Here is a 144,179-nt window from a genome sequence, read left to right on the forward strand (position 1 = left end):
TCGGTGGTTCAGTCCCCAGCTCCAGCAGTCTGCATGTCAAAGTGTCCTTTGGCGTTTCCTTTTGACACTTGCTCCACCAGTGGTGTGTGAGTATGACTGTGTGTTTGTGTTTGCGTGTGTGTGTGTGTGTGTGTGTGTGTGTGTGTGTGTGTGTGTGTGTGTGTGTGTGTGTGTGTGTGTGTGTGTGTGTGTGTGTGTGTGTGTGTGTGTGTGTGTGTGTGTGTGTGTGAATGGGTGAATGTTGGCATATATTGTAAAACACTCTGAGTGTTTGGAAGACTAGAGAGGTGCTATGGGAGTGCAGTTATTTACCATTACTGGTCCTGATAAGGTCACTGTTTATACCAGAAAATGAGGTAAGAAAAATGTGTGCGCACACAAATATACGCGCACATATAATATACACACACACACACACACACACACACACACACACACACACACACACACACACAGAGGCACACAATCTGAATATAACTGGAAAGCACTGATAAGACTCATTATTTATTAACCAATATGAGATTGTTGTTACTATTCAGCCCCACACACACACACACACACACACACACACAGACACACACACACACACACACACACACACACACGCACACATTCACATGCACACCAATATACACATCTGTTCACTTCCAGTCTTTGCAATATGTATAAGCAATAAAAAGCACATTAACCATTAAGTGCACCTTTTTTTTGCAAATCATTTTGTAATCCATGGGGAAAAAAGGTAAGGTGTGTGTGTGTGTGTGTGTGTGTGTGTGTGTGTGTGTGTGTGTGTGTGTGTGTGTGTGTGTGTGTGTGTGTGTGTGTGTGTGTGTGTGTGTGTGTGTGTGTGTGTGTGTGTGTGTGTGTGTGTGTGTGTGTGTGTGTGTGTGTCCAGGTCAGGGGGAAGCACCTGTCGTCACCGAAGACAGCAGAGAATGGTTCTACCTCTTTTGACCGACCCTCTCATTTCCTCTGTCTCTGTGTGATGGAGACTGCCGAGAGACATGTCTACATCTTTAGATCCCTATCAACGGATCCTTTTTTGGGGCTATAGAAAGACAGTGTGTCAAAACAGCTCACTGATCTTTGTAGCCTGAGGTCAGTACAGGGGAAGCGGTGCTAAAGTCTACTGAACATCCACAGAGGTTGCTGGTAAAACTTCTGCTAAATATTTGTGCATCAGTACATGTTGTAAATTCTAATGTCTCCCAGCTGGTGTTTTAGATCAACAAACACAAAAAGGTTTAACATTTTAAAGCGATTCCATGTGGGATAAAGGCAAAACGCAGCAGTAGATCAACAATCATTCTGCTAAACGTAGGAGTTTGACACCATGGAAATCCCCATCCCAGTAATTTAGCATGTTGACACTTTTGCTGACAATTTCAAATGCTACTTTTTACAAACAGAAAGGGCTTCTTTATTACCCAGGTTTTCCCATTCTGTCATAATGAGTAACACCACCTACTGTGTGTGAGTCATTGTGCTTCAGTGAGCACTTTGTATCCAGGTGAGCACTGTGTGAGGGTTCATCACCACCATCAGTCATCGCAACTGTCTTGGCATCAACCAACCAAATACAGGTAAAATCCCCCGCTAACAGACCTTATCCTGACCGATTAAAAAAAAAAAGTATTCTTTAGTTGGTAAATTGGGAAACAGTAATAGTGAAATTCATAAATCCACATCCACCATCCCAGTCATAAGAGAATTCAAGTCCTACATTTTGGATGGAAAATAAACATAATAATGCAGGCCTATAAAAACAATATTGACAACAACAAGAAAGAGAAAGTAGAAATATTGTTTATCTATTGTTAATAGATAAATGAAGAAAACATTTAAAAAGAAAGAAAGAAAAGGGATTCTGTCTTTATGCCGTGCTGACCACCTGGCAAATAAGCCACCTGCGTGCCCAGCTTGTAAACTTACTGATGGATAAAACATTATGTGTAACACACACACACACACACACACACACACACACACACACACACACACACACACACACACACACACACACACACACACACATTCCTGTAGACTGTCACAAGCTACAGGTGGGACCATAAACACATTTGAGTTTTAGAATCACACAGATGGCATTGAAGTCTTGCTCCAAACACCATCACTTCATCTTCAAGTCAAATGGGTTGGTCAGCTGACTCAGGCATTTCATTTCTATTCCTAATTACCTTTAAAAAACAAAAAAAGAAAAAAAAAAGGGGGGGGGGGGGGAACAAGTTAATGGCACATGGGTGTGAGATTGATTAAGATATGTTAAGAGGGAATTTGTTTTATTGAATGTCATAATAAAGAGATAAAAAGAAAGGGTGTAAGAGGTGTATGATTTTCAATAGAGATCCAGATTATCATGTGGAAGGAACATTTGTTGACCACCATCCATTTGCAGTTACCAATTCTTATCTGATTTGGTTCAGGTTTTCATGCATGTAATAATAGAGGAGAGGAAATCACTACATGTGCCTTGTTATACTTGTTTTTTATGTGCTACTGCCCTCTGTAGGTAGGAGTAGTGACATACAGCTATGAGACAATATTCGCACTAATGAGCTGCTGTGAAATTAAGGATAACCTGACTTCTAAACAAAACCACAATTTTAAAAACTGAATGTATAAAGAATACAAGTGCAGTGTCCACTTAATCTTTTTTTAAAGATTCATATCCACAATATCTAACAAGTTCATATCTACTGTAGGTTCAGTGGCGACAGAGGAGTTACAGCAGGTATTTTTAGCTTACACTCTGTTGCTGCTTCCTGTTTTTTTTATGATGTCATTTACATGTATATCTGCTTTTTTTTCTCCAACTTCCTACGACGCTAATTTGATTTCAACAGGTTTTTTCACTTGTCTATGTCCTGCTGTCACATAAGCAGTGTCTGTCTCTACTCAAACAAGCCTTTTACAAGGACTCAGAAACAAAAGGTAGGAAACTGTTTGATTCTGTTCTGGTCAGAGCCACCTAATTTAACCTGTGAAATATCTAAGTGTACAGAAGTGACTTGTGTAGACATACTTGTTATATAGATATATTAATGTTTCTCTCTGTGTGTGGGTGTGGAAGGCTTGAATATTCTACATATATTATAACAAATGAATCACAACTTTCATACAAAAAAAAGTACTTCACAGATGAAAAAGTACACATACAAAGACAGATGCAATGGATAGGAACATTAACAACAAAGTAGAGATGATTTTTTAAACGAGACCAAAATAGTCTTTATGAAAGCGACTCAGTGTTCTTCCTTTAACTGAGGAAAACTTTGAGCTTTTCAATCACTCATTTCTGAAGTGCAATTTTACAAAATTGTTGAGAGGGCTGATGTGATTAGTTTAAGCAAATAGAGCTATGTGTCATCTGCTCAGTAGTGGAAACATATTTTATGTGTGTGAATAATAGAAGCTAATGGCAGCATGTACAGGCAGAAAAGAATGGGGCTCAGGACTGAACCTCAAACCACATAAAACATTTACTCATTCTCAACACAACTCCCCAAGCGAAGCAACGGAAACTAGACTGAATTATTTTCAGAGCTGGAGCCGCGGAAGTCAGACGGCTGAAGATGAACTGATTTCTTAAGAATTTTTGCTTAAAACCAATAAGTTGGAAATTGGTCTAAAGTTATTAATGTTTCTTTGGAGTGCTTTTCTTCAGAAGAGGCCATACCAAAGAAGACTGGAGGGAAAGGTGTTAATGTGTACTACTGTAGTTCAGCTGACAAGCTCTCACAGATGCCTTAAAGGACGGGTTCACAAATGTTCAAGTCTTTCTTAACACGAGGTGACAAATGAACACGGAAATAGGTTATTCTTGCTGTAATCATTCCTCCTGTTCATACTGACCATTAGAAGATCCTTACATAATGCACTTACAATGTAAGTGATGGAGGACATAATCCACAGTCGTCCTTATGTGTAAAAATGTATTTAAAAGTGAATTTGCAGCTACAGTAATATGAATCTTCAGTCCAAATGAGTCCAATCAAGTATCTCTCAGGAGTCTTTTTTAGTGCCAAAGTCCCTCACTTTGTTACTTTACTTTCACCACAACCCAACAGGGAAACACTGTCCATGTAAACACAAAAGAAGGAAGCCCCATGTAAGATTCAGTTAGACTTTTTAAAGGCATCTTTGCACAAAATGACGGCTACTGCATGGTGTCAAGGGAACATGTAGTAGACTTAAGGGAAGATGATGAACAGATACTTTTTAAAAGATTGATTCAATGCTGGATTCTTCTGAAATATGGATGTATGGAAATTGTTTTTTATTTCCTTTTCCAGAGTATATTATTCCTAACAGCCTCAGCACAAGAGTGGTGGATCTGTTGCACCATCAACATCAGCATATGTTTAAAAAAACCTTCTGTTATATCACTGCAGTGATTGGTGGAAAAGAGCTATGATACAAAGAATACAGGACTGTGCTTTAGAGAGATATACGTCGACTATAATAGCAACAACTTAGCTTACAATGATTCAGTGTGTTTGACCTACGTGACTTAAGATCTGCTGTCTGATCAGATTACATGTCTATTTCTGTTAGTAAAAAATGGACAGCTTTTTGCTCTAAATGAATTCCCTGTATGTCTTGTTGCATTTAACAGGATGAAGTGGTGGTTCCTCTACTGGCTGATCCTGTCTTTGGTGTCTCATATCCTAACTGATGATTCAGGTGATTCTTTTTGTTTTGGTTTGGGGTTTTTTTCTTTCTTTTTTTGGAATTATGCCATTTGTGTCTGTCTGTCAAATCAATCAATCTTTAATTTATTACAGACATTGATGATCCCTGGTCTTGTATGAGCGAAGCAGATTCAGATTTGACAGAATCTCAATCCGACAGCACTATCCGGTAAGCATTTTAAAGATGCTACATATAACAAAACACTTTTATATCTGTTGGGATATTTGTGATCTGATGAAATTTTAAGCTAATGCATTCTATGTTAAAAGACGGCGCACAGATGTACAGTATGTTCATAATTTCTCATCTTTTCCCACAAGAACTGTGGAGAAGCTAGAAGATTGTCTAGAGGAAGCACTGTTGACTGAGACCAAATCCATATGTGTCGGTCGCTTTATGGCCGTCCTGTACAAACCCCAAGGCCCCTTCAAAGGCCTCGAGTTTTATGCCAGTGAGACTGAGGTAAGGATCTATATAAAGCCATCCACCCAAAAAAAACAGATCACATTCATCTGCTGAAGTGTTTTGTACTCTATATCTGACTTTAAGATGTGCACCTCCAAGCAGGATTTTGACATCACAACTAGACTGGAGCCAATCGTGGTCCAGTATTAAACTTACACAGGTGTGATGTGGAAACTTAAAGCCTCCAGTGTACATACATTAAAAGTTGATCCAACTTTTGCACATAGTGTATTTTTAATTCTGGAATTAATGGGGGAGAAGAGATGGATGTAAGTTTAATCATTTTTAATGAGGTTTTTAATGAGGTTAGGTGGATTTTTCTAAGCAGGGTTTCTCTGAGTGTTTTAAAACATGTCTGAAAGGGATCTAATCTAAATTTTAGACTACATTAGAATACAGTCAAATTTTAAATGACATTTTGTTCTCTCTGGTAGACTATTGTATACTGTAGCTTTTCACAACAAATGTTAACACATTAATTGATATGTGTATGTATCCTGCATGCCTATGAGGAGTCTGGTGTGAATTATAGGCTGGCAGGACAATACATCCTCAATTATACCTTTTTTTTTGGAGAGTGGGGAGCCACCAACAATACTTTTTCACCAATATCTAATGATGAGCAGTATTACACAATCATATGATATTATTATTCATACTAAATAGTTTTATGTAGAAGGTTGTCAGAGGTCAGTGTCAACTGAAGAACAGTGACTCCACTTTTTATAAGTGAGTGGATTTTCTTCTGCAAGCTGAATCTGTGCAGCCAGGCCTTCTGACTACAACCTTGTTTGCAAATTCAAATTTCTTGCCTGATGTCAGTCAAAATATATGTAACTGTGACTGTGACAAGTATTTATATGCAGTTGTTCTCTTCTTATTTTTGGCTCTGTGTTTCTGATGTAAAGGTCATGTCAGAGAAAGCTGTCGCCAACAGCACACTGAGTGTTCAGCTGCCCAGTGAGTTGGACGTCGGACCAAACAACCCGATTGTGTTCTGTGTGCTTACCTGGCCTGAAAAACAGGGGGTAAGAGACTACATTTTTTTATGTATTGTATATATATTCATATGTTTTGCAATTTCAACTTAACCTAAACTACTACTCTCCGTTCTGCATGGTTTGAGTCCAATTAGGATTCATAAAAAATTATTTAGATTTTTTCAAATTCAAACATTTTAAATGCCTTGACAGATATACTCCTTTTTCACGCTCATATAAAAGTAATATGAGCTTGAAAAAAGATCATTAATAATTAGGAATTTACTTGAAAGCTGCCTGATCTCTTGTGTAAGACTCAGGCTAGTGAGTAAAAAAAGATGTGAACATTTCACACAGGCAGAAAAGTTGTCAATTTCTTCAAAAAAAATGGCCACAATAAATTGCAACAAGTAAGGGGAACAAACAAGTTGCTCTTTTGCTTTTCATTGTATTATGCAAAACTTACTGTAAGTTGAATGCAAGTTTAGACAAGTTCTTTTGAAGGAAAATGGGTACGTTAAAGCATGCATTGGACATAGGATAGGTGATGTCTGGCAGTTTAAGAGGAATGAGTCAAAGTTTGAAGTAATACTAACATTTCTCCCAGTAATTGTCTTGGATGAATGTCAAACTAATGAACTGAATGTTTGTTTTACTGTAGCACATATGGGGATCCCCAGGTGTGGTGCATGGGAGCAAACTGGTTGGCCTGAGTGTGGGGACAAAGAACATTTCAGGACTACAGGAGCGTGTCAACATCACCATGAATCTTACCATGGGCGTAAATGTAACTAAAACGTCATTATACGCATCATTTGCCATAAGTTTACCTTCTATAACCTTATGTTTTCATCAACTAATACATAGATTTGTGTCTTTTGCACAATCATGAACATATATCTATAAACTTGATGTAAACTTGGTATATTGCTCCATCACAGGAGACCGAAGAACCCAGTTGTGTGTTCTTTAATTTTACAGAAGAGAGTGAGTAACTAATATCAAATCATATAATGTTCACATTCATGAAAATATTGCATTCGTTTGGTTATTTTTGGCATCTGCACAAGGAAATTCATTCAAATGTGATGGCAGCATTTGTATAAAAGGAACATGTGTGTGTGTGTGTGTGTGTGTGTGTGTGTGTGTGTGTGTGTGTGTGTGTGTGTGTGTGTGTGTGTGTGTGTGTGTGTGTGTGTGTGTGTGTGTGTGTGTGTGTGTGTGCGTGTCTGTCTGTTTGGCTCATCAGAATACAGCAGTAACGGTTGCCTAACGTTGTGGAAACGAGGTCAGAGTCATGTCACCTGCTCCTGTGACCACCTCACGTACTTTGGCGTACTCTTGGTAGGAACGGCAATCACAGCAGAGTAGTTTTGAGGATGCACATATGGTAGAAAAGCACGTTTTTATCCATGTAGGGCTGCAATTAACAATTATTTTCATTATCAATTTATCTATCAATTACTGATTGATACTGATACTGAATTTACTGATAATTGTTTTGTCTACAAGAGTAATTACAAAATACTATGGCTACAAAACATATCCTAAATGACTACTAAGTTAACTACTAAGTTACAATGTTATGAGTTTCAATATTTCAGGAATTACAGGAAATACTGTATTCCACTTGCATTGCTATCTATCAACATGTTGTTCTTGATGCTACCACTAGTTGACACTAAAGTAAAAGAAATAAATACAAGCCATACTGATTGTAAATAAATGTACCATCACTCAAATGCCAAAATCAGCTGAATACTCTGGAATACTGAAGCAGAAGTATCAAAAGTAGAAGTAATCATTATGCATTGTAGTGATTCTACTATGGGATTATTATTACTAATCCACAGCATGTAAGAAGCAACTGAATGTAAAAGCTAATGGAGGTGGAGCCAAGTTGAACTATGTTATGTACTTTAAGGCAGCATCATTAAAATTGTATTTTGAAAGCTTCTTGTAAATCATAATCAGAAAATGATGTAATAACTGTACTTTCCAGTAATTGTACAAGTGAACAACATTTCCTGACATGCAGTGCAGCAGTAGTATAATGTGTGATAATAGTAATGTGTATATCAAAAGAAGAATCGTATGTATTTCCTTCACAGGTTTCAGCTTCCCTCTCACCTACAGACCAGAAGGTCCTCACATACATCAGTCTGATTGGCTGCAGCATTTCTCTCTTCGCCCTCGTCATCACTTTTCTGCTCTTCATCTCAAAAAGGTTGTTTATTCTTCCCTGGTGGATGACACCAGGGGATTCTGACTTTCATTACAATATTATCTCATACAATTTCTTCTTTCCTTTCTTGTTTCCTAATGTGCCCATGAAATCTGCCTATCATTTAAAAATAACACAGATCAATTGTCCTCTGTCCGACAGAAAAATCCGTGGAGATGTGTCTATGAAGGTCCACATCAACCTCGCCATTGCCCTGATCCTCCTTAACTTGCACTTCCTCCCTAGTGGATTAGTCGCAGCAACGTCCTCCCGCGGGGTTTGCCTCTACATGGCGCTTTTGCTTCACTACTCCCTGCTGGCCACCTTCAGCTGGATGGCTGTGGAGGGCTTCCACCTCTACCTTCTCATAGTCAGGGTCTTTAACATCTATGTACGGAAATATCTGCTCAAACTCAGCTTGGTGGGATGGGGTGAGTAAAGTCAAAGCATCATTTGAATAAAGCCAGTATGTATAGAAGGGTTGTTTATTTTTGTATGTTGTGCAACACTGTGTTCAAATATTCTCCCTAATTTATATGATTGGGATAAAAATGACCATAAAATAAATCCACCTCTCAGAAATTAAATAAAAACTGAACATCATGAAAAAGGATTTATAGCAGGTCCATTATTATGCTGCATTAGTTTTGGTAAGTGAGCGCAAGCTTCAGTTGGTAAAGTTGTGATTAAACCCTTATATGAGAGGATCAGTTCTTCCCTTCATCCTTGTGTTGCAGGTGTTCCTGCAGTCATCGTGTCCCTGGTGGTCATCATAGACATAGACGCTTATGGCCGTGTTCTTCTCGACTCATCTGAACCCAACAGCACTGCAGTGTAAGAGAGAACCATGAAACAACAATCACAAGCACATTCAGACAATAAAAGGCTAATAATTAACTCTGTTTATAGTTAAGCATTTTGCATGTGCAGTATTAGTGTAATTTACAGAATTTACATTTGACTTCTCCTCTCCCTCTGTTTGTAGATGCTATATAGGCAATGACATTGTGAAGATGGTAACTACAGTAGGGATGTTCGGCTTGGTGTTTATCTTTAACCTGATCATGTTTGGGGTGGCAGTCAGACGTGTTGTCAGCCCCCACCATATCAAAGAGGTACAATCTGCACTCTTTGCACTCTGCTGCTCTTGTTTTGATGCACATACATGTCTCTGTTTGCTATTAAGATAACTTTTCATTTGCTGATTTTCATTCATTGAAATCATGGCTGTACTTGTCAGGTGGAATTTTAAGGCACTGTCCTGAAAAGCAGTTTTAGACTTTCTGATTGTCTATAACCTGCTAATGTGTTGTATTGCATTGTATTTGTCAAGTTTGGGCAGACAGACCGTGACAGAGCCAAGCGAGACATCATCACCCTACTGGGAGTCTCCACTTTACTTGGCATCACCTGGGGCTTGATCTTCTTCTCATTCGGCCACCTGACTACTCCTAGCCTCTATCTCTTCTGCATCATTAATTCACTGCAAGGTCTGTATAACCTCTGCTTCCTGGTGTTCAGCTCTGTTCTGTGGTGATGTTAGTGTGAACATGACAAAAAAAGGGTTACATGAGGCAAATCTGTGGAGTACAGTATATGCAGAAATGAGGGTAGTACCGGTGGGAAATTTATATTCATGTTACATTCAGGAACATTCAGGATGTGGCACAACTTGTGTAATTTCCATTACTACAACCAGCTGCAGAAAGTTACGACACATGTTTACACAACCTACCTTGGCTGAAAGAGAAACGGTAATGGTTTGTCTTTGCTGGGGATTTCCCAGTGTGATTAAGTCAAATTTATACAGTTGAGCATAGTTTGCTTCTAATGTACCAATGAATGACCAACGTCCCTGGACTGTTAACATTGACAGCTGAACATTAACAGTTAACAATAACAGCTGAAGATACTGATCTCTGTTGCTTCAACAGAAAGTGGACCTATTATGCTTTTCCTTATTTTCAGTTATATATATTTTATAATGATGTCAACATACTAACATAGCCAAAAATCGAATAATGAGGTAAAGGTATATGTAGATGTAATCCCTATGAATGTTTTTTCATTACACAGCAGGGCAAATTAAAATAAGTAGCTTAGCTGTTGGAGGTGTGCTGCTCATCTGCAGCTCTTCATCAAACATCACCATCACTGTGGCTGTTTCTGCTTGTACTATTCCTCCCTGCATTCATTCTAACTGATCAGCTGAACAAACAGCTCCAAATATCTTCATATATTGCTATGTCAACCAGTTTTAGCGCAGTTAACAAAGCTCCTCTAATTCAGTGAGGAAAACATGTAATTTCCTGTAAATTCTTCCCAATAAGGTTTTTCTCTTATTTAGTCATCTAAAAGCTTTTATCATGATGCAGTAAAGAAGGAAATGTTGGGTTTTCATCAGCGGTAACTTAACACTATTCTGATAAGGGTCTTTCAAAAAAAGGAGCGAAAAGAGCCAGTATAAGATAAATAAGGAGTTTTTAAAATTGTGAATGATGCAAAGCTACTCTGGTGGATTCCCAGAATAAAAAAATACAGAGCTGGAAATGAGCATAATAGGTCCCTTTAAGTAGGATTTTTCATTCCCTTGAAAAATTATATCAGAGTACTTCTTCCACCACTTGCCATTTTACACTATGAGTAAAACACATGCACGTATACTGATTAACAGTGAGCTTTCACAGTTAGTGTCACACTATCTCTTCTGTTTTGTTGTTCGTCAGAGGCATTTGCATGATTTGCATGATCTCCCCCACTACCCATCTAACCTCTCTCAACATTCTCACAACATCTCATTTACTTTTCTTTGACTCTTGCAGGTTTCTTCATCTTCCTGTGGTTCGTCATGTCTTTGAGAAAGATTGGAAAGCCATCTACTACTACGAGCATTGAAACACGTAGCTCCAACGGCTAAGCATACTGACAACACACTCAAATATTTGGTGTCCGCATGTGTGTGTTTGTCAGAGGGATTCATACTGTGATTATGTTACTTGTAATTATGTACTATAATTAGTTTGCCCATATTATTCATACTTACGAGTTTAATGTACACCATATAGCCAACGTTCTAACCAGTCATGTAGTGTTATATGTCTTATATTAAAATGTAGGTTTCCTCATCTAGAGATAAGGTTGAGTGTTATCCAAACATGCAGTGTGTGGGGATTGCAAGATAGTGATAAAACTTGTCAAAACAGGTGTATTTCTTTGCAGATTTATAAAAAGAGTGTTCACAAGTAGGAAACTTTAAAATGTATATTTTTATGAAAAACATTTTTTTAATTTTTTTCCCTAAGCGGATCTATTTTGTAATATCTCAAATCTAATTTTTTATCATGTATATATTTCAGACATTTTTTCTATATTTTTTTTTCTATTCATTTTTCTATTAGAACAGTGCACCATCTATTACATGTAGATTTACATAAGCAGTAATAAAAGTTATGTCTTGTACATCATTTAGTGGTTTTCTAGACCATGACGCTACATTATATAATATCACATCTCTGTTGACATATTGGTTTATTATAGCGGTTTAGGGTTTAGACTGTGACGTCAATTATCACCATTCAAACTCCCATAGAATAACATTGTTGGTCTGAAAAAAAGATTTGCATAAAACAAATATCTCCAGCTGATGGAACACAGGGACAACTGTATTTCACACTTTCCAAACGTGAGAGAATTCAACCGTAGAGCTCATGTTTGTTTGGTTCACTGCGTTTACTTCAGAGGTGAGTAGAGACATTTTTCATATCCGTGGAGCAATAACTAAATATTTGTCAAATGTATTTTCCTCTATTGTGTTCTAAGCATAAAGAGTGCTATAAAAGTACTGAAAAGGCTTACATTTTGTAGACTTTTGTTGTAATTACTTGTCCAGGTTTTAACAAGGTATGCAGTATTTTTGGCCTACAATTTGGTGAAACTTAAAAGCAATGGAAATTATTTTATGACTTTTAATGTGTTTTGAATGTTAGATTGTTGCTGTAGTGTTAGGAAAATTGACCTTCCATATTTATACATGTTTTCTGGGACTGGTCTGGACCAATGTGGCCAATGGGAAGGCAAGTGTTGTAAGGAGAGAGAGAGATTATAACAAGAAAAGGAGAAAGAGAAACGTCTTAACTATTATTGACTGTTAAATGTTTCTATAAGAAAACTAAAATGTCACTGTATTCCTGCTTTTTCTTTATTCCATCAGTTACACATTTAGAGGACATACAATGGTTCCCTTATTGCTGGTACTGCTGCTGCCTGTTGCACTGGCTAACCAAGGTATGAACTGAACTGGATGGTATTTTGGTCACAATAAACAGCAATGCATCTATTCATAAATATATAGAGTATGTATTTCTAGCTATTTTTGCTATCTACCTAACATATTTGCAGTTTAAAACAGCAGTGAAACATCAACCAGTTGGTTATCTGTCCTTCAAGCACCTCAGGTATTAAAGGACAGGTTCACAACTTGTCAAGTGTGTCTTAAAACAGTCAGGTGTTCAATTGAGCTATAATCATTCCTCCTGTTCATACCGACTATTAAAAGATCTCCTTCAAATGTGCTTTCAGTGTAAGTGATAGGGGCCAAAATCCACAGTGTGTCCACACAGTCATTTAGAAGTTGAAGTGAAGCTTATATGAAGCTTCAGCAATCTGAGTTATATTAAGTGGATATCTGACACATTTAAAATCTTTTTAGCATCAAATTCATTCCCTCTTTATGTTTCTTCTGACAGTGTTTCCTTGTTGAGCTGTGGTGGAAGAACAGTAAAAAAAAGAGGGAATTTGGCACTAAAAAGATTCTACTTGATTTGACTCATTTGGATGTCTGAAGATCACTTACCCATTAAGTATATATATACATATACATGTATACATATATATACATATACAGTATATATATTAGTAATAGACAATAGTATTTCAATGTTCATTTGAGCTCCTGACTGTTGTTTTAAGACAGACTTGAGAAATTGCCAACATGTCCTTTTCAAGTTACTTTTTAGTTAGAAATCATGAAAATAACACTATAGAGTTCCATTGACTCTTTTAGAAACCAAGTAGCACAGAGCTTCTTGTGCTCCAAAGTACTGTATGTCAACTGGAAAAAGTCAAAAGTTAAAAATAGATAATGTGTGGTTAGGGTTCGGGTTAACCTTCTTGAAGAATTATTTACCTTTATTTAAACCATTTATGTTACTGTTTTTCAAACTCAGTGCCATATAACTGAGGTTCTCGAAACAATAACAATATAAAATTTGAATTTAAAAGTCTGAAAATGGCTGACATATGTAAGATTTATGTATTTATATGTCTGTGTTCTCTGCTCAGTCTGTCTAAGCATTTCGCATAGTAACATCATTGTTAACGGGATGAATGCTATCATCAGTGACAACAACCCTGAATCCGTGAGCTGCATGCTTAATGGATGGCCCTGCTACGTCAACTGCACAGTCAAAAACAACACATGGTCGAATGGATCCTATGTTTGCACTGATGCTATTGTGAAAGAAATTGGCAAAAACCCTAAGTATGAATTTGACCTAAGTAAGTACACTCTCTGGAGCATATGGCTGAATCTGTACATGAGTCAGTGACAAATAAGTTGGCAAGATGAGAAGTTCAAAAACGTCTTAAAAAATAGTTTTAAAAGCATCATCAGTTTATAAATATGTATATTTTGTGGGTTTTTTTGTTTTATGTCATTTGAAATGACATTTTGTTTTTACCAAAAGTAAGACTGAATGCTCCTGATAATGTCTCATGGTGTAACCACAAAAGAATGATAAATATTGTTTTGTATAATAGAGAAAAGAAAAAATGACCTAACAACAACTCAAGTCGACTCATAACTTGTCTAGTCTAAAATTTAATCTGACAACAAAAAGAATTTCGGATAATGTATCTTTAAAAGATTTTTGTTTGTAGAAGATGGCATCTAATGGGGAAAATCCATTTTATTATTTAGTTAGATTGTTTTAGTTTTGTTTATATTAGTAATGAATTAGCAGTAATGTAAATAATTAGGGGTTAGGGTTAGGTAACTGTACATGTTCAAAAGTAGGTTTTTTATGATCCATCTTTAATTAGCATCATAAACTACTGATACTTGACAAAATTGTCCTCTAACAGAAAGGCTTTTAATAGGACTCCAATGATGTAAGCAGTTATACGATTCATTCTTCATTCAAATTTGACACCTGTATAAGCACATAGCTTTGATCAAAATATTTGAAATGTAACTCTTAAAGTAAATATTCATTTTTAATTCATTCTTATGAATTGTCAATGTTTTTCTAGGGTTACACCATGGAACATGTAAACTGAGCAAACCTGACTAAGTCCAAAAAATGTCAGTTTATAAGTAAATGTCAGTTTATGAGTAATTGTCAGGCAGCAGTTGTGATCATTAGGGGTCCTTCTCTGTAAAACCACTTCCTGTTACGTGGCCTTCTTCACAATTTTGACAAAATGGCCTTTTAAATGGTGGTTACACTTTGAGACACGTCATGTAGTTCACTTGATTTGACATGATTCCCCAAGTATTATATATAATTAAGATATTATAATATTTAGAACAATTTTATTCCATTAAATGTATTTAATATGAAAGAGTTATTATGTAAGATTATGCCAGACTAGAATTTGAACATTTTTAAGCAAGTGTAATTGATTGCTCTCTCCTCTTAGATGAATATTGCTTCCTGTTCCTGTGCAAGCACGACTTTATTTTGCCTCTAATTGGTGTGCTGGATAGTAATAACTCTCAAGAGAAGGAAATGATGCAACTCCTCTACATGAGGGATTTATGTGTAGAGTTGTTCAATGGAAACCGTGATGTCAAGAAAGCCTTTTTAAAGTAAGTGTCAGACCTACAGCCAATAATTCCTCTGTCTGATGCTGTGTATAAATGGCCTCATTCATTGCTTTCTTGAAACACAAGTTAAGTGAAAAATAATTATAACCAACAAAATCTAAGGAATCAAACATAGACGCACTTGTTTTACTTGTCAGTATTATTTTATTACAATATTTGGAACATGTTGTATTTGGTCAAGGTGGAGCTACAGTTGAGCAGTTTAATCAACAACAATATTTTATGTTTTATTAACTTAAGTGTTTTATCTTAGGTGTAAAATCTCACTCTAAAATGAACAAAGATGTAGTGGAGCAAAATATATATATATACAGTATTCCCCTCCGACATGTAGAATAATGAAGTAGTAGAAAATTGAAATATTCAGGTAAATCATAAGTACCTCAAAACTGTGCTGGTGACAGTTTACAATACAGATCGCAGCATCATGTATAGTTACCAAGGAGCGAATGAGTATAGTAGTATATAATAGATTAGTCGTTAACATGTACTTCCCCAACACGTACTTCCCCAATAACTCTCTAGTACCTTCCAGTCTGTTCTCTAGTAATTCATCATTATTTGCTATGTAAGTCCTCTATTATGCATTATTAGGGATATCAATGATTCATCAGTTATGAGGTGATTCCTGACTCTAAATCGTATGTACTGTATTGTAAAAGTGTTACCCATGTGCTTAAGCACTTAAGTAAATGTACTTTTCACCACCGGTGGTTCAACAACTGTTCACACTAGTAATGGTGGTAGTGTAAGTAATGGTGATGGTACCAGTGAAAGGAAGTAATGTAAAGATTGGGTAATGAACAACACAGTATTTTTGATATTTTGTTGTACATTTGTTATGTGCTGTTCTTTGACATCATTTCTTTGTATCATCATCATTATCTCAACATCATTTCTAGCTTTACATAACATCATTTCTTTGTAATTCTAGCTTTATGTAATTACATACTTATCTGCACAGCTGCACAAGAGCCAAGATGCCAGCAGGTCGTGCTACATCCAGTATTAGTATTATGTTTGACATCATTGCTTTCACATCCCTCTGCAGGACAGAAAAAAAGGTTATCCATAACATTATGGGCAAAACCAAATTGCAGGGTGAGGCTCCTGTGAAATACCCCCTGGGTTCTTTGTCTCTGAATGTGATCAACAGCAGTGCCCAGCTGAGCTCTGCAGAATGCAAGGACAGGATCCAGCTGGAAGCACCACAGGTTCTTAAGATGTGATGAAGGCAGATGTGACAATGATGTTGACAGATGACGGATAACATGATGATAAATATGACAATGCATTTTAGTCAGTGTTCAACTCAAATAAACCCTGTAGTGCGCATAAATACTAACATGATGATATAGAGAGCCACAATGCTGATTACTGTGTGTGTGTGTGTGTGTGTGTGTGTGTGTGTGTGTGTGTGTGTGTGTGTGTGTGTGTGTGTGTGTGTGTGTGTGTGTGTGTGTGTGTGTGTGTGTGTGTGTGTGTGTGTGTTATATCCACTGTTAGCTACGGCCTGAGAACGAGTCATTTGTCCCGAAGATATTTCTGCCTGTGGACATCCTGCAAACCATCCCAAACCAGACCATTGGTGTGGTCAGCTATATGGGGCACAACCAGTTCCAAGTATATAGTATATATGCTCTATATATACACTCTGTTATAGTATTCTGTGTTTCCTTCTATAGCTTTATTGATGAAACTGTCCCCTTGTTAGTTTGAAAAGGAGATCATCTCATCAATGATTATCAGGATAGAGACACTGGGGAAGGATCGCCTTCAAAATCTGAATACATCAATTGGGATGGTTTTCAATGTGTCTACTCCCCAAGATATGCATGTAAGTCTGTTTTAAGCATACATACTATCATCTTTTCAAAAATTGGCTTGTTTGATGGACAAAGACTATTTTGATGATTGTGTATGCCACATATCAGTGACACTTTTAACATTTGTTTTTTTTGTTCATGCTTGTTCATTTGGTATTTTATTGACTTGTCTAGAGCTGCAACTATTAGTCGATTAATGGAAAACACGTCAAAATGATCTTATTCCAATTTCTCAAATGTGAATTTTTAGTTTATGTTTGGGACAAAATGAAAATGATTAAGGATGTCACCTTGGGCTTCAAGAAAAAAAAGATTTTTCATTGTTTTCAGACATTTTGTAATCCAAATGACAAATCGATGAATCAAGAAAATAAACAGAATAATCAGTTATGAAAAGAATTATTAGTTGCAGCCCTAACCATGTCAATCTAATCTGTTAATTAGGTGCCCTATACTCATTTGTGGCTTTTCTGCACCTCATTCAGTCATCATTGAACTCCCTATTCTTAATTGTAGTATTGTGCCACTGTTTTATTTTGGTGCTTAACTAGAGCTGATTTGACTGTGTGTATCATTGTCATCTTCAAAGTAGATCTTTATTTCTGTCTTTTTACAGAATGACTCAAGATTAACGTGTTGCTATTTTAATGAAACTGGTAGGTGTATATCTGTACCTGAATGTGAATATGAATTTTAGGACTGTTTAAATGTGTCTTTAGTCTGTATGAGAAAGTACATGTTTTTCAGCCAGTTATTATCAACTGTAAATGAACCTCTTCATTTTATTCTACAACCATGTAGTAGTAGTACACATGTAGTAGCAAACAGTTTAGCTCACCAGAGATTATAGATTTGATTTATAGGGTTTAATATTGTTGTAATGGCAAAAAAATACACAAGTTAGTTAAGCTAACTAAGTAAAAATGTTCACCTCTTCAGCCACACAGTGGAAAACAGACGGATGTAAGACTTCCAACATAACCAACAATAACCAAACTGAGATTATTTGTGAGTGTAACCATGCAACAGCCTTTGCTGTCCTACTGGTAAGGATTGATTTGTCCCTGATGATGTAATACCCATTCAGTCAAGCCTTTATTTAAAGTGTTTTTTGTAAAGAAAATCGAACAAAATATGCTGACTGTAGACTGTAGTCTTTATTCAATACTGGCTGACTGGATATACAGTATATTAAAGTAAGGTGACTTTAATATAAGTGACTGCTATTCCATCTTTTTTGCAGATAAGAGATCCAATTTCAGAAGCCCACTGGAAAATACTGTCATACATCAGTTACATAGGCTGCGGCATGTCTGCATTCTTCACTGCTTTGGCAATTGTGATTTATGTCTTCAGTCGGTAGGTACATGTGTGGTGTATGTGGGTTTTTGTTGTTGTTGTTGTTGTTTTCCAGGTAAAAACAGGTGTGTGCACTCATGCACGTATTTAATTCTTCTTCTTTATTCTACGCTGCTACCTTTCAGATTTTAAAGAGAGACACATAATTGCATCAAACTAAATGAAACTTGTAACATGGCAAGTGGGATCTGTTTTTTTTTTCAGTTGTTAACAGATTAGCATGTTGATGATGCTAAAAGAAGCAATGACACAATTTTAAGATGTAAAAACTGTAAATGCATCCCATATAGCACTCTCCACATGAAAAAAACATACCCAAAATTAGTTTCTCAGACCCTAACATTTTGTGGCAAAACTCTTAAGTTCAATTTTGAAGAATGGCACAACCACGCTATCAAAAGCCTTGTGTATTTTTGACAGTTGTGGACTTGTCCTAAGCAATTCTTGCTCTTTGTGTTCCTCAGAAACCACAAACTGGATTACTCCATCTCTATCCATGTATCTCTGAGCGGGGCCCTGTTTCTGCTCAATACAACCTTCCTGCTGACCGAGTGGGTGCCCAACATAAAGCCAGAGTGGGTGTGTACGTTTGTCGCGGCTTTCATGCATTACTCCCTCCTCTGCTCTTTCACCTGGATGGCCATAGAGGCTCTTCACCTCTATCTAGTGCTGATAAAGGTGTTTAACGCCTACTACAAGCACTACATGGTCAAACTGTCTCTTGTTGGATGGGGTGAGTGTCGCGAGACCACCTATTCACTATGTCCCTGCATTTGAAATCTTCATAAAAACCTGCTTATAGACAAATCCATGTTATAGGCTGTGGGAATAAAGATGTCTATGAAAAGAGAAAGACTGTATGTATGTATTGTTACAGTAATGGCATTAATTATTCAACTCATTACTTCTAAGATCCAACATTTTTGATCAAATGTGGCATGTCACTGTTTTTTTGTGTCAGAATATCTTTTGACATGAACTTCACAGGGTTAAGGGGTATAAACTTTTATTTAAAGTTGTATCTTGGCATGTCAAAGTGTTTATATCCAGGATTTTGGCTCCATGGCTCAATTAAATTGTCTTCAGTCTGCACTGTATTCTGGTCATTTGAGTCTTTCGAGACTAACTCTTCAGCATTAATGATTACCTTTAAACTACATTAAAGCAAAATCCATTAAAGGGACATAATTGACTCTAATGGACACTATAAGGGACATAAAATGTTAAACTGTGTGTGTGCATGTGTGATTCTCAGGCATCCCTGGTATAATTGTGACAGTCTCTTTAGCAATGAAGGACTTCAAACAGTTTTATGGAGTTAAACACCTGGACATGGCTGGCACCAACCAGACAACTGCTATGTGAGTAAATGCAACTCTGCAGACATAATCTTAATGAAGTCAAAGCCCCTCTCAAAAATCTATCAGACTGTAAACTATTTATACACAATGATACCGCAATGTGGAATTCATATACTTTGTATATAATATTTGTGTGTTTATTTTACATGGTTTAGGGTTAGTGTTAGGGTTAGGGTTAGGAAAAGATCAAGGCGTTATGGTTTTTAATAAAATGTACCGACTTGTGGTTAGAAACAGTAAACAGGCAGTGGTCTCTGCAGCTTGCTGTAAGTTGCAGGATACACACTGATTATATGGAAGTCTCTAAACTGACTTTGAACTTTTGTTTAATAAAAATGTCAACAGAGCTTTTTTATATCAATGAATGTCTGCTACATTCAAGCCCTTCCCAAACAATGCTGATTAAGCCTATGACTACCAGATAAATCAATGTGTATAGAGAGTATATTTCACTGTATACAGAGTTTTTAAATCTCTATTGTTCAGCTGGTAATCATGCAGCTCATCTTAACTTTCCAACTGTTATAAGATGTATGGATCCAATTCTGATAGTGAAACAAGTCATAGTAGGGTACGACTATTGGTGTACTGGCCAGCAGGCATATTGGGATAAATCCTGAAGGGCTGTCAAAAATATGTTTTTGGAGCTGTTGACCATTAAAGCACCTAGGTTTTACTGGCCCTGTCTGTGTGCCTGTCATTTGCGGTGTGCATGAGAACATGCTATATGTCTGTGTTGGGAAATGACAGCCAGGAGCCCCCCTTTACTCTCACTGCCAGAAGGGGGAGTCAAAAGACCAGTACTCCAGCTTTAAATAATTAATGACATTTCCTGCTGTGTCTTCCATGTGTAAAATGATGCAAACCCCTCTCTAACCCTAATCCTTGTTCCTAAACCTAACCAGACCCTAACCACAGTGTTGACACATCATAAAACATCATTATTTTTAACAGTGATTTGTAACAGTATTGGAAAGCAGTATATTACACTTAAGAGTGCATTACTGTGTCTGCTATATGAGACACAGTAATGCACATACATACAGGTCCAAGGCGCTGGCCTTGGACCTGTATGTTTTATGCTAGTTAATATTATATATTTGTCATGTGAAATACAACAAACATAATATTTACTCAGTGTATGACAAATATGTATATAGAAATATTTTTACCATATGACAATTGATGTACATGACATACAACACTTATTTTATAAGCATAACATTATATGCACACAGAAGCTTCAAATACTAAATATGAAATTTTTAGATGTTACAGCCTTTTATTTAAATATTTGATTATTCCCTAAATCTATTGCAATTCTTGTCATATACTGTATTTACCCTGTATACTTCCAAATGTTGTGCCATCGGATTTTTCGGTGTTATGAAGCTATATTTTCACATTCCCTTTGCATTTTTCTGTCTAATGTGTCACAGCTGCTGGATCACAGATGACTCCTACTTTTACTCCGTGAACCTGGTGTATTTCACCCTAATATTCATCTTCAACTCTGGCATACTGGTGGCTGTGACCTCCAGAATTTGTAAAATGAAACTAATGTTCAGACGCAACATGAAGCCCTCTGAGGGAAAGAATGGCAAAGATTCAGCAAGGTTCACTGAATCCTGCAAGAGTAGTTTGACTGTGCTGGGTCTTACCTGCCTGGTAGGGAGCACCTGGGGCCTGGCCTTCCTGGGCTCAGGACACACCAACTATCCAATCCTCTACCTCTTCTGCATCCTCAACTCTCTACAAGGTCTGCTGTTAGTTCTCTTTTGTGTTTCTATCTGTGGCAGGGTTGTTTTCTTTTATCATGTTCAATAAAGGTTAAAACCAAAATACTAAAATACAGTTTCTTTGTCAAGGTTTCTTCATCTTCCTGTGGATCTGTCTGTCAACCAGGAAACAGAGGAGGAGAGAAATGGACGAAAGAATGAGTTCAACTCCAGTGAGGAGTTCAGCAGGCAAAACTGATTAGATCTTCGCCCCTTTCCTGCTGTTAATCAAGATGATAGAGTCCTGTAATCATTAATAGCATTACTCCCCTGATAATCCCCCTGCATGTAACCATTCCTACAAAACATAGCCATAATAGCCTTAGCTGTAAGTTTACTTTTGATGTAAAAGAAGTGTTTTTCCTTAAGTTGATTCTGTCTTCAAAGTAAGCATTCAAATGTAAAATACCAAGAGGAAACCTGTTTGCTTCATTGACTTATGAGCATTATTGAATACTGTAGCACACTTGTGTTTTTAATGTTTGGTGTTTTTGTAACAATTTGTAAAATTATGTAAATCAGTCCAAACAATTCCATAATGGGCCATGTACCTGCAGGTTTTTATTTCAACCAATCAAGAGCACACGATTCGACCAATCAACTGTCTGAAGACTGATATCAGTTGATTAAAGGAGTCCAGCCTGGTGTGTTCCTGCTTGTTTGGAATGAAAACCTGCAGCCACATGGTCTTTTATGGAATAGTTTGGACATTCCTGATGTAAATGAAGTATTCAGATGATACATTAAAGAGTGTTTAAATAACCAAGTGTCAATTTTATTTTCTTCTGTATGATGCTAACTGGAAAACATTATGTAATGCTTCCACAGTAAGAGATAAGCATCAGAACATGTTATACATCATGCATCTAATGAAAATAGTGACGTCTTCTTTTCTCTAGGCAGCATCTGATGAATGTTGTAGTGCCATCATCAGATTTCCATTTTTGGCTTTAAATGAAATATCTTGACAACTATGGCTATGATATTTGGTACAGCTATCCATGGTGGCCAGAGAATGTATCCTAATGACTTTAGTGAACCTGTTGACCTTTCCTCCAGCGCCACCATTAGGTCCGAATTTCAATCTGTCCAATACTTGAATTTGTGACCAAATACCTGCCAACCTACTATTCCCATCAGCCTCAGTTGTATTTAGTGTTTAGTGCATGTCAAATGACATCAACGCAGGAAGAAGATGGCAATCCAGGGGTAAAAAATGATAAGATTTTCTTAGTGTGAAGCCTCCTTTGGAGTATGGATGTAAAGGTCTGTTTTAAAGGACATCCTGCAGTCAACAGAATATCTTATGTAATTGTACACCTGCCAGAAGATCCAAAAGACAGGCAACACGAACAGTATTGTTTTAATTGAAAGGGAAATAGTTGGAAAATTAGAATAAAATAAATGTCTTTTTTTAAAGTCAGAAATAAATAGAAATTGACTTCATGTGAGAATGCATCCATTCATTGTGAATTAAATTTCCCCAAATGATACAAGACCTGAGGTCAGTCTGACTTTTTGTAAAAACAACATTGCAGTTGTTTTTGTGACAGACAGGCCATCCACTGAAATTCAACACATTATAAGTACATCTGTCTTCTAGAGACTCAGAAGCTATTTGTATTGCATTAATCAGATTTCCTGTCAATATAGATAAGACTCGCCTTGCTCACGTCATCCAGGAAACCTCAAACAAGCAGATCAACACTGTGCATCAAACTGTTCCATCGTGTGTGGGTTTGAGGTCCAGTGTGACATGATGTAGACTCTAACTCCAACTCCAACCAACTATGCGATACACATGTTTCTCAAAGTACATGGTGATCAAACAGTAAAAGCTTCTCTCTCAGACTGATCTGTCACTTGCATGCTTTATATTCAGGTGTACTGTCAATGATTTATCCAGTGTGTCTAAATAATGCAGGAAATAGCTCTCAAAATTCCTAGTCTGTCCTTATATTTCACCTTCTTACTCCTCCTAACTGTCAAAATGTCTTCTGTAACTGTCCTCTGGACCAGGTACCACATACAGCCGATATGAAGCTGATACTATAGAAAACTCTTCTTTGTGAAGGTTAATAGGCATCTATCTCCTGCACCAATGGGTAACTTTGTTGTTCCCTGATGTCTCATGAATGTTGGGATAGGTTCAACATCATTTTGGGACCAAATAAGCACATAATGATTGAGCAAATGAATTGGTAAAGTTTCCTTGATGATGTTGGCAATTGAAAATCAAACACTGCCAAGTAACCATGCTTTCAGGAATTAATGCTTGTACATTTCTATTATTTATAGCTCAGTGGCAATTTTTTATAAAGCCTTTACTTATATGTACATGTATAATTCTTTAGATAATGACACAACATTGACAAAATTAGACTTTTATGTATCACCTATACAGCAACATTGTGTGTTTGGTTCATCATAACAGCCTCAAATCAAAACTGTGTTATTATAATACATGAACTCATATTATCATACAGTTGTAATGCCATATAACTCGTGCTTTGCTGAAATATCAGTGTTCTGGTGGGTGTTTTGAGGACAGAATTGCAATCTGTGGAGTTAGAAACCGTGATATGCTGTTGGGCCTTGGTTACAGCTTTAGCTGATGGCTCCAAGGCTGAGTGATTCCGACTTTGCCAGGTTGTCAGTGTTCAGTCGTGCAGATCAGAGGGTCCAGGTTACTTTGTTGTGAGAGTTAGCAGCTCGATGCTAACTTGCCTTTCTTGCCGGATCCTAAGCAGGCCCAACAGTACCAAACTTCATTTATTGGATGGTGAATATGTTTCAAGAAGTGACTATCAGCTCTTAGAGGTATAATCATCTCACACAGGTTTTATATAAAATGCAGTAGGAAATGATAGCTTTTCATAAAATAGTTATTTTACCTGTGTCATAGTCTGGGATATTACAATGTACATCACAGGTCATGGAAAAAATGTAATTTTTGGATGTAACATTATACACATATTATGCTACATATTATGATGGTGGCCATTGTGCTAAGCAGAACTTACTTTGAGGTCAGTGGCTTGCGAAAATCAGTTTCCTTTTGTTTGCAGTAGTTGGTTTCCTTCTGTCAGTCACTCACCTAAAATGACCCATATGAACATTTTCTGATGTGGTGCCATGATCAGCAGTTAGTGGTGTTAGGTGTCAGCATGTTCCTGTCAAAAACTGTAGAATGACCATTACAAAAATGATTCATATGACTGTTTAGTTCAGTTTTTAGGCAGGCACACACATTGGTTAAGTTTAGAGAACAATTGTCCTTAGACTTAAAAAAAAAAAAAAGCATTGCTGATTCTCAGTAAGATATGTGTTGGCGTCACACCACAAAAAGTTTTTGGTGCTTCAACGTCACAAAAAAACAAAGGTTTGCACAGTCACAAGAGGTACTTGTCATATAAATAGATCATTTTAGACTTCCTTTTAGTTGTTTTTCTGTCTGTCTCTCTGAAGTCTCAGAATGAGTGCTAATCACTGATAAACATGGATAAACTGAGTGAGGTGAATTTGGGAAGCATGTTCTAGTTTTGAGTAAAACAAATTCAGGAAGACCCTCATGTCTGCAGTTCCTTCATGCTGGCTCCCTCCAGGTAGTCGTTACTATGAAAATCAAAGATAGGTGGATAAATAAAATTCTGGCAATCCTTGTACACATTTTGAAAGCTGATTTATCTCAGATGAACCTTTTCCTTCACGTGTCCTCTCTCTTCGCGGCTCAGTCGCACGGGCAAAAGAACACGAAAGAGCAGTGACGCCCCATTTCAGTGTGATTCACCTTTGTTTTTCTCTCACATAAAAAGAGGAATTATTTTTTTAATATGCGTGTTTTCAGCTCACTGGAGTACAGTTGGTTGTCCTACAACTGTTACTGAAACTAAGTGTATTTGAAGCAGCAACCATGCTGAACTTGTGGTAAAACATTTCCACATTTCCTCTCAGTACCAGCTCTTTTTTTCATGTTTCTGCTCAATGTGCTTTATAATGACCTATTAAAAGTAGTTTTCAGAGGCTTGCCGAGCTTAACATAACTGATCGTGTAAGATAGCGGCCTCTATCTCAAAAGGAAGATATCATTTGTTTACTCTTTGATTTTTTCTTTAATCTTATATTCCTGGAATTTGAATTTGTTTTACCATTTTTTATTCTGGTGCAGTCAGTGTCTCTAACTTCTCTTTGTTGATTTAAATTTTAAAAATTGCTTCATGAATAAAGGTTTATATACATTTGAATCTGGTTCCTGATTGCCCTCTGCAGGATGTTTTTGCATGAGAAGCAGCACAGTGGTTATAAACTCCTCCTGAGGTGTACTTGTACTTGTGCTGATTAAATAGCTGTGTTGATTTTTGCACATATGAAATTATATGTGTGATTAAACTTAGTGGTCTCATTGTGCTGGGTCTTACCTGCCTGATGGGGACACCTGGGGCCTGTTTCAGGAAGCAGGTTTAACTAACTCTCAGTTAAAACCTTAACTCTAGGTTGACTAACTCTGAGCTGTCAAACTCAGAGTTTTGGGTTTCTGAACAGGTGATAACAGTTAGTTCAGTCAACTCTGAGTTAAGGTAACCCTGAATGCAGCTTGTGCATGAGGAGATACCAAGCCCTCATCAATGGAACCCATGATTCACCATGGCAACAGGAGAAAGAAAGAGCTCAACATTGATATACTGTTTATGTGTGTGTGCGCGGCACATTTAATATTCATGCAGACCCCAACAAAGGTTCAAAACGTAGGCCTACTTGGCAGCAACTGAAGATGAAATATAAAATATATTTCAAACAAGTCAGGTATAATTTCACTACAAGCAATTGTGATGTTGCCTTACCTAATAAACAGCATGCAATGGCTACATTCAACATGTGATATATGTCAGTAGTTAGTGAAATCTTCTAAGCAAAAAAGAAAGTCAATTTTTCAGCCATCCCAACACTGCCAGTATTTAATATTGTATATAACACCTCAGAGAGAGAGAGAGAGAGAGAGAGAGAGAGAGAGAGAGAGAGAGAGAGAGAGAGAGAGAGAGAGAGAGAGAGAGAGAGAGAGAGACAGAGAGAGAGAGAGAGAGCACCAAAGTGCAACACAAATAATTTGTTTTGAACTGAGAGCATGTCTACGATGTTTTCATACTGATGATACGAAGCCTGAGAATATTGTTCAGATAATCATCAGAGAATGATAAAACATTTGGTTCGGTCTATTCACCCTCTGACGGAGATTTCTTCTTAGTATGTGTGCTTCAATATTAACTGACTGTTTAAGAAAAGGACACACCATGTCTGACAGCTCCTTCCGTCTGCAGGCTTCAGTTAAAAAGGAAGAAAAACTCTTACCAGCGAGCAGGTTAGTTTCACTGAGTTTATTTCCATGGTAACTGACTCAGAGTTATGCTGAACCAGAGTTTCCTTCAACTCTGAGTCAACTAACTCAACTAACTTTTCATTAAACCTGCTTTCTGAAACAGGCCCCCTGGCTCTGGATACATCAAATTCCCTCTTTCTGTTTCAATTCAATTCAATTCAGTTTCAATTTATATAGTGCCAAATCACACTTGTCACATAGAGCAGGTCTAGACAGGTCAAGACCCAACATTCCCCTATGAGCAATCATTTGGTGACAGCAGCTAGGAATTACTTCCCTTTAACTGGAAGAAACCTCAAGCAGAACAGGGCTTGAGGAAGAGAGAGAGAGGGAGAGAGAGACAAAGACAGAGAGGCACAGTGACACCAACAATGATAATATTAATAGGAGTATGACTAATGATGGTTATAACATCAGCACGCATGGATGTCTATCAGGACAATTGTTCCCTTCACAAACAAAAACAAAATATTCAAGGTTATTGTACATGTTTATGAATAAACAATAACAATATTCAAGATGATTGTGTATTCATACACATGTACAATAGCTAACCTTGAATATTGTACATGTTTATGAATCAAATTAAGCATTATAGCAGGATGGTCATGTTTTGCCAGTAGCAAATGTTTTTGTTTTTGTTTTTGTTTTTATAAAAAGAAATTTCTTTGAATTCTTTGCTGATACATTACAGACCACATTTCCATGTGGGCTGCCAGCTCCTACACCATCAGGTCATGCAGATCTGGGTTTCACTTCCCCAAGTGTCAGCACTTGTTAACCAGTATGACTTCACTTCTTTCTACTTGCGTACTGGAAAACTGTTACATTTGAGAAACTTCCTCTTCATACTCGGGCTATGATGGTAGTGATACAAAAATACTCCCATCCCATCATCTGTTGGTTATTGTATACATCCACCAGAATCATGTAAGTCATACTGTTTATTGTAATTGGTAGAATATATAAATAACATTTTAGCTGGGCTCAATTGATTCCTATGAATATGAATCGTCCTCTCATGAGCCGCAGCAGCATTTCCATTAAGTCTCAACTTCATCAGCTAACTGTAAAGACCCTTTCCTACTGCATTACCTTTAATACTGATGTGAGTCACTTCCTGTCAGTCCTCGCTCTGCCACCAACATGAGATATATGTAGATGTGACCCTCCCCTCTCGCCTCATCAGGAAAGCCTCAAACCAGCAGAAGTGCATTCACTATTTGTGCGTTTTGAGGAACACTGACACAAGATGTGGAGGACTCTTTGTCTCGTCTCACTCGTATGGGTTTCTACGGGTCATGGTGACGGTGAGTTTTTCAAAATGTGTTTATTTATGATCATAGTTATGTGAGCCGTGAGCGTAAATTGAACTGTTCATATATATTTATATCAAGGTCGTGGATCACCAAACGTACCAGAAGTACCAACTAGCACTCTGTCACCCACTGTTAATGACTCTAACCCCGCAACAACACAAAGCACCAGAGCCTCCCAGAGTAAGTTGTTAAAGTTATAGCAATTTCCTCTCATGTTCTTCTTCTGCCACTTGCATGTTTTATCTCGTAGTGTCAATATTGTATCCAGTATGTGTCCATCTATACACGCGATAGCTTTCACTCTCTGTTTTCTTTCTTTGTCACTCTGACAGGCTTCTGTGAAAACGTCTTGATTAAGTGTCGACAGATGAATTACTCCTGGACCAGGTAACTCATTCAGTAGATACTAAGTTCATGCTGTAGATTTTACAATGCTGCTTTCTAACGGGAGTATACATCTTTCTTCTACACTAATGTTCCTTGACGTCTTACGTAGCCTATGCTGGGGTGGCTCTGAAATGATTGTGAAAAAAAGTTTTTTTTAAAGAACATAAAAAGTGAATGAGGAAATGAATTATTACATCACATTGTATATCATGTTAGGTTCTGTGAATAGGTTAGGAAGGTTTTGAGCATTTTCTCAGCACATAAATGACTGTGTACAATAATCCTTAAATAAATGTTACACATTTTGCCAGTGTTAATTCTAAAAGTCTTCCCATAGATATCACTGATTCATGTTGCTATCATTCTGTATGACTTTGTTGTGTTTGATGAAATGTGTATGTGTCGGTAGGTGTTATGATGACAAAATTCGAGCCTGTAGACCCAAAGGACGTTTTACGCCAAACTTCATTTGTAGGAGTGTGAACTTATCTCAAGAGGTAAGGCCAACATTTAGGGTAACTGCTGCTTCTGTCTTGGTTCTTAAAGGTCAAAACTTAAGGGTTTTTAATGATATTCCCCAAGAAATGAGCAAAATAAAGTTTTTGTGGTGTCCATCGATAAGTATTTTCTACTGTATATCCCACATCATACATAGGAGTTCAGGATGTCTTTGTTGAAACATTTACAACAATCAACAATTAATATCATCCTCAATGAGTTCATTACTATAGTTTTTCACTGTATGTCATATTAAAGGTTATATACTTAAGAATTGTAAAGCAATTCACATGAATTCATGGTTTTTTATCACCATGAGTGAATGGGTTGTAACCTAACTGAAAAATGAGACCTTTCCCGACTGGGTTGTCTGTAACAGACTATGGACTCATTTTTTGTGCTCCTTTGCGCCTTGCCTCTCTGGTCAACAAAGAAACCAGCACAACAACACAACCAAAACACTGCTATCTGACTAGAAACACCTTGTAGATATTAGCTCTCCAGATAATGAGACGGCTAGCTGTCCCGTCGAGTAATGACCAGTCGCCCATTCCTGGGCACACACAGCTAACATATTACTTCCTCAACGAAGGAGCAGAAAACGAACATATCTTTTCTGTTGGTTTTTTTCGCAGGTTGGAAGATGAGGATTGGCTCTTGATAACTTTTTATGTTATTACGAGAAGTGTAAGCAAGGAAAAAGACATCACCTGCTGTCTTGTGCTGCTGAGCGAGCACGCGAGCAACAAGATGCTGAATGCAGCTCACTTGTGTATTTGTGTTTTTTTAGGTTGAGGAGGGTCTTACCTCTGAGCACAGGGTTCACATCCCATCCTCAGCTCTCCAGAGATGCAGTGGAGGTGCACATCAGAGGGAGGTACAGTTAGTGATCACCGTGCTCGACAGCAGTTACTTCAAGGTGAGTAACTTTGAATGAACAACATTTGAACCACAGGAGACTTCTTTGTTATTCCCTGTTTGTCTGTATTAGTTCAGTACTAATCTCAAAGAACTTGTGGATACAGAGAAGTAGGTGAATTTGGGAGTTTTGTTTTCAGGAGAATAGAAAAGGAAGTGGAGACTAATGGTGGTTTCCACTTTACACTGGTTGCATTTTCTTTTTGTGCTGATTTGCATTGGTTTCTATAAGCCCTTTATTACCAGCTGCTATCTACTATGAAAATCAAGCAAAGGCTGATACTGTAGCTCATGTTGTTGCAATTCTTCAACACTTTATCTCATGAGTTACTTTGTTGTTGCAGCTGACTCCCCAACCACGAAGGGGAACCAGAAGATTTGGCCCTGTGCACATGAAAGGTGAAATTATGGGGGGTACAGTGCTGGTAGTGAAGGCAGGGCACCGTCCTGTCAGCAACCTCTCACAACCCATCATATTAACCTTCAAACACAACGAAACGGTAAAATGACAACAAAAAAACAGCCGTGCTAGTGTTGCAAAAGCGTCACAATGGGCTTTCCTCTTATGGTTTTGTAATATATGTTTCAGATAAAAAATGGGACTTGTGTGTTTTGGCAAGAGTCAGAAGAAGGTGATGGAACAGGTGGGCTACATGCAGCATACCTGCCTGCATTGCTATTCACCTTTACCTTCAGTTTTTCTTCTCTCAAATATGATATATATCTGCTCTATATATGTGTGTGTGTGTGTGTGTGTGTGTGTGTGTTTGTGTGTTTTTTTAGGTCACTGGAGCACAGAAGGCATTCTTACCAGTGTCAATGGAACTCATTTTAACTGTAGTTGCGACCATCTGAGCTTCTTTGCTGTGCTTGTGGTAAGATCATCTTTGTACAGAACATTTCCTCTCAGTACTTCTTTCTTTTATCAGCCATTTCTCACACATTCACATATTTTAAAGGACGGGTACACAGTTTTTCAAGTCTGTCTTCAAACAATAGTCAGGTAACCAAATGAACCTTGAAATAGTTTTTTCTTGATGTAATCATTCCTTCTATTCATACAGACCATTACAAGATCCCTTGATAAAGCACTTACAATGTAAGTGATAGAGGGCAAAATCCACAAGTCTCATTCTGTACATGTATTTAAAAGTTTATCTGAATATGAAGCTTCAGCCGTCCAAATGAGGCAAATCAAGTAGATATCTTTCAACGTTACAGTGTTTTTAGTGCCAGTCCGTCTTTTTGTTACTATACTTCCACCCAAACTCACATTGTCATAGCTTACTGGACACTTGAATAGGTCAAAGCCATTATTAATAGTATTAGTAACATCTGTGTTTCTTACTATAAATGTATATTTATATATATTTATTTATAAATAAATGTGTGCTATAAAAAAACTATGAGGCCACATGAGAACACATTCTCATCACCACAAAGGTTTTTCTGGTAGTTTGGGGTACAAGTTTGGTCCAATTTACCTTTCGCTAAACCCTTCCCCCTATAGCAATTGCTCAATCCTAGCTTGGTACACAGCAGTCTGTCAAGCTTTATATTTTTCTCAACAAGCAGGAATGATGTGGAGCCTTTTTTTTGGACTTTCCAAGGTTAGCTAACTACTCAACTAGGGGGTACAGACATTTTTCCTCGGATCTGTTGGCTTCTTTTAGGACATTATCACTTAGGTATCAAGTAGCTTACAAGATTCTTGTGTTAAAATGAGGCAGCTGGCAACATTAAAAAGTTTTTTTTGAACAACTCTAGGAACTAATAAACATCAGCCTAATGTTCTAGCTTAGGCTGATAAAATTGGCCAGAGAAAGCTGTCATTTCAGATGACTAAATGAACGGCTGTTGGCTAAAAATGAGAAGTTGTTTTTTGTCAATCTTTTTCTAAATTCATTGCATCAAAAAGTTACAATCTACCACTGTTATCATGGTAAACTGCATTATGTGCATAAAGATCAACAAGCATAGTAACAGTAACTGAGGTGAGCACAAACAGTGAATTCAGTCACACAGATTTTCTCATTCTAGCTGATATTATATTATAGGCTATATTATATTATATAATATTATATTATAGGCTATATTATATTATATTATATTATGTTATATTATATTATAGGCTATCAAAGTTCAAAGGTACATTTTGTCTCTTGGATACATAACTGGGGAACAACATTGTCACAGAGGCACTCCTGGGTGAGTGGGCCAACAAACCTGAAACAACTAGTACATTATACTGAAGAAACCTCCATCAGCCTTCTGAGCTTTAAATTGATTTAAAGCTTTTTTCAATGTATTTTTTCCTCTTCCAGAACCCGGAAATATCAGTGGATAAAAGAAATGCTGAGAACCTTAGTTATATCACCTACGTTGGATCAGCCCTCTCTGTCTTCTTCACAGCCATCAGCTTGATCATCTACATATGTCTGCAGTGAGTTTTTTGTTTAACTGTAACTGGAAATATTGATGATGAAAAGAATCTTACTTAAGTCGTTTTTGTCAAGGAAGTTAAGCAATACATGCATAGTCAGTATATGTTCTTGAATTTTCTTTTTGATGAGGCTCTGTTCTTGTTTTTGCTCTGTTCTCCCTATGATTACATGTGCTAATATGAATACATGTGCAAGTATTAGAAACATTAGTAACATCTTTTTCTAAAACCACTAAGAATAATATGAAGCTTCAGCTGTCCAAATAAGTCAAATCACATAGATATCTTTCAATGTTACAGTCATTTTAGTGCCAAGTCCCTTTTTTTCACATGATTACAGTACATGTGCAAGAATCAGAAAAGTTAGTAATGGGGCGTGGAAGAGAGTGTCAGTAGGACACCTTTTTTTAAGACAGTTCTGCAAAGAAGGATGTGCATCTTTGCAGACCGAGGTTGCAGAGGCTTGTGGTAAGGTCCTGTGGATCAAACAAGCTCAATGATTGAATTCAAGATGCAGATTCAAAAAAAAAAAAAGAAACAAAAAAATGTTTACATAACCATGAACCTGAATGATACCAGAGCATGTTCACTTACAGGCAGCCCAAAGAAGCTTCCACCGAGGATGCTTTATCTTGCATACCTAATCTGTTATCAACTTTAGGGAAATACAAACGTATCCGCTTTCGTCCAACTACTGTGCAGGACTTTTAACAGATTCTCATAATTCAAAGTAAAACACATTTCTGATTTCTGGCTAAAGATTATTAGATTCAGAATAGTACTGTCTAATTTTCATGTGACCTCAATTGAAATGTTCAATTCACAGCCCCTCAATATGATACAGTAATAAGCCATTAAGAGCCTAAGCCTGAGTCTGTATGTTTCCTTGCTGTATGTTGGCTGTTTTTGTGAGAAGGTAACATTCAATTTCCCCTCCAAGGGATTAATAAAATACTTCTTATCTTATCTTAAGATCAGGGCTGCGGACTCTGTACTCAGTCTCAAGTTAGTGTATTAGCCAGCCAACCTGCATATCTTTACCAATATGGTGTTGTAAAGTGACCCATATGTGAAAATAAATTTGTGTTTCACCTTTTCAAAGCTAAAATTCAGGTCAGAAATGGCCTGATGAAGTATGTGCTGAACATGCAATACAAAAATGTACTCTACTGTACTCTGTTCCCATTTCAGACGGCGCCGTCCAGAGAAGGCCATCAGTGTGCATATGCAACTAACAGGTGCACTGCTCTGCCTACACCTCAGTTTCCTGCTGTGCAGCTTTTGGGCGAACATGCTGGAAGTGACAGAGGAGGACTTGGTTTGCAAAGCTCTGGGTTTCTTCTTACACTGGTCCCTGCTGGCCACCATCAGCTGGATGGCTCTGGAGGGATTCCACCTCTACCTTCTCCTTGTCCGGGTCTTTAACATCTATGTCAGGAGATACGTGCTCAAACTCAGCTTGGTGGGATGGGGTGAGTGGAGCCTGCTAGGCCTGTCATGATAACTACTTTTGTTGGACGATGTATTGTCTCAGAAATCATTGCGATAAACAATATTATTGTTATTTAAAGATCATTGTATACCACTGCAATGATAATATAATAGCATAATAATGCAAGAGGCGCAGGTGGTGGATTTGGAGAGTGGCTGCGACACTTCTGTAAAAACACAGACTACCATTATGGGTCGGGACAGTTATTTACCTTTAATTCCATATTAGCGGATTAGCCAATGTGACATGAATAGCCTCTTAGCTGCTAATGCAAAGAGTGGCAATATTAAGGTCAAAAAAATGATCATGGTCATGTCCATGTATCATATGGTAAGTCGATACATAGCCATGATGATGTTCTTACATTATTGTAAGATAAATCAATAACCTAATTATTGTGACAGTCCTTGAGCCTGGGTTGGACAGAGTCAACATCATTTAAGGTGTATGAATGTGTAGTCGTCTGATATATTGTTGATGAGTCAGCCAAATTAATATTGCCTGAATTAGGATGACGTATGAATGACTTTTGCCAATTATAATGATTAGTTGTTATGATATATTATAATATTGTAAGGACATTAGTGGAAAACAGACATTCAAAACTAAATTGTTAGGTTGGCATCAGGCGGGGAGTTCTGGTCCTCTGAAATGATGCCAACGCGGAAGTAACTTAAAACTGCATTATATCAAAAGGCCACCAGGGGGCGACCGTTTTGGTGTCAAAAGGACTTCCGTCTCTATACAAGTCAATGGAGAATTCACCAACTTCTCACTTGATTTCTAACCTCAGTAAACATTTTCACAAATGTGTTTATGGTCTCAATCGCTAGTTTAAAGCCGTCTTCAATGCAGTATGATGTTCATTTGTGAAATTTTGGCCTCCCTGATTTAATATTTGACGAGGGCGTGGCTACGTCGTGATTGACAGGTTGATTGGTTCACAGGTTCAGGAGGGCGCCTCTTGCTCCTCCTGATGCCCATATAAGTAGAATCCGTGTTTTTTTTTTACCCGGCATGCACCGGAAATTCTCAAGATGCCGCTGCCCAGATCCAAAACTATTTGCTTCCAAGCAGCAGTCCACAAACCAATGGGTGACGTCACGGATGTTACGTCCATTTTATATACAGTCTATGGTTGGCATATGTACATTTATTCTGTTTAGAGCAACTTCAATAAGTACAAAGTAAGACGTTTTGGACCACTGCAGGCACTGTAGGGCAAGTTTCACATGTTGTTTTGTAGCGTGCACACAAGTACAAGTACTATCATGATGAGGGCAGGATTACCAACTGGAGGTAAGCAGGCAACTACACCAGGACTCCAGGCCCCGAAGGCCCGTATTTCTTTTTTGTCAATTGGTCATACAATATCAACTGAAATGATAAGGGGCTTAAACCTGCAATAGATTTATTGATTATTTAGCTTTTTAGCTGTTTGGTGCTAGGGTAGTGTACAATGGGTTTATCAGAGTTTGTTTTTGCTATTGCAGCTGGATATGACACTGCTGAAATCAATTAACCACAACAGTAAAGTTGCGAGCTGTAAAACCAAAACAATGAACTGCAGATGTGATAATCCTCTACATGCAACATCCTTCACATTCTGGTAATCATTTGATCCATTGTGAAACTATCGATAAACGCTGCTTTAAACATTCTAGTGGTCGTACATTGGCATAAATTGGGTCAAACTAGGCCTTGAGGTCATTGTAAGGCTGCACCGAATCTCGAATGTTAGACACTGTCTCCCCTTCAGGCAGTAGTAGACAGGTCTGCTCCTTTTTGAGAAAAAACAGGAAGCACCCTGATAGTGTTGCTATAGCAGCCAAGGTCAGATATGTGTTTGCCTGTCTCTCTTTGAACGGTGTAGAGGTAACTGTAGATGGGTTGGATATTGTGGACCTTGAGGAATGGAGGACAAGAGCTGCGTTTCAGACACTGTTCTCATCTGTAGACCAATAAGCTAATTTCTATATGCTGTAGATGTGTTGGATCTGCCCATATTTGGGCATGGTTCAACTATGGCATTATCTGTGTGGCTTACAATAAGACTATCCCCAAAGGACCGAAACTCCAGAATTTGAAGGAGCATCAGGACAGAGCATGTACTGATTACTCTTTCATTCTCCTTGATCAAGTCTCAATAAACCTTTTCAGCTCAAGACATCTTGGACTCCTGAGCACTTTCTTCACTGATGTATGGGCTGCCCATTTAAAATCTACAACTACATCAAAGTTTACACAGCACACATCCCTTTTAACAAAGACTAAGTCTGCAAGTTAATGATTGTGATGTGCATTTATACTATATACTGCCCCACAACAAGTAGCAATGCATTAAGAAAAGAGGAAGTCTGTAGCAGTTTCCAACATTGAGAAAAGGTTTTGAAAATGGTTGACTTTTTGTTGATGTCGAGCACTGTACAGTTAAATGTTACCATAAGTCCTTTGATTATCCTAAAGTGGAAAGAAATCTTCTCTACGTTATCTGGACAAAGACTTAACATCTTTATTTAAAAGCACCACTACAGTTAGCCATACAGCCAGGATTGGTTGAAATAAACTCTGTCTTACATGTCTTTATGCAGGTGTTCCTACATTCATCGCAGTGGCGTGTTGGATTTCGGGTGTTTATGGGAAATACAGTCTGGGACTGAGGGATTCAAATGACTTCAATTCAACAATGCAGATGTAAGAAACCAACATTTATTGTGAGAATATTAAATATGTCCCACATTTCATTTGAATTCTTAGAAAATGTTGAATTGTCTCTCTTAGACCTCTCTTATAAAAATGACCTTGCAGGTGCTGGATGAGCAGCAAATTCCCACAGAGGCTTTTGGTCAGCTACATCACTACTGTGGCCTTTCCATGTGTGGTGATACTATATAACACGTGCATGCTGGGGCTGGTGGTTTTTAAGCTGTGGGGGCTAAGGGCACGCGATAGTGGCTGGAACAAGATGAACAGAGAGAAAGGGAGCAGACTGTGGAAGGATTGTGCCACAGTGCTGGGCCTCAGCTTTGTGCTGGGGTTACCTTGGGGCTTAGCCAGCACCACCTACAGCTCCCTCCCTGGGTTATACATCTTCACTATACTCAACTCCCTGCAGGGTCAGTATGTGCAGGATCCTCACATATAGAATGTGCTGTGTTTATATGTTTGCTGAAATTGACAGCAGCTTTTATTTTCTCCTTTCAGGTGTATTTGTGTTCCTGTGGTCCATGGCTTTGACTTGCAAGTCTCGATCTGATCATAATTCCTCAGTCAAAGACTTTTCCACCTCTCAGAAAATGATGACTACTAGTTTCAATAGCTGAAACAGCTGTAAACACTGTAAATATATTATTATTTATACATTACCTATATTAGGTCTTTGCTGCCCTTTGGATTCCAGTTTTATGCAGTTAAATGATAACTAAAAATAATTTAATTTGCTGATGTCTTTCTGCTTCTTTTAATAAAGATGGAATTGAAAACTATACATCAGGTTACGTATCTATTGCATCACCACTTGGGCTGCTTCTTACAAATGTAATTTTGACTAAATTGGAAAAGTAATAATAAGATCTTCATATATTTCTAAAATATGACACACGCAGGACAATATATTCATTTCACCAGCTTTATTTCTCAGCAGGGCAAAATGTCACTGATGTGTCGTATCTTGAAAAAAACAAACTCTGTAGTCTTAATCAATTAAGTCTAGAACCTGACTAAAAATGCAATTTCATGGAATGGATTCCCACCAAAAGTTATATAAAAGATCATGATAAATTTATATTCATAAAAACTGTTCCATTAACCCCAAGACCGGCTGTTGTGTGGAAGTATGGATCCATCCATTCCATCATTTGCTGAAAAACTTCAGAAAAACCAAGAGGAATCTATCTATAGAGGTCTACTTCATAATGTGGGAATACAAGAAATTTTGCAATTCATTCTTGTGTATTTCACATAAACTGTATTTAGGTTCTGTTATCACTAATATTGCTTCATTTCCACACTCCTACTTAAAAAAAAGTGTCATAAGCAGTTAATGATCCTCCCATGAACTGAACTGTGGTTCACAAGAAATTGCTTAAATGTCACTTCCTACTAACAGCTGATACCTCTAGCTTCTCACGATGATGGTTTAAAGGAAAACCAAATGCTTGGAACTGCAACAATGCATCTGTTATTTCCAGAGAAAAGCTGGCCTTGTACCTCATGCTGGCTGTTACACAGGTTCATGAAAACATTCAAGAGATGCCTTACAACTTAAATATTTATTGGAGTATTTAGACTTTTATTAAGTACAAATGAACTGCACACAGAAATTTGATGCAAACAATCTCTTTCAAACATGAAGTAGACACAAACCTTTTAAAAATCAGCTGAAACAAATGTAGTGTTTACGGTTTCCATTCGGGGTGCAGGTGCTGCTGGTGTGGTGTCTCTTTAGCACCATCTACTGGCCTTTTAGGTTTCAGTACATAACACATACATATATGTACATAGCGTCTTCACTAAATCAGTGAACCCAACTTTTTAAATAATGACAACAACAACAAAACAAACAAAAAAACATGTTTTAAAGTAACTCATTTTTTTGTTTAACTATTGGAAAAATGAACTCAATCTTGTGTTTTTCTGCTGTTATTTAGCAGTAGAGCTTGATCATATCATTACACAGACCAATAAATTACATTTGATTTACATAACAGTAAAGTGTATGCAATTGGCATTAATATAATTTTGTATAGATACATCTCTGGACAGAAAGAACCCCCCACATATTTAAAATATAATAATATATTCCATATATTTTGATGATCTATTGTTTCCTGTATCTCTCCAGTTTTTTTGTTTTGTTTTTCACAACATGGACCGATGAGGAGAATTCGGTTTCTCAGACCTCTAGTTCAGAGATCATTTCTCCTTTCTTAACAAAAGCTCAAACCAGGAACTGAAGTTTCCTGTTAATGATGTCTTCATAGTTTTGGTTTCTTCTGCTAGTAGTTGTATGATAATTCTCAGGCTCTGGTGAGGTTTGTAATCATGACAGGATTTCCTCCTGTTGAAATTATTTAACCATTTCTAGTGAGTGTGCAATCAAATTTGGTTGAAATAATACATAAACATTTTACTCCTGTAGTACTGGATGTGACACATTTGTGAAGTCCTAAATTTACTATTAAAACCAGAGAATATGCTATTAAATGAGTTCACAGTGCATAGCTATGAAGACGAAAACTGAGTGTAACAATTTGATCTTGAAGGGGTCACCATTTCCAGCAGCAGCAGTTATTGATTAGTAATATATATGCTATATAAATAAGCAAAACCTTATTTATATAGCATATTTTATTCCAGGTGGAAGAGAGTGAGCTACCATAGAAGTTATAGCCACGATAATATATAAGATAGATCATGTAGACAATGTACAAGACAAAATATCATAGATAAGTAAACACAGTTGAAACAAACACATAAATGAGTTAAAATTCTCCAAAAGCAAGAATAAAATAAAGATGAATAATAATTAACACCAACTGCCAACCAGTTAAAAGACAAAACAAAAACAACCCATAAAAAATGTAGGAATAAAATAAAAATAATAATTAGGACCAGTAACTACTAGATTACTGAAAGGTGCCGTTAAAAAGGAATGTAACATGATCAAGTAAGATGTTGCAGCAGCTTGGAGCATAAAAACTAAAAGCAGCTTCACCAATATTTATTAAGATGATGTGAACAACCTGATGACCTCATTAAAATGTTCAAATCACCTCTGAAATTTACAGGAAGCCAGTGTAACAACCTCAGCACTGGTGTTATATGGTCATATTTCTAATTAAAACTCTAGCAGCTGCATTCTGGAGTACCTGCAACTAATTAGCCGTGCAATGACCAAATGTATATGTTTTTATATATAGTATTTATTTAACTTTTATTTTCTTGTTTTGTTTTATTTAATTTATTTTATGAATGATGCACTCACTGGTGAGCACTTTTAAATTTTGTTGTACTGGTGACAATGACAATAAAGATCTATCTATCTAATTGAGATTCTTTTGTGGTATTCCTGTTAGCGGCACATTAAAGTACCCTAGCTGACTAGAAATGAAAGAGTTTTTCACTGTCATCCTGATATAAAAAGCTCCTTACCTTTATGTCCTTAAATGATAAGATCCAGTTTATTGGAACATTATATTCTAAAATGATTGCTCATGAGCTTTGTTGGATTGTTTCATTATTGGCACTTGTGTGACTTCTCTTAAATAACTCTTAAATGATGTGAGTTGTGCAGACAGCAGAGATCCTGAGAGGGGCAGAGTTATCACCATAATCATTGAAGCAGGGGCTGAAGAATGGGTAGAGTTTGTCAGTGAAGGAGCAACAGCTGAAAGAGTAAATGACATCTGCAGCGTCAACATCATAAAAGGTGACCAGGCCTTCCTCGTAATCCACAAACACTCCCACTTTCAGAGGCTGTGATTTCAGAGAGAGGAGGACATCGGGGTCGGCCAGAGCCACATATTCATTTCCATTCCTCAGCTGCAGCGTCCAGTAGCCGGTCTCTGGGCTTGACGTGATTTCTCCCTTTCTGTTGACCGACCCGCTGGCCACTCCTAAATCCCATTTTGTTTTCCCTCTAACTTCCACCTCATAGTAGAATCTGCCAGAGGAGAAACTTTGCTTTCCAAAGACAATGACACAATATGAAAATCTCTCTATGTTGTCAGGGAGATTTTTCTCTATATTGCTGTGATTGACTTGTTTCCCATCGTCGGACAGGATGAGTTTGCGATGTGCTGTATCAGGATCGAGAGTTATGTTCACTGCGTGCTGCTGCACCCTCCTCAGCTCGGCTTCAAGCAGTTTCTCCATCTCTTTGCCGAGTGTCTCTTTGAGCTGAGACACAGCTCTTGCCACAGTTCCCCCAAACGATGGCTGACGGAGGCTGACTTTTGTCCAGTCCTTTGTGGGTAGAGAGGTGTTCAGCGAATGGAACCTTCGGAGGAGATGGAGGTGGTCTTCAGAGTGTGAGAGCTGCTCTACCTCAGCATTTCTCTTCCTCAGCTCTGACATCTCCAGATCCAGCTCTTTGATGAAGTCCTCAGCCTGCTTTGCTGGGGTTTTCTGCTTCTTTCTGATCGTTTCCATGACATCAGCCAGGCCTGTCTCAACAGACTGCACCAGAGCGGTGAAGACCTGCACCCCATCTGCCGTCTCTTTGTCTGCAGCCTCCATGCTGAGCTTTGCTGACTGTTTGAGCTCCTGTATTTTCAGCTGTCTCTCCTGGATCATCTGCTGAAATTCGGCTTCCGTTTTCCCTAGCTCCACCTTCTTAACCTGGCATTCTTCTTTCAGAAGAACCACGTCATGTGACCCATGGTCCAACTCGGCGCAAAACTGGCAAACACACATGTGGTCAGTCTTGCAGAACAGCTCCATCAGCTCATCATGCTTTGTACACATCCTGTCCTCAAGGTTCTCCAGAGGATCAATGAGCTTATGCCTCTTCAGCACTGACACTGTCTGATGGCGCTCCAGGTGGGTCTCACAATATGAGGCCAGACACACCAGGCAGGACTTGAGGGCCTTCAGTTTAATCCCTGTGCAGGCGTCACATGAAACATCTCCTGGTTTAGCACAGAGTTGCTTCGAGCCTTTTTCTACAACCGACTCTCTGAACTGAGTTGCCATCTCTGATATGAAAATATTGACATGCAGCTCGGGTCTTTTGTCATAAAGCTTTTTGCACATAGGGCACTGACATTTTCTGTTGATTCTCCAGTTTTCAGTAATGCAGTTTTGACAGAAGTTGTGTCCGCATGGTATGGTGACAGGAGTGTTGAACACATCCAGGCAGATGGAGCACAAAAAGTTGTCCTCAGAGAGCAAACAGGTGGCAGCTGACATGTTGAACCACACTGAGACATGAAAAACATGAAAAACAATGTCAGTACTGAATTTTTAAAAGTGGTTGTTGGGGGACAAAATGATGTTAGAATATTAGTTAAAGGTGCATTTGCATTATTGTCTACTAGAAATGTTAAGGGCAGTTTCGTTCAGAATACAGCATTTACATAAGTGTTAAAGTTGCAGAGTAAATATTGCACTTACCTGTATGTATAAATATAACGTTTCCTTATCCTTAAAAAGGGCAGACTAGACCAAGCACTGAATTATCTTCCCTTTAGAACCAGGTTGTGTGGCGACTGCAGCCCAGTTGTCACTCTTAAAGAAACTTGTAAGTAGAATGGGGGATGTGTGAGTCTTCTTTTCAGTGTCACTTCACTCCTCATAGGCTTATACTGGTCATGTGACTACCCCCTGAGGTCGCACAGCCTGGTGTCTTTTCTTTTGTCCAAAGTGACCACCCCCGGAGCCCTCATACACATAACAAGTGCAAAGATTATCATGATAACGCCAGAGTTGTTCAGCAAGATTGACCAGATGTGTGTATGTCAGATAACCTTAGTTTGACTATAAATCACATTATACTGCTCTACTGGAAGATAAGGGGAAATAAAGCTGAGGTGGGAGGACAGTATAAGTTTTAGTACAAAAACACACAATATTGGGATTTCTCTAATGGAGGCAAATGAAATGTATGCACAGATTTATTACATGAATGTGGATTGAAGTTTCATGGAGGATTATTGTCATATTGTCATCCCCTTTCCCAAGTCTTCTTTTTGGGCCCCATACATTTGTTTGGTTCGACTGTCCTATCATAGCGCCCCGGATGGAATTAAGTCTGCAGCAGAGTGCCATATCTCACAGATCTTCCAGTTTCATTAAATTCACCAAGATAAACTTTTGTCAACTGCTGCAACTATAATATGTCTGCAGGTATCAGAAGAGAATCATATTAGTCTTTATAAAAGTCTTTCTCTTGGTAGTTTTTTTTACCATCAAATTATTTGCACCATCTTATTTCGGATCCATAATCTGTTTCCTAAAATGATTAAAGCATGATCTAAAAATACTTCATAGTTCATTCATTTTCTCGGCTGTCGGGTGTGTTTGGGATTAAAACAACTATTACAGCCGATTTACTGCCAAGAGTGTGCCAGCTGTATAAGTATATGTCTTATGGTTGATTAGTCAGCAGTTAATCATTTGATTATCTGATACTTAAAAAGCACTGTTTAAACCTGAATAGGGACCTAAATTATGCGCTAAAAATAAAATGTACTGAAGATTTTTAAATTTGCAAAGTAACAATTCCATTTGTTGTCTTCAAATGATAACATTTCAGTAGGCTATGAATTTATAACAGTAAAAATTTACTTGTATAGGCTATTTATCTGTTTTGTTCCCCACCAATAATGTTTCTTTGTATTAGCCTGATAACTTTACCATTTTAATTTAAACACGTAGACAGTTTGTCCCACTCAAATTGCAATGGACAAATGATATGAACATGATAGGAAAACCAAACTGGATTACAAAATTCCAGGTTTCTTATAAAATATTTTTTTCAAGTCTTTTTCAACATTTGATTTATTTAGTCTTTATTTAAAGACTGAATGATATATCTTTATAAATGATCACATTTAACAATAATTTGGCTTTTGAATACCATCATTCAATTGTAGCGTAAATGTTTCTGTGGTGGCACAGTCGACTTTAAGGAATGAGCTTAGTGCTCATTTTAAATCGACAAAGTAACGTGATTAATTAGGAGTGTAGTGACGTCTGCGGTATCCAGAAATAAAGGCGGAGTGAGAGCTCTCGCCTTCTCCTCCTCTCTAGGTGCCAGACAGACTGAGGACAACATGGACCCAAACACGACGATTCTGCGAGTCAAGAGAAAAAGGGGCACCGACCCCGCGGATGCTTTGTTGCTGGCTTGCAAACGTATCCGACCAGAGACGTCCCAAAATACCGGCGAGACGGTACCGGAGCCCAATGAAGCCGAGGTGGAAAACTCCGTGTTCAAACTCGTGGCGACCGTAGCGACGCAGGTAAGAGGCCCGCGGGTGCTAACTCAGCAAACCAGGCTAACGTCAACGCAGCTGGCGTGGAAAAGAGTTAGGAGCGTGGTTGGGTAAATTTGGGTTAGTTAACGCGTCGGTACAACCGTAGCTGGTTTAGTGAAGTTGACTGGCTGATATAAAAGCTCAATTGAACAACTAAAATGACGGCTGTCGTTGGGGAAATAACGCGCCTTCTGTGTTAGCTGTTGGTAGCATAGCGCTGGAGCTAACTACCTCCTGTTAGCTCATTTTTGTTGATGTTGAGCGTCGTTGTGACGTGTTAGCCTGTAAAATGGTTTCACTTTATCCAAAATCAATACGTTCTCATTCACATGAAAACGTATTTAAATGTGCCATATCAAGTCACACCCGTCACGCACGCCATGGAGTGTGGTTTGTAAACATTATAAGGCCTACCGTATTGGTTTAATGACATCACTCACGAGTTTGACTGTTCATTGTGTTTCTATGACTGTTCATCTGATTTAACAAGTGTTTTTAGTGGTGCAGTGAAGAGTGGATATGAAAGCTAAGTATAGGTGGCGTGTTCTTTTGAACCTCATACTGTTTATATATTTATTCCAACCACCATCAGCTCTTAACTAAATCTACTGGTTATTTCATCATTCCTCTCTCTCTTTCTCTCTCCAGGATGCTCCCGTTCAGACGCAGGTTCGACAGGCCCTGGCCCGGCCTCGCATGGCCCATGCGCTGCGCCCCTCTGCCGGCAGCTCTCAACGGATCACCGGGGACCTACGGAGCACTAAGTGGAGCACCAGGAGGGAGGAACGCTACAGAATACTGTCCAGCCACCGCACAGGTCTGTCTAGCCCCGCCGAGCAGCAGGATCCCCAGACAGATACCTCTGAGGGGGCAGAAGAAACTGAGAAACAGCAGGACAAGTGTTTGGGTGTTGGTGAAATCCAGGTGGTGGATCTCATACATGAGGATGAACAAGGCGAGGACAAGTTGTCTGGCAAGGTGGGTTGACCGTTATTGTAGTTAGTTAGGGATCAATACAGATAAATGAATCGGTACCACAATTTTGTTTTAAAGGTGTCACTTTGTAGAAAATTAGTGTGTTGTGTCACTTCTGCATTATTAGAAAAACAATGGGACTTAATATGATATAAGTAGGAATGTAAACGTGGCTTATTGCTCGCCCCCATTTTCTGCTTCAACTATTAACTGATCAATAATGGCAGAACTGTCAAAAAACCAACAAAAAGTAGGACCAGAGAATGGCGAATAAACAGATGCAGATAGTGTTGCCTTCTACAGTTAATAATTAAATGAGTAGGACTCTATCAAAATTCATCACCCTTAAGGTACAGTTCAAACATGGATTTAGAGTTAGGTTAGTACACAGGCTGTAGTGATAGAGCATGTTATCAGAGCTGCAGCAGAGGCTTAAGGTCTTCTATCTGCATACACAGGATGTATTCAGGCAGCTCAGATTTCAAAGCAGACTTGATTTCAGTTCATGTATGCACCATTAGCCACACATCTTAAATTTGGCATATTATTGTCAGGTGTGGGTGGGAAAAACAGTCACGTATGAATCGTGACTCTTGTCTTCTACTGTTCTCAATCCATTCATAGTCAAAATTATGTTTAAATAAATGTTAATAACACTATGTTAGTGGAAAGGGGAAATGGTGGAACTCAATTGTTAAGTCAGTGCAGTGAAGAAAATAAGTGGGTGCACGTTATGTTTACCTGTTCAACATATTGGACAGTGATGGTTTTTCCTCAGAACTAAAAGCAGCAGAGAGGCTGTTGACATTATGTTAGAAAACACAGCTGGGCAATCCTCCACAGCATGAACACCAACAAATGTTGGTCAGTAAATGACACTTTAATTTTGTTATTCTCATACAGACAGACTGTAAGATACCTCCAAATGAATGCAGTTACCTTTTCACACACTTCTCTTTGCTGACACTGACCTACATTGGGATCATTTATCTTAACTGCCACTTACTTTTTTATATTGTGTTTCAGCAGACTACAGACCAATTAATGATTTAGCATGCTGTATACTGGAGTAACAGGCTGAAAATAGAGTCCCCTTTTCTGTTTATTCAATCTTGAATCAGTTTGGAAACAAATCTTGAGATTCCCAAAGATTTCCATCCCTAATTCCTGAAGCCAGTGAGGCTGAGACTAACCAGCCTGCCCTCCTCCTGTTGCAGGAGTACCTGCTGAGCACTAAATCCTTTAAGAACAGAATTAACAGAAATGTTTAAGTCTGCTTTGTCTGCTACAGCACTCAATCTTGACAAAAGGTAATGGTAATTGCCTAATGTAGTTTTTATCTTGTAAAAATAGTGATGTGAAGCAGGAAAGCAATGATGTATATTAGCAGTATGGATAATGTATGAATAACAATGATGTAACACTGGTCAGGGGAGAGGATGAGCTTTACTGAAGCAGCAACAGCTTTCTTCACACTGTCAAAAACACTGTTCATATTCATGACACAATGTTCCTTTTAGGCTCCTAGTATAACTGCCATTAAATGTAAATGTAAGGGGGGAGATGCAGTAACTGTTAAAGTGGCAATATCAGAAGATTTCATGTAAATAAAGTCTGTTAAGTCACTCTATCTCTGAATGAGGTAACGCAGTGCTGATAGAGCTTATAATCTGCTGATGAAGCTCTTGCATTCACAGTATTATGATTTATAATGAACCGGGTGTCAGTGGCAAATTCCCCACCATGCATTCAAATTACAAACAGCACAGCTAGTGACACGTTTGCCATTAACTTGTGCCTGATCTGCCAGACTCCCTCTTCAATTCACTGGTGTTTTTTTTTTGTTTTTTTTTTCCTGCTCTGTGATGTGAGGTCCAAAAAACACACCTGCAGTTACAGCTTATCGCCATATGATGTCGCCAAAGAAATGGAGATGATTGAGATTGCCACTTAAACTATATCTTAACCCCACTTGTCTGTCACGACACCATGCTGACATCCCTCATCAGTCATAATCCTGTGTTGAGCCCTGTGTTGCGTAAGGAATGTGGAATTAGTGTTAAGAAACCAAAGAGTATCACAGATGTTTAATAGCTTATTAATTAATTGTTAAATCATTTTATTACAAAGAATAGATCTTTTATCTGAGCTGACTCATGTGTATTAACTGCCTAGTCAGCGTTTCTAATATAAACAACCTCAGTCATGGTTAATTTATCCTCTCCCTTCATTTTTTTTCCTTTTTCTACAGGTGCAGACCCAGGACCCAGAGGTGATCATGTGCAACAACACCAAGATGCTGCGGGAGCGTCTGAGCATAACCGGAGAGCGAGGCGGCGACAGGCAGCGTGAGCAGGAAGAGGACTACGTGTATGATCTGTACTACCAGGAAACGGTCACACCCGGGTGGATTCAGGACATCCTGTCCGTCAGGGCCTACGCCGATGAGGGAGAACTGGTGTGTGTGGATGGATGGACGGAACAGATGAATGAGTGCAAAACACGGAGTGAGTGAATGAATAAATGGGTGAAGTAGAGAGTTAGATGACTTTACTTAAATGACTGTGAAATGTGTATTTTGGATAAATGAGCACAGGTCACAGTTACGTGCTCGGCAGGTGACTCACACATTTGGACAACTGGTCGTTCAGGCTTTTATCTTTTTATCAATAATTTCTAATAATACAAAACAAGGCTGTCAGATAACTGGGTCTGTGTTTAACTCAGGTGCCCGACGTTGTGGTGCATGAAGAGGAGGTGTACGAAGATGACGACGACGAGAATGAAGAAAGCAACTGGAGGAACGACTACCCCGATGAGGAGAGTGGGTCAGGCAGCGACAGAGAGGAGCGCTACGGTGGTACGTTCACTTATTTGAGACTGATCTTAACATTTTTAGTACAAAACACTCAGGTATTATTTTTTTAGGCAAGTGTTTGTTTGTTTTTTAAGAACAAATAATTTTAAGATGTTTTTGACATCTTGGGTTAAAAACAAAAACACACGGGAAAAGTAGTGCAGGTTTTTATCTGACACACTTGGTGACTAACAGTCATAATGAGAGCTGACTGAACAGTAATGTCTTCTACATGTAAGCACATGTTCATGTCAGTTATAAAAAATTATTCTGTAAGCCATAAAACGTATCCTTTAAGTGACTTTTTCCTTGCCTTTTCATACCTCTTTCAGTACGTTTATAAAATGCAACATCATCTAATCAAGTCTAAATCTGGAACTAACTTTAGTTTGTTGAAACAAGGTTTATCACCAATTATGATGTAAAGGACAAAATGAAGTGGAAAACTAAATTCTATTCCATCTGTGCACATAATGATTTCAAATTATAATCAACATATTTTTCTCTGTTAAATAGATGAGAACTTTTGGCATATTTCTTCCCGTTTCTCCACATTAGCTTTTTATAATAATCTTCAAATCAAATTCACATTCATGTAATAAATCTGTGCATACATTTCATTTGCCTCCATGAGAGAAATCCCAATATCTAACTAGAAACCCTGCTGGTTGGTAAATGACAGCCAAATACAAGACATCTGAAGGATTAATTAGTAGTGACAGATCATCACAGCAATAAACTCACTCATTGGCTGGTGTACCTTGTTTGTTTGTTTGTTTGTTTGTTTGTGTGTGTGTGTGTGTGCAGGTTACTGGGAGGAGGAGCACTCGTACAGCCGGAGGAACTGGGAGCGCTACCAGAGGGAAGTGCTGCATGAGCATGCTGAAGATGACGATGAAGATGATGGGAACAAATATGATTCCAATTGATCTACCCTCCCATTATTATTATAGCATCTATCTGTGGCTCTCCTCTTCATGAAATACACCATACTCCATAGACCTCTGTGTAGGAAAAAAACCAAACATCTTATGTGTAGCACTCATCACACATCAGTTAATAATGAGGTCCAATCAATACATTTGTGCCAATATTAAAAATTTGACAACCACAGAACACTTAGTCGTCTCACTGTTCAGAGAATTGCACATGTACCAAACTCGAGCTCCACCCTTTGCTACACAGATGTTGAAGGAGCAGGTGTTATTTCCAGCAGGACCCAGTGTCTTTTTTTTCTTTTTTTAAATCTGTGGTGGAGTGAATTTGTGTGTGGGTGTTTGTTCCAAGTGGGTGGGTGGGTGTGTGTGTGTGTGTGTGTGTGTGTGTTGCACATCAGTGTGAGTTGCCTCGTATGCTTCGTGCTGTTAACACTTCTGTAAGTGAGACGTCTCGAGTCGCGTGTGGTTGCAGTTTTTAGGGTGTTTGCATTTTGTGCATGGTAGCGTGTGTACGTACAAGTTGTGTGTGTGTGTGTTTAGAATTTGCATAATGTGAAAGCGTGGCGCGTATATTTTTTGTTGTTGTGGGTGTGCGTGAGTTTGGTTCAGAAATGTACCCTTTTTTTTTTTTGGAAGATCCGACTGTTTCTCTGGAATGCTTGTCAAATTAAACTTTTTGTAAATATGTAGATGTGTATAAAAAGAAAGCTTTCAAAATAAATGGAAAACATCTGGTTGTCATTTATTCTTGCATGATAAACATAGACTGGTTAATTTACATATTAGTCAGACATCAGTTAGAGACTGAACACAATATAATGAAAGTCCAATGACTGCTCATGTTACTGTAAGAGGAAGCCTGATGGTCCACGTTGCTGAGGCTCGAGTAATGATTTTCTTCATGGTCAATAAGAAAGTGTTGAATCCCAGAGGTTGAAAACAGGAAATCAGTCCTAGCTGGTCCAAAGCTCTCCGAGGTCTTCACCTGTTTGTCATGTGACAGCTGAGGTGTTTAATTGTCGCACATCAAAACTTTCAATTCCATTAATATTTTCTAAGTTTATGAATGATGCACTAACTTAAAATCAAGCACCTTTCAATGTGTGATTTGCCTTTTGCATCAGTCAAGATACAAACTTAAGTAGGAAAAAAGGGTGTAGAAAGTCCCACAAGCATCTAGGAGTAATTCACAGATTCTTGACAGTTGAAAATTTGGGACGGAGATTGTGCGACTTACACAGCTTGACATGATTTAAAAATGCAAAGCAACAAAATTACATTAAAGCTATTTTGTCCAAAGTCTTAACATCTGTTGGATGAGTTTAAAACTAAAGAATTGGAATAAACTGATTTAGTTCAAAGCAAAGCTACACTTGCCTACAGTGTTGGACTGGATATTGCAGACATTAAATGTTTAAAACATTCACCAGTCATTAAACATGCTTAATGGAAAATTGCTGTTTCAAACATGGGAATACCAGAAGGCATTAAGATAAGTTGACATCTTCACAAAGCAGCAGACAAAAAAAACTTCCCTTTTTTCATTCAAGAAGTAAACATGAATATATGACTTAGAATACATCCTGTGGTTAGGTTTAGCTATTTTTTCCTGCTCACACATACTGCGCACACACACACACACATCACCATCCTTCAGATAAAACAGGTCCTTTTTTGTTGCATCATTATCAAGTCCCTGTCAAATCTCACAGGCACATACTACTTAAGAAGGCAGACTTACAACTGCCTGTAGAACCAACGAGGCTATTGATCTATAATGGAGGTCATTATATTAGTGTGCGTAACAATATTCACTATATGGAGTATAACAGTACTATATCAGAATCTGTACTTTTGGCTAAGTCCAGTCTGAATCTGCATCTGGGGCAGCAGTGTCATCATTGTAAACAAGTCGGTGAAGTCTGAACACTTCCATAAAGTATACAGTACAATAAAAAATAAAGTCATAGATCTTTTTTTCCCTCCTCACAGCAGCACCCTCGTCTGGGTGACTGTGAGCTGTGACGCTGCAGAAGCTGCTGGGTAAAGTGTTTGGAGTGCTATTCATTCACTTTTGTCCATCTCTGTCAGTACACAGTAGCAGGAATACTGGGTCAAATGAGTCAGAGAACCTGCGGTGAAAGAAAACATGTTGAGGGAGAATAAAAGATGGCGAAGAATATGACACGTGTGACAGATGTGGTCGTGTGGCAGACTCACCCAGCAGCTTGGTGATGACAGGTGGTCTTTTGGACTCGGGGAGGTAGACGCCCAGGAAGTAGACGGGTACTCCTGACAGGGCGATGGCAATGCCGATTAAAGAGTTGATGGTGTCGCTGTAGAGAGGAACGACCACCAAGAAAATGGCGCACATGCAGAACACCACCGGGTAGAATAACGTCAGCTACAGAGAGAGAGAGAGAGAAATAAAAAAAAAAAGAGAGACATTTCTTTATATAGTTTAGTTGGTGTCACATTGCAGAATCACTGAGCACAATATTGCACATTCAAAGTGTAAGTTCATACTAATTTAAGCAGGCGTATTCAATAAACCAACAGCACATGTCAGTACAAGAAGCTACAAACTGATGTTACATTCAGTGTAGCAAATATTGAGAATTATTCAGTTTTGTTGGATTGTTTCTATTTTAACTGGTGCAGCTTTTCTAGCAATTACGGCACTGGTTAAGCAGCCCAGGAAACTAACTCAGAGCGTTTGCATGTGTTGTGAATCGTCTAATATCTACTTGGATAGTCAGAGAAAGACACTACACGAGTTAAACATTAATTTCAGAATAGCTTTTTTGATGTTAAAAATTCTTACACGCACACACATTTAAATTCCCGGGCTAGCTGTGATTGGCCGGGCTTACCTTTAGAGGTCTGGGTCGGTCAGGCTCCTTCCAGCGGAGGTAGATCTGTCCAGCGATGGACAGCCCCATGAAGAACCAGTAGCTGAAGCTGTAGTAGTTGATGAGCTGAAAGACGTCTTCCACCGTCAGGTAGATCAGCGACATGATGCACTGAACGGTGGACGGATGGATGAAGAGAGAGAGTGAGTGTGGAAACAATGAAGCAATGATCATTGTATATAAACAGGAGGTGTTTCAAATGTAATTGTACACTTTCGCCTTAATGAAATAATGTATTTAGCTTATTGCAGCAAGGAAAGCAAAGATATTAAAAATTCAAAATCACGCACACATTCAGCCCATTTATGAGGGGGAGATTAGTGAATGAGTAGTTAATTATTAACAAACATGGCAGATTCCTGCACTTCCTCCACTATACATGTAATTAATGAGTATTCGTACATTGAAGATCAGAGCAGGGATTGGAGTGAATCTCTGTATGTGGATCATGGAGAGAGCGTCTGGAAGGTGACCCTCACGAGAGCCAACAAAGAACAACCTGAACACAACAAACATGCATTAAGAAGCACAACGTGACGCCATTCTTACTGCTGGACTTTTAGACTGCAAATGAACAGCAACAAAGCAGCATGGCTGGTTTTTGCAACACTAATCAATGCTCATGTTTTCTTACCTGGATGCAGCTATAATGGAGGCGTTGAGGCCTCCATAGCAGGACAGAGCAACGGCGATGGGGATGATCCAGCTCATCACACCGAGCGTATGATCTGCAAACGTCTGAATCAAGACACAAACTGGTTTAGTGAGTAGTTTTCAGCAGTTTTCAGTCTCTTATGTGTTGCTGTATAAAAACAAGATTCACCACTGCCACAGCATCACTGGCCAGTATAGCGCTGATGTCCAGAACAGCATAGTAGGCCACATTAGTCAGAATGTAGATGATGGTGACGATGGGCATAGAGATGGCAATGGCCAGCGGCAGGTTCCTGTAGCAAAAAGGTGGTGGAGTATAACCAAACTGACTCTGGATTCAAGTGTTCTAAACTTGCCTCTTCTTGTATTTTCTATTGAAAAAGAAAAAAAGAGACATTACCTCTCAGGGTTTTTGATCTCCTCTGTGACAAAGTTGAGGGTATCCCAGCCCGAGTAGGAAAAAAGGGCAGAGTAGAGCGCCAGCGCGATGTTGCCGGGGTCTGTAGACGATCCTTCAAAGGCGGATTCAAAGTTGGTTGTGTAACCTAAGAAAGAGACAGTTTAAAAAAGGAGCAATCAGTGACATTTTAATGCATGTACAAAATGACTGAGTGATACTTTTTTAAGTCCTTACACAGGCAGTTTGATCTGTACTGTTTCAGCTACTGATTTTCAGCCATGACAAAATGCTCTTCTACTCTCCCTCTCACACAAACAAACAAGCTGCGAACATGCTTGTGCTCACACGTGTCTATTAAAGGTGCAGTGTGTAGTATTTAGTGCACATCTGACTGCACCCTCTCCACTTCCAAGCGTGAAGGATGGTCTGTGGAAGAGTACCTGCTCCTTATGTAAACATAGAAAACAGGTCATTGTAAAGTTATGAAAACACAATGATTCTTATTGTCAGGTGATTATACACTAATTAAATAATACTTATTATTACATATTCCATTTCTGCCATATCTGTTCCACTAGATGCCGCTAAATACTACACACTGCACCTTTAAGACTGAATACAGTTCTTACACACTTGAGTAGTCTTCTTGACAGGTGTGTTGGTGGAGTAAACATGTACTAAAAAGGAAAAATAGGACATCCACACACTGTCTTCACTCCCTCAATAAAGATACTTTTTAATAAATACATTTTGGTCACTAACCTTCTTCAGATATATCATATACAATGTATTTATGTACTTTTTACATTGTGAATGTATTAAGCAAGTGTGCAATGTTCTGTTTTTCCTTTAGAATGCAACATCCTTTAAAATGTACCCAACTGAGTTTAAACCAGGGGTGTCAAACATACGGCCCCCAGGCCAGAACCAGCCCACCAAGGGGTCCAATCCGGCCTACTGGGTAACTTTGCAAAGTGTGAAAATTGCAGAAAAGTAATTCCAGTTTTCAATAAAATGCTCATCATTCCCAGTTAAGAGATTAGGAGAAACTGTAGAGGAGAAGACTGATCCTTGAACAGCTCTACATCACAGAGGAACTAAGTGTTTCCCTTGACGCCGCTCACCCTGGCACAGCTTGGCGATTCCGGTGATGATGATGACGATGAGGGCTGCCACCTTGGCGTAGGTGAAAACGTCCTGCACACGGGTGCCCCACTTCACGTAGGCAGCGTTGATGAATGTCAGTAGGCCTGAGAGGAGAGAGGAGTTCAGCACAGATGTTAATGATTTGAGACCTTTTCTTGTAGGAACAGCTGGAGCCACATGTGCAGACAGGTGTGGGACTTACACATGCATGCTGCAGCGATGAGCCTGGATGCTGTGTAAGGCGGCTCACACGTCGGGAAGAGCGGCTGCACCAGGTAGTTGGCGAACGTGATGGCGATGACTGCCTGGCTGGTGGGTTCAATAATCAACAAAGACGTCCACAGACGGATGAAGGCGATGAAGCCACCAAATGACTCCAGGATGTAGGCGTAAGACGCTCCCGATTTGGTAATGGTGGTGCCCAGCTCGGCGTAGCAGAGGGCACCCACCACAGAGAACAGGCCTCCGATGACCCAGATGATTAGCGACAGCCCGTAGGAGGCGCTGTAGAGCAGCACACCCTTCGGGGAGACGAAGATGCCCGAGCCGATCATATTCCCCACGATCAGGCTGACTCCATTGAGCAGAGAGATCTCTTTCTTCAACTGCATGCTCTCTTTGGGTGGCTCCACCAGCTGAGAGGAGTGATCGGCGCTGCCGTTCATCTTCTTGGAGTCTTCGTGGTCGGCCATGGCGCCCGTCGTCTCAGGGCTGAGGACCAGCTGTGGAGGCTACAGGTCCCTGCTGCCTGTCCAGAGACTTTTGGAACAACCTGTGTGACACATTCAGGAGAAACCAGTTAGAATGGAGCTGTTCAAATGTTCAAATGTAGTTTAAAGTGATTCAGCAGAGGCCAAATGACAATAAACAGAATATTGGAGCTGATGATGTCATTATTAAAGGATGCAGCAACATAAATGTAAATAAAACATGTCTGTAATAAAACGAGTAAACTGACAGAAAATGTAGTGACATCATCAACTCAAGCTGTTTGTTTCTGCGTGCTCTACTTTTTCAGCTTCTCTTTTATTTTCAGCAACATATAAAAGAAATAAATGACACTCAGTTTTTTTAGAAGGAGGTATTGTACGTCTGAGTTTTGAATGCTGAGCCTGTTTTGGACAATTTTCTGTCGCAACACACAATAAAGTTTCTGAATCTAAAACTAAAGATCTACTTCCATCATTAGATTTCTGCCACAACACCCCTCCTCCACCTCTTCCAAGAAAGCCTAAAAACACGTGAAAATACCTTTAAAGTTTCTTTTCATTTCAATTATTAGAGTTGAATCATAAGTGAGGAGCCAGATTTAAAGGTGCATTTGTTACAGCGGTTATTATAATGTTATCAGTTCCTTTATAATCTCATATTAGTTTTAGAGTATAACTAAAACATTATAGGTCTGAAGATGCTCTCAATCAGCTGAGACCAGGGTTATTATAGTTAATGAAAACTAAGATTAAAACTAAAACTAGCAGTGAATAATGTCCTTAACTGAAATAAAACTAAACTAAACAAAAAACTAAAATAAAAATAAAAACTAATGAAAATGTAAAAACTATAATAACTGGTGGAGAGATGAGGTGACACCTAGTTGAGGTTAGGAGCAGGTTAGCAGTGCAGCGCTGTGTGTGTGTATATATTGTACTGTAGGTGTGGAATGTACAATATTACAGTTAAATAAGACACCTATAAATCACAGCGAAGGGGGGGCTGGTGCTTCTCTCGTTGTCTGTGTGCATGTGAGGCGCACGCTTCAGGCTCGATCATTAGGCATTTGTTCCACACGTGCAGACTCACCGGCTGCACCAGCTGTTTACCTGCTGATAAACAGAGCAATCAATGAGTCAAACAAAAGCACTGCTGATCACATGTATCTCATTACTCAACCACAACCTGAAGCTGAGGTGTACACACAACCTCAGCTTCATTCTTGTATTATATGCTTGGTGTTTAGATGATTGGGTTTATATGCGTGTGTGTGTGTGAACGTGTGAAACTCAGCCCCTGTTCTACTTTTTGTTAACCTGTGAAGAAGACTGTGGGTCTAGTGTTAAGCTGTATCTGGAAATTGGAGTTGAAACAGTTAATTTATGATGTGACTGACAGGAAATGACTTTGTTTCAGTTTCTCAGCAGTGATGTTTCTCAGCATTGTTTGCTCAAAATATAACACTTAGTTAAGGAATATCTTTTTGAATTTGGACCAAAAAATGAGTTGATCAATAGAGCAAATAATTGGCAGGATAATAGAGAATGATGTTTAGCTGTAGTCCATATGTCATAGATCACTTTGTAGCTTTATCATTCTCATACTCTCGGAGAGAAAGTGAGATCTTTATCACCTGCGGTTGCGTGCCATGTTAGAGGCTGTTTACACACTCAGCAGGTAACCAGAGACAGTGAGAGGAGGAGCCACAGCCAGGTAAACATGACACACAGCTCCAAATAATGACAACTATTCTACATTAATCACAGTGACACTTTTTAAAAAAAAAGTTGCATTAATCCTAACAAGCAACAGAAATTTGAAATGAGAAATGTGTCATTGTGTCAGCTTCTACAAGCCTGAACTGTTTACAGTGCATAACAAAAAACACATTATATTCTAATGGCCATCAATAATATGTGAATAGGCATCCATGGATATGAAGTCCCTTCCTTGAAAATATCATAAACTTAAGAGTATGTGCCATACTTAAGGGGGGTAGTGATGTGTTATCTCTGCTGCTACCAGCAGTAATTGATAACCTAAACCAGCCAGGATGAGCTGGTTTCAGTCTGAAGGCTGGGCCAGTAGGGATCAGTCTATTTCCTGATATGAGGTGAAATCTATATTAAGAGACCAGCGTTTGTCACAATATAACTAACAGGATGATGAGAAACACATCTTTAACAAAGGCGGACCGGCGTCTGCTTACTGGGAGAACAAGTGTCAAGTTACACTGAATGACAACACCTGACTTCCGCTTAACACTTTCAAAATAGAGACACGATCATATATCTTGCAGTTTTAGTGTAAATGTTTCGTTTTTTATTGAATATATACCTTTCAATTCATTTATAAAACAAAACCACATAACTTTATATCACATATGGACTAAAGTTATACTGACAACGAGGCTGAGCCCCGCTGGTTTAAGTAGCAAAACCTGAAAATATGGTAAAAATATGAATAATAACGTAGCTTCATTTGCTGTTAATACAAAGCTATCAATAAACATAAAGCGGACATATTAATATTATGAACTCATAATAATAACAGAGCTAGCATCTCTAATTAGCATCTATCACTGCAGGTTAGCTGATGCTTTGTCCTGCGTGTTGCTAACATTACCACAGCTTTAAATCCTGGAGAAAAAAATGTATACGTTCACCTCACTGTTAACGTGTGTGACAAAATACACAAAGTAAAAATAAATGATAAAAAGCTCATTCCGGCTTTCATTTTGAACGTGAAGCCGCTCACCTCCGGTGTTATCTCGGCTATCGTCGGTTAGCTTGCCGCAGCTCCCCTTAAAACAAATAAAAACGGGATTTCCTTTTTGTCTCACAGGGGGCTCTGTCCTCCATATTACGCTTTCTGTGTTACTAACCGTTTCTGAATTAGCTGCAACAGTTTCAAAGGGTTTTCAGTATTACCTGAGATGGTTTTCCTCCTGCCAAGAGCTTTTTTTGACAGTCAGCCAGCCAGTACGGTGTCCACTGGTAAACACAACTGTCTGCTGCTACATCCGAGGAGACGTCATGTGACGCTGCTGCACTGACTTCTACACTGTACGCGCGCGCGCGCGCGCGCACGCACACACACACACACACACACGCACACTATTTTCAGATCAATGCATTTTTTTCACTTACTAAAAAACTCATCTTGTTTGTCATTCAGTCTGTCTTAACGATTTCTTTATGGTGCTGCACCCCTGGAACATATTGTACTTGTGTATTAGATTTCAAACAGCTTAATTGAGGAATGTATAAAATGGGCTAAATTTATATAGAAAAACAGTTACAATCCTGAAAACACATATTGTTACTGGCTACCTTATCCCTTTCTCTTATATTACATGAACATAAACAGTGCTGTGAGATGGCCATTAAGATCAGTGCTGCCAGTGTGTGAATGACAGATGTGTAATTAGAGCAGTCCTGTTAGGAGCTTGGGACAGAGGTGAAGCCCTTTGAGCAGCATGTGCCATTATCATGTTAGTGAAGTATCAGGGATGATGCAACAGAAAATGCAAAAGAAGGAAACTTAATGTACTGGTATGTGTGCTCTTAGTACAGAACCCATTCATAGTGCACAATGGGCGCAGAAATTCTGGAGAGGAGGAAAACACATTAGTATTACCTTATTACAGTTATATGAAGGGTTAAATTGTTGTCTGTTGATCTTTTTATTTTAGTTTCAGTTTTAAAGCAAGGATGCAAACTGATAAAACAAATACTACAATGATCATGTTAGAGAGTCACTATGACCAGACACTCAGAGAGGAGTGCCACCTGCAGTCAGAACCTAGAGTATTAACACCAATCATAGACTAACAGTAATTGTTATGCTTTATAAAGTTGCTTTTCAGGTCACATTGGTGGAGTTGATGTCTTTATGTTTAGCAGTACTCTCCTGGTTCAGAGCCATCTTTTATCACACTGTGACCTCACTAGTCTGCTTTGGCTGGCAGTGGAGATAAAAGGCTTGTAAGAGAGTAAAAACAGGCTGCTTTTGAGTTTTTTTGTGATCGTTAAGTCAGCTTCTTCTTCCAAGATAGTACTGATTATCATGACGTCATCGTGGGGAGATGAAAAGAAACAGTGAGCACAGTTGTAGCGCAGACATTGACAATTTCAGTGGCAAACAAGCAGAATGTTGGAGAACAACAAATGTCAAACCTCGAGGGAGGAAACACACAGGCGCAGATAAGAAGGAGAGACGACTGAACAGGAAAACAGCAAGCCTCGAATGTGCTTACTTTGTACTGACGCAGGCACACGCACACACACACACACACACACACACACACACACACACACACACACACACACAGAGAGATTTAGACACACACATGTTCCTTCTAAACATAAATATTTGTTTTACTAACACTCAATGTACATCCATATAAAACATACAGGATAATTTGTTCACAATAGAAAACAAAAATGTGCAAACATCACAGTATCTAAAAGAAAACATATCAGTTGAAGGTTCAGCTGGAGATGATAGAAATGTTATATTCATGAAATCATGTGGGCAGGAATTTGAAATGAATACTTTAATCAGACCAAATTCTGGTAAACTGATATAGTTTAAGGTGTGGTTCAATTTAAGTGCATTTTGGTCCATTTTGAGCACAAACACCTGATCATTATTAGGTTTTATCTGTATTATTTTGAATGAAGCTCTGGAATAATCTCAACAGTCATCCTTTATAAAACATTATTTATTAACAGAATTTATTATTATTAATATTAAGTGCATTTTCAAAGATTGAAAGTCTTAAAGGATCAGGGGTAGGATTTAGTGACATCTAGTGGTGACGATTCAGATTGCAAGAAACCTGAACACTCCTCCTCTCACCATCTGCTTACAAGTGTGTTGGGGAACCCACAGTGACTATTGGCGCTTTTCCACTATACAGTTCTAGCACTACTCAGCTCGACTCGACTCGGTTTGGTACCAGGAAGGACCTTTTCCATTACTTCATAGTACCTCCTCAACGTGGACAGTCATAGCACGGCTGCAAGAAACTGCCGTGACTTCGTTTTGTACGCGACACAAACACAAACAATGGAGGACATCGAGGCAGTGGTGTACTTGCTGCTGGGTTTGTGGCTTTTTGTCACAAATAAAGCAAGATAAAGAGAAATGGATCGCTGTAACGCTGTTGCCAGTATTTAAAAATGCCGGGTTTGATTCTTGTGACGGATGGCTAATGACTCTTCCAGTGATGACTCTCTGACCAATCAGTGGCCGGCAGTCTGTTGACGTCACATTTTAGTATCGGCTCGGCTTGCTTGGAATCTCAGCAGAGCAAGTACTAAAAAGGTACCAGGTACCAGGTTCTATCCCTGATGGAGAAGCAAAAAAAGAGTAGAGTCGAGTTGAGTCGAGCTTGAAGTAGTGCTAGAACTGTATGATGGAAAAGCGCCATTAGAAACACACGTCCATTCTGGGCTACAGTAAACACTCTAAGGTAGCAAAAATGTCAGTGGTAGGATTCAATAGTAAGTATTATATTGATTTTGGGTTAATGTACACATTTATGTTTCATTAGAAAGGTAGTGGAAGATTTGAGTTCACTCTACTTACTCCTGGGATGGGTGAGAGCGCAAACTTTTGCTGTTTCCATAGAGGCAATCTGGAAGAACATGAGACGCACTGTGTCCTTATTGCTCCTGTTTTACCTGCTTTATATACAGGTCAGTAAACTGTGAATAAACCTAAAATGTTACATTATCCTGCCAGGCTTTAATAGTGTGTGCTTGCACAGAGTGTAAGATAATGTGTAGTGAGTTGTTTACGGGTAAAAGTCGTTACTAAGTCAAAAAATGTCCCCTGCGGACGCCATTTTGTGTCTAGCGCGACCTCTGTGGCACAGGTTGAGAGTGGAAATAAGTATCTGAGAGCTCCTGTACACTGTGCATCTTCCAGAAAGTTAAGAGTTATGGGTAATGTGTTTACAATGAACAGCTTTGTTACATTTAGATATTGATGTTTACAAATTGAACATTGACTGTTTGCAATATCTGAGCCTGTTGTCTGGTAAATGTAGGGTTAAACCATGTAACACAAGCACTTTCTAATTAATACATTTCAGTGGTCTGTACATTTTACTGAAGCAAAGTATCCAGTTGGTTGTATACTAGAGACAGATATGTATTGTTTTAACATGTTGTTAAATAAATCAAACTCAGAGGCAATCTGGAAGGAAACAAGATGCACCTTGTCCTCATTGCTCCTCTTTACCCGCTTAATACAGGTAGCATATTTGTTACTGTGGTCCTCCATCCCTGGGACCCATAACAAAAACACAACAATTCTTATTTTCAGGTGTTTATACACTAATTAAAACATACTTATGAATATTACGTCTGATTTCTCCCATGAAATTGAATATAATATAACACTAGATGCCACTAAATCTTACAGACTGGTCCTTTAAAATTAGCTTTAAAACAAAGTACAAAATTTAAACGATTATCTACGGTTAAAAAAAGACAGCAATTAACAAACAGTACATATAAACAATAATTGTCATACATTTTTAAAAATCTCTAATCCCTTAATTTCTTTCCCTTCTATAACTAGAGCCAGTCTAGGTATTTTACATATACAGGCTCCAGGCCTCTATAATGAGTCCTGAGTGATGGCTTCTTCCCCATCAAGTAAGATAGTCACTTGTCAAGTAAAGTAATCGAGTCACTTGTCAAACAGCACTAAGAGGTAACTAATTTATGGTTGATATTGATGCTGGTACATGATCAACTTTAACTGCTGAAGCTTCAGACACCCTCTCTACATTTAAGAGTAGGCTTTAAACTTTCCTTTTTGATAAAGCTTATAGTTGGGGCCGGCCAGGCTTGTCCTGGACCAGCTCCTAGTTTATGCTGCTATAGGCTTAGACTGCCGGGGGACTCCCACTCCCATGATGCACTGAGCTCCTCTCTCCTCCTCTCTCTCTCTCTCTCTCTCTCTCTCTCTCTCTCTCTCTCTCTCTCTCTCTCTCTCTCTCTCTCTCTCTCTCTCTCTCTCTCTCTCTCTCTCTCTCTCTCCCTCTCTCCTCCTCTCTCTCTCTCTCTCTCTCTGTCTCTCTCTCTCTCTCTCTCTCTCTCTCTCTCTCTCTCTCCCTCTCTCGTCTCTCTCTCCTCCTCTCCCTCTCTCCTCTCCTCCCCTCCTCCTCCTCCTCTTCCTCTCCTCTCTCTCTCTCTCTCCTCTGTCTCTCTCCTCTCTCTCTCTCTCTCCTCTCCTCCCTCTCTTCTCTCTCTCTCTCTCTCTCCTCTCTCTCATTCCCCTCTTCCTCTCCCTCCCTCTCTTCTCTCTCTCTATCCATCCATCTATATCCATTAACATTCATGTACTATTAATGCATTAAATAACCTAAACTTCCCCGGAGTTGTCTGTGCTTCTCTTGTCTCACAGGTAATCTGGGCCTGTAGACCGTCGGATGACAGATTCCAGTCCCGGACCTTCTAGCTTCAATGTTAATTTTCAATGTGCTTCTCTCTCTCTCCTATTCTTCCTCTCTCCTCCTCTCTACCCCAACCGGTCAAGGCAGATGGCCGCTCACTTTGAGCCTGGTTCTGCCTGAGGTTTCTTCCTGTTAAAAGGGAGTTTTTTCTTGCCACTATCGCTAAGTGCTTGCTCATGTGGGAATGTTGGGTCTCTTTAAAATTAAACCTGAAGAGTACGGTTTAGAACCTGCTCTATGTGTAAAGTGCCTTGAGATAACTTTGTTGTGATTTGGCGCTATACAAATAAAGATTGATTGATTGATTGATTGATGGCTTTGATTCCACCTGTGTGACATGCGCCACACCTCTTTAGTTCATCTAGCTCTTCTCTTGGGCCTGTAGCAATTATTGTCTGGTGAGTCTGGTGTTGCTGTTGCCATGGCTAGAATCATCAGACTGTTTCTTCTTCTGTACAGCATGTAGACCACAGCATGAGGAAGAAGCCTGGGGGGGGGGCAGATGAGAACCAAGATTCATTCATTTTCTCTTCCTAGTTCAGCTTTTCAGAATCAATCTACAGCATCGTGACTATGAACCTGTCAGTTACACTGATTTTAGTTTAGCTCAATCAATAAAGGAAATGCTTACACTCACTACAGCATGCACAGTGTTTGGAGGGTGTTTTTGATGCAGTCGATTGTGAATGCTTTCTTGTGGATGTCTAATATCCTCTCTGTCCTGTATTACATTTATCAATTTAGACACGTTTAGTAATGTAGTTTTTCAATAGGACTCATTTTGATAGAATTTAGAGATTTATTTCCCACATCTTTTCAGAGATATAATTTAATTTAAGTTTTAAGGTATAAGTTACCAATAAGAGAGAGTAATGTATATATTGAAAAATTAAATTAAAAGTTTTGAGTGTAATGTTTGCACGAAGCTAACTCTAAAAGCTAATACTAAAATTATGTATCATGGAACAATGTGTGTGAATACAGGGCCATGCATACAGTAGATGTAGGGCTATACATACTGTATATATAAGGTCCATGCATACAGTAGATGTAGGGATATACATACTGTAGATATAAGGCTATGCATACTGTAGATATAGGTGCATGCATACTGTAGATATAGGACCATGCATACGTGGGTCTAGTTGATGTAGAAAATAACTATTTCTGAACTACCAATGTGCAGCAAAAAACAGGTTAATAAGTTGAGCTTTTGGACCTGAATCAACAACAAGTGTGCTGCATGTGAGAGGAAACAGCTTTTCTTCTGATATGCACCAGTACCAGAAGGCCTTGATTAAGCATGGCCATTGTCTCATTCCCACACTGATACAATGGACCACTGGCTCCAAATACAGTCAACAGTCTCTTGGAAAACAATGAAAATAACCCTGTCCAAAAACTGACTATATATAGTTAATCCTTCTGCTAGAGTTGTAAAAATACTGTAAAACTATGCAGCTTTATATGGTTTATTTCAATAATGCTTTCCTTTGGATAAATATATTACCTTGGAATGAATTGAAGATGCAGGAGATGAAGAGAATGTATTCAGAGAGAGGTCTTATGTCCAGGAAGGTGAGACCCCAAGTTGTCCCAAAGACACAGCTGAGGCCCCAGATACTGAAAAACGCCACACGGTTCCGCCTCCATTTAGTCATGGTGTTTTCATTCCTGGTGGTGCTCTTCCAGTAGAACAGGAAAAGCATCACCATGCCCGTGATCACCAGTATGGGCAGGATGGTCATAGTGGTGAAATAGTGCGCCAGCCAGGCCTTGCTGTTGTTTTTCATCCAGCACCTGAAACACAAAAATACCATTAGAGAAAGAAAAGCAAATAACCCCAACGGAGACACAGAATCATTTTCAAATCACTGACATTACAAACCAGTCCTCTACTGTCAAAACAAAACAGGCGTGTGACTGTGACTTATGGCACTAGCTTGTATTTGTACATTATCCAGACATTACTGTGTATGTTATTTCCAGTATCCTTGTAAAAATGATCTTGCTTACATGCGATAAGGATTGGACACGTCATCGCTCGGCACCACCTCTCTCAGGCCGTAAATGTCACCTACTGCAGCCAGGACGATAACAGGAACAGCTGGGAGAACTGGAAAATATATTACAAAGGTTATACACACATTAATATCAAGATTTTATTTATTTTTATGAAATGTTACTTAACCCACTCACCAAAGCCGACCAGGATACAGACATATATCTTTGGGTCGTGGTTGAAACCTTTGCAGATCAACCAGTAGATGTCCACAACCTCAATACCCATCCAGAAGAAGGAGCTGAGCAGGGCGTAGTGAAGGGCTGCCCCCACCCACACGCACACACCCTCCCCTCCCACATTGGCCAGGATCCCAGTAAAGAAGAAGAGCAGATTGAGGAAGGCGAGGGAAGCAGCTAAACCCAGGTGGATGGGTAAGGACTCCTCCATAGATTTATTGCGAGAGACAGCAGAGAGGCGGAAACTAATGAAGAGGAATGTAAATATTTGTGTCATCATTCTTAAAGATTATTTTACTTTCTGTTATGCTACATGAGCTCTGAAAAAGCTGTGTTACCTCTTCCTGCAGAGGAAGATGAGGACAGTGACACAGCTGATCACAGACACGGTGCAACCCAGAGATGTAATGGTGGTCAGTGCCAGCAGGTGGCGCACCGGTCGATCCTCCAGTTGCTGTCATGGGACACAGAACAATGATCTGAGCAACATGGCCTTCATCTAAATACACTGTTAATGCTTTTCAGATGTTTTTTTTCTGTGTTTCTTCACAGGATCTTTGTTTGTTTGTTTGTTTCTTGTATGACAAAGTATCAGCTGCAGGTCTCACCACCAGGACAGCAAAGTAAGTCATATGGTCACACAGGCACTCAGTGTGGTTGGCTCCTTTCTGCAGCGTCTCACACCCATCACCCAGCCAATGCACCTTTATAGGATCTACACAAAAAAATTACAGATTGAAACATCCTTCATTATCATCTGTGGGAAAACAGTGAGTGAAGAGGGAAACATATAGATGTTATGTGAGAAACGTTGATGGTTTTTCATTAATAAGCTCAGGTTCTGACCTTTCCTGGTGTCCCATGAGACACATTTCCTTGAATGTGTTTTCTGAAATAAAGAGATGCAAGCCATTATTACTTCACATGAAGATGCTGCACATTTTCAATCACAATAAGAAAGTGTCAGGTGCTTTGAAGTATACACTGCATCCTTTGATTCAGTAGTGATTAAAAGAGCTTTCACTGTGAATAGCTGCAATCATTCTTTACTTGCTGCATGTCACATCACCCACATAGTGGTTTGAGCTACACATAGCTCAAACCACAGTCAAATAAAACAATAGGTCAGGTATGATTTGAATGTTTGCCCTGCAGAGAAGAAGTCACAGATTGTCCTGAGACTATAAAAAGACATTAGGCAAGAATAAAAAAACCTTGAGTGGTTTATGTGTGCTCTCTTTGTTGATGTTATTAATGTTAACTTGATATTTCTCTATATCTATATGCACTGTTAGCTTTGGGGGGCAGACCTCACTGTCCAACACACTGAGCAGGTGCAGGGTTTTTGACGTGAAACAGACTGAGCACAGAATTATTTTCTTCACCTCAGAATTGTTTAAGTTGTTTAATGTTGGTCAGCTGGTCTCGTTTGTTACTGCTGGAGTTAGCTGCACCACTCTGCTAATGTTAGTGTTAGCTAAGTGACTGTGCTGTCAACAGTCTGGAGGCTGCACTGTCCGCACAGATGAGTTCCACCTTGAATTGATAAGCTTGGAGACATACAAGTCAGATGGATTGGACAATTTGGAACCGGTTCTAAACTGGAACCATTCCTTCATTCATATCCCTAGTGAAGATTCATGTGTTTAATTTCAGTTACAACTCCACTCACAGTAAAGGGCTTTTCATACTGTAAACATTCACTGTATGCAGCTTTAAATACTTGCTGAATTATGAATGGGAGACTTTTTAAAACCAGACATTGATAAATTAAAATCTGAAAGTACAGATTTAAATGATACAAAGTGGATATTATACACGGAGGGACCAAAAGGGCACAAAAGCAAGCTAACGTACAGGAATGACATCATGGTGGAAAGTGATCCTGATCTTCTCAGGCAGATCTTTGATGACCTCGTTCTCCACGGTGATTCCCACCACATCATTGAGAATCCTGCCCTTCTCATGACCATCCTGAAACACACACACACACACACACACACACACACACACACACACACACACACACACACACACACACACACACACACACACACACACACACACACACACACACACACACACACACACACACATCTTTACCTCCCTGTCATATAACACAGTCTACATATTCACATACAGAAGAACAGAGGTGTCTGTGTTGACAAGGAGCAAACAGAGGCTTACCTGGAACAGGGAGTTGTTTTTGAAGAAGGTGCAGACTACTTTGCTGTGGTTTTTTGCAGCTTGCTTTAGAGAGGGGGGCAGATAGACAGTGGTGGCAGACTCTGGTGGGACACCTTTCATGATCTGGAATACAGAAATGAAGAGAATATATGGAAAGTGAACTTGGTATCTATAAACTAATCATTAGATTGCTACCTAAGACTGTGTACTTTGACAAATGGTACTATTTTAAGGTCATTTGGAAGGAAAGCTTACCAAATGCATCCTATAAAGTTAGGCCCTCATTGAAAAAAATTAAGCACACAGTCACAGATGTGTGGCAGCCTACTGAGTGGAGCTGTATAATAGAGAGCACTGTAATACCTCCTAATCAGATAGGTTAGTGCAATACATGGATTTGAATGAGTTATTTTCTGGATATATTAAGCATTCTCAACATTTTAAATTGTTCTTCTTTTAACATAAACTCTCTGTTGAGGAATTATTTTATATTTTTCAAGAAAGAGTGAAGCAACTGCTGTGTCAGAGGCCTGCTGAAAGACTCTTCATAGCACCAGTAGGACTGCTTATTTTTTTTAAGGATAGTTTAATGCAGCTGAAACATACAAAAAGCTACTAAGTGGCCATTTGAGTTCAGATTATTTTGTTCAACTGATTTCACTTTAGCTTTATATATTAGAGGAAATGTGATTAAACTAAGAAGGAACCAGTGGTAAGAAGGAACCAGAAGGAACCACTGTAAGAGGTTTCACAGTTATTGGTAAGGCTAGACTTATTCTTTATTTTCTTATTGTAAACAAACACCAACAGTGAATTGATCCTAATAACTGTTTATCAAAAGCCTGATCAGTGAGCTACACTGTTGCCCTGGGTGACATGTTCCTGCACTACAATGAAGACACACACTGTAGTTTATTTAGTTGAGCTAGAGTTGCACACACTCTAGTTCAACAAAAAAAATAGTTTCCAACAAATACACTGTTTACTTTGTTTTCAGTGCCCAGCTGTTTTAGGAAATTGTTTAGTCATTTAAAAAATGAAAGTATGCATTTATGACCTGTTTCTAAAGATTTACATCTTCAGTAGGAACCAATGGGCTGGAGGCTGACCACAACTTACAGCTCAGGGAAGATGACAAGTATTGATAGAGGTGCGTCTTATTTACTGGTCTTTACAGCAAGTCTAGTCTACTGTTGGTTTTGGTATTTTCGTCACTTAATGTGACAATTAAATTTAAATTCCATCTTTAAAACAGCTTGAAGTCCTCGTATCCTGAATGTGATGATGAGTCAATTTTTAACTTACAGGAGAAGTAATGATTTGGCCTTTGAAATCCTCCTTCATCTCCATCTCAGAGCTGGGAGCACAGTTCCTAGACACAAACACACACACACACACACACCATCATAATTTGAAGTGAAAAATCGTGGTTTGACATGGTCGTTTTAAAACAAACAAGGTTATTTTTCAACTGCAACTCTCCACAGTATAAAGCTTTGTATCCTGTCTGTAGCCAAAGTTCATTTTTTTCACTCACTTGATTACACACAACTTCTAAACAGAGGCCTCGGCAATTAAGACAAAGTCATGTGAGGGACAGTAAATGTGATGGCATATTTGAGATAAAAGAGAAAGGAAATTACATGTTGTCTTGGGTGGATGCCTGGCTCACTGAAGGACATAATGTTTCTGCAAAGAGAAAAAGAAAGAAAGAAGAACATATTTTTGACATGTGACACAGAAAACTAAATCATTTGGATCATCTTTGAATTTTGGGTTGAATGAAGTTAAAGTTGAAGCAGATCTATCAATCCTTGCATACATTGGACTGGATGAAAGGGGGAATTTTAACAATCAACATGAACACAGAAAATCCTTCACTTTACTTAAAAACATTCAAACTTATTCCTTTAACAGATGAGATAGATAACATCAATCCTTCCTTACTGCAGCTGGTGGGGTCTCCCGTGAAGTTGTAGAATGTCAGTGTTTCACTGGCAGTAGGATCCTCTTTGATCTTTGTATTGGCGATGCCGTAGAGGGCTGTAGGTGACTTTGGGCCATCAGTCAGACCAGTGCAACAGGAGTCTGGTAGACCAGTGGGCCAGCATAGAGTGAGGTTCATCCCACCAATCTGGATAAGAAATAAGAAAACAACAATAAACTGCATTACGCTTTTCAACAAGGTATGAAGCTACTGTAGAATATACAGCACATGCAGTACACATGCTGTTTTCACTTTTCACGCTTCTTTTCTTTTGGTAGTGCTAGTCCTAATAAAAAAGTAGGTTGTCAGTTTAGAGGTTTAAGCAAACATACCCTACAGCAAATCCTCATCTTGCCTCTTTCTGCCTTTTGTTACCTGCAGTTTCATCTGGTCCAGCAATGGTTCCCAGTACAGACAGAAGTCACTTTCCTCCCCTGAATGAAGTCCATACTGGTCGAGGGGAAGCACTTCAGACCACATACACTGTGCCGTGATCTGTCCACTAATGGACAGAGAGTTCTCATTGGCTGATATTAACATGTGATTACAGCCTGTGGTCAGGTTGATGTTCAGTTTCAGGGAGCCCCTGCCATGCCGCCAGGTGCCACAAAAGTCCCAGTCAACTTGACTTGAAACTGGTGGATGGAAAAACAGAAAGATGTTTTGTGTTTGAAAACAACTAAAAATACATATTCAGTCTTAATAAGATGAGATGCGAATACAATATTGACACATTGGAAGTTTTACATGCAAACACACAGATTAGCTCACACTCTAAAAATGTTCGTTACAACTAAGTAAAGCTATCCTGATCAATTGATTTAGTCACTGCATACATTTTGACCTTTAATTATATTAGTTTCTTTTAACTCCCTCACGTTATGATTCATGTCAAGTAACAGACTAGTTCTATCTACTTTATAAACACATATAATCAAAAGTTTTAGATAATATTTTAAAAACACAACACAAAAAGACAATTTAACAGAGAACAGTGGTGTGCCAGCTAGCTCTTGGTATCCTTGTGGCAAGGCTTGTCTGGAACAGAACGATTACATTATCATGTATTACAGGTGGGCATGTTAGAGGCACATTCACTACTTTCATCCCATTTACTGTAAACGCTTGACATTTCCTGTCATGACTCACTGATGGTTTGGGAATCATGGAGAGAATTCAGAGGAAACTCGTTCTCTGGTGAATACAGAGTTTCACATGTAGCTAAGAGTAGCTGATGACTCTTATATAGAATTAAATGTTCCATGAGACTGTGTGAACTGTTTTCATTGTGTCAGTATTTAACACACTGTGGATTTGCATTATAAACAGAAACAGGGTAATAAACCATAATAAATATGTTTGATGTGCACAAAATCACCTAAGATTCTGTGGTTATTCTGAAACAAGTGCAATACCTGCTGTGTGTAGTTGTGGTTTGACAGTGCACTGACCTTTCTCACTGCAGACATTTTGACTTGAGCATGCACCAAACCACAGCGCTGGGACAGGCTCATCTAGCCTATATGCAATGCAGCCATCACTAATGCTACTGACAAGTCAAAATGTCTGCAATGAGAAGAGTCGGTTTAGAGGGAAGATGTGCGCTGTCAAGCCACAATTATACACAACCACACAGTCCAATGGAACATTTAATAATTGCTCTAAACTGACCCTTTTCACAGCAGACATTTTCATTTTAGCATGCATAGAACAAGCTTATAGATTATGTATGTATTATGGAGAGAAAAGATGAACAGAGAGACAGCTGTGTGGTCACTTTCCACATCAACACCACACGAAGCAGATGAATGATATTTTTTTCCCAGGCAGTGACAGCAGAGGGCACTAAAAACACTGCGGCCATTGCACTGCGACTAGGGAAGTGATCAGAAGTCAGCAAAACACTCTGAATGTGGAAGTTCCAGATCGTGTAAGTGTTCGAGAAATTCCTTCTGCACTAGTAGTGCAGCTGAGCCCCTCTGTGACCCGTAGTGATCACAGACTTGCTCCTTAGCATTCAGTCTCAAACTGTTCAACGAGCTGTCAGCACCCAGAGAGTGAGATGCACTCTAAGTTGTTGTTTGCATCCTCCTCTTCATCAGTTCCTCTTTTTTCACCTTCTTTATCAACACTGTCACAATTATCTGGCCTTTAAAAAAAAGACTTGGGACACATATTTTGCAATAGTGTGAAGTGATGGCTAAAGTCACCTAAACAACGAGGTCATGCACATGAGACTAAAGACATGACTAGACCCTAATAGCTATTTAATATGTGCACTCGCCACCAACTGGACAGTGTAATCTGTCAACATGATGGATGGCCTTAAGATTTTTCATTCATTGTTAAAAAAAGAGGTTATTACGACCTCTGTGATGGGACAGGCTTGTGTACATGCAACACAGCCATCACTAATGCTACTAACAAGCGAGACTGGATTGGTAACCCCAGATATCACATTCTCAAAGTCCAGCTCCTTCACAAGCTCAAACTCAAGCCATCAACGAGAGCACAGAAAGCCTCCTCACTGTAAATCCGACTTTATTCACAGAACTTTTGTTTTTTAAATTTTTTTATTGCAGCTGCTTTTTTCTCTTCCTTTTTTTTCTTCCTTTTGGCTTTTGGTTTCCGTCCATTTTACTGACAAGTCGTCATTCTTCCCACACACCAGTTGATACAAACTAACCACACTGCATCATTACTCTTGATGCGGCTGGGCAATCATCACTTGCCAAGCCGTCAAACTGAGAAATGAAACAGTCAATCATGAGACTTGATTTTCTTCACATGAAAGCGACAATAATTATCAACATCAATAGAGTGTGTCTATTTCTGTGGAGCCTGACTAAAAATAAATACATTTTTCTCCCATCATAGAGGGCCCCTTCCTGCCTTCCTGATCAAGGGCCCAGATTGTCTGTATGGTAGATCCACGCCAGCTGACAAGTCAAAATGTCTGCAGTAAAGAGTCTATTAGATGGTTTATAAGAGACGCTGATAAGAAACACTGATTCATCTTTATTACATAATCAGGATTAACATTATGTCTTTTTTCAGTGTCATCATGTCAGCTGGATGAATGAATGAGTGAATTTAAGTAAAACTTAAATATTTGGATGATTTTAGAGAGGCTGAAAGGTGACAGACATCCTCAGCACTGCAGCGCAACACTAGTCCCACAAAAGCAAAACCCACAACAATTCTACCTGTGACTCACATTTTTGTGCATTTATATGTGTTGGTGTGTCTCACATTGTGAGGGACACTGAGGTCACAGAGCAAAGGGGTTTCAATTTATGTTTTAAATTGAATTTCACAACTTTTCTATGACTTTTCAAGGACCCATTATATCATTTCAGTGACTATTCACAACCTTTAATTAAATTCATTACAGACAACAAAATTAAATGATACGACTTTTTAACATATTTATAATGGGAGATATACAACCTGGAATGTTCAAAATCATATGAACCACTTCCTGATCCTGACCCTCAGAAATCTCTTTTTACTAGTCAAACTGCAGCGATATCAAACTGTATTTTTCTCGTGCACTGAGAAAAAAATCCTTGTTTCAAGAGTTGAGTTGTCAAATGCCCATTAGGCTAAAATTACTATGATTAATATGGTTAAATATAATAGGGCAGCAGCTAAGCATTTTTTTTTTATATAGTATGCTGCTTCTTTTCTCATCTGAATAATGTCAGAAAAATTGAAAGTTTCCACATTTCACTGTGAAATGCTCAAATGTGGTCCAACCAAAAGACCAACGTTTTAAATCTCTACCAATGATATCAAAGTACCACATACAGTAGTATGCACCAATTTTAGTTCTGAATACCATGATCAAACAGCTGCTAAAGATGATAAAGTGTTTATTTTCCCAGTGTGATCTTACCTGTGGAGATGAGGATGATGAGGATGAAGGCAGCCCTCAGGGTGTTGATTAGTGGGAGCTCCATTGGTGATGACTGCAAGAAGTGAACACATTGAATGAAATGAACTTTAAAAGAGGAACACATCTACAATTCATTTCTGCATAGGAAGGAGGATGTCAGTAACCATGTGAGAAACCATCAGCAACACCACTAAACCCTGCTGCTGATGAAGTGGAGGATGAAATGAAAAAGTGAGCTGTGCAACAGGGTTGTTATAGTTAACTAAAACTAAGACTTAAACTAAAACTAGCAGTAAAAAAAAAATCAGTTAACTGAAAAAAAAGAAAACTCAATAAAAACTAGAATGAACAATGCAAAACTAACTAAAAATAAACTAAATTACAGATAAAATCAGCTTGGTTTTAGTTTCGCTTTCACCCTCCATTTTTACTGTTTTCTGTTCAGTTTGACTTCTTGAAATAACACTGCTCTTGTTGACAAGAGGTCAACAAGAGAAGTTATTGTGCTTGGCCCTAAACACCTTAGAAACACAATATCTAGTAATATAACTACTCTAGATGGCATTACTCTGGCCTCCAGCACCACTGTAAGGAACCTAGGAGTTATATTTTATCAGGATTTGTCCTTTAATTCCCACATAAAACAAATTTCAAGGACTGCCTTTTTTCATCTGCGTAATATTGCAAAAATCAGACATATCCTGTCTCAAAATGATGCTGAAAAACTAGTCCACGCATTTGTTACTTCTAGGCTGGATTATTGTAATTCATTATTATCAGACTGCCCTAACACATTTCTAAAGACTCTCCAACTGGTCCAGAATGCAGCTGGACGCTTTCTGACAAAAACTAGAAAGAGAGATCACATTATTCCTATTTTAGCTTCACTGCATTGGCCTCCTGTAAAATCTAGAATATCTAGAATCTCTGTCTCTCTCTCTCTCTCTCTATCCATCCACCTATAACCATTAACATTCATGCAGCACTAATACATTAAATAACCTAAACTTCTTCCCCGGAGTTGTCTGTGCTTTCTTGTCTCACAGGTAATCTGGACCTGTAGCGACCGGATGATAGATTCTGGTCCTGGACCTACTCTCGCTTTAATGTTGATTCTGTTAACGTGAAATTTATGATTTTCTCGAAAGAAGAAGAAGTAGTTCCAGGCAGAAAATGTCACAGCCTAATATGGAAAAAACTTTGACTACGAACCAGTAGTAGATACAAGTAAAAGTGTTGTGAAGAAGAGTGATGGAAACATTTGTGGGGTACAGCTAAAAGGGAAAAATCCCACTAATATGAAAGCCCACCTTTGAAGTTGTCACAGAAAAGCAGGAGACCACAAACACAGCAAATTTGACCTCAGTGCATTATTTCATCCTTTTAAGCTTCTACTAATCAAGGCTTTCCTCCTGATACCTGAAAAACTAAAACTAAGACTACAACTAAATAAAAACTAAACTAAAACTACTTAATCACTTGTTCAACTAACTAAAACTAAACTGAAATAAAAATAAAAACTTGAAAATTTCAAAACTATAATAACCCTGCTGTGCACGTGCATCTTGTACAAATAAGTTAGAATTAGGGATGGGAATTGATAAGATTATACTGATACCAATGCCATTATTGATTCTGCTTATCAGTCTGATTCTTTATCAATTCTTGATCAATTCTTTGTGTGAAAAAAAGTTGGCCTACACAGGATTTCAGTAATGCAACTGTTTTATTATCTCCACTGTTCAATGACCTGCTGATGAATATTTGAAACATAACCGGTAGATAAGATAAATGGTCTGCAGCAAAAAGTGAACTGCATTAATGAATGAATTTGAAAGCATCTTACAGTCTCCTGTCTCTATGACAATAAGAAAATGAGGGGGAGGCAGAGTGCTCCGCTATTAACAATAAATTAATGTTATAATGTTATATATATCTCTGCTGCACCGTTAGATCCCGGATAGACATCACTGTTCAACACATTTAGCAGGCACATGGTTGTTGAGGTCAACCCTTCTTGCTTGGTCAAGTGAGAAGAGGCGCTTATCTTGAATGCAGCAATGCGTGCATCCCATAGTGAGATATCAAAATTAATATTTAAGAAAAAGAACCAAGGTTAAGATATGTTGGTTAGCCCAGATTTTTAACAGTGAGTTTTACATATGGACTTAGAGAGCTCATTTCCATATAGGGGGCAACACAGGCACTACTGGGTCCAAAAAATCTAAATTGCAGTTTTCTTTTAATTAATGCTCATAATGTTTAAGGCCATCCATGCTCTGATGTCTTCGAAGGCAGTCTAACCATGGTTGTAAGGAGTTCATACCATTCTGTTTCAGGGGCAGATACATTTGTGTATCACCTGCACAAAAGTGGAATGTGATAGGATATTTTCTGAGAATGGACACCACAGGGAGCATATAAAGAGGAAATGAAGCTTAGCAAAAGTTCAGTCAGGAAGACTCTAATACATACAGGCATTCAGGGGTAACTTTCCTGCCTTCTTTCACGCATGGTCATCTGTTTCCTAGTTGTTTCCTACCTTAATTTAGTTGTCACCTGTCACTCTCGGCAACCAATAGCAAAACGCCACACTTCAGCTTTAGCCTATCATCTTGTCTCTGTCTTTTTAAATATGCCTCTCTCTCTTTGCTTCAGTCTGTCATAAAACGGTTTAATGCACTCCACCATCTCCCCATCTCCACCATTCGCATGATCTGCAGTCTATCTTCCATTCTGCCATCTTCTCATTAGTCTCATCACTAGTCAGTGTCTGGACTTCATAGGGGATCTATATTTGCAGCCGTTCCGGGATGATACCTCATGGAGTTCAAGCACCATAGACTTATCTTTATCATATATTCACAATAAATATCTTTCTTATCACTTGTCTCTCCTGATTGAAATAGGATTGGTCCAAGAATAGAACCCTGAGGGACTCCACAAGGGAAAGCGCTGAGGAAGACATACAATCACTGAGGCTGACAGAAACATTTCTATCAGACAAGTAAGACTTTAGAGTAGTACCTTTAAAACCTACACAATGCTCTAGGCGAGAGATAAGGATCCTGTGGTCCACTCTATCAAACGTGTGAACAGAAAACCTCTGTGGGACAAGTAGAGGGTTTTATATGACCAATAACTTCCTTTAAATGGAAAAGAGACACAGGCTCAGACTGCTTTAAAAACAGCAAAGGAAGTGACAGCAATGGAGGGATCATAGGGAGGAAGTGAAACGTGTTCTCCAATGATCATCATTTTTAATTGTTTTCTGAAGACACATCAAAGCAGGGCAGATGGGGAGGTATTGAGAATAGTATTGATGTTGTTAAAAAGAACACAATGTTTGTAGTAGTTTCATTGTTACCATTAATTAACTGCAGACATCACAGCTCAGTGAGTTCCCCTAAAAAGCTCCACTTTCATCATATTAGACTTTCTGAGAATCAAGTCAATGTTACCAGACATATATGACAATTAACCACACACGTGTGTTAATCTAATTCTACCAAAGAACACAAACTAATCCTAGATTTTTTAATCAAAATGACTTTCAAGGTTCACATGTTGACCCACATGATAACACAGCGCTCACACATTCACCTTGCAATTCAAAAAGTGACATGTAAGCACTGTGTCTGGGTGGAGTTTGGAATCATGTGGGTATACAGAGACGCAAAGGGAAATGGAATTGTGGTTGTCCTCAAAGAGAAAAGAAACAACAAGCTGTGCAGTCTGAGGGGGGCAGTGGCCTATTTATAACCATGTACCCAGACACACACCTGATACTGGATACCCACCAAAGCCTCAGACGACCACAGAGCAACGGACATACACAGAAACAGAAACAAACACACACACACTACAATGAATACTGTGCTTAGTAATACTTCATCCTTGTTTAACACTGCAACAATGTTGTTTTACTGCAGATGATATAAATTACAGGCTTAGTACTCTAATAATAAATACATGTTATTTTCCCATTTCAAGTAAAATATGGGCTGCATTTAAAAATAAAAATGTTTGTCCTAAATGAAAGTGGATTGATCATATTAGGCTCTTAGATCATCTCTTTTTCTGTGCCTTCAGTTCAGATTTGAGTAGGTGCATTTTCTCTAAATATCTGTGCTTTGTCTGTAGTGGCATGGTGTGACTTTGATGTCATATGATTGGGTTGCTTTATTGTTTTGACATTTCTCATTTCTATAAGCACAGCATGAGAAATATGTACACACACACAGTCGTGTGTGGTGGCTGTTGATCAGGAAGTAGAGCAGGTTGCCCAGTAACTGGACGATCAACAGTTCAATTCCCAGCTCCTCCAGTCCACATGTAGAAGTTTCCTTGGGTAAGATACTGAAGCCTAAATTGCTCCTGAAGGCTGTGCCATCAGTGTGTGGATGGTTAGAACTCTTCGCGATGAGCAGGCTGGCACCTTGCATAGCAGCGTGCCATCAGCGTATGAACGTGTGAGTGAGTGGGGAAATGTGGTTTCTGGTGTAAAAACACTGTGAGTGTTCGCAAGATTAGACAGGCAAGAACATACAGACAACAATTACATTCATTTCCTGGAGACTTAATCTTAAAAATGAACCCTGACTATTAAGATATGCCCTAAAACACTATAATTGCCCTGTCCTACTTAAATACATTGTTAGAAACACATGAAATATTTTCATTTAAAAATCCTCAACGTTTTTGTCATACAGAGGCCGCCTTTACACTACATGTGCAATGAACTGGGTTGCAGTAAAGTCTTCTGTGTTGTTCTTCTCACTAACACTGCGCTAGGGTTCAAATTGGAAAAGCTGAACAGAAGACATTTTTACCTTGTTGTAATGTAAACAGAGAGAGACTGAAGATTGCTTCAACCATTTGATGTCACTACCCAGAATACATTGTGGCATAAATAACAATGGAAACCTACAACTGAAAAGATTTTTCCAAATGTATGAAAAATGAAGACACCAAGAATTATTTACGTAAGAATTCACATTTATATAGTTGATGACAACATTAATCTAATAAGGCCTACAAGTCTTAATAGTCAGGGATCCTTTAAACCATAACCATCACATGCCTAACCCTGACCCTGATCCTGACCTTAACATAATCCTAAACTCACTTTAAATTTAAACCAAGTCTTCACCCTAAGATTTAACATTAAAGGGAGTTGCATAATGAAGGTGAGTACCCATAACATGACTGTTTACACACAAACACACACACAGACACACATGTACTGACCCACTGTAGACGTAAACAAAGTTAACTAAGCGTATTCTATAACAACAGCGGCTGCAGCCCAGAATGGGTTCAGACCTGAGCGGTTCTGTGGTGATAACTGAGGATACAAATGTGGTGCTAGTCTACTACACTAAGACATGCAGAAACATGGTGTGGTTGAACCATGGCCTACTTCAAAAAGCACAAACTCACTTACTAGGCAAAGGTGGACAATATAGAGAAAGATTTCTATTATAGCATGTATAATATTGTATACATTATAGCCCACTGAGTATGCACAGTAGTGTTTGCCCCGCTGGCCCTGCCCACAAGGTTCCACTTGGAACATGAACTTTACATTATGATGATCTGCTCAAGTAAAGTTTTACAAATATAAAACCTCCATGGATCAAACATGCATCGTAGGAAGAGTCATGATTGACCTTGATTGCAGTTCAAGGTGTCCTGTTAACAGTTTTACAGACATTTGTTTTACAATGGTGGTCTAGGGGGAAATGACATAGAAGGGTTTTTCGCTGCAATACCCTGCATGGTCACTGGGAAAAATTGAATGCAAGGCTGAGCAATGGCACCCTATCCAGCTCTTAAAACACATCCATGCCCTGCGTGGACTGTTTTACACTGATATTCCCTGATGCTTCCCCCGCATGGTCCACTTCATTCAGCTGCTTTTTCCCACTTTAACCAGAATAACAAACCTGTTGCCTGGTGCTCCAGCTGTGAACTCGTGAGCAGTGAATCATCATTGTGTTGAAAATGGTTTGATGACATCTGCTGGGCAACTCAGGAAATGTACAAATATACAAATTATATGTGGAGATAATTACTCATTTGCTAATAAGGCTTACCCCATTATTCCACCTTACTACCTCTCCAACTTTGCATGGCATTGGTGTTGCTGGCTTGTAAAGGTGAGAGGTGGGACTCTGGACTACAACTGTAGCACTAACTGTGGCATTTTGGACTCTTTTAGTAGCGTTCTCCCTTTTTCTCACTCCCTCACTCTATAAAACACTCACAAATACACTCACACTGACATACTCAGCCCATTTATGAGGGGGAGATTGGTGAGTGGGTAGTTTACTACAACTACAAACATGGCAGAATCCTACACTTCCTCCACAAAACTTTAAATGTAATTTATGATTACTCCTACTAGTGTCCGACCGATTTATCGGCCGATATGAGCCTTTCACAGACATATCGGTATCGGCGTACATTTTTCCGATATGCGCCGATATGAACATTTTTATGCAGAACATATAATGCAGAAATTGATGCTTGGGGTGATTGAGACATGGTGTTGTTATGTAGTTTGTCCAGCAGAGCGCGTTTCGACTCCATTGTTCACAATACTGTCAGCAGTGTGTGAGGCAGACTATCAGAGCTAGCCACATTTGCTAGCCAGCTAACCACGGAGCTACTTTCATACCTTGTCAGCTAAGTGGAAGCTAATGTGTGATCATGTATTCACACCAAACTGTTTGGGTTCACGGTTCAGTTTGTCTCCAACTGAACAATTACAGTTGTTACATTTACTAAAATTTAAATTTCAATGTTGTCTGGTTTTTCACTGTTGAAAGTTTTCCCTGAACATGTGTAACAGAATAACGTTACTGCTGCTCTTCATCTCTTCACTCTGCTGTTTGTTAGTTATAGTTATACATGGATATATATGGATAATGACATTTATTGATAAACAAGCAAAAAAGCATTTCTGATCAGAGTTAATGACTGATATGGTACAGTACTGATGTTTAATTTTATTTTTATTTATTCTCTATTTTGTTAGTGTTCACTTCTGCAAACATCTGAATCAAAATACACAAACTAATTTAGTGAGTGTGTTTTCAGCAGTTTTCAGTCTTTAAGGTGATGATGTAGAAAAACAAGACTCTGCCACAGCATCACTGGCCAGTATAGCGCTGATGTCCAGAACAGCATAGTAGGCCACATTAGTCAGGATGTAGATGATGGTGAACATGGGCATTGAGATGGCGATGGCTAGCTACAGGATTCTGTAGCACAAAGATGATGGAGTATAACCAAACGGACTCTGGATTCAAGTGTTCTAAACTTGCCTCTGCTTGTATATTTTAATAAAAATAATTTTTAAAAAGAGACATTACCTTTCAGAGTTTTTGATCTTCTCTGTGACAAAGTTGAGTTGAGGAGAAGAGGGCAGACTTGAGAGTCAGCGTGACGTCACCAGGATCTTTAGACAATCCTTTAAAAGGCAGAAAGGCAATTGTTGTGTAACCTAAAAAAGGAGCAATTGGTGACATTTTATTGCATGTACAAAATGACTGTGGGTTTTATTCTTTTTAGTCATAGAGATTTCAAACTCCTCACAAAGGCAGTTTGATCTGTATTGTTTCAGAGGTGCAGTGCATAGGATTTAGTGACATCTAGTGGTGGAGGTTACATAATTTGACTACACCGGCACTTCCAAGCTTGAAGGAAAACCTACAGTGGCCCCAAAAAACACAAAAATACAGCCTTCTCTAGAGCCAAAGTTTGGTTTTGTCCATTCTGGACTTTTGTAGAAACATGGTGGTCTTTGTGGAAGAGGACCTGCTCCCTTTGTAGATATAAAAAACATGTCATTGTAAGGTAATGAAAACCCAATGATTCTTATTTTCAGGTGATTATACACTAATTAAAACATACTTATACACTGTTTGTGCCAAATCTGTTCCACTAGATGCCGCTAAATTCTACACACTGCACCTTTAAGAATGACTACAGTTCTTTTTTTGTCAGAACATCTGGAGCCATATGTGCAGAAAGCTGTGGGACTTACATATGCACGCTGCAGCGATGACTCTGGCTGCAACATAAGTCGGGAAGAGCGGCTGCACCAGGTAGTTTGCGAACGTGATGGCGATGACTGCCTGGCTGGTGGGCTCAATAATCAACAAAGATGTCCACAGACGGATGAAGGCGATCAAGCCACCAAATGACTCCAGGATGATTTTGTGATGATGGTGCCCAGCTTGGCGTAGCAGAGGGCGCCCACCACAGAGAACAGGCCCCCGATGACCCACATGATTAGCGACAGCCCGTAGGAGGTGCTGTAGAGCAGCACACCTTTCGGGGAGACGAAGATGCCCGAGCCGATCATATTCCCCACGATGAGGCTGTCTCCATTGAGCAGTGAGATCTCTTTCTTCAGCTGCATGCTCTCTTTGGGCAGCTCCAGCAGTTGCGAGGAGTGATCAGTGCTGCTGTTCATCTTTGTGGTCGGCCATGGTACCCATTGTCTCAGGGCTGAGGACCAGCAGTGGAGGCTACAGGTCCCTTCCCAGAGACCTCTGGAACAACCTGTGTGACACATTCAAGAGGAACAAGCTAGAATAGAGAAAAGATTTAGCATACTGTGGATCCAGTGTTAGGTTGTATCTGAAAATTGGAGTTAAAACAGTTAATTTACCGTGTTCAAGTTTCTCAGCAGTGAAGATCTGCATTTTTCTGCACATATCTAACAGTTAGTTAGGGAATATCTTTGGAAATTTGGACAAACAAAAACCAAAAAAATCCACACAACTGGATCAGCTTTTGGAGACTGCGACATTTCACGAAAATTCTTACAATTTATAGACCAAAAACTTAGTTGATCAATAGAGCAAATAATCTTTTTTTTCTTAACAAGCAAGAAAGTTTAAATATCAATGTTAATGTGTCAGTATCAGCTTCTACAAGCCTGAACTGTTTACAGTAACAAAAAACACAAATTATATTCTAATGGGCAACTATAATATGTGAATAGGTATCAATGGATATGGAGTGCCCTCTGTAATAGTATCATAAACTAATGATTATGGCACAATATGATGATAAATAGGTGGATAAACCCGTTCAGTATGTAAAGGCAGGGTAATGATGTGTTATCTCTGCTGCTACCAGCAGTAACTGATAACCTAAACCAGCCAGGATGAGCTGGTTTCAGTCTGAAGGCTGGGCCAGTAGGGATCAGTCTATGAGGTGAAATCTATATTAAGAGACAAGCGTTTGTCACAATATAACAAAGAGGATGATAAGAAACTCATCTTTAACAAAGCCGGACCGGCGTCTGCTTACTGGAAGAACACATAGACATATATGTGTTTATGGAAGAACAAGTGTCAAGTTACACTGAATGACAACACCTGACTTCCGCTTAACACTTTCAAAATAGAGACACAATCATATCTCTTGTAGTTTTAGGGTAAATGTTTCGTTTTTTAATTAATTTATATTACGGCAATTTAATTTGTGTAACTAGGCCAAAAACTACAGAGGCCGACCGGGGCCAACCGCTTCATTTGGGGGAGAACAGCTGCAAGTACAGAAAAGATGCAAACTCCAAAACACAAACAAAAGTCAAAACAAATGCAACTACAAAATCGTGCTGCAAATAAAAAACACGCTGCAAGAAACAAAAAGAGAACAAGATCCTAAGGTACTTGAGCTCCTCGACTTGGGGCAGGATCTCATCCCCGACCCGGAGAGTGCACTCCACCCTTTTCCAGCTGAGGACCATGGACCATGGTGCCCAGCCGCTTCACGCTCGGCAGCGAACCGATCCAGTGAGAGTTGGAGGTCACCGTCTGATGAAGCCAACAGGAGCACATCATCTGCAAAAAGCAGTGACCCAATCCTGAGGGTCACCAAACCGGACCCCCTCAACGCCCTGGCTGCGCCTAGAAATCCTGTCCATAAAAATTATGAACAGAACTTAATTTAAGCCAATGTCAATCGATTAAATATTTTCGATTGACTGTCCTAATAAGAACATTTTTAAAGATTAAAAATCTAGAGTGCCACTTTAAAAGCCTTAAAGGAGAAGTGTGTAAGATTTAGTGACATCTAGTGGTTAGGATTTGGATTGCAAAAAAACTAAACATTCCTCCCCTCACCATCTGCTTACAAGTTTGTTGGGGAACCCACAGTGACTATGGAACTCACGAAAAAACACAAAGGCCCTCTGTAGAGCCAGTGATTGGTTTGTCCATTCTGGGCTACAGTATACACTCTAAGGTAGCAAAAATGTGGCACACCTAATATAGGATGACCACATTTCGGTGGTATGATTCAATAGTAAGTATCATAATGATTTTGGGTTAATGTACACATTTATATTTCATTTAAAAGGTAGTGGAAGGTTCGTGTTCACTCTAGGTGCTCTGGAGAGAGTGCAGACTTATTCTGTTTCCTTAGAGGCAATCTGGAAGAAAACGAGACGCAATAAACCATAAATGTTACATTATTCTGCCAGGCTTTAACAGTTACAGTGCCCACACAGAGTTTAAGATAGTGTGTAATGAGTTATTTATGGGTATAAGACGTTACTAAGTAAAAACGTTTCCCCACTCAGGCGCCATTTTGTGTCTAGCACGACCTCAGTTGCACAAGTTGAGAGTGGAAATATGTTTCTGAGAGCTCCTGTACACTGTGCATCTTCCAGAAAGTTAAGAATTATGGGTAATGTGTTTACAATGAACATGTACCTTTGTTCAATTTAAATATTGATGTTTACAAATTGAACATTGACTGTTTGCAATATCTGAGCCTGTTGTCTGGTAAATGTAGGATTAAACAATGTGACACAAGCACTTTCTAATTAATACATTTCAGTGGTCTGTACATTTTACTGAAGCAAAGTATCCAGTTGGTTGTAATTAAAGATATACTGTATATTACTGTTGAGTTACACTAAATGTAAATAGTGGATTTTGAACCGGTTGTATTCTGAGAAAAAGAGGAAATGTAATTTATTTACAAAGAATGTTTATTGAATATAAATGATAATGAAAATGAGTCCTAAGTGATGGCTTTTTCTCCGTCAAGTAATCAAGTCTCTTGTCAAACAGCACTAAGAGGTAACTAACTGATGGTTGATATTGATGCTGGTACATGATAAACTTTAACTATTGAAGCTTTTTCTCGTTCCACCTGTGTGACATGTGTCACACCTCTTTTAGTTCATCTAGCTCTTCTTTTGTAGCATGTGGTGTCTGCCGGATCCGGTGCTGGTGCTGCCAAGGCTAGAACTGCCAGACTGCTTCCGCATCCAGTCCAGCATGTAGAGCCGCAGCATGAGGAGGAAACCTTGGAGATGGAGAGATGAGAATGAAGATTCATTAATTTTCTCTTCCTAGTTCAGCTTTTCAGAATCAATCTACAGCACAGTGACTATGAACCTGTCAGTTACACTGATTTTAGTTTAGCTCAATCAATAAAGGAAATGCCTGCACTCACTACAGCATGCACACAGTGTTTGGAGGGCGTTTTTGCTTCTGTCAATTGTGAATGCTTTCTTTTGGATGTCTAATATTCTCTCTGTCCTGTATTACATGTACGTAGTTATGTTATTTAGTTTTTCAATTGGGCTTGTTTTGATTTTAGAGGTCTTTTCAGAGATGTTGTTTAATGTGTTTATTAAACAACATTGGAAAGATTACATTAAAACTGTTGAGTGTGATGTTTGCACAAAGCTAACTGATAAAAAACTGTATTGTATAAGAAATATAGATATAGGTCCATGTATACTGTAGATATAGTATAGCGAACATATAGGTCCATGCATGCTGTAGATATAGGTCCAGGTATACTGTAGATATAGGTCCATGCATATTGTAGATATAGGGCCATGTATACTGTAGATATAGGTCCATGCATACTGTAGATATAGGGCCATGCATACTGTAGATATAGGTCCATAAATACTGTAGATATAGGGCCATGCATACTGTAGATATAGGTACATGCATACTGTAGATATAGGACAATGCATGTAGATGTGGGTCTACTTGGTGTAGAAAATACTATTTCTGAACTACCAATGTGCAGCAAAAAAACAGGTTAATAAGTTTAATTATTTGGACCTGAATAAACAACAAGTTAGCTGCATGTGAGAGGAAACAGCTTTTCTTCTGATAGGCACCAGTACCAGAAGGCCTTGATTAAGCATGGCCATTGTCTCATTCCCACACTGATACAATGGACCAGTTTCTTGGAAAACAATGAAAATAACCCTGTCCAAAAACTGACTATATATAGTTAATCCTTTTGCTAGAGTTGCAAAAATAGTTCAATGGTTTATTCCAACTCTGCTTTCCTTTGGATAAATATATTACCTTGAAATGAATTGAGGACACAGGAGACAAAGGTAATGTATTCAGAGAGATGTCTTATGTCCAAGAAGATGAGACCCCAAGTTGTCCCGTAGATGCAGTTGAGGCCCCAGATACTGAGAAGTTTCTTGCGGTAGTGCCTCCTTTCTTTCTTGGCGCTCTTCCTATAGACCAGGAAGATCATCACCATGCCCGTGATCACCAGTATGGGTGGGATGGTCATAGTGGTGAAATAGTGCGCCAGCCAGGCCTTGCTGTTGTTTTTCATCCAGCACCTGAAAGAAACACAAAAATTGCTTTCAAATCACTGACATCACACACCAGTCCTCTACTGTCACTTTATTTGTACATTATCCAGACATTAATGCGTATGTTATTTCGACTATCCTTGTAAAAATGATCTTGCTTACATGCGATAAGGATTGGACACGTCATCGCTCGGCACCACCTCTCTCAGGCCGTAAATGTCACCTACTGCAGCCAGGATGATAACAGGAACAGCTGGGAGAACTGGAAAATATATTTCAAAGGTAAGACACACATTGATATGGATCTTTTTTTTATTTTCATGAAATGTTATTTATCCCACTAACCAAAGCCGACCAGGTTCCAGACACATGGCTTTGGGGAGAATTTAAAAACCTCCTGGGACGACCAGAAGTTATTGAAAACCTCTATACCCATCCAGAAGAAGGAGCTGAGCAGGGCGTAGTGAAGGGCTGCCCCCACCCACACGCACACACCCTCCCCTCCCACATTGGCCAGGATCCCAGTAAAGAAGAAGAGCAGATTGAGGAAGGCGAGGGAAGCAGCTAAACCCAGGTGGATGGGTAAGGACTGCTCCTTAGATTTCCTGTTAGAGGCAGCAGAGAGGAAGAGGGTGAAAGAAGAGAAATGTAAATATTTGTGTCATCATTCTTAAAGATTATTTTACTTTGTGATAGGCTACATGAGCTCTGAAAAAGCTGTGTTACCTCTTCCTGCAGAGGAAGATGATGAAAACGATGCAGCTGATCACAGACACGGCGCAACCCAGAGATGTAATGGTGGTCAGTGCCAGCAGGTGGCGCACCGGTCGATCCTCCAGTTGCTGTCATGTTAGACAAAGAACAATGAGATGAGCAACATGGCCTTCATCTAAATACACTGTTAATGCTTTTCAGATGTATTTTTTTTTAATGTGTTTCTTCACAGGATCTTTGTTTGTTTGTTTGTTTCTTGTATGACAAAGTATCAGCTGCAGGTCTCACCACCAGGATGCCAAAGTAAGTCATATGGTCACACAGGCACTCAGTGTGGTTGGCTCCTTTCTGCAGCGTCTCACACCCATCATCCAGCCAATGCACCTTCAGAGGATCTGCACAAAAAAAAAATACAGATAGAAACATCCTTCATTATCATCTATGGGAATACAGCAAGTGAAGAGGGAAACTTTGATGGTTTTTCATTAATAAGCTCAGGTTCTGACCTTTCCTGGTGTCCCATGAGACACATTTCCTTGAATGCATTTTCTGAAATAAAGAGGGAAAAGAGATGCAAGCCATTATTATTTCACATGAAGGTATTAAGAAAAGGTCAGGTGCTTTGAAGTATACACTGTGTCCTTTGATTCAGTAGAAATTAAAAGAGCTTTCACTATACAGTAAATTGCTGTAATCATTCTTTACTCGCTGCATGTCACATCACCCATACACAGAGCTCAAGGCACAAACAAATGGAAAAGCTCAGGTATGATATGATTGCATGTTTGCCCTGCAGAAAAAAAGTCACAGATTGTCCTGAGACTATAAACTGCACTGTTTGTTTTCACAAGACATGAGGTGAGAATAGAAAAACTTCAAGTGGTTTCTGTGCTCCAATGACAACAAACAAACATTTTATTTATAGACAAAGTTACCAGGTTTGGTAACAAGACATGAGCTAAATTAACATATTTGCATTTTCTCCTCCCTGTATTTTGCACACTACGGTAAAAACACCCCATACTGCATATTCATTATGGCAAACATATTAAATGGACAGCGCATATTATTTTTCTCATTTGAAAGACGCAAGCCTCAGTGTGCCCCATTAGTAATTCAGCTTCCACATGTTTTGCAGGTGATATCAAGTTTACACTCATTTTTACACACGCTAACTTCAGTAAATCAGACATAATTGACATTATGTCTGATTGACATATACGGCACAGGCATGTAACAAAACATTTGTGAAGAGTCATGTTTGTTTGAGCAAGCGTTTCATTTCTGTTATCTCTAACTCCACTCACAGTAAAGGGCTTTACATACTGTAAACACTCACTATATGCAGCTTTAAATACTTGCTGAATTCTTCCTCAGATTTTAAAAAGTGGAATCTAAAACTAAAGATTTAGATGATATAAAGTGGATATTATACACTGAGAAATCAAAAGGGCACAAAAGCAAGAAAACTTACAGGAATGACATCATGGTTGAAAGCAATCATAATTGGCTCAGGCAGATCTTTGATGACCTCGTTCTCCACGGTGATGCTCACCACATCATTAAGAATCCTGCCTTTCTCATGACCATCCTGAAACACACACACACACATACACACACACATACACACACACACACACACACACACACACACACACACACACACGTAGATATACACACATCTTTACCTCCCTGTCATATAACACAGTCTACATATTCACATACAGAAGAACAGAGGTGTCTGTGTTGACAAGGAGCAAACAGAGGCTTACCTGGAACAGGGAGTTGTTTTTGAAGAAGGTGCAGACTACTTTGCTCTGGTTTTTTGCAGCTTGCTTTAGAGAGGGGGGCAGATAGACAGAGGTAACTGACTCTGGTGGGACACCGTTCATGACCTGGAATACACAATATAAACATAAAAAGTGAATGGGGTATCCATAAACTAATCATTAGATTACTACCTAAGACTGTCTATTTAGACAAATGGTACTATTTTAAGGTCATTTGGAAGGAAAATGTCAGCTTACCACATGCATCTTCTACTTGTCAGTGAAATGCTGTTATCTGTCACTTTCATGTGGCTATCCTTTTATGTTCAAAAATGGATGCACACAGTCACTCACTGGTTTATTTGAATGCACCAGTAACTATTCATAACACACACACACATAGCCTATGTTTATGCAGGTTATTCTAAAACTTTTTCAATTTACTTTTATTTGAAACACAATCAAAATACATATTACAAATAAAACAGTGTGTCAGGTTAGTGGTAGGATAACTACTGGTAATGTTTTGATGAACTGACTGTACCGGTGTATTAACTCATAACAGTGCATTATCCGTTATAGTTCATAAATGTGGATGCTCACATTGTTATCTTTATAGTTATTTTATAGTTATAGTTATCGTTATCGTTATCGTTCTTAGTGTGGACGGCTCTTTACAGAACTATAACCATGTCCAGATCCAACCTTTCTGCATTTCCCTGGTGTATAGGACACACCGGTGTATAATACGCACCCAACGTTTAGATTTTAAAAATGCTGTCAAAGGTGCATCTTATTTACCGATTTTTATGGTAAATCTAATCTACTGTTGGTTTTGGTCTTCTTGTCACATCTGTGTGACGATTCAATTAAAATTTCATTTTCAGACCTCATATCCTGAGTGTGAAGATGAGTAAATTTTTAATTCCTGTATTTGTGTGTTTGTCTTACAGGAGAAGTAATGATTTGGCCTTTGAAATCCTCCTTCATCCCCACCTCAGAGCTGGGAGCACAGTTCCTAGACACAAACACACACACACACACACACCATCATAATTTGAAGTGAAAAATCGTGGTTTGACATGGTCGTTTTAAAACAAACAAGGTTATTTTTTAACTGCAACTCTCCACACTATAAAGCTTTGTATCCTGTCTGTAGCCAAAGTTCATTTTTTTCACTCACTTGATTACACAAAACTTCTAAACAGAGGCCTCGGCAATTAAGACAAAGTCATGTGAGGGAGGATGTTGACAAAAACACCCTCTCCCAACAGCAAATGTGATGGCATATTTGAGATAAAAGAGAAAGGAAATTACATTTTGTCTTGGGTGGATGCCTGGCTCACTGAAGGACATAATGTTTCTGCAAAGAGAAAAAGAAAGAAAGAAGAACATATTTTTGACATGTGACACAGAAAACAAAATCATTTGGATCATCTTTGAATTTTGAGTTGAATGAAGTTAAAGTTGATCAGATCTATCAATCCTTGCATACATTGGACTGGATGAAAGGGAGAATTTTAACAATCAACATGAACACAGAAAATCTTTCACTTTACTTAAAAACAGTAAAACGTATTCTGGTTACAGATGAGATAGATAACATCAATCTTTCCTTACTGCATCTGGTGGGGTCTCCCTTGATGTTGTAGAATGTCCGTGTTTCACTGGCATGAGGATCCTCTTTGATCTTTGTATTGGCGATGCCGTAGAGTGCTGTAGGTGACTTTGGGCCATCAGTCAGACCAGTGCAACAAGAGTCTGGTAGACCAGTGGGCCAGCATAGAGTGAGGTTCATTCCACCAATCTGGATAAAAAATAAGAAAACAACAATAAGCTGCATTATGCTTTTCAACAAGGTATGAAGCTACTGTAGAATATACAGCACATGCTGTACACATGCTGTACACTTTTCACGCTTCTTTTCTTTTGGTAGTGCTAGTCCTAATAAAAAAGTAGGTTGTCAGTTTAGAGGTTAAAGCAAACATACCCTACAACAAATCCTCATCTTGCCTCTTTCTGCCTTTTGTTACCTGCAGTTTCATCTGGTCCAGCAATGGTTCCCAGTACAGACAGAAGTCACTTTCCTCCCCTGAATGAAGTCCATACTGGTCGAGGGGAAGCACTTCAGACCGCATACACTGTGCCGTGATCTGTCCACTAATGGACAGAGAGTTCTCATTGGCTGATATTAACATGTGATTACAGCCTGTGGTCAGGTTGATGTTCAGGTTCAGGGAGCCCCTGCCATGCTGCCAGGTGCCACAAAAGTCCCAGTCAACTTGACTTGAAACTGGTGGATGGAGAAACAGAAAGATGTTTTGTGTTTGATAACAACTAAAAATACATATTCAGTTTTAATAAGATGAGATGTGAATGCAATATTGACACATTGGAAGTGTTACATGCAAACACACAGATGAGCTCACACTCTAAAAATGTTCATTACAACAAAGTAAAGCTATCCTGATCAGTCGATTTAGTCGCTGCATACATTTTGACCTTTAAATATATTAGTTTCTTTTAACTCCCTCACTTTATGATCTATGTCAAGTAACAGACTAGTTCTATCTACTTAATAAACACATAGAATTAAAAGTTTTAGATAATATTTTAAAACACAACACAAAAAGACAATTTAACAGAGAACATGTAGCATGTAGTTTCACATGTAGCTAAGAGTATGAGATGAATCTTATATAATATTAAATGTTCCATGAGACTGTGTGAACTGTTTTCATTGTGTCAGTATTTAACACACTGTGGATTTGCATTAGAAACAGAAACAGGATAATAAACCATAATAAATATGTTTGATGTGCACAAAATCACCTAAGATTCTGTGATTATTCTGAAACAACTGCAATACCTGCTGTGTGTAGTTGTGGTTTGACAGTGCACTGACCCTTCTCACTGCAGACATTTTGACTTGAGCATTCACAGTACCAGAGGGCTGGGACAGGCTCATCTAGCCTATATGCAATGCAGCCATCACTAATGCTACTGACAAGCCAAAATGTCTGCAGTAAAGAGTCTATCAGAGACGCTGGTAAGAATCACTGATTCATGTTTATTACATAATCAGGATTAACGTTATGTCTTTTTTCAGTGTCATCATGTCAGCTGGATGAATTTAGAATAAAAGCTAAAGTAAAACTTAAATATTTGGATGATTTTAGAGAGGCTGAAAGGTGACAGACAGACAGTCATCCTCAGCACTGCAGCGCAACACTAGTCCCACATAAGCAAAACCCACACTGACTTAAATTCACGTGCATTCATATGTGTTGGTGTGTCTCACACTGTGAAGGACTTAGTTGTAAGTTTAAAAAAAAAAAAAAAAATAGGTGTCATTTCCCTGCAAGTGTGTGTGCACAGCATAGGAAATAAATGTTCCAATTCCTGGAACATTTATTGGAACATTTATTTCCTATGCTGTGCACACACACTTGCATAGGTCACAGAGCAGAGGAGTTTCAATTTCTGCTTTGAATAGAATTTCACAACTTTTCTATAACTTTTCAAGGACCCATTATGTAATTTCAGTGACTATTAACAACATTTAATTAAATTCATTACAGACAACAAAATTAAATTATAAGACTTTTCCAAAACTTTGGATGATTTTACTTAATTCCATGCCTTTTCCAGGTTTTCCATGACCACGAGAACCCTGTTTTACAGAGGTTTTAATTTTTTAACATGTTTATAATGGGATATATACAACCAGAAATGTTCAAAATCATATGAACCACTTCCTGATCCTGACCCTCAGGAATCTCTTTTTACTAGTCAAACTGCAGCGATATCAAACTGTATTTTTCTCATGCACTGAGAAAAAAAAATCCTTGTTTCGAGTTGTCAAATGCCCATTAGGCTAAAATTACTATGATTAATATGGTTAAATATAATAGGGCAGCAGTTAAGCATTATTGTTATTATATAGTATGCTGCTTCTTTTCTCATCTGAATAATGTCAGAAAAATTGAAAGTTTCCACATTTCACTGTGAAATGCTCAAATGTGGTCCAACCAAAAGACCAATGTTTTAAATCTCTACCAATGACATTACAGTACCATATACAGTAGTATGCACCAATTTTAGTGCTGAATATGATGATCAAACAGCGAAAGATGATAAAGTGTTTCTTTTCCCAGTGTGGTTATCTTACCTGTGGAGATGAGGATGATGAGGATGAAGGCAGCCCTCGGGGTTTTGGTTAATGGGAACTCCATTGGTGATGACTTCAAGAAGTGAACACGTTAAATGAAATGAGCTGTAAAAAAGGAACACATCTACAATTCATTTCTGCATAGGAAGGAGGATGTCAGTAACCATGTGAGAAACCATCAGCAACACCACTAAACCCTGCTGCTGATGAAGTGGAGGATGAAATGAAAAAGTGAGCTGTGCACGTGCTTCCTGTGCAAATAAGTTAGAATTAGAGATGGGAAGTGATAAGATTATATTGATACCAATGCCATTATTGATTTTGCTTATCAGTCTGATTCTTTATCAATTCTTGATCAATTCTTTGTGTGGAAAAAAGTTGGCCTACACAGGATTTCAGTAATGCAAGTCTTTTATTATTTCCACTGTTCAATGACCTGCTGATGAATATTTGAAACATAACCGGTAGATAAGATAAATGGTCTGCAGCCAAAAGTGAACTGCATTAATTAGTGAATTTGAAAGCATCTTACAGTCTCTAATTAATGCTTAAAATGTTTAAGGCCATCCATGCTCTGATGTCCTCGAAGGCAGTCTAACAATGGTTGTAAGGAGTTCGTACCATTCTGTTTCAGGGGCAGATACATTTGTGTATCATCTGCACAAAAGTGGAATGTGATAGCATATTTTCTGAGAATGGACACCACAGGGAGCATACAAAGAGGAAATGAAGCTTAGCAAAAGTTCAGTCAGGAAGACTCTAATACATACAGGCATTCAGGGGTAACTTTCCTGCCTTCTTTCACGCATGCTCATCTGTTTCCTAGTTGTCATATCCATAGGGGCTTGACCTTAATTGAGTTGTCAACCTGTCACTCTCGGCAACCAATAGCAAAACGCCACACTTCAGCCTTAGCCTAGCATCTCGTCCTGGTCTTTTTAAATATGCCTCTCTCTCTCTGCTTCAGTCTGTCATAAAGCGGTTTCATGCGCTCCACCATCTCCCCATCTCCACAATTCGCTGCAGGATCTGCAGTCTGTCTTCCATTCTGCCATCTTCTCATTAGTCTCATCAGCAATCAGTGTCCGGACTTCACGGGGGATCTATATTTGCAGCCTTTCCTGGATGATACCTCATGGAGTTCAAGCACCAAAGACTTATCTTTATCATATATTCACAATAAATATCTTTCTTATCACTTGTCTCTCCTAATTGAAATAGGATTGGTCCAAGAATAGAACCCTGAGGGACTCCACAAGGGAAAGCGCTGAGGAGGACATACAATCACTGAGGCTGACAGAAACATTTCTGTCAGACAAGTAAGACTTTAGAGCAGTATCTTTAAAACCTACACAATGCTCTAGGCGAGAGATAAGGATCCTGTGGTCCATTGTATCAAACGTATGAACAGAAAACCTCTGTGGGACAAGTAGATGTGACACATAAGCACTGTGTCTGAGTGGAGTTTGCAATCATGTGGGTATACATAGACGCAAAGGGAAATGGAATTGTGGTTGTCCTCAAAGAAAAAAGAAACAACAAGCTGTGCAGTCTGAGGGGGGCAGTGGCCTATTTATAACCATGTACCCAGACACACACCTGATACTGGAGACCAACCAAAGCCTCAGACGACCACAGAGCAACGGACATACACAGAAACAGAAACAAACACACACACACTACAATGAATACTGTGCTTAGTAATACTTCATCCTTTTTTAACACTGCAACAATGTTGTTTTACTGGTTGTTTTATTAAGTTATTAACTTGCCTCTTGAGATAGCATACATTCATGCATAACACTGTACAAACAGGGTTGTGGTTGGACTGTGTTTTCAGCTGCTTTGAGATTTGTTTGTGGTGGAGTTGATGTCGTTTTAGGGCATGACACAATCTGAGAGGGAACTTCTGTTTTCTACAAAACTATATAAAATCAACATAGTGAAACTAAGTTTGTTATCTCTGTGTTCCTACATACTTCAAACAGCTGACAGTTTTTATAGTTTGATCACACAGTATCAGTGATGAGATGAAGTTTGCTTGATCTAACATGACCATGTTAGTGTTGTTATTGTGATGACTACTGCAGTGCCTACACAAAATGGGCCTGTAGCTATTTCAACACACAGAAAAAATGAATCCAGTTGATGTGAGGTGTGAAAGACTATATACACCAACAACATGAAAGAAACCAACATTCTATTATACACAGATTATATAAGTTATAGGCTTAGTGTTCTAATAGAAAATACATGTTCTTTGGGTTCTCTGAGTGTTAGCAAGACCAGACAGCCATGCAGTCATTTACCATTCTATAACATTAGACAACAATATATTCAATTACATTCATTTCCTGGAGACTTAACCTTAACCTTAAAAAGAAACTGGGTTGATGAAGTAAAATAGTTACAATTTCACAGGCAACTATCCAAAGAGCTGTGGCTGTGTTCTTGCCACTTCAGGCCTGATGCATTTAGTCCAACACAGCTGTTAAAAGCGCTAACAGGTGCTGCTGGTTACAAGCAAAGACTAAAACCAAAAATGAAACCATGAAAAATTAAGACACCAAGAATTTTTTTATATCAACATTTATATAGTTGATGACAACATTAATCTAATACGGCCTACAAGTCTTAATAGTAGAGGATCCTTTAAACCAGGGGTGTCCAAATTATTCCACAAAGGGCCGTGTGGCTGCAGGTTTTCATTCCAACCAAGCAGGAGCACACAAAACTTGACACATTTAATCAACTGATCTCAGTCTTCAGGCAGTTGATTGATCGAATCATGTGCTCTTGATTGGTTGGAACAAAAACCTGCAGCCACATGGCCCTTTGTGGAATAGCTTGGAAATGCCTGCTTTAAACCATAACCATCACATGCCTACACCTGACCCTGATACTGACCTTAACATAATCCTAAACTCACTTTACATTTAAACCAAGTCTTCACCCTAAGATTAATGATTTACATTAAAGGGAGTTGCTTTCTGGGGAATACCTGGACCACACACACACAAACACACACACACACACACACGTACTGTACGTACATGTACCAGAGAGGAGAAGAGTACCTGGACGGGCAGACTTGAGTACATCAGCTTGGCAAACAACAAGGCTGCTTAGCAATCATGTTTCTCTTTGTTTCTGAAAAGCTGACAATTTGAATTGTCAATTTGAAAGTATTGACAGCTACAGTACTTTAACCATGGAGCTCCTGAGACTATTTCACGGGACCCATTGCGGACATAAACAAAGTTACCGTAAATAAGCGTATACTATAACAACCACGGCTGCAACCCAGAATAGGTTCAGACCTGACAGTCAAGTGGTCCTGTGGCGATAACTGAGGTTACAAATGTGGTGTTAGCTATTATAGCATGTATAATATTGTATACACTATAGCCCACTGAGTATGCACAGTAGTGTTTGCCTCACTTGGAACATGTTTCCACTTGGAACATGAAGTCATTCATAACGCTATTGACGATTTTTCACAATAAAATTCCCCAAAAATATGCAAACTTTTTTTTCTCCTGAAATCACTGTTGTAGTATGATTATCAGGTGACCCTTGTTGTGTATCATGATTTTGGGTTATCCTACAGTGTATAATATTAACGCTATTGACGATATTTCCAAATAAAATTCCCCAAAAATATGCAAACTTTTTTTTCTCCAGAAATCACTGTTGTAGTATGATTATCAGGTGACCATTGTTGTGTAGCATGATTTTGATGAGTATACAGTGTATAATATTAACGCTATTGATGATTTTTCAAAATAAAATTCCCCAAAAATATGCAAAACGTTTTTTTCCTGAAATGACTGTTGTAGTATGAATATCAGGTGACCCTTGTTGTGTATCATGATTTTGGTCATCCTACAGTGTATAATATTAACGCTATTGACGATTTTTCACAATAAAATTCCCCAAAAATATGCAAAAAGTTTTTTTCCTGAAATCACTGTTGTAGTATGATTATCAGGTGACCATTGTTGTGTAGCATGATTTTGGTGAGTATACAGTGTATAATATTAACGCTATTGATGATTTTTCACAATAAAATTCCCCAAAAATATGCAAAAAGTTGTTTTCCTGAAATGACTGTTGTAGTATGATTATCAGGTGACCCTTGTTGTGTATCATGATTTTGGTCATCCTACAGTGTATAATATTAACGCTATTGACGATTTTTCACAATAAAATTCCCCAAAAATATGCAAAAAGTTTTTTTCCTGAAATCACTGTTGTAGTTTGATTATCAGCTGACCCTTGTTGTGTATCATGATTTTGGGTTATCCTACAGTGTATAATATTAACGCTATTGACGATATTTCCAAATAAAATTCCCCAAAAATATGCAAAAAGATTTTTTTTTCTGAAATCACTGTTGTAGTATGATTATCAGGTGACCCTTGTTGTGTATCATGATTTTGGTCATACTACAGTGTATAATATTAACGCTATTGACGATTTTTCACAATAGAATTCCCCAAAAATATGCAAAAAGTTTTTTTCCTGAAATCACTGTTGTAGTATGATTATCAGGTGACCATTGTTGTGTAGCATGATTTTGGTGAGTATACAGTGTATAATATTAACGCTATTGACGATTTTTCACAATAAAATTCCGCAAAAATATGCAAACTTTTTTTTTTCCTGAAATCACTGTTGTAGTATGATTATCAGGTGACCATTGTTGTGTATCATGATTTTGGTCATCCTACAGTGTATAATATTAACGCTATTGACGATATTTCAAAATAAAATTCCCCAAAAATATGCAATTTTTTTTTTCCTGAAATGACTGTTGTAGTATGATTATCAGGTGACCCTTGTTGTGTATCATGATTTTGGTCATCCTACAGTGTATAATATTAACGCTATTGACAATATTTCAAAATAAAATTCCCCAAAAATATGCAATTTTTTTTCTTCCTGAAATGACTGTTGTAGTATGATTATCAGGTGACCATTGTTGTGTATCATGATTTTGGTCATCCTATAGTGTATAATATTAACGCTATTGACGATTTTTCACAATAAAATTCCCCAAAAATATGCAAACTTTTTTTTTTCCTGAAATCACTGTTGTAGTATGATTATCAGGTGACCATTGTTGTGTATCATGATTTTGGTGAGTATACAGTGTATAATATTAACGCTATTGACAATTTTTCACAATAAAATTCCCCAAAAATATGCAAAAAGTTTTTTTTCCTGAAATGACTGTTGTAGTATGATTATCAGGTGACCCTTGTTGTGTATCATGATTTTGGTCATCCTACACTGTATAATATTAACGCTATTGACAATTTTTCACAATAAAATTCCCCAAAAATATGCAAAAAGTTATTTTTCCTGAAATCACTGTTGTAGTATGATTATCAGGTGACCATTGTTGTGTAGCATGATTTTGGTGAGTATACAGTGTATAATATTAACGCTATTGATGATTTTTCACAATAAATTCCCCAAAAATATGCAATTTTTTTCCCCTGAAATAACTGTTGTAGTATGATTATCAGGTGACCCTTGTTGTGTATCATGATTTTGGTCATCCTACAGTGTATAATATTAACGCTATTGACGATTTTTCACAATAAAATTCCCCAAAAATATGCAATTTTTTTCCCCCCTGAAATAACTGTTGTAGTATGATTATCAGGTGACCATTGTTGTGTAGCATGATTTTGGTGAGTATACAGTGTATAATATTAACGCTATTGACGATTTTTCACAATAAGATTTCCCAAAAATATGCAAACTTTTTTTTTCCTGAAATCACTGTTGTAGTATGATTATCAGGTGACCATTGTTGTGTATCATGATTTTGGTAATCCTAAAGTGTATAATATCAACGCTATTGACGATTTTTCACAATAAAATTCCCCAAAAATATGCAAAAAGTTTTTTTCCTGAAATCACTGTTGTAGTATGATTATCAGGTGACCCTTGTTGTGTATCATGATTTTGGTCATCCTACAGTGTATAATATTAACGCTATTGACGATTTTTCACAATAAAATTCCCCAAAAATATGCAATTTTTTTTTCCTGAAATAACTGTTGTAGTATGATTATCAGATGACCATTGTTGTGTAGCATGATTTTGGTGAGTATACAGTGTATAATATTAACGCTATTGACGATTTTTCACAATAAAATTCCCCAAAAATATGCAAACTTTTTTTTTCCTGAAATCACTGTTGTAGTATGATTATCAGGTGACCATTGTTGTGTATCATGATTTTGGTAATCCTACAGTGTATAATATCAACGCTATTGACGATTTTTCACAATAAAATTCCCCAAAAATATGCAAAAAGTTTTTTTCCTGAAATCACTGTTGTAGTATGATTATCAGGTGACCATTGTTGTGTAGTATGATTTTGGTGAGTATACAGTGTATAATATTAACGCTATTGACGATTTTTCACAATAAAATTCCCCAAAAATATGCAAAAAGTTTTTTCCCTGAAATCACTGTTGTAGTATGATTATCAGGTGACCATTGTTGTGTAGCATGATTTTGGTCATCCTACAGTGTATAATATTAACGCTATTGAAGATTTTTCACAATAAAATTCCCCAAAAATATGCAAACTTTTTTTTTCCTGAAATAACTGTTGTAGTATGATTATCAGGTGACGATTGTTGTGTAGCATGATTTTGGTGAGTATACAGTGTATAATATTAACGCTATTGACGATTTTTCACAATAAAATTCCCCAAAAATATGCAAACTTTGTTTTTTTCCTGAAATCACTGTTGTAGTATGATTATCAGGTGACCATTGTTGTGTAGCATGATTTTGGTGAGTATACAGTGTATAATATTAACGCTATTGACGATTTTTCACAATAAAATTCCCCAAAAATATGCAAAAAGTTTTTTCCCTGAAATCACTGTTGTAGTATGATTATCAGGTGACCCTTGTTGTGTATCATGATTTTGGTCATCCTACAGTGTATAATATTAACGCTATTGAAAATATTTCAAAATAAAATTCCCCAAAAATATGCAATTTTTTTTTCCTGAAATGACTGTTGTAGTATGATTATCAGGTGACCATTGTTGTGTATCATGATTTTGGTCATCCTATAGTGTATAATATTAACGCTGTTGACGATTTTTCACAATAAAATTCCCCAAAAATATGCAAACTTTTTTTTTTCCTGAAATCACTGTTGTAGTATGATTATCAGGTGACCATTGTTGTGTAGCATGATTTTGGTGAGTATACAGTGTATAATATTAACGCTATTGATGATTTTTCACAATAAAATTCCCCAAAAATATGCAAAAAGTTTTTTTCCTGAAATAACTGTTGTAGTATGATTATCAGGTGACCCTTGTTGTGTATCATGATTTTGGTCATCCTACAGTGTATAATATTAACGCTATTGACGATTTTTCACAATAAAATTCCGCAAAAATATGCAAACTTTTTTTTTTCCTGAAATCACTGTTGTAGTATGATTATCAGGTGACCATTGTTGTGTATCATGATTTTGGTCATCCTACAGTGTATAATATTAACGCTATTGACGATATTTCAAAATAAAATTCCCCAAAAATATGCAATTTTTTTTTTCCTGAAATGACTGTTGTAGTATGATTATCAGGTGACCCTTGTTGTGTATCATGATTTTGGTCATCCTACAGTGTATAATATTAACGCTATTGACAATATTTCAAAATAAAATTCCCCAAAAATATGCAATTTTTTTTTTCCTGAAATGACTGTTGTAGTATGATTATCAGGTGACCATTGTTGTGTATCATGATTTTGGTCATCCTATAGTGTATAATATTAACGCTATTGACAATTTTTCACAATAAAATTCCCCAAAAATATGCAAAAAGTTTTTTTCCTGAAATGACTGTTGTAGTATGATTATCAGGTGACCCTTGTTGTGTATCATGATTTTGGTCATCCTACACTGTATAATATTAACGCTATTGACGATTTTTCACAATAAAATTCCCCAAAAATATGCAAAAAGTTTTTTTCCTGAAATCACTGTTGTAGTATGATTATCAGGTGACCATTGTTGTGTAGCATGATTTTGGTGAGTATACAGTGTATAATATTAACGCTATTGATGATTTTTCACAATAAATTCCCCAAAAATATGCAATTTTTTTCCCCTGAAATAACTGTTGTAGTATGATTATCAGGTGACCCTTGTTGTGTATCATGATTTTGGTCATCCTACAGTGTATAATATTAACGCTATTGACGATTTTTCACAATAAAATTCCCCAAAAATATGCAATTTTTTTTTCCTGAAATAACTGTTGTAGTATGATTATCAGATGACCATTGTTGTGTAGCATGATTTTGGTGAGTATACAGTGTATAATATTAACGCTATTGACGATTTTTCACAATAAAATTCCCCAAAAATATGCAAACTTTTTTTTTCCTGAAATCACTGTTGTAGTATGATTATCAGGTGACCATCGTTGTGTATCATGATTTTGGTAATCCTACAGTGTATAATATCAACGCTATTGACGATTTTCACAATAAAATTCCCCAAAAATATGCAAAAAGTTTTTTTCCTGAAATCACTGTTGTAGTATGATTATCAGGTGACCATTGTTGTTTAGTATGATTTTGGTGAGTATACAGTGTATAATATTAACGCTATTGACGATTTTTCACAATAAAATTCCCCAAAAATATGCAAAAAGTTTTTTCCCTGAAATCACTGTTGTAGTATGATTATCAGGTGACCATTGTTGTGTATCATGATTTTGGTCATCCTACAGTGTATAATATTAACGCTATTGACGATTTTTCACAATAAAATTCCCCAAAAATATGCAAACTTTTTTTTTCCTGAAATAACTGTTGTAGTATGATTATCAGGTGACGATTGTTGTGTAGCATGATTTAGGTGAGTATACAGTGTATAATATTAACGCTATTGACGATTTTTCACAATAAAATTCCCCAAAAATATGCAAACTTTTTTTTTTCCTGAAATCACTGTTGTAGTATGATTATCAGGTGACCCTTGTTGTGTATCATGATTTTGGTCATCCTACAGTGTATAATATTAACGCTATTGACAATATTTCAAAATAAAATTCCCCAAAAATATGCAATTTTTTTTTTCCTGAAATGACTGTTCTAGTATGATTATCAGGTGACCATTGTTGTGTATCATGATTTTGGTCATCCTATAGTGTATAATATTAACGCTATTGACGATTTTTCACAATAAAATTCCCCAAAAATATGCAAACTTTTTTTTTTCCTGAAATCACTGTTGTAGTATGATTATCAGGTGACCATTGTTGTGTATCATGATTTTGGTCATCCTACAGTGTATAATATTAACGCTATTGACGATATTTCAAAATAAAATTCCCCAAAAATATGCAATTTTTTTTTTCCTGAAATGACTGTTGTAGTATGATTATCAGGTGACCCTTGTTGTGTATCATGATTTTGGTCATCCTACAGTGTATAATATTAACGCTATTGACAATATTTCAAAATAAAATTCCCCAAAAATATGCAATTTTTTTTTTCCTGAAATGACTGTTGTAGTATGATTATCAGGTGACCATTGTTGTGTATCATGATTTTGGTCATCCTATAGTGTATAATATTAACGCTATTGACGATTTTTCACAATAAAATTCCCCAAAAATATGCAAACTTTTTTTTTTCCTGAAATCACTGTTGTAGTATGATTATCAGGTGACCATTGTTGTGTATCATGATTTTGGTGAGTATACAGTGTATAATATTAACGCTATTGACAATTTTTCACAATAAAATTCCCCAAAAATATGCAAAAAGTTTTTTTCCTGAAATGACTGTTGTAGTATGATTATCAGGTGACCCTTGTTGTGTATCATGATTTTGGTCATCCTACAGTGTATAATATTAACGCTATTGACGATTTTTCACAATAAAATTCCCCAAAAATATGCAATTTTTTTCCCCCCTGAAATAGCTGTTGTAGTATGATTATCAGGTGACCATTGTTGTGTAGCATGATTTTGGTGAGTATACAATGTATAATATTAACGCTATTGACGATTTTTCACAATAAGATTCCCCAAAAATATGCAAACTTTTTTTTTCCTGAAATCACTGTTGTAGTATGATTATCAGGTGACCATTGTTGTGTATCATGATTTTGGTAATCCTACAGTGTATAATATCAACGCTATTGACGATTTTTCACAATAAAATTCCCCAAAAATATGCAAAAAGTTTTTTTTCCTGAAATCACTGTTGTAGTATGATTATCAGGTGACCCTTATTGTGTATCATGATTTTGGTCATCCTACAGTGTATAATATTAACGCTATTGACGATTTTTCACAATAAAATTCCCCAAAAATATGCAAACTTTTTTTTTCCTGAAATCACTGTTGTAGTATGATTATCAGGTGACCATTGTTGTGTATCATGATTTTGGTAATCCTACAGTGTATAATATCAACGCTATTGACGATTTTTCACAATAAAATTCCCCAAAAATATGTAAAAAGTTTTTTTCCTGAAATCACTGTTGTAGTATGATTATCAGGTGACCATTGTTGTGTAGTATGATTTTGGTGAGTATACAGTGTATAATATTAACGCTATTGACGATTTTTCACAATAAAATTCCCCAAAAATATGCAAAAAGTTTTTTCCCTGAAATGACTGTTGTAGTATGATTATCAGGTGACCATTGTTGTGTATCATGATTTTGGTCATCCTACAGTGTATAATATTAACGCTATTGACGATTTTTCACAATAAAATTCCCCAAAAATATGCAAACTTTTTTTTTCCTGAAATAACTGTTGTAGTATGATTATCAGGTGACCATTGTTGTGTAGCATGATTTTGGTGAGTATACAGTGTATAATATTAACGCTATTGACGATTTTTCACAATAAAATTCCCCAAAAATATGCAAACTTTTTTTTTTCCTGAAATCACTGTTGTAGTATGATTATCAGGTGACCATTGTTGTGTAGCATGATTTTGGTGAGTATACAGTGTATAATATTAACGCTATTGATGATTTTTCACAATAAAATTCCCCAAAAATATGCAAAAAGTTTTTTTCCTGAAATAACTGTTGTAGTATGATTATCAGGTGACCCTTGTTGTGTATCATGATTTTGGTCATCCTACAGTGTATAATATTAACGCTATTGACGATTTTTCACAATAAAATTCCCCAAAAATATGCAAAAAGTTTTTTTCCCCCCTGAAATGACTGTTGTAGTATGATTATCAGGTGACCATTGTTGTGTAGCATGATTTTGGTGAGTATACAGTGTGTAATATTAACGCTATTGACAATATTTCAAAATAAAATTCCCCAAAAATATGCAATTTTTTTTTTCCTGAAATGACTGTTGTAGTATGATTATCAGGTGACCATTGTTGTGTATCATGATTATGGTCATCCTATAGTGTATAATATTAACGCTATTGACGATTTTTCACAATAAAATTCCCCAAAAATATGCAAACTTTTTTTTTTCCTGAAATCACTGTTGTAGTATGATTATCAGGTGACCATTGTTGTGTAGCATGATTTTGAAGAGTATACAGTGTATAATATTAACGCTATTGATGATTTTTCACAATAAAATTCCCCAAAAATATGCAAAAAGTTTTTTTCCTGAAATAACTGTTGTAGTATGATTATCAGGTGACCCTTGTTGTGTATCATGATTATGGTCATCCTACAGTGTATAATATTAACGCTATTGACGATTTTTCACAATAAAATTCCGCAAAAATATGCAAACTTTTTTTTTTCCTGAAATCACTGTTGTAGTATGATTATCAGGTGACCATTGTTGTGTATCATGATTTTGGTCATCCTACAGTGTATAATATTAACGCTATTGACGATATTTCAAAATAAAATTCCCCAAAAATATGCAATTTTTTTTTTCCTGAAATGACTGTTGTAGTATGATTATCAGGTGACCCTTGTTGTGTATCATGATTTTGGTCATCCTACAGTGTATAATATTAACGCTATTGACAATATTTCAAAATAAAATTCCCCAAAAATATGCAATTTTTTTTTTCCTGAAATGACTGTTGTAGTATGATTATCAGGTGACCATTGTTGTGTATCATGATTTTGGTCATCCTATAGTGTATAATATTAACGCTATTGATGATTTTTCACAATAAAATTCCCCAAAAATATGCAAACTTTTTTTTTTCCTGAAATCACTGTTGTAGTATGATTATCAGGTGACCATTGTTGTGTATCATGATTTTGGTGAGTATACAGTGTATAATATTAACGCTATTGACAATTTTTCACAATAAAATTCCCCAAAAATATGCAAAAAGTTTTTTTCCTGAAATGACTGTTGTAGTATGATTATCAGGTGACCCTTGTTGTGTATCATGATTTTGGTCATCCTACAGTGTATAATATTAACGCTATTGACGATTTTTCACAATAAAATTCCCTAAAAATATGCAATTTTTTTCCCCCCTGAAATAACTGTTGTAGTATGATTATCAGGTGACCATTGTTGTGTAGCATGATTTTGGTGAGTATACAATGTATAATATTAACGCTATTGACGATTTTTCACAATAAGATTCCCCAAAAATATGCAAACTTTTTTTTTCCTGAAATCACTGTTGTAGTATGATTATCAGGTGACCATTGTTGTGTATCATGATTTTGGTAATCCTACAGTGTATAATATCAACGCTATTGACGATTTTTCACAATAAAATTCCCCAAAAATATGCAAAAAGTTTTTTTCCTGAAATCACTGTTGTAGTATGATTATCAGGTGACCCTTGTTGTGTATCATGATTTTGGTCATCCTACAGTGTATAATATTAACGCTATTGACGATTTTTCACAATAAAATTCCCCAAAAATATGCAAACTTTTTTTTTCCTGAAATCACTGTTGTAGTATGATTATCAGGTGACCATTGTTGTGTATCATGATTTTGGTAATCCTACAGTGTATAATATCAACGCTATTGACGATTTTTCACAATAAAATTCCCCAAAAATATGCAAAAAGTTTTTTTCCTGAAATCACTGTTGTAGTATGATTATCAGGTGACCCTTGTTGTGTATCATGATTTTGGTCATCCTACAGTGTATAATATTAACGCTATTGACGATTTTTCACAATAAAATTCCCCAAAAATATGCAAACTTTTTTTTTCCTGAAATCACTGTTGTAGTATGATTATCAGGTGACCATTGTTGTGTATCATGATTTTGGTAATCCTACAGTGTATAATATCAACGCTATTGACGATTTTTCACAATAAAATTCCCAAAAATATGCAAAAAGTTTTTTTCCTGAAATCACTGTTGTAGTATGATTATCAGGTGACCATTGTTGTGTAGTATGATTTTGGTGAGTATACAGTGTATAATATTAACGCTATTGACGATTTTTCACAATAAAATTCCCCAAAAATATGCAAAAAGTTTTTTCCCTGAAATGACTGTTGTAGTATGATTATCAGGTGACCATTGTTGTGTATCATGATTTTGGTCATCCTACAGTGTACAATATTAACGCTATTGACGATTTTTCACAATAAAATTCCCCAAAAATATGCAAACTTTTTTTTTCCTGAAATAACTGTTGTAGTATGATTATCAGGTGACCATTGTTGTGTAGCATGATTTTGGTGAGTATACAGTGTATAATATTAACGCTATTGACGATTTTTCACAATAAAATTCCCCAAAAATATGCAAACTTTTTTTTTTCCTGAAATCACTGTTGTAGTATGATTATCAGGTGACCATTGTTGTGTAGCATCATTTTGGTGAGTATACAGTGTATAATATTAACGCTATTGATGATTTTTCACAATAAAATTCCCCAAAAATATGCAAAAAGTTTTTTTCCTGAAATAACTGTTGTAGTATGATTATCAGGTGACCCTTGTTGTGTATCATGATTTTGGTCATCCTACAGTGTATAATATTAACGCTATTGACGATTTTTCACAATAAAATTCCCCAAAAATATGCAAAAAGTTTTTTTCCCCCCTGAAATGACTGTTGTAGTATGATTATCAGGTGACCATTGTTGTGTAGCATGATTTTGGTGAGTATACAGTGTGTAATATTAACGCTATTGACGATTTTTCACAATAAAATTCCCCAAAAATATGCAAACTTTTTTTTTCCTGAAATCACTGTTGTAGTATGATTATCAGGTGACCCTTGTTGTGTATCATGATTTTGGTCATCCTACAGTGTATAATATTAACGCTATTGACGATTTTTCACAATAAAATTCCCCAAAAATATGCAAAAAGTTTTTTTCCTGAAATGACTGTTGTAGTATGATTATCAGGTGACCCTTGTTGTGTATCATGATTTTGGTCATCCTACACTGTATAATATTAACGCTATTGACGATTTTTCACAATAAAATTCCCCAAAAATATGCAAAAAGTTTTTTTCCCCCCTGAAATGACTGTTGTAGTATGATTATCAGGTGACCATTGTTGTGTAGCATGATTTTGGTGAGTAAAAAAGTGTGTAATATTAACGCTATTGACGATTTTTCACAATAAAATTCCCCAAAAATATGCAAACTTTTTTTTTCCTGAAATAACTGTTGTAGTATGATTATCAGGTGACCATTGTTGTGTATCATGATTTTGGTCATCCTACAGTGTATAATATTAACGCTATTGACGATTTTTCACAATAAAATTCCCCAAAAATATGCAAACTTTTTTTTTCCTGAAATAACTGTTGTAGTATGATTATCAGGTGACCATTGTTGTGTAGCATGATTTTGGTGAGTATACAGTGTATAATATTAACGCTATTGACGATTTTTCAAAATAAAATTCCCCAAAAATATGCAAAAAGTATTTTTCCTGAAATCACTGTTGTAGTATGATTATCAGGTGACCCTTGTTGTGTATCATGATTTTGGTCATCCTACACTGTATAATATTAACGCTATTGACGATTTTTCACAATAAAATTCCCCAAAAATATGCAAAACGTTTTTTTCCTGAAATCACTGTTGTTGTATGATTATCAGGTGACCATTGTTGTGTAGCATGATTTTGGTGAGCAAACAGTGTATAATATTAACGCTATTGATGATTTTTCACAATAAATTCCCCAAAAATATGCAAACTTTTTTTTTTCCCTGAAATCACTGTTGTAGTATGATTATCAGGTGACCATTGTTGTGTATCATGATTTTGATAATCCTACAGTGTATAATATCAACGCTATTGACGATTTTTCACAATAAAATTCCCCAAAAATATGCAAAAGTTTTTTTCCTGAAATCACTGTTGTAGTATGATTATCAGGTGACCATTGTTGTGTATCATGATTTTGGTCATCCTACAGTGTATAATATTAACGCTATTGACGATTTTTTACCATAAAATTCCCCAAAAATATGCAAACTTTTTTTTTCCTGAAATAACTGTTGTAGTATGATTATCAGGTGACCATTGTTGTGTAGCATGATTTTGGTGAGTATACAGTGTATAATATTAACGCTATTGATGATTTTTCAAAATAAAATTCCCCAAAAATATGCAAAAAGTTTTTTTCCTGAAATGACTGTTGTAGTATGATTATCAGGTGACCCTTGTTGTGTATCATGATTTTGGTCATCCTACACTGTATAATATTAACGCTATTGACGATTTTTCACAATAAAATTCCCCAAAAATATGCAAAACGTTTTTTTCCTGAAATCACTGTTGTAGTATGATTATCAGGTGACCCTTGTTGTGTATCATGATTTTGGTAATCCTACAGTGTATAATATTAACGCTATTGACGATTTTTCACAATAAAATTCCCCAAAAATATGCAAACTTTTTTTTCCCTGAAATAACTGTTGTGGTATGATTATCAGGTGACCATTGTTGTGTAGCATGATTTTGGTGAGTATACAGTGTATAATATTAACGCTATTGACGATTTTTAACAATAAAATTCCCCAAAAATATGCAAAAAGCTTTTTTCCTGAAATGACTGTTGTAGTATGATTATCAGGTGACCCTTGTTGTGTATCATGATTTTGGTCATCCTACACTGTATAATATTAACGCTATTGACGATTTTTCACAATAAAATTCCCCAAAAATATGCAAAACGTTTTTTTCCTGAAATCACTGTTGTAGTATGATTATCAGGTGACCATTGTTGTGTAGCAAGATTTTGGTGAGCATACAGTGTATAATATTAACGCTATTGATGATTTTTCACAATAAATTCCCCAAAAATATGCAATTTTTTCCCCCTGAAATAACTGTTGTAGTATGATTATCAGGTGACCCTTGTTGTGTATCATGATTTTGGTCATCCTACAGTGTATAATATTAACGCTATTGACGATATTTCAAAATAAAATTCCCCAAAAATATGCAATTTTTTTCCCCCCTGAAATAACTGTTGTAGTATGATTATCAGGTGACCATTGTTGTGTAGCATGATTTTGGTGAGTATACAGTGTATAATATTAACGCTATTGACGATTTTTCACAATAAAATTCCCCAAAAATATGCAAACTTTTTTTTCCCCTGAAATCACTGTTGTAGTATGATTATCAGGTGACCATTGTTGTGTATCATGATTTTGGTAATCCTACAGTGTATAATATCAACGCTATTGACGATTTTTCACAATAAAATTCCCCAAAAATATGCAAAAAGCTTTTTTCCAAAAATGACTGTTGTAGTATGATTATCAGGTGACCATTGTTGTGTATCATGATTTTGGTCATCCTACAGTGTATAATATCAACGCTATTGACGATTTTTCACAATAAAATTCCCCAAAAATATGCAAAAAGTTTTTTTCCTGAAATGACTGTTGTAGTATGATTATCAGGTGACCATTGTTGTGTAGCATGATTTTGGTGAGTATACAGTGTATAATATTAACGCTATTGACGATTTTTCACAATAAAATTCCCCAAAAATATGCAAAAAGTTTTTTTCCTGAAATCACTGTTGTAGTATGATTATCAGGTGACCATTGTTGTGTAGCATGATTTTGGTGAGTATACAGTGTATAATATTAACGCTATTGACGATTTTTCACAATAAAATTCCCCAAAAATATGCAAACTTTTTTTTTCCTGAAATAACTGTTGTAGTAATATTATCAGGTGACCATTGTTGTGTAGCATGATTTTGGTGAGTATACAGTGTATAATATTAACGCTATTGACGATATTTCACAATAAAATTCCCCAAAAATATGCAAACTTTCTTTTTTTCCTGAAATCACTGTTGTAGTATGATTATCAGGTGACCCTTGTTGTGTATCATGATTTTGGTAATCCTACAGTGTATAATATTAACGCTATTGACGATTTTTCACAATAAAATTCCCCAAAAATATGCAAAAAGTTTTTTTCCTGAAATGACTGTTGTAGTATGATTATCAGGTGACCATTGTTGTGTATCATGATTTTGGTCATCCTACAGTGTATAATATTAACGCTATTGACGATTTTTCACAATAAAATTCCCCAAAAATATGCAAACTTTTTTTTCCATGAAATAACTGTTGTAGTATGATTATCAGGTGACCATTGTTGTGTATCATGATTTTGGTCATCCTACAGTGTATAATATTAACGCTATTGACGAGTTTTCACAATAAAATTCCCCAAAAATATGCAAACTTTTTTTTCCCCTGAAATCACTGTTGTAGTATGATTATCAGGTGACCATTGTTGTGTATCATGACTTTGGTAATACTACAGTGTATAATATCAACGCTATTGACGATTTTTCACAATAAAATTCCCCAAAAATATGCAAAAAGTTTTTTCCCTGAAATCACTGTTGTAGTATGATTATCAGGTGACCATTGTTGTGTAGCATGATTTTGGTGAGTATACAGTGTATAATATTAACGCTATTGACGATTTTTCACAATAAAATTCCCCAAAAATATGCAAACTTTTTTTTCCATGAAATAACTGTTGTAGTATGATTATCAGGTGACCATTGTTGTGTATCATGATTTTGGTCATCCTACAGTGTATAATATTAACGCTATTGACGAGTTTTCACAATAAAATTCCCCAAAAATATGCAAACTTTTTTTTCCATGAAATAACTGTTGTAGTATGATTATCAGGTGACCATTGTTGTGTAGCATGATTTTGGTGAGTATACAGTGTATAATATTAACGCTATTGACGATTTTTCACAATAAAATTCCCCAAAAATATGCAAAAACTTTTTTTTTCCCTGAAATCACTGTTGTAGTATGATTATCAGGTGACCATTGTTGTGTATCATGACTTTGGTAATACTACAGTGTATAATATCAACGCTATTGACGATTTTTCACAATAAAATTCCCCAAAAATATGCAAAAAGTTTTTTCCCTGAAATCACTGTTGTAGTATGATTATCAGGTGACCATTGTTGTGTAGCATGATTTTGGTGAGTATACAGTGTATAATATTAACGCTATTGACGATTTTTCACAATAAAATTCCCCAAAAATATGCAATTTTTTTTTTCCTGAAATGACTGTTGTAGTATGATTATCAGGTGACCCTTGTTGTGTATCATGATTTTGGTCATCCTACAGTGTATAATATTAACGCTATTGACGATATTTCAAAATAAAATTCCCCAAAAATATGCAATTTTTTTCCCCCCTGAAATAACTGTTGTAGTATGATTATCAGGTGACCATTGTTGTGTAGCATGATTTTGGTGAGTATACAGTGTATAATATTAACGTTATTGACGATTTTTCACAATAAAATTCCCCAAAAATATGCAAACTTTTTTTTTTTCTGAAATCACTGTTGTAGTATGATTATCAGGTGACCATTGTTGTGTATCATGATTTTGGTCATCCTACAGTGTATAATATTAACGCTATTGACGATTTTTCACAATAAAATTCCCCAAAAATATGCAAAAAGTTTTTTTCCTGAAATGACTGTTGTAGTATGATTATCAGGTGACCATTGTTGTGTATCATGATTTTGGTCATCCTACAGTGTATAATATTAACGCTATTGACGATTTTTCACAATAAAATTCCCCAAAAATATGCAAAAAGTTTTTTTCCTGATATTACTGTTGTAGTATGATTATCAGGTGACCATTGTTGTGTATCATGATTTTGGTCATCCTACAGTGTATAATATTAACGCTATTGACGATTTTTCACAATAAAATTCCCCAAAAATATGCAATTTTTTTTTTCCTGAAATGACTGTTGTAGTATGATTATCAGGTGACCATTGTTGTGTAGCATGATTTTGGTGAGTATACAGTGTATAATATTGAAAAATATGCAAAAAGTTTTTTTCCTGAAATGACTGTTGTAGTATGATTATCAGGTGACCATTGTTGTGTATCATTATTTTGGTCATCCTACAGTGTATAATATTAACGCTATTGACGATTTTTCACAATAAAATTCCCCAAAAATATGCAAAAAGTTTTTTTCCTGAAATGACTGTTGTAGTATGATTATCAGGTGACCATTGTTGTGTGTTTCACAATAAAATTCCCCAAAAATATGCAAACTTTTTTTTTTTCTGAAATTACTGTTGTAGTATGATTATCAGGTGACCCTTGTTGTGTATCATGATTTTGGTAATCCTACAGTGTATAATATTAACGCTATTGACGATTTTTCACAATAAAATTCCCCAAAAATATGCAAAAAGTTTTTTTCCTGAAATGACTGTTGTAGTATGATTATCAGGTGACCATTGTTGTGTATCATGATTTTGGTCATCCTACAGTGTATAATATTAACGCTATTGACGATTTTTCACAATAAAATTCCCCAAAAATATGCAAAAAGTTTTTTTCCTGAAATTACTGTTGTAGTATGATTATCAGGTGACCATTGTTGTGTATCATGATTTTGGTCATCCTACAGTGTATAATATTAACGCTATTGACGATTTTTCACAATAAAATTCCCCAAAAATATGCAAAAAGTTTTTTTCCTGAAATTACTGTTGTAGTATGATTATCAGGTGACCATTGTTGTGTATCATGATTTTGGTCATCCTACAGTGTATAATATTAACGCTATTGACGATTTTTCACAATAAAATTCCCCAAAAATATGCAATTTTTTTTTTCCTGAAATGACTGTTGTAGTATGATTATCAGGTGACCATTGTTGTGTAGCATGATTTTGGTGAGTATACAGTGTATAATATTAACGCTATTGACGTTTTTTCACAATAAAATTCCCCAAAAATATGCAAACTTTTTTTTTTTCCTGAAATCACTGTTGTAGTATGATTATCAGGTGACCATTGTTGTGTATCATGATTTTGGTAATCCTACAGTGTATAATATCAACGCTATTGACGATTTTTCACAATAAAATTCCCCAAAAATATGCAAAAAGTTTTTTTCCTGAAATCACTGTTGTAGTATGATTATCAGGTGACCCTTGTTGTGTATCATGATTTTGGTCATCCTACACTGTATAATATTAACGCTATTGACGATATTTCAAAATAAAATTCCCCAAAAATATGCAATTTTTTTCCCCCCTGAAATAACTGTTGTAGTATGATTATCAGGTGACCATTGTTGTGTATCATGATTTTGGTCATCCTAGAGTGTATAATATTAACGCTATTGACGATATTTCAAAATAAAATTCCCCAAAAATATGCAAACTTTTTTTTTCCATGAAATAACTGTTGTAGTATGATTATCAGGTGACCATTGTTGTGTAGCATGATTTTGGTGAGTATACAGTGTATAATATTAACGCTATTGACGATTTTTCACAATAAAATTCCCCAAAAATATGCAAACTTTTTTTTTCCTGAAATCACTGTTGTAGTATGATTATCAGGTGACCCTTGTTGTGTATCATGATTTTGGTAATCCTACAGTGTATAATATTAACGCTATTGACGATTTTTCACAATAAAATTCCCCAAAAATATGCAAAAAGTTTTTTTCCTGAAATGACTGTTGTAGTATGATTATCAGGTGACCATTGTTGTGTATCATGACTTTGGTCATCCTACAGTGTATAATATTAACGCTATTGATGATATCTCACAATAAAATTCCCCAAAAATATGCAAACTTTTTTTTCTTCCTGAAATCACTGTTGTAGTATGATTATCAGGTGACCCTTGTTGTGTATCATGATTTTGGTAATCCTACAGTGTATAATATTAACGCTATTGACGATTTTTCACAATAAAATTCCCCAAAAATATGCAAAAAGTTTTTTTCCTGAAATGACTGTTGTAGTATGATTATCAGGTGACCATTGTTGTGTATCATGATTTTGGTCATCCTACAGTGTATAATATTAACGCTATTGACGAGTTTTCACAATAAAATTCCCCAAAAATATGCAAACTTTTTTTTCCATGAAATAACTGTTGTAGTATGATTATCAGGTGACCATTGTTGTGTAGCATGATTTTGGTGAGTATACAGTGTATAATATTAACGCTATTGACGATTTTTCACAATAAAATTCCCCAAAAATATGCAAACTTTTTTTTTCCCTGAAATCACTGTTGTAGTATGATTATCAGGTGACCATTGTTGTGTATCATGACTTTGGTAATCCTACAGTGTATAATATCAACGCTATTGACGATTTTTCACAATAAAATTCCCCAAAAATATGCAAAAAGTTTTTTCCCTGAAATCACTGTTGTAGTATGATTATCAGGTGACCATTGTTGTGTAGCATGATTATACAGTGTATAATATTAACGCTATTGACGATTTTTCACAATAAAATTCCCCAAAAATATGCAATTTTTTTTTTCCTGAAATGACTGTTGTAGTATGATTATCAGGTCACCCTTGTTGTGTATCATGATTTTGGTCATCCTACAGTGTATAATATTAACGCTATTGACGATATTTCAAAATAAAATTCCCCAAAAATATGCAATTTTTTTCCCCCCTGAAATAACTGTTGTAGTATGATTATCAGGTGACCATTGTTGTGTAGCATGATTTTGGTGAGTATACAGTGTATAATATTAACGCTATTGACGATTTTTCACAATAAAATTCCCCAAAAATATGCAAACTTTTTTTTTCCCTGAAATTACTGTTGTAGTATGATTATCAGGTGACCATTGTTGTGTAGCATGATTTTGGTGAGTATACAGTGTATAATATTAACGCTATTGACGATTTTTCACAATAAAATTCCCCAAAAATATGCAATTTTTTTTTTCCTAAAATGACTGTTGTAGTATGATTATCAGGTGACCCTTGTTGTGTATCATGATTTTGGTCATCCTACAGTGTATAATATTAACGCTATTGACGATATTTCAAAATAAAATTCCCCAAAAATATGCAATTTTTTTCCCCCCTGAAATAACTGTTGTAGTATGATTATCAGGTGACCATTGTTGTGTAGCATGATTTTGGTGAGTATACAGTGTATAATATTAACGTTATTGACGATTTTTCACAATAAAATTACCCAAAAATATGCAAACTTTTTTTTTTTCTGAAATCACTGTTGTAGTATGATTATCAGGTGACCCTTGTTGTGTATCATGATTTTGGTAATCCTACAGTGTATAATATTAACGCTATTGACGATTTTTCACAATAAAATTCCCCAAAAATATGCAAAAAGTTTTTTTCCTGAAATTACTGTTGTAGTATGATTATCAGGTGACCATTGTTGTGTATCATGATTTTGGTCATCCTACAGTGTATAATATTAACGCTATTGACGATTTTTCACAATAAAATTCCCCAAAAATATGGAAAAAGTTTTTTTCCTGAAATGACTGTTGTAGTATGATTATCAGGTGACCCTTGTTGTGTATCATGATTTTGGTCATCCTACAGTGTATAATATTAACGCTATTGACGATTTTTCACAATAAAATTCCCCAAAAATATGCAAAAAGTTTTTTTCCTGAAATGACTGTTGTAGTATGATTATCAGGTGACCATTGTTGTGTATCATGATTTTGGTCATCCTACAGTGTATAATATTAACGCTATTGACGAGTTTTCACAATAAAATTCCCCAAAAATATGCAAACTTTTTTTTCCCTAAAATAACTGTTGTAGTATGATTATCAGGTGACCATTGTTGTGTATCATGATTTTGGTGAGTATACAGTGTATAATATTAACGCTATTGACGAGTTTTCACAATAAAATTCCCCAAAAATATGCAAACTTTTTTTTCCATGAAATAACTGTTGTAGTATGATTATCAGGTGACCATTGTTGTGTAGCATGATTTTGGTGAGTATACAGTGTATAATATTAACGCTATTGACGATTTTTCACAATAAAATTCCCCAAAAATATGCAAACTTTTTTTTTCCCTGAAATCACTGTTGTAGTATGATTATCAGGTGACCATTGTTGTGTATCATGACTTTGGTAATCCTACAGTGTATAATATCAACGCTATTGACGATTTTTCACAATAAAATTCCCCAAAAATATGCAAAAAGTTTTTTCCCTGAAATCACTGTTGTAGTATGATTATCAGGTGACCATTGTTGTGTAGCATGATTTTGGTCATCCTACAGTGTATAATATTAACGCTATTGACGATTTTTCACAATAAAATTCCCCAAAAATATGCAAAAAGTTTTTTTCCTGAAATCACTGTTGTAGTATGATTATCAGGTGACCCTTGTTGTGTATCATGATTTTGGTAATCCTACAGTGTATAATATTAACGCTATTGACGATTTTTCACAATAAAATTCCCCAAAAATATGCAAAAAGTTTTTTTCCTGAAATGACTGTTGTAGTATGATTATCAGGTGACCATTGTTGTGTATCATGATTTTGGTCATCCTACAGTGTATAATATTAACGCTATTGACGATTTTTCACAATAAAATTCCCCAAAAATATGCAAACTTTTTTTCCCCCTGAAATCACTGTTGTAGTATGATTATCAGGTGACCATTGTTGTGTATCATGATTTTGGTAATCCTACAGTGTATAAGATCAACGCTATTGACGATTTTTCACAATAAAATTCCCCAAAAATATGCAAAAAGTTTTTTTGCAAAAATGACTGTTGTAGTATGATTATCAGATGACCATTGTTGTGTATCATGATTTTGGTCATCCTACAGTGTATAATATCAACGCTATTGACGATTTTTCACAATAAAATTCCCCAAAAATATGCAAAAAGTTTTTTTCCTGAAATGACTGTTGTAGTATGATTATCAGGTGACCCTTGTTGTGTATCATGATTTTGGTCATCCTACAGTGTATAATATTAACGCTATTGACGATTTTTCACAATAAAATTCCCCAAAAATATGCAAAAAGTTTTTTTCCTGAAATGACTGTTGTAGTATGATTATCAGGTGACCATTGTTGTGTATCATGATTTTGGTCATCCTACAGTGTATAATATTAACGCTATTGACGAGTTTTCACAATAAAATTCCCCAAAAATATGCAAACTTTTTTTTCCCCTGAAATCACTGTTGTAGTATGATTATCAGGTAACCATTGTTGTGTATCATGACTTTGGTAATCCTACAGTGTATAATATCAACGCTATTGACGATTTTTCACAATAAAATTCCCCAAAAATATGCAAACTTTTTTTTTCCTGAAATAACTGTTGTAGTATGATTATCAGGTGACCATTGTTGTGTATCATGATTTTGGTGAGTATACAGTGTATAATATTAACGCTATTGACGAGTTTTCACAATAAAATTCCCCAAAAATATGCAAACTTTTTTTTCCATGAAATAACTGTTGTAGTATGATTATCAGGTGACCATTGTTGTGTAGCATGATTTTGGTGAGTATACAGTGTATAATATTAACGCTATTGACGATTTTTCACAATAAAATTCCCCAAAAATATGCAAACTTTTTTTTTCCCTGAAATCACTGTTGTAGTATGATTATCAGGTGACCATTGTTGTGTATCATGACTTTGGTAATCCTACAGTGTATAATATCCACGCTATTGACGATTTTTCACAATAAAATTCCCCAAAAATATGCAAAAAGTTTTTTCCCTGAAATCACTGTTGTAGTATGATTATCAGGTGACCATTGTTGTGTAGCATGATTTTGGTCATCCTACAGTGTATAATATTAACGCTATTGACGATTTTTCACAATAAAATTCCCCAAAAATATGCAAAAAGTTTTTTTCCTGAAATCACTGTTGTAGTATGATTATCAGGTGACCCTTGTTGTGTATCATGATTTTGGTAATCCTACAGTGTATAATATTAACGCTATTGACGATTTTTCACAATAAAATTCCCCAAAAATATGCAAAAAGTTTTTTTCCTGAAATGACTGTTGTAGTATGATTATCAGGTGACCATTGTTGTGTATCATGATTTTGGTCATCCTACAGTGTATAATATTAACGCTATTGACGATTTTTCACAATAAAATTCCCCAAAAATATGCAAACTTTTTTTTTCCCTGAAATCACTGTTGTAGTATGATTATCAGGTGACCATTGTTGTGTATCATGACTTTGGTAATCCTACAGTGTATAATATCAACGCTATTGACGATTTTTCACAATAAAATTCCCCAAAAATATGCAAAAAGTTTTTTCCCTGAAATCACTGTTGTAGTATGATTATCAGGTGACCATTGTTGTGTAGCATGATTTTGGTCATCCTACAGTGTATAATATTAACGCTATTGACGATTTTTCACAATAAAATTCCCCAAAAATATGCAAAAAGTTTTTTTTCCTGAAATCACTGTTGTAGTATGATTATCAGGTGACCCTTGTTGTGTATCATGATTTTGGTAATCCTACAGTGTATAATATTAACGCTATTGATGATTTTTCACAATAAAATTCCCCAAAAATATGCAAAAAGTTTTTTTCCTGAAATGACTGTTGTAGTATGATTATCAGGTGACCATTGTTGTGTATCATGATTTTGGTCATCCTACAGTGTATAATATTAACGCTATTGACGATTTTTCACAATAAAATTCCCCAAAAATATGCAAACTTTTTTTTTCCTGAAATAACTGTTGTAGTAATATTATCAGGTGACCATTGTTGTGTAGCATGATTTTGGTGAGTATACAGTGTATAATATTAACGCTATTGACGATATTTCACAATAAAATTCCCCAAAAATATGCAAACTTTCTTTTTTTCCTGAAATCACTGTTGTAGTATGATTATCAGGTGACCCTTGTTGTGTATCATGATTTTGGTAATCCTACAGTGTATAATATTAACGCTATTGACGATTTTTCACAATAAAATTCCCCAAAAATATGCAAAAAGTTTTTTTCCTGAAATGACTGTTGTAGTATGATTATCAGGTGACCATTGTTGTGTATCATGATTTTGGTCATCCTACAGTGTATAATATTAACGCTATTGACGATTTTTCACAATAAAATTCCCCAAAAATATGCAAACTTTTTTTTCCATGAAATAACTGTTGTAGTATGATTATCAGGTGACCATTGTTGTGTATCATGATTTTGGTCATCCTACAGTGTATAATATTAACGCTATTGACGAGTTTTCACAATAAAATTCCCCAAAAATATGCAAACTTTTTTTTTCCCTGAAATCACTGTTGTAGTATGATTATCAGGTGACCATTGTTGTGTATCATGACTTTGGTAATACTACAGTGTATAATATCAACGCTATTGACGATTTTTCACAATAAAATTCCCCAAAAATATGCAAAAAGTTTTTTCCCTGAAATCACTGTTGTAGTATGATTATCAGGTGACCATTGTTGTGTAGCATGATTTTGGTGAGTATACAGTGTATAATATTAACGCTATTGACGATTTTTCACAATAAAATTCCCCAAAAATATGCAAACTTTTTTTTCCATGAAATAACTGTTGTAGTATGATTATCAGGTGACCATTGTTGTGTATCATGATTTTGGTCATCCTACAGTGTATAATATTAACGCTATTGACGAGTTTTCACAATAAAATTCCCCAAAAATATGCAAACTTTTTTTTCCATGAAATAACTGTTGTAGTATGATTATCAGGTGACCATTGTTGTGTAGCATGATTTTGGTGAGTATACAGTGTATAATATTAACGCTATTGACGATTTTTCACAATAAAATTCCCCAAAAATATGCAAAAACTTTTTTTTCCCCTGAAATCACTGTTGTAGTATGATTATCAGGTGACCATTGTTGTGTATCATGACTTTGGTAATACTACAGTGTATAATATCAACGCTATTGACGATTTTTCACAATAAAATTCCCCAAAAATATGCAAAAAGTTTTTTCCCTGAAATCACTGTTGTAGTATGATTATCAGGTGACCATTGTTGTGTAGCATGATTTTGGTGAGTATACAGTGTATAATATTAACGCTATTGACGATTTTTCACAATAAAATTCCCCAAAAATATGCAATTTTTTTTTTCCTGAAATGACTGTTGTAGTATGATTATCAGGTGACCCTTGTTGTGTATCATGATTTTGGTCATCCTACAGTGTATAATATTAACGCTATTGACGATATTTCAAAATAAAATTCCCCAAAAATATGCAATTTTTTTCCCCCCTGAAATAACTGTTGTAGTATGATTATCAGGTGACCATTGTTGTGTAGCATGATTTTGGTGAGTATACAGTGTATAATATTAACGTTATTGACGATTTTTCACAATAAAATTCCCCAAAAATATGCAAACTTTTTTTTTTTCTGAAATCACTGTTGTAGTATGATTATCAGGTGACCCTTGTTGTGTATCATGATTTTGGTAATCCTACAGTGTATAATATCAACGCTATTGACGATTTTTCACAATAAAATTCCCCAAAAATATGCAAAAAGTTTTTTTCCTGAAATGACTGTTGTAGTATGATTATCAGGTGACCATTGTTGTGTATCATGATTTTGGTCATCCTACAGTGTATAATATTAACGCTATTGACGATTTTTCACAATAAAATTCCCCAAAAATATGCAAAAAGTTTTTTTCCTGAAATGACTGTTGTAGTATGATTATCAGGTGACCATTGTTGTGTATCATGATTTTGGTCATCCTACAGTGTATAATATTAACGCTATTGACGATTTTTCACAATAAAATTCCCCAAAAATATGCAAAAAGTTTTTTTCCTGATATTACTGTTGTAGTATGATTATCAGGTGACCATTGTTGTGTATCATGATTTTGGTCATCCTACAGTGTATAATATTAACGCTATTGACGATTTTTCACAATAAAATTCCCCAAAAATATGCAATTTTTTTTTTCCTGAAATGACTGTTGTAGTATGATTATCAGGTGACCATTGTTGTGTAGCATGATTTTGGTGAGTATACAGTGTATAATATTGAAAAATATGCAAAAAGTTTTTTTCCTGAAATGACTGTTGTAGTATGATTATCAGGTGACCATTGTTGTGTATCATTATTTTGGTCATCCTACAGTGTATAATATTAACGCTATTGACGATTTTTCACAATAAAATTCCCCAAAAATATGCAAAAAGTTTTTTTCCTGAAATGACTGTTGTAGTATGATTATCAGGTGACCATTGTTGTGTGTTTCACAATAAAATTCCCCAAAAATATGCAAACTTTTTTTTTTTCTGAAATTACTGTTGTAGTATGATTATCAGGTGACCCTTGTTGTGTATCATGATTTTGGTAATCCTACAGTGTATAATATTAACGCTATTGACGATTTTTCACAATAAAATTCCCCAAAAATATGCAAAAAGTTTTTTTCCTGAAATGACTGTTGTAGTATGATTATCAGGTGACCATTGTTGTGTATCATGATTTTGGTCATCCTACAGTGTATAATATTAACGCTATTGACGATTTTTCACAATAAAATTCCCCAAAAATATGCAAAAAGTTTTTTTCCTGAAATTACTGTTGTAGTATGATTATCAGGTGACCATTGTTGTGTATCATGATTTTGGTCATCCTACAGTGTATAATATTAACGCTATTGACGATTTTTCACAATAAAATTCCCCAAAAATATGCAAAAAGTTTTTTTCCTGAAATTACTGTTGTAGTATGATTATCAGGTGACCATTGTTGTGTATCATGATTTTGGTCATCCTACAGTGTATAATATTAACGCTATTGACGATTTTTCACAATAAAATTCCCCAAAAATATGCAAGTTTTTTTTTCCTGAAATGACTGTTGTAGTATGATTATCAGGTGACCATTGTTGTGTAGCATGATTTTGGTGAGTATACAGTGTATAATATTAACGCTATTGACGTTTTTTCACAATAAAATTCCCCAAAAATATGCAAACTTTTTTTTTTTCCTGAAATCACTGTTGTAGTATGATTATCAGGTGACCATTGTTGTGTATCATGATTTTGGTAATCCTACAGTGTATAATATCAACGCTATTGACGATTTTTCACAATAAAATTCCCCAAAAATATGCAAAAAGTTTTTTTCCTGAAATCACTGTTGTAGTATGATTATCAGGTGACCCTTGTTGTGTATCATGATTTTGGTCATCCTACACTGTATAATATTAACGCTATTGACGATATTTCAAAATAAAATTCCCCAAAAATATGCAATTTTTTTCCCCCCTGAAATAACTGTTGTAGTATGATTATCAGGTGACCATTGTTGTGTATCATGATTTTGGTCATCCTAGAGTGTATAATATTAACGCTATTGACGATATTTCAAAATAAAATTCCCCAAAAATATGCAAACTTTTTTTTTCCATGAAATAACTGTTGTAGTATGATTATCAGGTGACCATTGTTGTGTAGCATGATTTTGGTGAGTATACAGTGTATAATATTAACGCTATTGACGATTTTTCACAATAAAATTCCCCAAAAATATGCAAACTTTTTTTTTCCTGAAATCACTGTTGTAGTATGATTATCAGGTGACCCTTGTTGTGTATCATGATTTTGGTAATCCTACAGTGTATAATATTAACGCTATTGACGATTTTTCACAATAAAATTCCCCAAAAATATGCAAAAAGTTTTTTTCCTGAAATGACTGTTGTAGTATGATTATCAGGTGACCATTGTTGTGTATCATGACTTTGGTCATCCTACAGTGTATAATATTAACGCTATTGATGATATCTCACAATAAAATTCCCCAAAAATATGCAAACTTTTTTTTCTTCCTGAAATCACTGTTGTAGTATGATTATCAGGTGACCCTTGTTGTGTATCATGATTTTGGTAATCCTACAGTGTATAATATTAACGCTATTGACGATTTTTCACAATAAAATTCCCCAAAAATATGCAAAAAGTTTTTTTCCTGAAATGACTGTTGTAGTATGATTATCAGGTGACCATTGTTGTGTATCATGATTTTGGTCATCCTACAGTGTATAATATTAACGCTATTGACGAGTTTTCACAATAAAATTCCCCAAAAATATGCAAACTTTTTTTTCCATGAAATAACTGTTGTAGTATGATTATCAGGTGACCATTGTTGTGTAGCATGATTTTGGTGAGTATACAGTGTATAATATTAACGCTATTGACGATTTTTCACAATAAAATTCCCCAAAAATATGCAAACTTTTTTTTTCCCTGAAATCACTGTTGTAGTATGATTATCAGGTGACCATTGTTGTGTATCATGACTTTGGTAATCCTACAGTGTATAATATCAACGCTATTGACGATTTTTCACAATAAAATTCCCCAAAAATATGCAAAAAGTTTTTTCCCTGAAATCACTGTTGTAGTATGATTATCAGGTGACCATTGTTGTGTAGCATGATTATACAGTGTATAATATTAACGCTATTGACGATTTTTCACAATAAAATTCCCCAAAAATATGCAATTTTTTTTTTCCTGAAATGACTGTTGTAGTATGATTATCAGGTGACCCTTGTTGTGTATCATGATTTTGGTCATCCTACAGTGTATAATATTAACGCTATTGACGATATTTCAAAATAAAATTCCCCAAAAATATGCAATTTTTTTCCCCCCTGAAATAACTGTTGTAGTATGATTATCAGGTGACCATTGTTGTGTAGCATGATTTTGGTGAGTATACAGTGTATAATATTAACGTTATTGACGATTTTTCACAATAAAATTACCCAAAAATATGCAAATTTTTTTTTTTCTGAAATCACTGTTGTAGTATGATTATCAGGTGACCCTTGTTGTGTATCATGATTTTGGTCATCCTACAGTGTATAATATTAACGCTATTGACGATTTTTCACAATAAAATTCCCCAAAAATATGCAAAAAGTTTTTTTCCTGAAATCACTGTTGTAGTATGATTATCAGGTGACCATTGTTGTGTATCATGATTTTGGTCATCCTACAGTGTATAATATTAACGCTATTGACGATTTTTCACAATAAAATTCCCCAAAAATATGCAAAAAGTTTTTTTCCTGAAATTAATGTTGTAGTATGATTATCAGGTGACCATTGTTGTGTATCATAATTTTGGTCATCCTACAGTGTATAATATTAACGCTATTGACGATTTTTCACAATAAAATTCCCCAAAAATATGCAATTTTTTTTTTTCCTGAAATGACTGTTGTAGTATGATTATCAGGTGACCATTGTTGTGTAGCATGATTTTGGTGAGTATACAGTGTATAATATTAACGCTATTGACGATTTTTCACAATAAAATTCCCCAAAAATATGCAAACTTTTTTTTTTTCCTGAAATCACTGTTGTAGTATGATTATCAGGTGACCATTGTTGTGTATCATGATTTTGGTAATCCTACAGTGTATAATATCAACGCTATTGACGATTTTTCACAATAAAATTCCCCAAAAATATGCAAAAAGTTTTTTTCCTGAAATCACTGTTGTAGTATGATTATCAGGTGACCCTTGTTGTGTATCATGATTTTGGTCATCCTACACTGTATAATATTAACGCTATTGACGATATTTCAAAATAAAATTCCCCAAAAATATGCAATTTTTTTCCCCCCTGAAATAACTGTTGTAGTATGATTATCAGGTGACCATTGTTGTGTAGCATGATTTTGGTGAGTATACAGTGTATAATATTAACGCTATTGACGATTTTTCACAATAAAATTCCCCAAAAATATGCAAACTTTTTTTTTCCTGAAATCACTGTTGTAGTATGATTATCAGGTGACCCTTGTTGTGTATCATGATTTTGGTAATCCTACAGTGTATAATATTAACGCTATTGATGATTTTTCACAATAAAATTCCCCAAAAATATGCAAAAAGTTTTTTTCCTGAAATGACTGTTGTAGTATGATTATCAGGTGACCATTGTTGTGTATCATGACTTTGGTCATCCTACAGTGTATAATATTAACGCTATTGACGATTTTTCACAATAAAATTCCCCAAAAATATGCAAACTTTTTTTTTCCTGAAATAACTGTTGTAGTAATATTATCAGGTGACCATTGTTGTGTAGCATGATTTTGGTGAGTATACAGTGTATAATATTAACGCTATTGACGATATTTCACAATAAAATTCCCCAAAAATATGCAAACTTTTTTTTTTCCTGAAATCACTGTTGTAGTATGATTATCAGGTGACCCTTGTTGTGTATCATGATTTTGGTAATCCTACAGTGTATAATATTAACGCTATTGACGATTTTTCACAATAAAATTCCCCAAAAATATGCAAAAAGTTTTTTTCCTGAAATGACTGTTGTAGTATGATTATCAGGTGACCATTGTTGTGTATCATGATTTTGGTCATCCTTCAGTGTATAATATTAACGCTATTGACGAGTTTTCACAATAAAATTCCCCAAAAATATGCAAACTTTTTTTTCCATGAAATAACTGTTGTAGTATGATTATCAGGTGACCATTGTTGTGTAGCATGATTTTGGTGAGTATACAGTGTATAATATTAACGCTATTGACGATTTTTCACAATAAAATTCCCCAAAAATATGCAAACTTTTTTTTCCCTGAAATCACTGTTGTAGTATGATTATCAGGTGACCATTGTTGTGTATCATGACTTTGGTAATCCTACAGTGTATAATATCAACGCTATTGACGATTTTTCACAATAAAATTCCCCAAAAATATGCAAAAAGTTTTTTCCCTGAAATCACTGTTGTAGTATGATTATCAGGTGACCATTGTTGTGTAGCATGATTTTGGTGAGTATACAGTGTATAATATTAACGCTATTGACGATTTTTCACAATAAAATTCCCCAAAAATATGCAATTTTTTTTTTCCTGAAATGACTGTTGTAGTATGATTATCAGGTGACCCTTGTTGTGTATCATGATTTTGGTCATCCTACAGTGTATAATATTAACGCTATTGACGATATTTCAAAATAAAATTCCCCAAAAATATGCAATTTTTTTCCCCCCTGAAATAACTGTTGTAGTATGATTATCAGGTGACCATTGTTGTGTAGCATGATTTTGGTGAGTATACAGTGTATAATATTAACGCTATTGACGATTTTTCAAAATAAAATTCCCCAAAAATATGCAATTTTTTTTTTCCTGAAATGACTGTTGTAGTATGATTATCAGGTGACCCTTGTTGTGTATCATGATTTTGGTCATCCTACAGTGTATAATATTAACGCTATTGACGATTTTTCACAATAAAATTCCCCAAAAATATGCAAACTTTTTTTTTCCTGAAATCACTGTTGTAGTATGATTATCAGGTGACCCTTGTTGTGTATCATGATTTTGGTAATCCTACAGTGTATAATATCAACGCTATTGACGATTTTTCACAATAAAATTCCCCAAAAATATGCAAAAAGTTTTTTTCCTGAAATGACTGTTGTAGTATGATTATCAGGTGACCCTTGTTGTGTATCATGATTTTGGTCATCCTACAGTGTATAATATTAACGCTATTGACGATTTTTCACAATAAAATTCCCCAAAAATATGCAAACTTTTTTTTTCCTGAAATCACTGTTGTAGTATGATTATCAGGTGACCATTGTTGTGTATCATGATTTTGGTAATCCTACAGTGTATAATATCAACGCTATTGACGATTTTTCACAATAAAATTCCCCAAAAATATGTAAAAAGTTTTTTTCCTGAAATCACTGTTGTAGTATGATTATCAGGTGACCATTGTTGTGTAGTATGATTTTGGTGAGTATACAGTGTATAATATTAACGCTATTGACGATTTTTCACAATAAAATTCCCCAAAAATATGCAAAAAGTTTTTTCCCTGAAATGACTGTTGTAGTATGATTATCAGGTGACCATTGTTGTGTATCATGATTTTGGTCATCCTACAGTGTATAATATTAACGCTATTGACGATTTTTCACAATAAAATTCCCCAAAAATATGCAAACTTTTTTTTTTCCTGAAATCACTGTTGTAGTATGATTATCAGGTGACCATTGTTGTGTAGCATGATTTTGGTGAGTATACAGTGTATAATATTAACGCTATTGATGATTTTTCACAATAAAATTCCCCAAAAATATGCAAAAAGTTTTTTTCCTGAAATAACTGTTGTAGTATGATTATCAGGTGACCCTTGTTGTGTATCATGATTTTGGTCATCCTACAGTGTATAATATTAACGCTATTGACGATTTTTCACAATAAAATTCCCCAAAAATATGCAAAAAGTTTTTTTCCCCCCTGAAATGACTGTTGTAGTATGATTATCAGGTGACCATTGTTGTGTATCATGATTATGGTCATCCTATAGTGTATAATATTAACGCTATTGACGATTTTTCACAATAAAATTCCCCAAAAATATGCAAACTTTTTTTTTTCCTGAAATCACTGTTGTAGTATGATTATCAGGTGACCATTGTTGTGTAGCATGATTTTGAAGAGTATACAGTGTATAATATTAACGCTATTGATGATTTTTCAGAATAAAATTCCCCAAAAATATGCAAAAAGTTTTTTTCCTGAAATAACTGTTGTAGTATGATTATCAGGTGACCCTTGTTGTGTATCATGATTTTGGTCATCCTACAGTGTATAATATTAACGCTATTGACGATTTTTCACAATAAAATTCCGCAAAAATAGGCAAACTTTTTTTTTTCCTGAAATCACTGTTGTAGTATGATTATCAGGTGACCATTGTTGTGTATCATGATTTTGGTCATCCTACAGTGTATAATATTAACGCTATTGACGATATTTCAAAATAAAATTCCCCAAAAATATGCAATTTTTTTTTTCCTGAAATGACTGTTGTAGTATGATTATCAGGTGACCCTTGTTGTGTATCATGATTTTGGTCATCCTACAGTGTATAATATTAACGCTATTGACAATATTTCAAAATAAAATTCCCCAAAAATATGCAATTTTTTTTTTCCTGAAATGACTGTTGTAGTATGATTATCAGGTGACCATTGTTGTGTATCATTATTTTGGTCATCCTATAGTGTATAATATTAACGCTATTGACGATTTTTCACAATAAAATTCCCCAAAAATATGCAAACTTTTTTTTTTCCTGAAATCACTGTTGTAGTATGATTATCAGGTGACCATTGTTGTGTATCATGATTTTGGTGAGTATACAGTGTATAATATTAACGCTATTGACAATTTTTCACAATAAAATTCCCCAAAAATATGCAAAAAGTTTTTTTCCTGAAATGACTGTTGTAGTATGATTATCAGGTGACCCTTGTTGTGTATCATGATTTTGGTCATCCTACAGTGTATAATATTAACGCTATTGACGATTTTTCACAATAAAATTCCCCAAAAATATGCAATTTTTTTCCCCCCTGAAATAACTGTTGTAGTATGATTATCAGGTGACCATTGTTGTGTAGCATGATTTTGGTGAGTATACAATGTATAATATTAACGCTATTGACGATTTTTCACAATAAGATTCCCCAAAAATATGCAAACTTTTTTTTTCCTGAAATCACTGTTGTAGTATGATTATCAGGTGACCATTGTTGTGTATCATGATTTTGGTAATCCTACAGTGTATAATATCAACGCTATTGACGATTTTTCACAATAAAATTCCCCAAAAATATGCAAAAGGTTTTTTCCTGAAATCACTGTTGTAGTATGATTATCAGGTGACCATTGTTGTGTATCATGATTTTGGTCATCCTACAGTGTATAATATTAACGCTATTGACGATTTTTCACAATAAAATTCCCCAAAAATATGCAAACTTTTTTTTTCCTGAAATCACTGTTGTAGTATGATTATCAGGTGACCATTGTTGTGTATCATGATTTTGGTAATCCTACAGTGTATAATATCAACGCTATTGACGATTTTTCACAATAAAATTCCCCAAAAATATGCAAAACGTTTTTTTCCTGAAATCACTGTTGTAGTATGATTATCAGGTGACCCTTGTTGTGTATCATGATTTTGGTAATCCTACAGTGTATAATATTAACGCTATTGACGATTTTTTACCATAAAATTCCCCAAAAATATGCAAACTTTTTTTTTCCTGAAATAACTGTTGTAGTATGATTATCAGGTGACCATTGTTGTGTAGCATGATTTTGGTGAGTATACAGTGTATAATATTAACGCTATTGACGATTTTTCAAAATAAAATTCCCCAAAAATATGCAAAAAGTTTTTTTTCCTGAAATGACTGTTGTAGTATGATTATCAGGTGACCCTTGTTGTGTATCATGATTTTGGTCATCCTACACTGTATAATATTAACGCTATTGACGATTTTTCACAATAAAATTCCCCAAAAATATGCAAAACGTTTTTTTCCTGAAATCACTGTTGTAGTATGATTATCAGGTGACCCTTGTTGTGTATCATGATTTTGGTAATCCTACAGTGTATAATATTAACGCTATTGACGATTTTTCACAATAAAATTCCCCAAAAATATGCAAACTTTTTTTTCCCTGAAATAACTGTTGTAGTATGATTATCAGGTGACCCTTGTTGTGTATCATGATTTTGGTCATCCTACACTGTATAATATTAACGCTATTGACGATTTTTCACAATAAAATTCCCCAAAAATATGCAAAACGTTTTTTTCCTGAAATCACTGTTGTTGTATGATTATCAGGTGACCATTGTTGTGTAGCATGATTTTGGTGAGCAAACAGTGTATAATATTAACGCTATTGATGATTTTTCACAATAAATTCCCCAAAAATATGCAAACTTTTTTTTTTTCCTGAAATCACTGTTGTAGTATGATTATCAGGTGACCATTGTTGTGTATCATGATTTTGATAATCCTACAGTGTATAATATCAACGCTATTGACGATTTTTCACAATAAAATTCCCCAAAAATATGCAAAAGTTTTTTTCCTGAAATCACTGTTGTAGTATGATTATCAGGTGACCATTGTTGTGTATCATGATTTTGGTCATCCTACAGTGTATAATATTAACGCTATTGACGATTTTTTACCATAAAATTCCCCAAAAATATGCAAACTTTTTTTTTCCTGAAATAACTGTTGTAGTATGATTATCAGGTGACCATTGTTGTGTAGCATGATTTTGGTGAGTATACAGTGTATAATATTAACGCTATTGACGATTTTTCAAAATAAAATTCCCCAAAAATATGCAAAAAGTTTTTTTTCCTGAAATGACTGTTGTAGTATGATTATCAGGTGACCCTTGTTGTGTATCATGATTTTGGTCATCCTACACTGTATAATATTAACGCTATTGACGATTTTTCACAATAAAATTCCCCAAAAATATGCAAAACGTTTTTTTCCTGAAATCACTGTTGTAGTATGATTATCAGGTGACCATTGTTGTGTAGCAAGATTTTGGTGAGCATACAGTGTATAATATTAACGCTATTGATGATTTTTCACAATAAATTCCCCAAAAATATGCAATTTTTTCCCCCTGAAATAACTGTTGTAGTATGATTATCAGGTGACCCTTGTTGTGTATCATGATTTTGGTCATCCTACAGTGTATAATATTAACGCTATTGACGATATTTCAAAATAAAATTCCCCAAAAATATGCAATTTTTTTCCCCCCTGAAATAACTGTTGTAGTATGATTATCAGGTGACCATTGTTGTGTAGCATGATTTTGGTGAGTATACAGTGTATAATATTAACGCTATTGACGATTTTTCACAATAAAATTCCCCAAAAATATGCAAACTTTTTTTTCCCCTGAAATCACTGTTGTAGTATGATTATCAGGTGACCATTGTTGTGTATCATGATTTTGGTAATCCTACAGTGTATAATATCAACGCTATTGACGATTTTTCACAATAAAATTCCCCAAAAATATGCAAAAAGCTTTTTTCCAAAAATGACTGTTGTAGTATGATTATCAGGTGACCATTGTTGTGTATCATGATTTTGGTCATCCTACAGTGTATAATATCAACGCTATTGACGATTTTTCACAATAAAATTCCCCAAAAATATGCAAAAAGTTTTTTTCCTGAAATGACTGTTGTAGTATGATTATCAGGTGACCATTGTTGTGTAGCATGATTTTGGTGAGTATACAGTGTATAATATTAACGCTATTGACGATTTTTCACAATAAAATTCCCCAAAAATATGCAAAAAGTTTTTTTCCTGAAATCACTGTTGTAGTATGATTATCAGGTGACCATTGTTGTGTATCATGATTTTGGTGAGTATACAGTGTATAATATTAACGCTATTGACGAGTTTTCACAATAAAATTCCCCAAAAATATGCAAACTTTTTTTTCCATGAAATAACTGTTGTAGTATGATTATCAGGTGACCATTGTTGTGTAGCATGATTTTGGTGAGTATACAGTGTATAATATTAACGCTATTGACGATTTTTCACAATAAAATTCCCCAAAAATATGCAAACTTTTTTTTTCCCTGAAATCACTGTTGTAGTATGATTATCAGGTGACCATTGTTGTGTATCATGACTTTGGTAATCCTACAGTGTATAATATCAACGCTATTGACGATTTTTCACAATAAAATTCCCCAAAAATATGCAAAAAGTTTTTTCCCTGAAATCACTGTTGTAGTATGATTATCAGGTGACCATTGTTGTGTAGCATGATTTTGGTCATCCTACAGTGTATAATATTAACGCTATTGACGATTTTTCACAATAAAATTCCCCAAAAATATGCAAAAAGTTTTTTTCCTGAAATCACTGTTGTAGTATGATTATCAGGTGACCCTTGTTGTGTATCATGATTTTGGTAATCCTACAGTGTATAATATTAACGCTATTGACGATTTTTCACAATAAAATTCCCCAAAAATATGCAAAAAGTTTTTTTTCCTGAAATGACTGTTGTAGTATGATTATCAGGTGACCATTGTTGTGTATCATGATTTTGGTCATCCTACAGTGTATAATATTAACGCTATTGACGATTTTTCACAATAAAATTCCCCAAAAATATGCAAACTTTTTTTTTCCTGAAATAACTGTTGTAGTAATATTATCAGGTGACCATTGTTGTGTAGCATGATTTTGGTGAGTATACAGTGTATAATATTAACGCTATTGACGATATTTCACAATAAAATTCCCCAAAAATATGCAAACTTTCTTTTTTTCCTGAAATCACTGTTGTAGTATGATTATCAGGTGACCCTTGTTGTGTATCATGATTTTGGTAATCCTACAGTGTATAATATTAACGCTATTGACGATTTTTCACAATAAAATTCCCCAAAAATATGCAAAACGTTTTTTTCCTGAAATCACTGTTGTTGTATGATTATCAGGTGACCATTGTTGTGTAGCATGATTTTGGTGAGCAAACAGTGTATAATATTAACGCTATTGATGATTTTTCACAATAAATTCCCCAAAAATATGCAAACTTTTTTTTTTTCCTGAAATCACTGTTGTAGTATGATTATCAGGTGACCATTGTTGTGTATCATGATTTTGATAATCCTACAGTGTATAATATCAACGCTATTGACGATTTTTCACAATAAAATTCCCCAAAAATATGCAAAAGTTTTTTTCCTGAAATCACTGTTGTAGTATGATTATCAGGTGACCATTGTTGTGTATCATGATTTTGGTCATCCTACAGTGTATAATATTAACGCTATTGACGATTTTTCACAATAAAATTCCCCAAAAATATGCAAAACGTTTTTTTCCTGAAATCACTGTTGTAGTATGATTATCAGGTGACCCTTGTTGTGTATCATGATTTTGGTAATCCTACAGTGTATAATATTAACGCTATTGACGATTTTTCACAATAAAATTCCCCAAAAATATGCAAACTTTTTTTTCCCTGAAATAACTGTTGTAGTATGATTATCAGGTGACCATTGTTGTGTAGCATGATTTTGGTGAGTATACAGTGTATAATATTAACGCTATTGACGATTTTTAACAATAAAATTCCCCAAAAATATGCAAAAAGTTTTTTTCCTGAAATGACTGTTGTAGTATGATTATCAGGTGACCCTTGTTGTGTATCATGATTTTGGTCATCCTACACTGTATAATATTAACGCTATTGACGATTTTTCACAATAAAATTCCCCAAAAATATGCAAAACGTTTTTTTCCTGAAATCACTGTTGTAGTATGATTATCAGGTGACCATTGTTGTGTAGCAAGATTTTGGTGAGCATACAGTGTATAATATTAACGCTATTGATGATTTTTCACAATAAATTCCCCAAAAATATGCAATTTTTTCCCCCTGAAATAACTGTTGTAGTATGATTATCAGGTGACCCTTGTTGTGTATCATGATTTTGGTCATCCTACAGTGTATAATATTAACGCTATTGACGATATTTCAAAATAAAATTCCCCAAAAATATGCAATTTTTTTCCCCCCTGAAATAACTGTTGTAGTATGATTATCAGGTGACCATTGTTGTGTAGCATGATTTTGGTGAGTATACAGTGTATAATATTAACGCTATTGACGATTTTTCACAATAAAATTCCCCAAAAATATGCAAACTTTTTTTTTCCCTGAAATCACTGTTGTAGTATGATTATCAGGTGACCATTGTTGTGTATCATGACTTTGGTAATCCTACAGTGTATAATATCAACGCTATTGACGATTTTTCACAATAAAATTCCCCAAAAATATGCAAAAAGTTTTTTCCCTGAAATCACTGTTGTAGTATGATTATCAGGTGACCATTGTTGTGTAGCATGATTTTGGTCATCCTACAGTGTATAATATTAACGCTATTGACGATTTTTCACAATAAAATTCCCCAAAAATATGCAAAAAGTTTTTTTCCTGAAATCACTGTTGTAGTATGATTATCAGGTGACCCTTGTTGTGTATCATGATTTTGGTAATCCTACAGTGTATAATATTAACGCTATTGACGATTTTTCACAATAAAATTCCCCAAAAATATGCAAAAAGTTTTTTTTCCTGAAATGACTGTTGTAGTATGATTATCAGGTGACCATTGTTGTGTATCATGATTTTGGTCATCCTACAGTGTATAATATTAACGCTATTGACGATTTTTCACAATAAAATTCCCCAAAAATATGCAAACTTTTTTTTTCCTGAAATAACTGTTGTAGTAATATTATCAGGTGACCATTGTTGTGTAGCATGATTTTGGTGAGTATACAGTGTATAATATTAACGCTATTGACGATATTTCACAATAAAATTCCCCAAAAATATGCAAACTTTCTTTTTTTCCTGAAATCACTGTTGTAGTATGATTATCAGGTGACCCTTGTTGTGTATCATGATTTTGGTAATCCTACAGTGTATAATATTAACGCTATTGACGATTTTTCACAATAAAATTCCCCAAAAATATGCAAAACGTTTTTTTCCTGAAATCACTGTTGTTGTATGATTATCAGGTGACCATTGTTGTGTAGCATGATTTTGGTGAGCAAACAGTGTATAATATTAACGCTATTGATGATTTTTCACAATAAATTCCCCAAAAATATGCAAACTTTTTTTTTTTCCTGAAATCACTGTTGTAGTATGATTATCAGGTGACCATTGTTGTGTATCATGATTTTGATAATCCTACAGTGTATAATATCAACGCTATTGACGATTTTTCACAATAAAATTCCCCAAAAATATGCAAAAGTTTTTTTCCTGAAATCACTGTTGTAGTATGATTATCAGGTGACCATTGTTGTGTATCATGATTTTGGTCATCCTACAGTGTATAATATTAACGCTATTGACGATTTTTCACAATAAAATTCCCCAAAAATATGCAAAACGTTTTTTTCCTGAAATCACTGTTGTAGTATGATTATCAGGTGACCCTTGTTGTGTATCATGATTTTGGTAATCCTACAGTGTATAATATTAACGCTATTGACGATTTTTCACAATAAAATTCCCCAAAAATATGCAAACTTTTTTTTCCCTGAAATAACTGTTGTAGTATGATTATCAGGTGACCATTGTTGTGTAGCATGATTTTGGTGAGTATACAGTGTATAATATTAACGCTATTGACGATTTTTAACAATAAAATTCCCCAAAAATATGCAAAAAGTTTTTTTCCTGAAATGACTGTTGTAGTATGATTATCAGGTGACCCTTGTTGTGTATCATGATTTTGGTCATCCTACACTGTATAATATTAACGCTATTGACGATTTTTCACAATAAAATTCCCCAAAAATATGCAAAACGTTTTTTTCCTGAAATCACTGTTGTAGTATGATTATCAGGTGACCATTGTTGTGTAGCAAGATTTTGGTGAGCATACAGTGTATAATATTAACGCTATTGATGATTTTTCACAATAAATTCCCCAAAAATATGCAATTTTTTCCCCCTGAAATAACTGTTGTAGTATGATTATCAGGTGACCCTTGTTGTGTATCATGATTTTGGTCATCCTACAGTGTATAATATTAACGCTATTGACGATATTTCAAAATAAAATTCCCCAAAAATATGCAATTTTTTTCCCCCCTGAAATAACTGTTGTAGTATGATTATCAGGTGACCATTGTTGTGTAGCATGATTTTGGTGAGTATACAGTGTATAATATTAACGCTATTGACGATTTTTCACAATAAAATTCCCCAAAAATATGCAAACTTTTTTTTCCCCTGAAATCACTGTTGTAGTATGATTATCAGGTGACCATTGTTGTGTATCATGATTTTGGTAATCCTACAGTGTATAATATCAACGCTATTGACGATTTTTCACAATAAAATTCCCCAAAAATATGCAAAAAGCTTTTTTCCAAAAATGACTGTTGTAGTATGATTATCAGGTGACCATTGTTGTGTATCATGATTTTGGTCATCCTACAGTGTATAATATCAACGCTATTGACGATTTTTCACAATAAAATTCCCCAAAAATATGCAAAAAGTTTTTTTCCTGAAATGACTGTTGTAGTATGATTATCAGGTGACCATTGTTGTGTAGCATGATTTTGGTGAGTATACAGTGTATAATATTAACGCTATTGACGATTTTTCACAATAAAATTCCCCAAAAATATGCAAAAAGTTTTTTTCCTGAAATCACTGTTGTAGTATGATTATCAGGTGACCATTGTTGTGTATCATGATTTTGGTGAGTATACAGTGTATAATATTAACGCTATTGACGAGTTTTCACAATAAAATTCCCCAAAAATATGCAAACTTTTTTTTCCATGAAATAACTGTTGTAGTATGATTATCAGGTGACCATTGTTGTGTAGCATGATTTTGGTGAGTATACAGTGTATAATATTAACGCTATTGACGATTTTTCACAATAAAATTCCCCAAAAATATGCAAACTTTTTTTTTCCCTGAAATCACTGTTGTAGTATGATTATCAGGTGACCATTGTTGTGTATCATGACTTTGGTAATCCTACAGTGTATAATATCAACGCTATTGACGATTTTTAACAATAAAATTCCCCAAAAATATGCAAAAAGTTTTTTTCCTGAAATGACTGTTGTAGTATGATTATCAGGTGACCATTGTTGTGTAGCATGATTTTGGTGAGTATACAGTGTATAATATTAACGCTATTGACGATTTTTAACAATAAAATTCCCCAAAAATATGCAAAAAGTTTTTTTCCTGAAATGACTGTTGTAGTATGATTATCAGGTGACCCTTGTTGTGTATCATGATTTTGGTCATCCTACACTGTATAATATTAACGCTATTGACGATTTTTCACAATAAAATTCCCCAAAAATATGCAAAACGTTTTTTTCCTGAAATCACTGTTGTAGTATGATTATCAGGTGACCATTGTTGTGTAGCAAGATTTTGGTGAGCATACAGTGTATAATATTAACGCTATTGATGATTTTTCACAATAAATTCCCCAAAAATATGCAATTTTTTCCCCCTGAAATAACTGTTGTAGTATGATTATCAGGTGACCCTTGTTGTGTATCATGATTTTGGTCATCCTACAGTGTATAATATTAACGCTATTGACGATATTTCAAAATAAAATTCCCCAAAAATATGCAATTTTTTTCCCCCCTGAAATAACTGTTGTAGTATGATTATCAGGTGACCATTGTTGTGTAGCATGATTTTGGTGAGTATACAGTGTATAATATTAACGCTATTGACGATTTTTCACAATAAAATTCCCCAAAAATATGCAAACTTTTTTTTCCCCTGAAATCACTGTTGTAGTATGATTATCAGGTGACCATTGTTGTGTATCATGATTTTGGTAATCCTACAGTGTATAATATCAACGCTATTGACGATTTTTCACAATAAAATTCCCCAAAAATATGCAAAAAGCTTTTTTCCAAAAATGACTGTTGTAGTATGATTATCAGGTGACCATTGTTGTGTATCATGATTTTGGTCATCCTACAGTGTATAATATCAACGCTATTGACGATTTTTCACAATAAAATTCCCCAAAAATATGCAAAAAGTTTTTTTCCTGAAATGACTGTTGTAGTATGATTATCAGGTGACCATTGTTGTGTAGCATGATTTTGGTGAGTATACAGTGTATAATATTAACGCTATTGACGATTTTTCACAATAAAATTCCCCAAAAATATGCAAAAAGTTTTTTTCCTGAAATCACTGTTGTAGTATGATTATCAGGTGACCATTGTTGTGTATCATGATTTTGGTGAGTATACAGTGTATAATATTAACGCTATTGACGAGTTTTCACAATAAAATTCCCCAAAAATATGCAAACTTTTTTTTCCATGAAATAACTGTTGTAGTATGATTATCAGGTGACCATTGTTGTGTAGCATGATTTTGGTGAGTATACAGTGTATAATATTAACGCTATTGACGATTTTTCACAATAAAATTCCCCAAAAATATGCAAACTTTTTTTTTCCCTGAAATCACTGTTGTAGTATGATTATCAGGTGACCATTGTTGTGTATCATGACTTTGGTAATCCTACAGTGTATAATATCAACGCTATTGACGATTTTTCACAATAAAATTCCCCAAAAATATGCAAAAAGTTTTTTCCCTGAAATCACTGTTGTAGTATGATTATCAGGTGACCATTGTTGTGTAGCATGATTTTGGTCATCCTACAGTGTATAATATTAACGCTATTGACGATTTTTCACAATAAAATTCCCCAAAAATATGCAAAAAGTTTTTTTCCTGAAATCACTGTTGTAGTATGATTATCAGGTGACCCTTGTTGTGTATCATGATTTTGGTAATCCTACAGTGTATAATATTAACGCTATTGACGATTTTTCACAATAAAATTCCCCAAAAATATGCAAAAAGTTTTTTTCCTGAAATGACTGTTGTTGTATGATTATCAGGTGACCATTGTTGTGTATCATGATTTTGGTCATCCTACAGTGTATAATATTAACGCTATTGACGATTTTTCACAATAAAATTCCCCAAAAATATGCAAACTTTTTTTTTCCTGAAATAACTGTTGTAGTAATATTATCAGGTGACCATTGTTGTGTAGCATGATTTTGGTGAGTATACAGTGTATAATATTAACGCTATTGACGATATTTCACAATAAAATTCCCCAAAAATATGCAAACTTTCTTTTTTTCCTGAAATCACTGTTGTAGTATGATTATCAGGTGACCCTTGTTGTGTATCATGATTTTGGTAATCCTACAGTGTATAATATTAACGCTATTGACGATTTTTCACAATAAAATTCCCCAAAAATATGCAAAAAGTTTTTTTCCTGAAATGACTGTTGTAGTATGATTATCAGGTGACCATTGTTGTGTATCATGATTTTGGTCATCCTACAGTGTATAATATTAACGCTATTGACGATTTTTCACAATAAAATTCCCCAAAAATATGCAAACTTTTTTTTCCATGAAATAACTGTTGTAGTATGATTATCAGGTGACCATTGTTGTGTATCATGATTTTGGTCATCCTACAGTGTATAATATTAACGCTATTGACGAGTTTTCACAATAAAATTCCCCAAAAATATGCAAACTTTTTTTTCCATGAAATAACTGTTGTAGTATGATTATCAGGTGACCATTGTTGTGTAGCATGATTTTGGTGAGTATACAGTGTATAATATTAACGCTATTGACGATTTTTCAAAATAAAATTCCCCAAAAATATGCAAAAAGTATTTTTCCTGAAATCACTGTTGTAGTATGATTATCAGGTGACCCTTGTTGTGTATCATGATTTTGGTCATCCTACACTGTATAATATTAACGCTATTGACGATTTTTCACAATAAAATTCCCCAAAAATATGCAAAACGTTTTTTTCCTGAAATCACTGTTGTAGTATGATTATCAGGTGACCATTGTTGTGTAGCATGATTTTGGTGAGCAAACAGTGTATAATATTAACGCTATTGATGATTTTTCACAATAAATTCCCCAAAAATATGCAAACTTTTTTTTTTTCCTGAAATCACTGTTGTAGTATGATTATCAGGTGACCATTGTTGTGTATCATGATTTTGATAATCCTACAGTGTATAATATCAACGCTATTGACGATTTTTCACAATAAAATTCCCCAAAAATATGCAAAAGTTTTTTTTCCTGAAATCACTGTTGTAGTATGATTATCAGGTGACCATTGTTGTGTATCATGATTTTGGTCATCCTACAGTGTATAATATTAACGCTATTGACGATTTTTTACCATAAAATTCCCCAAAAATATGCAAACTTTTTTTTTTCCTGAAATAACTGTTGTAGTATGATTATCAGGTGACCATTGTTGTGTAGCATGATTTTGGTGAGTATACAGTGTATAATATTAACGCTATTGACGATTTTTCAAAATAAAATTCCCCAAAAATATGCAAAAAGTTTTTTTCCTGAAATCACTGTTGTAGTATGATTATCAGGTGACCCTTGTTGTGTATCATGATTTTGGTTATCCTACACTGTATAATATTAACGCTATTGACGATTTTTCACAATAAAATTCCCCAAAAATATGCAAAACGTTTTTTTCCTGAAATCACTGTTGTAGTATGATTATCAGGTGACCATTGTTGTGTAGCAAGATTTTGGTGAGCATACAGTGTATAATATTAACGCTATTGATGATTTTTCACAATAAATTCCCCAAAAATATGCAATTTTTTCCCCCTGAAATAACTGTTGTAGTATGATTATCAGGTGACCCTTGTTGTGTATCATGATTTTGGTCATCCTACAGTGTATAATATTAACGCTATTGACGATATTTCAAAATAAAATTCCCCAAAAATATGCAATTTTTTTCCCCCCTGAAATAACTGTTGTAGTATGATTATCAGGTGACCATTGTTGTGTAGCATGATTTTGGTGAGTATACAGTGTATAATATTAACGTTATTGACGATTTTTCACAATAAAATTCCCCAAAAATATGCAAACTTTTTTTTTTTCTGAAATCACTGTTGTAGTATGATTATCAGGTGACCCTTGTTGTGTATCATGATTTTGGTAATCCTACAGTGTATAATATTAACGCTATTGACGATTTTTCACAATAAAATTCCCCAAAAATATGCAAAAAGTTTTTTTCCTGAAATGACTGTTGTAGTATGATTATCAGGTGACCATTGTTGTGTATCATGATTTTGGTCATCCTACAGTGTATAATATTAACGCTATTGACGATTTTTCACAATAAAATTCCCCAAAAATATGCAAAAAGTTTTTTTCCTGAAATGACTGTTGTAGTATGATTATCAGGTGACCATTGTTGTGTATCATGATTTTGGTCATCCTACAGTGTATAACATTAACGCTATTGACGATTTTTCACAATAAAATTCCCCAAAAATATGCAAAAAGTTTTTTTCCTGAAATGACTGTTGTAGTATGATTATCAGGTGACCATTGTTGTGTATCATGATTTTGGTCATCCTACAGTGTATAATATTAACGCTATTGACGATTTTTCACAATAAAATTCCCCAAAAATATGCAAAAAGTTTTTTTCCTGAAATTACTGTTGTAGTATGATTATCAGGTGACCATTGTTGTGTATCATGATTTTGGTCATCCTACAGTGTATAATATTAACGCTATTGACGATTTTTCACAATAAAATTCCCCAAAAATATGCAATTTTTTTTTTCCTGAAATGACTGTTGTAGTATGATTATCAGGTGACCATTGTTGTGTAGCATGATTTTGGTGAGTATACAGTGTATAATATTAACGCTATTGACGATTTTTCACAATAAAATTCCCCAAAAATATGCAATTTTTTTTTTCCTGAAATGACTGTTGTAGTATGATTATCAGGTGACCATTGTTGTGTAGCATGATTTTGGTGAGTATACAGTGTATAATATTAACGCTATTGACGATTTTTCACAATAAAATTCCCCAAAAATATGCAAACTTTTTTTTTCCCCTGAAATCACTGTTGTAGTATGATTATCAGGTGACCATTGTTGTGTATCATGATTTTGGTAATCCTACAGTGTATAATATCAACGCTATTGACGATTTTTCACAATAAAATTCCCCAAAAATATGCAAAAAGTTTTTTTCCTGAAATCACTGTTGTAGTATGATTATCAGGTGACCCTTGTTGTGTATCATGATTTTGGTCATCCTACAGTGTATAATATTAACGCTATTGACGATATTTCAAAATAAAATTCCCCAAAAATATGCAATTTTTTTCCCCCCTGAAATAACTGTTGTAGTATGATTATCAGGTGACCATTGTTGTGTATCATGATTTTGGTCATCCTACAGTGTATAATATTAACGCTATTGACGATTTTTCACAATAAAATTCCCCAAAAATATGCAAACTTTTTTTTCCCTGAAATAACTGTTGTAGTATGATTATCAGGTGACCATTGTTGTGTATCATGATTTTGGTGAGTATACAGTGTATAATATTAACGCTATTGACGATATTTCAAAATAAAATTCCCCAAAAATATGCAATTTTTTTCCCCCCTGAAATAACTGTTGTAGTATGATTATCAGGTGACCATTGTTGTGTATCATGATTTTGGTGAGTATACAGTGTATAATATTAACGCTATTGATGATTTTTCACAATAAAATTCCCCAAAAATATGCAAAAAGTTTTTTTCCTGAAATGACTGTTGTAGTATGATTATCAGGTGACCCTTGTTGTGTATCATGATTTTGGTCATCCTACAGTGTATAATATTAACGCTATTGACGATATTTCAAAATAAAATTCCCCAAAAATATGCAATTTTTTTCCCCCCTGAAATAACTGTTGTAGTAATATTATCAGGTGACCATTGTTGTGTAGCATGATTTTGGTGGGTATACAGTGTATAATATTAACGCTATTGACGATTTTTCAAAATAAAATTCCCCAAAAATATGCAAAAAGTATTTTTCCTGAAATCACTGTTGTAGTATGATTATCAGGTGACCCTTGTTGTGTATCATGATTTTGGTCATCCTACAGTGTATAATATTAACGCTATTGATGATTTTTCACAATAAAATTCCCCAAAAATATGCAAACTTTTTTTTTTCCTGAAATCACTGTTGTAGTATGATTATCAGGTGACCATTGTTGTGTATCATGATTTTGATAATCCTACAGTGTATAATATTAACGCTATTGACGATTTTTCACAATAAAATTCCCCAAAAATATGCAAAAAGTTTATTTCCTGAAATCACTGTTGTAGTATGATTATCAGGTGACCCTTGTTGTGTATCATGATTTTGGTAATCCTACAGTGTATAATATTAACGCTATTGACGATTTTTCACAATAAAATTCCCCAAAAATATGCAAAAAGTTTTTTTCCTGAAATGACTGTTGTAGTATGATTATCAGGTGACCATTGTTGTGTATCATGATTTTGGTCATCCTACAGTGTATAATATTAACGCTATTGACGAGTTTTCACAATAAAATTCCCCAAAAATATGCAAACTTTTTTTTCCCTAAAATAACTGTTGTAGTATGATTATCAGGTGACCATTGTTGTGTATCATGATTTTGGTGAGTATACAGTGTATAATATTAACGCTATTGATGATTTTTCACAATAAAATTCCCCAAAAATATGCAAAAAGTTTTTTTCCTGAAATCACTGTTGTAGTATGATTATCAGGTGACCCTTGTTGTGTATCATGATTTTGGTCATCCTACAGTGTATAATATTAACGCTATTGACGATATTTCAAAATAAAATTCCCCAAAAATATGCAATTTTTTTCCCCCCTGAAATAACTGTTGTAGTATGATTATCAGGTGACCATTGTTGTGTATCATGATTTTGGTCATCCTACAGTGTATAATATTAACGCTATTGACGATTTTTCACAATAAAATTCCCCAAAAATATGCAAACTTTTTTTTCCCTGAAATAACTGTTGTAGTATGATTATCAGGTGACCATTGTTGTGTATCATGATTTTGGTGAGTATACAGTGTATAATATTAACGCTATTGACGATATTTCAAAATAAAATTCCCCAAAAATATGCAATTTTTTTCCCCCCTGAAATAACTGTTGTAGTATGATTATCAGGTGACCATTGTTGTGTATCATGATTTTGGTGAGTATACAGTGTATAATATTAACGCTATTGATGATTTTTCACAATAAAATTCCCCAAAAATATGCAAACTTTTTTTTTTCCTGAAATCACTGTTGTAGTATGATTATCAGGTGACCCTTGTTGTGTATCATGATTTTGGTAATCCTACAGTGTATAATATTAACGCTATTGACGATTTTTCACAATAAAATTCCCCAAAAATATGCAAAAAGTTTTTTTCCTGAAATTACTGTTGTAGTATGATTATCAGGTGACCATTGTTGTGTAGCATGATTTTGGTGAGTATACAGTGTATAATATTAACGTTATTGACGATTTTTCACAATAAAATTACCCAAAAATATGCAAACTTTTTTTTTTTCTGAAATCACTGTTGTAGTATGATTATCAGGTGACCCTTGTTGTGTATCATGATTTTGGTAATCCTACAGTGTATAATATTAACGCTATTGATGATTTTTCACAATAAAATTCCCCAAAAATATGCAAAAAGTTTTTTTCCTGAAATGACTGTTGTAGTATGATTATCAGGTGACCATTGTTGTGTATCATGATTTTGGTCATCCTACAGTGTATAATATTAACGCTATTGACGATTTTTCACAATAAAATTCCCCAAAAATATGGAAAAAGTTTTTTTCCTGAAATGACTGTTGTAGTATGATTATCAGGTGACCATTGTTGTGTATCATGATTTTGGTCATCCTACAGTGTATAATATTAACGCTATTGACGATTTTTCACAATAAAATTCCCCAAAAATATGCAAAAAGTTTTTTTCCTGAAATGACTGTTGTAGTATGATTATCAGGTGACCATTGTTGTGTATCATGATTTTGGTCATCCTACAGTGTATAATATTAACGCTATTGACGATTTTTCACAATAAAATTCCCCAAAAATATGCAAACTTTTTTTTTTCCTGAAATCACTGTTGTAGTATGATTATCAGGTGACCCTTGTTGTGTATCATGATTTTGGTCATCCTACAGTGTATAATATTAACGCTATTGATGATTTTTCACAATAAAATTCCCCAAAAATATGCAAACTTTTTTTTTTCCTGAAATCACTGTTGTAGTATGATTATCAGGTGACCATTGTTGTGTATCATGATTTTGATAATCCTACAGTGTATAATATTAACGCTATTGACGATTTTTCACAATAAAATTCCCCAAAAATATGCAAAAAGTTTATTTCCTGAAATCACTGTTGTAGTATGATTATCAGGTGACCCTTGTTGTGTATCATGATTTTGGTAATCCTACAGTGTATAATATTAACGCTATTGACGATTTTTCACAATAAAATTCCCCAAAAATATGCAAAAAGTTTTTTTCCTGAAATGACTGTTGTAGTATGATTATCAGGTGACCATTGTTGTGTATCATGATTTTGGTCATCCTACAGTGTATAATATTAACGCTATTGACGAGTTTTCACAATAAAATTCCCCAAAAATATGCAAACTTTTTTTTCCCTAAAATAACTGTTGTAGTATGATTATCAGGTGACCCTTGTTGTGTATCATGATTTTGGTCATCCTACAGTGTATAATATTAACGCTATTGACGATATTTCAAAATAAAATTCCCCAAAAATATGC

The 144,179-nt window shown here is 36.1% G+C and overlaps 5 protein-coding genes and 2 pseudogenes across 6 annotated transcripts; 3 read left to right on the forward strand and 4 right to left on the reverse strand.

Moving 5' to 3' along the window:
• Positions 1 to 4,860: 4,860 nt before the first annotated feature.
• LOC133979747 (adhesion G-protein coupled receptor G1-like) lies at positions 4,861 to 11,710 on the forward strand. The gene is made up of 12 exons (XM_062418340.1): positions 4,861 to 4,878; positions 5,031 to 5,172; positions 6,084 to 6,203; positions 6,817 to 6,942; positions 7,097 to 7,142; positions 7,405 to 7,499; positions 8,267 to 8,382; positions 8,542 to 8,810; positions 9,117 to 9,213; positions 9,365 to 9,494; positions 9,713 to 9,869; positions 11,202 to 11,710. The coding sequence occupies exons 2-12, from the start codon at positions 5,107 to 5,109 to the stop codon at positions 11,294 to 11,296; spliced, it is 1,317 nt and encodes a 438-aa protein (XP_062274324.1). The 5' UTR covers positions 4,861 to 4,878; positions 5,031 to 5,106; the 3' UTR covers positions 11,297 to 11,710.
• A 16,489-nt stretch (positions 11,711 to 28,199) lies between these two features.
• On the forward strand, positions 28,200 to 49,497 carry slc7a6os (solute carrier family 7 member 6 opposite strand). 2 transcript variants are annotated; one of them, XR_009925188.1, is made up of 15 exons: positions 28,200 to 28,273; positions 28,361 to 28,462; positions 28,615 to 28,669; positions 29,079 to 29,166; positions 29,958 to 30,086; positions 30,430 to 30,585; positions 30,675 to 30,729; positions 30,869 to 30,960; positions 32,410 to 32,528; positions 33,720 to 34,000; positions 43,774 to 43,985; positions 44,649 to 44,978; positions 47,227 to 47,482; positions 47,703 to 47,835; positions 48,640 to 49,497. XR_009925188.1 is itself a non-coding variant. In XM_062419665.1 (15 exons), the coding sequence occupies exons 1-15, from the start codon at positions 28,216 to 28,218 to the stop codon at positions 48,759 to 48,761; spliced, it is 2,139 nt and encodes a 712-aa protein (XP_062275649.1). In that variant the 5' UTR covers positions 28,200 to 28,215; the 3' UTR covers positions 48,762 to 49,497. The 2 variants fall into 2 exon arrangements, 1 of the variants encoding a protein (XP_062275649.1); XM_062419665.1 differs by having other exon boundaries at positions 47,227 to 47,433.
• On the forward strand, positions 36,734 to 37,422 carry LOC133980864 (adhesion G protein-coupled receptor G3-like). Its single transcript, XM_062419694.1, has 2 exons — positions 36,734 to 37,136; positions 37,225 to 37,422. The coding sequence occupies exons 1-2, from the start codon at positions 36,836 to 36,838 to the stop codon at positions 37,341 to 37,343; spliced, it is 420 nt and encodes a 139-aa protein (XP_062275678.1). The 5' UTR covers positions 36,734 to 36,835; the 3' UTR covers positions 37,344 to 37,422.
• Positions 49,498 to 50,782: 1,285 nt separating the features above from the next.
• Positions 50,783 to 54,574, reverse strand: slc7a6 (solute carrier family 7 member 6). The gene is made up of 9 exons (XM_062419681.1): positions 54,085 to 54,574; positions 53,861 to 53,986; positions 52,737 to 52,881; positions 52,506 to 52,629; positions 52,317 to 52,420; positions 52,085 to 52,181; positions 51,644 to 51,793; positions 50,991 to 51,174; positions 50,783 to 50,902 (listed from the first exon to the last, which is right to left on the reverse strand). Exons 1-9 carry the CDS (start codon positions 54,572 to 54,574, stop codon positions 50,835 to 50,837), a joined length of 1,488 nt encoding a protein of 495 aa, XP_062275665.1. The 3' UTR covers positions 50,783 to 50,834.
• A 5,880-nt stretch (positions 54,575 to 60,454) lies between these two features.
• On the reverse strand, positions 60,455 to 72,444 carry LOC133979392 (adhesion G-protein coupled receptor G5-like). The gene is made up of 16 exons (XM_062417908.1): positions 72,381 to 72,444; positions 68,858 to 69,117; positions 68,443 to 68,629; positions 68,168 to 68,184; positions 67,801 to 67,857; positions 66,496 to 66,618; positions 66,166 to 66,282; positions 65,155 to 65,197; positions 64,917 to 65,023; positions 64,646 to 64,762; positions 64,267 to 64,525; positions 64,084 to 64,183; positions 63,578 to 63,867; positions 62,525 to 62,554; positions 60,822 to 60,889; positions 60,455 to 60,523 (listed from the first exon to the last, which is right to left on the reverse strand). Exons 1-16 carry the CDS (start codon positions 72,442 to 72,444, stop codon positions 60,455 to 60,457), a joined length of 1,908 nt encoding a protein of 635 aa, XP_062273892.1.
• Positions 72,445 to 79,497: 7,053 nt separating this feature from the next.
• On the reverse strand, positions 79,498 to 81,097 carry LOC133979403 (Y+L amino acid transporter 2-like; annotated as a pseudogene).
• A 2,492-nt stretch (positions 81,098 to 83,589) lies between these two features.
• On the reverse strand, positions 83,590 to 90,444 carry LOC133979431 (adhesion G protein-coupled receptor G3-like; annotated as a pseudogene).
• Positions 90,445 to 144,179: the final 53,735 nt, after the last annotated feature.

Source organism: Scomber scombrus, chromosome 1 (assembly GCF_963691925.1).
Source record: "Scomber scombrus chromosome 1, fScoSco1.1, whole genome shotgun sequence".
Lineage (NCBI taxonomy): Eukaryota > Metazoa > Chordata > Actinopteri > Scombriformes > Scombridae > Scomber > Scomber scombrus.

What these genes read in the sequence shown, in the direction of transcription:
- slc7a6 (XM_062419681.1), bottom strand. Translation starts at nt 54,574, where the DNA reads ATGGCCGACCACGAAGACTCCAAGAAGATGAACGGCAGCGCCGATCAC. An exon ending in AATCGCCAAGCTGTGCCAGG is followed by an intron (nt 52,882 to 53,860) that starts GTGAGCGGCGTC and finishes TCTCTTTCTTAG; the next exon opens with GTTACACAACCAACTTTGAA. An exon ending in CCAGTGATGCTGTGGCAGTG is followed by an intron (nt 52,421 to 52,505) that starts GTGAATCTTGTT and finishes GTCTTGATTCAG; the next exon opens with ACGTTTGCAGATCATACGCT.
- LOC133980864 (XM_062419694.1), top strand. Translation starts at nt 36,836, where the DNA reads ATGAGCAGCAAATTCCCACAGAGGCTTTTGGTCAGCTACATCACTACT. An exon ending in TATACTCAACTCCCTGCAGG is followed by an intron (nt 37,137 to 37,224) that starts GTCAGTATGTGC and finishes TTCTCCTTTCAG; the next exon opens with GTGTATTTGTGTTCCTGTGG.
- LOC133979747 (XM_062418340.1), top strand. Translation starts at nt 5,107, where the DNA reads ATGGCCGTCCTGTACAAACCCCAAGGCCCCTTCAAAGGCCTCGAGTTT. An exon ending in GCCCCCACCATATCAAAGAG is followed by an intron (nt 9,495 to 9,712) that starts GTACAATCTGCA and finishes GTATTTGTCAAG; the next exon opens with TTTGGGCAGACAGACCGTGA. An exon ending in CATCATTAATTCACTGCAAG is followed by an intron (nt 9,870 to 11,201) that starts GTCTGTATAACC and finishes TGACTCTTGCAG; the next exon opens with GTTTCTTCATCTTCCTGTGG.
- slc7a6os (XM_062419665.1), top strand. Translation starts at nt 28,216, where the DNA reads ATGTGGAGGACTCTTTGTCTCGTCTCACTCGTATGGGTTTCTACGGGT. An exon ending in AGAAGAAGGTGATGGAACAG is followed by an intron (nt 30,730 to 30,868) that starts GTGGGCTACATG and finishes GTGTTTTTTTAG; the next exon opens with GTCACTGGAGCACAGAAGGC. An exon ending in TGGCGACCGTAGCGACGCAG is followed by an intron (nt 43,986 to 44,648) that starts GTAAGAGGCCCG and finishes TTCTCTCTCCAG; the next exon opens with GATGCTCCCGTTCAGACGCA.
- LOC133979392 (XM_062417908.1), bottom strand. Translation starts at nt 72,444, where the DNA reads ATGGAGCTCCCACTAATCAACACCCTGAGGGCTGCCTTCATCCTCATC. An exon ending in TCCACCATGATGTCATTCCT is followed by an intron (nt 65,198 to 66,165) that starts GTACGTTAGCTT and finishes TCTTTATTTCAG; the next exon opens with AAAACACATTCAAGGAAATG. An exon ending in CTTACTTTGCTGTCCTGGTG is followed by an intron (nt 64,763 to 64,916) that starts GTGAGACCTGCA and finishes GTCCCATGACAG; the next exon opens with CAACTGGAGGATCGACCGGT.